The sequence below is a fragment of the Pelodiscus sinensis genome, chromosome 1 (assembly GCF_052426305.1).
Source record: "Pelodiscus sinensis isolate ZL-2025 chromosome 1, ASM5242630v1, whole genome shotgun sequence".
Taxonomy (NCBI): Eukaryota; Metazoa; Chordata; order Testudines; family Trionychidae; genus Pelodiscus; species Pelodiscus sinensis.
Genome location: NC_143052.1, coordinates 288601751 through 288722939, shown reverse-complemented (window position 1 = coordinate 288722939; position 121189 = coordinate 288601751). Strand labels below are relative to the sequence as shown.

At 44.5% G+C, this 121189-nt stretch overlaps 2 protein-coding genes, 1 long non-coding RNA gene and 1 pseudogene across 3 annotated transcripts; 3 read left to right on the top strand and 1 right to left on the bottom strand.

The window, feature by feature from the left end:
• The first annotated feature begins 8838 nt into the window (after positions 1-8838).
• SUGT1 (SGT1 assembly cochaperone of MIS12 kinetochore complex) lies at positions 8839-60287 on the top strand. The gene is made up of 13 exons (XM_025185289.3): positions 8839-8987; positions 9069-9114; positions 13039-13129; positions 15839-15908; positions 18020-18090; positions 22036-22089; positions 24843-24862; positions 27255-27289; positions 29755-29851; positions 30850-30957; positions 57089-57179; positions 58645-58826; positions 59724-60287. Exons 1-13 carry the CDS (start codon positions 8956-8958, stop codon positions 59823-59825), a joined length of 999 nt encoding a protein of 332 aa, XP_025041074.3. The 5' UTR covers positions 8839-8955; the 3' UTR covers positions 59826-60287.
• LOC149525749 (uncharacterized) lies at positions 31155-35655 on the top strand. The gene is made up of 2 exons (XR_016348450.1): positions 31155-34401; positions 34674-35655. It is a non-coding gene; the product is annotated as an uncharacterized LOC149525749 (long non-coding RNA).
• LOC149525748 (uncharacterized) lies at positions 41421-50901 on the top strand (annotated as a pseudogene).
• A 16908-nt stretch (positions 60288-77195) lies between the features above and the next one.
• Positions 77196-95982, bottom strand: CNMD (chondromodulin). The gene is made up of 7 exons (XM_075918937.2): positions 95824-95982; positions 95412-95552; positions 88956-89096; positions 87031-87144; positions 84100-84253; positions 82708-82916; positions 77196-77879 (listed from the first exon to the last, which is right to left on the bottom strand). Exons 1-7 carry the CDS (start codon positions 95896-95898, stop codon positions 77664-77666), a joined length of 1050 nt encoding a protein of 349 aa, XP_075775052.2. The 5' UTR covers positions 95899-95982; the 3' UTR covers positions 77196-77663.
• Positions 95983-121189: the final 25207 nt, after the last annotated feature.

The following is a 121189-nucleotide window of genomic DNA, read 5'->3' as shown; positions in this document are numbered from 1 at the left end:
TGTTTAGCAAAAAGTTCATAACATGGAGTACTTCATATTCTCTCAGGAAGGAAACTATTTTAAAATAACATTATATTATTATTCTATTATTATGCATAATATAAAAAGCTTGCGGATTCACAACTGAACATCCCTAACCCATCCTCCATTGGATTTAGCATTAGATAGAATAATCTTAATACTTAGTTGCTCACATCAATTTGTGTGGTTAAAAAGTGCTTGCCCCTAAAATAAATCGTAGGAAAACATTATAACTGAAACCTCTGTTAATTATATTATTAGCGGATACTTCATTTTTTTATAATGAAGTAACAGTTGAAATGTGGTAGGCACTTTAACTGGCACACACAGTAATCCCCATCCCGAAGTCCTTATATTCCAACTAGACAAATGTAGTGGAATAGGCATTTTACAGAAAATAGGGGCTTTGATTGCTGAGCAAAACTGATGTGATACTTAAAATAAAAACCACTCCTCACTGTGACTGAGTCACCTTGTTATCCCCTGCCAAGAGGAAGGTTTACTAGTGCTGATTGGATGTCAGCCCCTTGATATGCCCAGTCTGTTAGCCACCCAAACAATTGCCTCAGGGCTCTGACGACCCTAACTTTTATGGCTTCTAAGGCCAGAAGGAACTATTGTGATAATCTAGCCTGATTTCCTGTATAACACGGGCAATAGAACTCCCCCAAAATAATTCCCAGAGCAGATCTTTTGGAAATGTGTCCAATCTTGATTATAAAAAAAATTAAGAAAAGATCGGCCATACTGAGTTAGACCAAAGGTCCATCTAGTCCAGTATCCTGACTTCTGACAGTGACCAGTGTCAAGTGCCCTAGCAGGAATGAACAGATAACCATCAAGTGATCCTACCCCTGTCAACCATTCCCAACCTCTGAGAAACAGAAGTTAGGGACACCATCCCTGCCCATCCTGGCTAATAGCCATTGATGGACCTATCCTCCATGAATTTATCTAGCTCTTTAATTCTGGACCACTAGTTACCTCTCTCCATTCTGAAAATTGACCATTCATACCTATTCTCCATTTCCTATCTTTTAACCAGTTACAGCCTGTCTGCAGTGTCACCATCTGACTTGATGTGGTGGGGCCGAGCATCCCCACAATTACAGAGGAAGTCACCCATTTATCTGGATGCCTGGGCCAGGACCACAATATTGACAGTCATCAAGGGGAAGTTTGGATGAACCAAGCCCAAGGGTGTAGATAAACACCAATGCCTCAGTTTCTTTCCTTTGTTCAGCGGGAGATCCCATTGTAAATAAAATCCCCCTCCAAGACACCAAGGTACTAGAAGAATATGCAGAGGCAAACAAGGTCTGCTTCACCATTCCAGTGACCTGTAAAATAAAAGACTATGCTACTAAGATCCCTTTGGCATCCAACACTGGGTTAGCCAAGAAATCTTGAGAAGCAACCTGATGAGACAACTGAGAATCATTATAGATCTTCTTAATGACCAACTCTTTCAAGCAACAAACAGTGATCAATTTGGAGTGACTGCAACACCTCAGTGAGTGGCAGACCTTGAAGTACTTGAGGACATTGAGAAGCCGTGGTAGGAGGCTGATGTGTCTGTAATAGCTGAGAAGAACACTGAAGCATTTGCCAGTAACAAGCTCCACTGCAGCTGGATCAACACCGAGGTCCAGATCCCAGGCCACTGAAACACTACTGCTATCCTGCTGCAGCTGCTGAAGTCCTGAAGAGTACCATAACAGCCCTTTTGTGCTGATAGAATCTAAGAGTCCATGCAGCTCTTCAATTTGACCAGTCAAGAAAGTGAACCAGAAGACTTGGTGCTTGACCTTAGACTATTGGGAGTTTAACCGAGTTACACCCAGGTTGGCTCCAGTAGTGACAAAATACAATGAGATCATGGCAGTGATCTTAGCAGATGTCAAGTGCTTCTTGGTCCTGGACTTGTCTGATGCCTTTGTTAGCATCTCACTACACTAGTCATCAATGAACAAGTTTGCTTTCAGGTACAAGGGCAGACAACTAATGTTTACCCAGGTTCCACGGGGGTTCCATAATATCTTTTCCATCTGTCACCATTGTGTATCAGCAATGTGGAATTCCCTGAGGAACTGGTGTAGTATTCTGAGCTATGTGGATGACATTGATTGCCACTCCAAGCAGAGAACAGAATCTAAATAGGCTACAGGAGGTCCTTGGGAAGATCCAAAAGACAGTCTTTTTGATAAATCCAGCAAAATCCCAAATGGCTCAAGACAACATGACTTACCTGAAGATTCACTTGAATCTGGAGGAATGGAGGCTCAACTAGTAGTACGAGGAGCAGATTTGCAAACTTCCAGCCCCACATGATGTGTCAGGCCTTTGGTCCTTCCCAGGTTCTCCAGGGAGTTCATTGATAAATATGCTGAAACATCTAAGCCACTGTACCAGTTGCTTAGAAAGGGGCAAGAGTGGCAATGGGGGGAAAGTCACCAACAGGCTTTCATTGAGTTGGAGCAGGCTCTCTACAAGGCACTGGCCTTAGCCTGCTCCAAACCTGATTGCCCTTGCTATTTGCAGCTGGGAACATTGCACTGCAGCATCAGAACAGTACTCTTATAGAACCAAGAGATTGGGCTAAAGTCAGTAATTTATAGTTCCATGGTCATGAGCAAGGTGGAATAGCAGTTTGGTGCCTGTGAAGTGGAGGTGCTCACCTTAATTTGGGTATTCAGCCATCAGTAGTACTGTATCTGGTGGGAATGTCCCCTGTCTTCTTCAGGGCTTCCCACACCTTAGTAAGGTATGTCCTCTCTGCTTGAGTGAACGAGGGCCAGGTCTCCTCCCCTTGCTTGGCCAACTGGACCCTTCATCTCTTAAACAAGGCCATCATTGCTCCAGCAAAATGCAGGACAATGTAGCACTTTAAAGACTAACAAGATGGTTTATTAGATGATGAGCTTTCGTGGGCCAGACCCACTTCCTCAGATCAAATAGTGGAAGAAAGTAGTCCCAACCATATATACCAAAGGATACAATTAAAAGGACAAATCACATTGCAGAACAGGAGGGGGATGCGGGGGGGGGGGGGGAAGGAAGGAAGGTAAGTGTCTGTGAATTGATGATATTAGAGGTAGGGAGAGTGGGATGTTTGTGAGTTAATGGTATTAGAGGTGATAATTGGGGAACCTTCCTTCCTTCTCCCCCCCCCCCCCGCATCCCCCTCCTGTTCTGCAATGTGATTTGTCCTTTTCATATTTGTTCATTTTTTTAATTGTATCCTTTGGTATATATGGTTGGGACTACTTTCTTCCACTATTTGATCTGAGGAAGTGGGTCTGGCCCACGAAAGCTCATCATCTAATAAACCATCTTGTTAGTCTTTAAAGTGCTACATTGTCCTGCATTTTGCTTCAACTACCCCAGACTAACACGGCTACATTTCTATCACTATCATTGCTCCAGGGGCACAAATTGCTCCAGCTGAACACTGTGCCTTACGCATTATTGAATGAAAGCCAGAAGCATGAGTGCCTGCTTCCAATACCAGACCCAGTCACTGTGTCACCTATTCAGATCAAACCCAGTTTCAGTAAAACTAAGGAGCAAGGTTTAATTATATGAGCAGTAGATAGAAGAAGTTATTACCCGGATGACCGAAGTGCTGCAAGAGACTATCAAACCCCATTCGGTACAAGCTGTGGAAATAGTGGCTATAGCAGGACTACTCAACTTTGGAATCCCTGGGGGCCACAATAATACCCACAGCACATGCCAAGGACCGCGATTTAAGTGTGGCTGCATATATATGCAAATATATGCCAGCATTTATGCAAATATATGCAAATAGCTTTTCATACTGACAGGCATGAATACAAAGATTAAGATCAATATTGGATGATGTGATCAATAGATTTCTGGGTTTTTTATCTTTCTCCCTGAGTGTCTTTATGCTGCCTTCCAAAATGGAATTAGGCAATTCTCTCTAATTGAAAGGAGGCATGGGCAATCTGAAGTATCGAAGACACTAGAACAGTGTTGGACAACCTGTGACTTGTGGACCACATGTGGCCCATCAGGATTCTGCATGTGGGCCAGTTTGTTTACCCTTGCCTGTACACAGGGTTGCCAGATGACCTGCTTTCCATTCACGTTTTTTCCCCCCTCACAGTATTACTAACATGACACGCACATGAAGTGCGTGCTAATTGTACACAGCACTGATTGAGAGTTGTGTACTCCCTTTACATCCAATCAAAGCGCTGCTTCCGTCAGCACAACCTGCAAATTCTAGGTACACAAGCACAGTTAACAAAACTACCCTATCCTGGAAGACTGTCTTGGTTACAACAATCTTGCGGCCCACTGAGATGAAGGCCTACTCATGCAGATCACTCACTAGCCTAGGTTGCTCATTGCTACACTGGAAGTTCCTGGGAAGAATTACTCAGTCCACTGCTAAAACTGTCCACCATGTGTCAAATGGATGTTTCTGATAGCGTTTTGAAATTCATTTGTTGACCCTTCCACTTCATATTGTACTTTTTGTTTCAGTCATCTGAAGGATTATTGAATTATCTAAAAATCTGTATTTCTGTTGAATCAGGAACATCAAGCTTTTGAGGAGCATTTTTGGTAGATTTAAACAATTTGTGTATCATTGCATTTATATCAGTTCTTTGTATTCTGTTACATTTGCAGATATGACATTGGGGCATTAGTATATTTTTGATTGCACATGTCTTTGCTTATTACCAAACTAAACAAACAAAATATTGGGCATATGAGAAAAGTTCTTAAAGTTTAAATTGCATATCTTCATATTTAAGATATAAACTTTTGGTTCTTGAGAAATACCAATGATTCATTTTTAGTTTTTTCTCCAAGATGAATGTCTAGAATTGGTCAAAAAACACATTTAAAATATTCTTGAAAATTTTGATTAGCTTTTTAAAAAAATGGAATTGTAATTGTTTTTACCTGTTCAATGAATGACCATAAAGGTTCATTTCATTTGGATTACATCATAAATGTACACAGCAATGAACATTGCACTACTGTAGTTCCTTGAATGCCTCCCTCACAACCCACCGCCCCCCCCAACACAGTCCTAGCCCCTCCCCCGGGACTTGCTGCGTTCCCCCCCCAACAGTTCCAGCCCCTCCTCCAGGCCCATTGCCCCCAAGAACAGTCCCAGTCCCTCCCCTGAGCCTCGCCACAAGGCCCAAGCCCCATCCCCGCCCAGGTCTGACACGTGGTATGGAGGCCGCTCCCCGCCGGGCACTGGCCGCCTCCGGTACTGAGCAAGCAGGAACTCTGAGCCAGTGCGACCTCACGTGGCATGTACCTGGGGGAGGGGGAGCGCACGAACCCGCCACAGCCAATTACAGCATGCACCACTGCGCAGTGCAGCAGCATCTGCTTGCCTGGCACCTGCCGCCTCTTGCAGCTCCCCTACCCCCTCTGCCAGCCGGTAGCAATGAAGCAGGCAGCCCGGGAAGTGGCTCAAGGCACCGCAGTCTGCATGCAAAGGGGCCATGGGCTGCATGCTGAGTAGCCCTGGGCTATAGTAACAGTATTACATGATGAGGATGGAGAAAAAACACCTATCTATCTGCTCTGGCTCAAAATGGATGCTCATCTGGATGCAGTGGAGTCTGCAGTCCACCAGTGGAATGCCTATCAGGTATGCAGCATTCCTGAAACATGCATGGTAACTGGCTTTGAATGCAAGGAAGACCTATGCTATGTAAAAGATCACCATAAAGATTCCACTGAGGTCTCCAAATTGAACCACCAGGCAAAAGCAGCAGCACTCCTGGGAGAAGAACATCTGTATACCTTAACACCTTCCTTGCCTATGATGAAGAACCAGAAGCCAGACATTGAGCTATGTGCCTAGGTAGACATCAGGAAGTTGCAACAGTGGTACCCAGATGTGCAAGGCCTTCTGAAGAAGGAAAAATGCAAGGGCTATGAGACATTCAAGGATAAATGTCTGATCCTAGCCTTATAGAAGAATTTTGAAGGGGCCCTCCTGGTCTTGGTGCTTCCATTGTACCTCCATAAAGAGATGGTGATCCTTGTCCAGCAACAGGGTCACTTTAGCACAGACAAGACAGAGAATAGGACTGTCCATGTTGCCTGGTGGCCAAACTTAGAATAAAGATGTGGCTATGGACATCCAATGCTGCTTCAGTTCTGCTGAAAACAATCACAGATAGCCACAATTTAAAAGGCCCATTGTAAGCTGAAGACCTATGGTACTAGATGCAAACAGACTTTATTGGAACTCTCCCTCACACTGGCTGTGAGAATCGGTATTGTCTAGCAGTGATCAGTATATTCTCCAAATGGATTGAGGCCTATCCTACAAATTTCACAGATCCTGGTCCTCTTAAACAAGACCTTTTCCCCAGTTCTCTGTGCAGTCACTGACTCAGGCCAAGGACCATACTTAGTATATGAGATAACTAGGATTCTTTGCCAGGCTTTTGGGCTCAGGCAGAGATTCAGGGTAGCTGATCATCCTCATAGCTCATACTACCCTTAGTCCACATGGCAGAAAGGTCAACTGTGGCAAGTCATGGCTTCACCCCCCAGGAAAACATGACAGGCAGGACAATGACAACAGCCAATCCCTAGATGAGTACCAACCTTGGTTAACTCCAGATAAATCTGAGAAAAAACTTGGCAAATATCAGTGCCATATTGTGATGGGGTGTGGTCACAGAAGATCCCTAGGGACTGTTTCCCAGTTTGTTGATCACGCCACTGACTACTACCTTCTTGCTCTTTGGGGTTCCCCACCACTCTATCCTGCTGTGCTGGATCCTCTGGTCTCCCTCAAACAAGGCACAGAATTTGGTTACCACCCACCTGGAAAGAATGCAGAGACTGAACCACTTTAACTCTGGGAGATTTAATTCTAGGGCACAGCACCCAAACCCCAAATAGATCAAAACTCCAAATAAATCTGTCTTTCTCTGTGTAAAGTTTTACACTAGGAAAGCTCATGAGGATAGTCAGCTTCCCTTTCAATGAGAGATGCACACTGGTCATTCCCTCCAGGTAACGATTCTTTACTCTAGGCCTGATAGTAAAGTGTTTTCATCAAGTACAAACAGTAGGATTTAAGTGGTTATAAATGAAAACAGACAGCTCAAATTAAGTTACTAAATTAAAAGGAAATGCATAGCTAATTCTAATTCACTAAAAAACTTACTGCAGATTCTTACCCTAAAGAGCTGTTCTTATTTCAGGCATAATCGTCAGGTCAGAGACTCTTTTACCCTGACTTGGGTCTCCAACCTTTTGTATCTTTTTAGGGTTTTCCAGGCCAGCTGAAGATAAAGGGCTTCCAGTTCTCATTGCTTAAATAGACTTTTCCCAAAGGAGGGAACCTGTTGTTCTGGCCCCCCATGGAAAAATACCAGGATCAAAATAGAATCCCAGTACCAGGTGGTATGGTCACATCTGTTCCTAGGACCAACCACTGCTTAAACTTACAAACAAGGTTATTTATAAGTAATTAAATTGATCATATCATTAAGGCTTGGGGGGAACTCTCACTGGCCAATTTAAAATGATAAAGTCTCATAGTTCCTATTTCTAACTTCACATATACGAATGATCAGGGCTCCATGATCCCAGCGAAAACCACTCGCCAGCCCCGCACTGTGCATGTGCGAGACTCGCGCTGTGCATGCATGGACCGCCAGCGAATGGGGTGACTGGCTGAAATCTACTCACCGGGGTGAGTAGATAAGCGTATTTGTAGAGCCCTGAGAATGATAGTTGCCCCAAAATAAGATGTACAGATCCATTTCTCATAACATTACCAGGTTATATGAGGTATTTTGTCCAAAGCATCTCCGAGTTATGAGTACTTCTATTCAGCAGTCTGGCCTTTCTCCTGTTGCTGCCCGAGGGAAGACTCAAACCGGTTTGGTGGAATGAGTACCTGAGTCTGAATTACTGCTCCTCTGAACGACAAGAGTATGAACTGGGGTGTATGAAAAGCTACAGCCACTCATCTGGGAAAGCCGGCATGCTGCTGCCCCAGTGGTGCAGGTTAGTTAGCAAATACTTCTACAGCTGCTGCTTGCTAAACTATCAGGCAAGAGCAAGCAAGGGCTGTGCACCCGCTGACTCAGGAAGAGAAAGCTCAGGCGGCCCTGCTTCAGTGGAGGAACCCAGCCCGGGCCGGGGGCAGTCCTCCTATTGGGCTAAGCCAGTCAGTCCTCCTATTGGGCTAAGCCAGGGCGTCTCAAACTTCATGACACCACAGCGCTCATCGGACAACTCTTATTACCCGACACCAAGAGGGGGCAACTGAAGCCTGAGTCTGGGCCAAGCTCTGCTGCCTTGGGTGGCAGAGAAAAAGCCAAAGTCTAAGCCCCTCTGCACCGGCAGGCTTCATCCTCCCCAGCAAGGGGCTTGGTCCCAGCAGGTCTAGGTCAGCCCTGGTGCCCCTCCCAGTGAGGGGTGTGTGACCAGAGGCCGCTCAGGGAGAGAGGGAACAGGCTGTTGAGTTTCCACGGGTGGCGCATGGAACCAATCGCAGGGCGCCCACGGATGGAAAAGACGAGAAGGAACATTGGTCCTGGCCCGCTTTTCGAGAGCGGCGGGAAAGGCCTGGGTAGGCCCCGCGGAGGCCCGTTCCGTTGCCATGCCAGCCACGGCGGGGAGGGGCAGGAGCGGGATGTGCCGCCTCCCGCGCGGGGGAGGTGTTTCACCAACAGGGTGTTCTCCCCCGCGTGCTGGCTACCAACGTAAGGCGGCGGGCGGGTGCCGAGCGCGTCGGCTTCGTCACGTGCCCCCCCCTCCGCGGCAGTTACTGGAGGAACGGGCGTGACGTCACCCCAACCTTGAGTCCCATCAGCCCCTGCGTGAACGCGCGCCGCTGGTTCCCCCTTGGGCGGGTTTGTTGTTGCTCAGATCGCGAAGGCCGCTGGTGGAGGCGGCGGCAGGATGGCGGCGGCCTTGGACCCGGCCCGTCCGCGGTGAGTCTTTCTCCCCCGCCACGTTTCGCGGCCTTGGCCGCAGCCGCCTCTAACCGCGCTGCTGTGTTGTTCCCTCGCCAGGTTCCCGGACGAAGACATCGAGCAGGACCCGGGGGCGGCGGCGCAGGTGAGAGGCCAGGCGGGAGGGCGGGCGGGTGAGTGAGAGGGACTCGCGGGGCGGGGCAGCGTGTTCGGCCCCTCTGGGTCTGCCCGTGTCTCAGCGGGTGGAAGCGCAGGTTGGACCCGAGCCGCAGCCCCGGCCGGGCGCTCGGCCATGTGGCTCCGAGGTGCGGCGCGCTGGGCGCAGTTCAGTAGTTCCGTTCCCTGGACTTTTTCTGCTTAAATGACCCTAATGCCGGTGCAGATTAAAGTTCGCGTCTCTGTTACAGCTCCCGTGAGAAACCCTCCGCCCACTTTGGGAGCTAACGCACCCAGCCCCAGAGTGCCTGCAACGTAGGCGTGTCATAGAGTTTGGGAAACTGAGGCAGGCAGTGCCCAAACGACTCTCCAGCAGCCTCGCCGAGTTAGTGTTGGGGCTGGAATAAGAATCTAAATTTCGTGACCTCGTTTTCCCTCTATTGCTAGACCACAGTGTTTCTTCAGAGTTGTTTGTTATGGGAGAGTGCCCCAAAAGCTATTTTCAGCACTAGCATTTTTATAAGGTGCCAACTATGTGTGCTAAGTGTATTATAAGTAATGATAAAACCAGATCCCAAGTCTCAGTAGACTGCAGTTTAAATGGCGTACGGATTAGGTGTGGTTGGCAGCAAAGGATGCAGAGTGACAGAGTGATGGAGTTTTATACGTTTTATGCATGACTATAATAGTTTTTGGTTACTTTTAGTCTACACCATAACCACTTATTTGAAAGGAGATATTTGCATTAGGTTATTTTGGAAGAAATGATTTTCTGACGAGAGGATAGATGCGTATTAGGCAGGAAAGGAATAGATTTCAGGTTTTGGAAGTGCACTGTTTCGAAACAGTTATGCCTAGTTACCACTGGCAATGAAAGTTTTATACATCTTCTGTATATATATATTAGTTATAAGCATATATTAGAGTGAAAGGAGCATCTGGCATCTATTATCCAAAGCTCCATGTCTGCTTACACTTTAACATGTGCATAAATTACACAGTTCCTTTGGAGTGGGATTACTCACATTACTATATAAATGTAAGATGTGCAAATATCTAGGTCCAAATTTGTAACTAGTAATGTTGTTCATGTGTCTACACAGTAAGATGAATATTTTTACTCCAGATGCTAATCATGTATTTCCTTGGTTGTCACAAGGCTGCCTCTTTTAATTTAGATACTTGTATAGCAAAGGAGTCTATATTAACTGAAGAACTACTCAAAAGCATTTGAAAGCAAATAACTGTCTCTGTCCTGAGCCTCTTAGAGAAATGGTATAATTAGTTAATTTTGTTATATTTATGCAGATAATTTTGTCACTTGTGAGGAACATATTGAGGAGAGAGCCATGTCAAAGGAGTATATTTTGAATTTAGTTTTGAAAATCTTGTCACTCTCGTAGATTTTCTGTAGTCCATGTCTTTTTTTTCTTTGTGTGGAAGATCTGCAGTGCTTGTAAGTCTACTTCTGATCTACACTTTCAGAATTAGGGTACATCTACACTGCAACATTATTTTGAAATAACTAGTGCTATTCCAAAATAACTTAGCCCACATCTTCACAACAGGCAGTTATTTTGAAATAGTGTCAAAGTACTGTCAAGCTGGAAGCCTTCTTACTCTGTCTCCTGTAACCCTCATTGTACAAGGAGTAAGGGAAGTCGGCAGAAGAGTGCTCTATTTCAGAATAAGTGCTGTGTAGATGCTCCCTATTTTGGAATAAGCTATTTCGACATAAAATATGCAATTGACATCTCAATTTGCATACCTTATTTCAATTAAGCCCTGCAGTGTAGACACACTCTTAAGAGTCGACTGTAGCTGCTATGGGAAGTAGGGATGTAAGCAGTTGTCCCCTGTCCCCTCCCGCTTGCTCCCTCTATCAGAGAGAGGCAGTGTGGGGGAATAGGGGGAAGCAGGATCCATTGCTGGAGGGAATTTTCTTAAAAGCTGGTTCACCTCAGTGCTGTATCTGTGGGGAGAAGGGACAGGAGTGCAGTGGGGAACTGACAGCACTTCCACTTTTGAAAGGTTTCAAAAGCAAAGTGTGGCTGGGAGCGGGGATCAGCGGCCCGTGGGGACTGTTTGAGTCCTCAGCTCGCTCCAGGTTCTCCAAAGCACTTTTGCTTTTGACATCTCAATTCTACGTTTCAAAGGTAGAAGCACCGTTATCGAATAATCGTTGCAAGTTACGTTGATTATTCTATTAGTTGATTAATCTGAATTTAACATCCTTAAATGGGAAGTCAAGTAGATGTAGAAAGAGGCAATTTCGCAAGTTGCTAGAGGGCTTTGAGTGTCAGTACAGGCACACTGAATTGTAGTTTCTATTGACTGTCTTTTGAGTATGGGGCACGAAGGACCAGGGTGATTGGTTCAGAAATATATAGCTACAGAAACATATAACTAAGCAATCAGACTGTTACATCTTGTAGATGCTGGAGGTTTTTCAGTGTGTGTATTCATTCCTAGGCATTTTATCCAGGAAGGGTGGGAGAATACCTCTTACAGTTATAAATGCTTTCAAGGCTGCTACTTTAGTCTCAGGATGGCATTCATGTAACCAGGTCAAATTCTGATTTATTTCTGTAATGTGTTTGGTCTGTCCTCCTTTCTCCTGGCTCTCTTTGTTGAAATATAAGAGTTCATTGCCACATGTTCTACTCTGTGTTCATGTCCTCTGAATACTGTTCCATGTTGAGGTACTATAGGTAGTTAAAAAAACAAGAACAAATTTTTTTTTTTTTTTAAATACTGGGAGTCCATAGCAGAAGTGACAACATAACCAGCAAAGAGCTAGCGTATTTTATGCATGGTACTGGCTGGTTTAAATTCTGCCAAAGGACTCTTGATCCACTTGCTATTGATGAGATTTCTGCTTTTATAATTAAAGGAAAAACACGCGCATTTGGGTCCTCTTGTGGCCTGAAATTTCTAATACTTTGTTGTCGTCCTTCGCTCTCTTGTTCCTCAATTACATGGGATAGCCAAATCTTAAATTGTAAGCTCTTTTACACAGGGATTGTCTTCTTTATGCCCAAATAAAATTGTTCTGCATATTTTGTGCTAAGTAGCTGAGGTGCCAGATTAGGATCTAGCAAAGTAATTCAGAATTATGGAGATTAACTATCCCTGCAGAGAGCAGTACAAGACTTACAATATTCAGCCAAAGCTCTACCTTGTAAAGTTATATCTGAGACATCTCTTTCAAAATGTATTTATTTAAAATATTTTTACCCCTCCTCTCTATTTAAAATATTCAAGGTGGCTTACACAATTTTTAAAAACACAATAAATGTTATATTAAGTAAAATACAAGATGCAAAAGTGGGGTGAACATAAAACCTGCTAAAACACCTTAAGAGGAGGGGGGACCCACACCCAACACCAATAAAAGCACAGGTAAAAAGGGTGGTGTTGGCCTGGCACCGAAACATTGCCAACTTTGGTGCCAGGTGAATGTCCCGGGGGAAAGAATTCCATAGCTGAGGGTTGAAGGCTGAGTATTTAGTATGGTGAACAGGTATTGCTGCTCATTTGTGAGAGTTATAAAATGGTCTATGCTGCATACACACAAAAATGTGTACTATAACTTATTTGTTCAAAATGTGTTTGCTCTTTTTCATTAAAGTCACTTGAATAAACCATATAAGTATGAGTCAACCATATTTTTGACTTTGTTAACACTGAGGCAAAGTCTTTGAGGATCAAAACTGGGGAATAACCAGGCATTCCAGTGAGCTCAGAATATTTAGTAATATTTAGCACTTAAAGCAAAATTGTGCTAATTAGTGGTGTTGGATTTTTTTTTCCCTGCCCTAGGAACAATTTCACTGTGGGCTACTCAATGGGTTCTGTTGTTGCAGGGATTTACAGAAACTGTCCTTTTAAATTTTTGTATTTGGATTTGCAGAAGCTGACAGTGGCCTTGGAACAGAAGCCAGATGATGCAGAATATTACTGTCAAAGAGCTTATGCTCATATTCTTCTACAGAATTACTGGGGTAACATATCTTAAACAATACTGTTTATTCCTTTAATACCATACTATAACATTCCTTACAGAGATATATCTTAAAATTAAAGTATAGTAATGGTCTTAAAGATTTGTAATTTTTAATCAAAGCAACCCACATTTGCCACTAACATAGCTCTTCTGATGACTGATGCAGTCCTAACTTTCTATTTAATGTATTAAGTACATGAATACAATAACATTATTTCAAGTTATTGCTCAGTTACTTTAGGCTTTAGGCCTTAAGATTTCTCCATATTTTATTTAAAATGTTCCATCAAAATATGGCTTCACGGTAGAGACTTTGAATTCTGTCATGCAGAAGAAATAGTGCACCTTTTCATATATGAAACAGGAATGTGAATTTAGAATTTTATTTTTTTATCTATTGAAATTGTAATGTGTAGAAGCAGAAATATAACTTTCAATATGTTCTATTTGAGAAACACCTTCTAAATCTGTGGGGTCCAACCAGTTAGGAAGCAGTAGCCAATACGGTGGCTTGTACGTGGCCGGTTGAGTGTGGCTAGTTGGCTAAATAGTCACATGTGGCTAGTGTGTTGGACACCAAGGTTCTAAATTGTTCTTTCCGTATCTGATTTAGTTCTTAAACACAAACAAAGTCAGTCTTAAATTTTGAATATAATTGGCTTTGGAATGCACATTATAAACTATTATACTCCTGGGGTAATTCTGCCCTATAAATGTTAAAATTTGAGCCAAAAAATTAAAAATCTTACAATATTTTAAAATTCTACACATTATATTTGTCAAAATAACACTACAGGCAGTCCCCGAGTTACGCGGATCCGACTTACGTTGGATCCGCAGTTACGAACGGGGATTTCTTGCCCCGGAGGACTGGAGCAGCGGGACGCCTGGTCCTGCCGCCTCCGGGGCGAGAAAAGCTGCTCCCCGTCTCCCTGGTCTGCTGGGGGAGCCAGCAGACCAGGGAGACGCTGAGCAAAGCCGCTGAGGACCCGGCCGGACCCGCGGCGCCTCCAGTTGATCTGGAAGTGGCCGCGGGTCCGGCCCCGGGTCCTCCGCCGCTTTGCTCAGCATCTCCCTGGTCTGCTGGGGGGGGAACGCAGCTAGTGCCCCCCCAGCAGACCAGGGAGATATGGAGCAAAGCTGGGGGCCTATGGTAGAGCAGGTGGGGCACTGCCGGTTGGTCCCACAGCACCGCTCCTTGGCGCTACTGGACCAGCCCGGCAGCACCCCAGCTGCTCTGCCCCAGGCGTCCTGATTCAGCCGCTGCTGATCAGTTTCAGCAGTGGCTGAATCAGGATGCCTGGGGCAGAGCAGCTGGGGTGCTGCTGGGTTGGTCCAGTAGCGCCGAGGAGCGGCCGCGCTACTGGACCAACCCAGCAGCACCTGAGCTGCTCTGCCCCAGGCGTCCCCAAGTTAGCGGCTGCTGAAACTGACCAGCGGCTGACTACAGGAAGCCCGAGGCAGAGTTGCTCTGCCCTGGGCTTCCTGGAATCAGCTGCTGATCAGTTTCAGCAGCAGCTGACTTGGGGATGCCTGGGGTTCTTAAGTTGAATCTGTATGTAAGTGGAACTGGTGTCCAGATTCAGCCGCTGTTGAAACTGATCAGTTTCAGCAGCGGCTGATGCCAATTCTGACTTACATACAGATTCAACTTAAGAACAAACCTACAGTCCCTATCTTGTACGTAACCCGGGGACTGCCTGTATATGGTTATGCCAGCTTGAATTATCTTGTTAGTTTGTCAAAATACTTGTCAGCAAGTGCATCTATAGCAATACAGAAATTTTTTTCCTCTGGGAACAGAGAGCTAAATAAATCTTTATAGCAACCTGGTTCTCTACCCTTTTCCCCTCAAACCCAGATATTCAGCCCTGCCCCAGGCCAGCTCATGCTCAACTCTCTGGGCCAGACATTCATAGACACTACCCCTCAGAGCCCAGGGATCTAGAGGGAGAAATAGCCAGGTGCTGGGTCCTGGACTTACATAGTTTCCTGCATGCCATCTCCATCCTTCAGGGTGTGCTGGGATCTGCCATTGCTGGGAATCCTCCAGTTTTCTTCCCTTTTCCCTGGCCTTGTCCTCTATTTGGTGCTGTGCTCTGCTGTGTCTGGTGACCTCTGGTGGCAGCAAACATTTTTGCAGTCCATTTCAGTGGAGGGGAAAAAGGAGAATCTGCATACCCAACATTAATTTCTCAATTCTGCATCATGTAGTGGTGCACATGAGTGGTGACAATATCATTAGCTAATTGCTGTACTTGATGCTCATGACTTTTTGCATAAATTAAGAAAACTAATACTTGACATGCTTCATTTAAGATGCAAAAAAGGAACTTGGACATCTAACTATAGCATTAACCTCAGGCTATTTTTCACTTAAGCAATGCCTTTAGTAAGTGAATTACTTTTTGTTACATCTGACATTCTGAATTTTCTAATTCTATATTCTTCTTCAAGTCAAATACAGTATTAGGGCAAATTCAATTATTCTTACTGTTTTTAGAGCCAGGGTAACATACTCTACATTTTTTAAGAAGTGACTGCTTATTTGCAGGTTTTGTGCTGTATTTCTGAACATGTGAGATTATGAGTGAATATTTAAGTTGGGACTGAATTGTGTGTCTGCCTTTTAGATTTTTGGTTTAAGATATGTAACTGGAATAATGCAATTCTTCAGAGGCTAACATGCAAAACTGACTCTCTACAGATGCTGTTGCAGATGCAAAGAAGTCCCTAGAACTCAATCCTGATAATGCCACAGCTTTTCTCAGGAAAGGGTATGTAAAGCCACAAGTAGCAAGTTTCTACTTTCCATTTATCATATATATATTTATCATATGATATAATATTTTAGAATGCATCTGTCTGTGAGTCCATCTGTCTGTGTCTGAGTCCATTTATTCAAGAACTCCTCCTAAACAGTAAGAGTTAGGACCATTAAATGTGGCATGTTCAGCTTTTTCTTACCTTAATTTAAACCAAAGTGAGGGTTTGGTTGTGTCCAAAAAACAGGAAGTGCTGGGAACGGAAGACTATTTTTCATAATATGGAGAGGGAGGGGGCAGAGAGCAGAGGGATGGCATAAAGGAGGGGCACAGAGAGGAGTGATGCAGTACAGAGAGTGGCCACTGACAGCAGCTATAGCACTAAGAGTGGCCATCGGGATGGAGCTCTTCCATCTTGCCTGCCAGCACAGCGGTAAGGAGCCTCTCTGCCCCAAGTTGGAGCCTACCCCTGTGGGGGGGGGGTTGCTGGATTAGAGGCAGTCTCAAGAGCTGCTTCCACCATCGCCAGAGCCTGCAGGCTGGGAGCACACTGAAGGAGGGATAGCCCCTGAAGTCTTGTCCCTCTCTAGACAGACCGCAAGCTGTAGAGGGAGGCTGCTGGAGGGAACAGCCCCTAGAGCCTGGCCTCCATAGACAGCCTGCTGGACGTTGGGTGAGGACCCATTGGAGAAGAGGGCAGCCCCCCAGACAGCCTGCAGGCTGGGGCAGAGGGGACTCCTGAAGGCTAGCCTGGCCACCTCATGGAGCAGCCCCCCAAACAGGCTGCAGGATGGAGGGCTGCTGAAGGTAGCCCCTGAAGCACTGCCCCCCAGATCAGCTGTGGGGTTGGGAGAGGCAGCTGGAGGCCATTGCCAGCTCACAGAGTGCTTCCCCCGGCCCCCCCATGGGCTGCAGGATGGGCGGGGTAGCACTGCCCTAAGCCAGGTCCCCCCTAAAACAGCTGCAGGCTGGGGTTATGGCATCAGTCTGGGAGCTGCCCTGCATGCAGGCTGCAGGCCAGGGTGGGCAGGAGCAGTTCTCCCCAGTGAGCTGCGGGCCAGGTAGGGGGTAGCAGCTGGAGGCCAGGCCCAGCCTACTGAACCCAGCCCTCACCTGACAACGCACAGACTCAGATCCCCCCCTCCCCCCCCCACACACACACACCGGGATGGGCTGCCTTCCAAGGACTTTAACCTCAGCTCCTTGGGAGGAGCTGCTGGCTGGGGAGCACTCCCACGCGCTCTCTCTCCCCCGCCTCCCCTCCCGGAGGAGCTGCTGCAAAGCAGTGTCACCCTCACTGCCCTAGGCGGCCCTGGTAAGTGCCCCCCCCACCTCCTTGTATTCAGCCCCCTGCCCTGAGTCCTGCACCTCCATCTTCCTTGACTTTTGCAACCACACTTACTTCCTCTGCCCTGAGATCCCCATCCTCTGCCTTGAGCCCCTCACACCTCCCAACCCTCTGCCCTAAGCCACCTACACCCTGCCGCTTCTTACTCCTGATCCCTCATTCCAGCCTTTGTTTTCTTTTTTTTAAAAATACAATAATTTAAATAAAGCATATGTATTTTTCATTTATTTTTCAAAAAACAAAACCCACCTTCAGTTAAAGACTCGAGCAACATTGGGTACATCTGCTAATTTTTTAAATATATTGTTGTGCGTATTCTAGCTACACTTAGCATCATATAATAAGTCTCTTGCCCTTTTATGGAACACAGGCTAACTAAGTTAGTTGACAAGGCTCAGTTTCAGGGAGGAGTGGGTGCAGAAAGTTTTCTTAGCTGTAATTATTTAGATCTTCATAAGATAACTGTTGGACAATGGCATGTTATAGTTGACACCACTTTTACTCTTAATTTTGGTGACTCACTGAAGTGTTTGTAATAAAGCTCTTGTATTAGTACACAGTGTGCCAAATTCCCCAATGTGTCAACATTTTCAGTATTACCCTGTTCTAAGCATCTCAATTACATTCATGGCATATTTGTAGCTTTTATTCAAAGCAAATTTAATAGATCACACTTTCCCACCCAGATACAGTGTAATGTAAAATATCTTCTGCTCAGCGGAAGTGTGAATTTGGAAATGTAACTTCTGTTCTTTGTTTTTTTTTTGAATGTCAGGATAGGTGAATACCATATCAAAAACTATACTTCTGCTCTTGAGTCCTTCAAAGAAGGACAGAAATTGGACAGTAAGTATTGAAACTACACTTTTTGCACACTAATCAGTAAAGCTATATTTTAATCAAGTTTTTAGTAAGCCATGGACAGGTCACTGGGCGGTAAACAAAAATTCGCAGCCAGTGACTTGTTGATGACTTGTACTATAGACCCCTGAATCTATCTTGGGTGCTTTAGATTAGGAGGTAGCATGGGTGGGGATGGGGGTTGTTTGCCCGCATTGAAAGGCTCCCTACCTGGCTCCGTGCAGCTCACTGGAAGCAGTGACATGTCCCTATATTCTACAACCAATGGAAGCTACCACACCTCTGCCTCGGAGCTGAGTAACATGTAATTGCTTCTGGGGGGTCCCCCTGAGGTAAGTGCTGCCTGGAGCAATTATGCCCTTCTGTCCTGACACCCTGCCATGAGTCCCCTCCCACACCAAAACTCTTGGTGGTTGCAGGAGTCACGGAGGTCCCAGAAAGTCACAGAATCTGTGACAGAGTTGCAGCTCTACTAATCAGTAAATATTTAAAAGCTTCAGGTTAAATTAAAGAACAAGATTTTTCAGAAGTGACTAGTGATTTAGCTGGGCATCCAAAAGTTGCGATGCCTAAACGTGTCAACAGGCCTAAATTTCACAAAGCACAGACCCACTCACCTAAAAATTAAACTGTTTTAAGGTATCTAAAATTGACCATGAAGTATCAGTAGCCACTTCTGAAAATGTAAGCCCCTGTGTCTCAGTTCCCTGTATATTAAAAGGGGATATTTCCGTGCTTCAGAATTGATTTACAGTGTACATTGTAGATAAATTAAGGAGTTTGAGGTGCTCAGGTACTGTGGTGATGAGCATAATAGAAAAGCCTGCACACAGAAAGAATTATTAGGGATGTTAAATTGCGACTAATCAGCTAGTTGATGGACTATCCATTGACTACGTGATTAATTAACAAGGAGGGGACATTCTCTACCTCTTCTGTGGCTCTGCAGTTTAAATCTAGCACAATCTGTGTATGCAGAAGCTTGGCTCCTACTGCATTTGAACTGCAGCAGTGTTAGCTCCCAGGGGTGGCATGAGTTGGGACTAAGCAGTCCCAGCTCGTGTTGGCCCCAGGAGCTAACCCCACTATGCCCTTGCCTTTTAAATGTAGTAAGAGCCTTATGGCTCTTACTACATTTAAAAGGCAAAGGCACAGTATTCAGGTACCTGAAGCAAGAGGGGACTGCTTCAGTCACCGCTTGCGCTCAGGGTCTTGCACTGAACCTCTGACTCGCCTGCTGTCCCTTTCCCCAGCACTGTGGAGACAATGCTGTGGGAAGCTGGCTTTTAACCTGGATTTCCCCAGCACTGGCTCCTGCCCCTCCCCGCCCCCCCCCTCCCCTCCCCCCCGTCCCTTGCTGCCTCTGAGACTGAACTACCTGGTAAACCTAGGCTTATCGGGTAATCAACTATTCGATTACTCTTTTACATCCTTAATTGTTATTACGCAATATGAAGCGTAAACTAAGTAGAACATAACTTTCTCTGGACAGTTTCTTGGTGTTTACGCACTCCAGGTATATATCTGAGCTCATAAAAAAAGCTTGTGACTTTCTTATCTTAGATTATACTGAAAGCCATAGAAGAGTGTTTAATGTCATTTGTTTTTCAACTCTTAACTAACCTTTTGGTAGGGGGTAATGGCCTAGTTTTCTGTCATGTGGCATTACTAATACATTAATCTTTGGATTCCTGAACTCTTAAATTAGTGAAGTATGTAGCTTTTGAGAAATTGGCCTTTTTCCACACTATGGAAGGGTTTGGTCAGTGTAGTCTTGATAAAATGCAAAGCAGTTCAGAATAAAATGATTTCTCCAAGGTAGTTGCAAATTCTCCCCAGTGCGCGTGCGCCCCCCCCCGTCCCCCCCATTTTTTTAAACCCCATATTTTTCTGAGGCAAAGGGAGGAACATTGAGAATTTAAAACCCACAAATTCCATGAGAGAATAAAACACACACAGGGATTTAAGAACTGTCATATTAGATGAGATTCAAAGCCCATCATATATATAGTATCCCAGTGTCTGTGAGTCTGTAACGCTGACGTACACAGCCATGCCCCCTGGCCATGTACGTCAGTGCCCCGCCTCCCTTCCCCTTCCTCCGTGGCGGCTCGGCCAAGAACTGCACCGCTCAGGTGGGCGGCAGCAGGGGAGTAAGCAGCGGCAAGCAGCTGTTTGGGGTCCGTGCTCCCAGGGAGCTTACTGCTGCTTGGTCCCCGGCCGCGGCCCAGCTAAGCGGTGCAGCGCTCGGCCGAGCCGCCACAGAGGGAGGAGAAGGGGGGCGGGGCTGTGTACATCACTGCTCCCCCTTTCCCTCCCGTTGTGGCACTTAACTGAGTGCTGCGCCCCTCAGCCAGGCTGCTGCGGGAGAGCCAGCAGCACAAGGGGTCATTTGGGCTCTCCCACGGCTGGAGGGAAAGGATGGGTGGGGCAGTGATGTACCCGGCCCCGCCTCCTGGCCATGTACGTCACTGCCCCGCCCTCCTCCCTCACGGCAGCCTGGCTGAGCAGGCAGCACTCAGCCAATCGCCACAGCGGAAGGGGAAGGGGGGTGGGGAGAGAGAGGCAGGAGCGGGAGAAGAGAAAGAAAGAGATGGCGAGAGAGGCAGGAGGCGGAGGAGAGCTGAGAGAGAGAGAGAGCGCGCGAGCGCGACCGACCGACCGACGTGGAGGAGAGACCTGAAAATCCTGTCTTATGACAGGCTAATTGGCTAGTTTAATTAGTATTAGGGAAGTTAAACATTGATTAACTGTGTAACTGTTGAAAATCTCATTGGTTACATGCTGTGGGCTCTGGAGTACGAAGCTTAAATAAGCTTTATACTGCAGAGTCCTCAGTGAAGCCTCCCCAGGAGCAAAGCTGGCAGGGCCTGCCAGCTCTGCTCCCAGGAAGGAGTCTACCCTGCTGCAGAGAAGCTGCCACTCTGGCCGGCAGGGGATGTTTGCTATGCTTCTGGGGAGGAGGTTTCTCTGCCACAGAGAAACCACCCAACAACCCCGGAAATTCTGTACCCTCCTCCACCCCGGGGCTCCTGGTCAGAGTTGCCACTCCTCTTGCCCCACACCTGCCCTTGCTGCCAGACCTCCCTATCCCTGGGCTCTGTGTGTGGTTCAGCAACACAGTCTCAGTTTAGGGAGGTACAACCTATATGAGAGGCTATGACTATGCTAGGACTTATGTTCATATAACTACATAACTTAGGAGTGGGGGGAAAAACAAGATCACAACCATAAGTGATCTAGCTATGCTGGTAAAACAATTAAGTGAAGATCAGGCCCAGTAATCCACAACTCCACTCTATTTGCCAAACATCAGAGACCTCATCCTGTAATTTTGGGCTTCTAGAAAATTATCTCCCTATTCTATTATTTAATAGACAGCTAGAGTTTTGATTTCTCTTCCCTGTTAATTTTCTAATACAACTTTAAAAACCTAGAGGAATATATTAGGTTGGGAGTCATCTGTTAGCTTTTAGAGAGCAACCCAGAATTGTGAGGGGGGGGGGGGAAACAGACTGGCTTTTACAGTCTAATGCACGTGGTTGAAAATTTGAGGGGGTCGTTCTAATAGAGTAGAGATGTCTTGTTATCTTTAGGAACAGTTAAATGGAGGTGGTGAAGAAACTTGAAAGCTGAAGTTAGATTTGGGTCAGTTCAAACTTAATGTGACTTGCTATTTGAACTACCAATCAATTTTAAGCATTTTAACTTCTAATCCAATGGATCTGGGGAGTGAGTTATGTAATTAAATACTAATACCAAACATAGTGTAGGTAATTGGCTCAAAGGAGTCGTGACAATGTCTAGTCTTCTGTATTTAAGAATGAAAATAGTTTTAACTGCTTTTTATGCTTCATCATGACAAGTAATACCTGTTTTTAGAGCAGCAGAATTGAGAAACTGAAATGTTTCATATTCAATCTCTTTTAGATGTGGATACTACTTTTACTATTTGGATTCAAAGATGTGAAGAAACACTAAACAGTAAGAACAGCCTCACTTAATTTTTACTTGTTTTTGATGTGTGCTATGCTTTTAAATTTTTTCTGAAATCATTCTAGCACTTGCCTTTTGATTACAGTGAACTACTAGGTGCCCTAGTGGTTTTTGTGAGGATCAGTGTCCCAAGGTTTTTTTGCTTAAACTTCATAAATATTTCTTTAGATTTTTTTTAAAGGAAAAATGTATGCCATAATTAGTCATGCAAGTGGGAAAAGTACCTATTTCAGGTTCAGACTTCGAGACCAAAAATCCAGATATTTCATAATTTTTCATATCTGTAATTTCCCTGTGTTGGGAATAAGGATGTTAAAATGCGGTTATCAGGCTAATTGTTGAGTTGATACAATTTGTATCGACTATATGATTAGTCTGTAGGACCGCTGTGCATAGCTGCAGTGGTGTAGCTCCAGGAGCCGGCTCAAGCTGGGACTGAGCAGTCCCGTCATGTGCTGGCTCTGGAAGCCACCTGTGCTGCAGCTGTGCATTTTAAATGTAGTAAGAGTCACTGGGCTCTTACCACATTTACAGTGCAGAGGTTCAGCAATCAGAGAGAGCTAGAACTGGCAGCTTGTGCTGAGTCCAGCAGCCCCCATTTGAGCTTGTGGACCAGCTGCCTGTCACCCAATGCTGCTGCCTCTGATAAAGAGGCAGTAGCCACTGTCTATGCGGGGGTCTGAGCTCCTGGACCCAGTGCAAGCTGGAACTCAGCTGGGCTGCCTGGCTCCAAGTACACTTTAAATGCAGAGCAGCAACAGAGGTAGATCCCAGACCGGGCATGAGCCAGAACTGAACTGGACTGCTGGCCGAGCTGCTAAAAAAATTTACTGGCAATGGTAGGGGGAGGGAAATGCGTGTAGTCTATAACATTAACCTATAAGTTTTTGCTTATCGGTTAATCGACTGCACTATTACATCCCTAGCTTTGATACCATGATAGTGAAAATAACTATGCTCCTACTAGTTGTTGAGATCTGGAGTTGGTAATGGAGTGTTCAGTGAGAGAACACTGACCGAAGCACTGGTGAACTTGAACTAGTTCTTCTGGCGGATTGGCCAGTTAGGCAGAGAGCATGCAGTTTAGAACAGCTTCTTCCACACAGTGGCACAACCTACTCTTAAGTTATCCCTGGGCTTTGAATATATATAGGCTGTGGTTATATAAAGGAGTAGCTCATAAGGCTACTTTATCTTCCACTGTGATTTTATTTGCAGACTTACTCTCTTTGCAGTGTTTGCTGGGAAAGAAAGATCAGTGACAGCAGTATGAGTTGCAGTTAATTTAACAACAAACAGCAGAGGAACGTCACTTGTTTTGATACTTATCTTTTATATCATATAAAGATAGCCTCAAGATTTTTCAGTGACTTTTCTATTATGCTGAAGAAATAACATGAATATCAAGTCTTGGCTGTCCTGATTTTGCTGGAGGAACGCTTTGAAGGACTGTGGTTGGAATAGTTTCCATTCTCAAATGGGAGAGGATGTCATAACTGCCACATAGCTATGCTCCCAAGTGTTGAGCTTGTTCTTGTCCCTGTTTTACTTAGACTAAATGCCTTCCTCTCAGCTGTTCGTGTTTTAGTGATTTTATCATGTCATTTTGCCCATTCCATAGAGCAATGTTTCCGAATTGATGCTCCACAGAACCCCAGGCGCTCCCCTTCTTAAAGAGACAGAGCCTTTTTGCGGCGGGGCTTGTCATGAGGGTGTGGTTTGGTTTTTTGACTCCACAAATTGCAGTGGGACTTGGCGAGTGTGAGGTTGTTGTTTTGTTTTTTTTTTTTTTCCCCCCTTGATAAATTTTACCCTGGCAACCCTAAGGGTTCCTTGAAATTCTTTCAAGCTGAAAAGGGATCTGTGCCCAAATAAAATTGGGAAACACTGCTGTAGAGGATTTTCTAGCAAATAATATTTCAAAACTTGATATTTTTAATGTTAACAAAGCAGAATTTTTTAAATCAGTCTTAGAAGCATCATGCATTATAGAGCAGTAAAAAGCAGTGTGTTTTGCTTTGCCTTCCTGTTATTGTAAGGGGAACCAACCTTAAATATCTCTAAATTAGAATTTCTGGCCATTTTTAAGGTTGCTGTGGAAAAAAATCTGTGTGGTTTTTCGCAGTTATGGTTGTCCAAATAACCTTAACTCTTCCTTAGTTGAATGTCATCTCCCTCTTCTCTGAAACTAGAGTCCATATCAGAATTTTCTTACATACTCAAGTTTTAAATCTCTTGTATAGATAACAAGGCACATTACTGAAGAACAGCAATTCCCAACCTTTTTCAGATGGGGACCCATTTTGACAATTCAGGAAGACTTGGTGACCCAGGGCAATTCAAAACAATGTGTGAATGGCTCCTTAAGAGCCACCTGGGGAGACTCCTGGCAACCCTTTTGAAATATGATGGCTACCCATAGGTTGGGAAATCCTGCTATAGAAGATCTTAAACCAAAGCCTTCGATGCTGATTTACCAAAGCCTTCATGTCATAACAGAAGTTTCACTTGTTAGAAACAATGAATCAGAAGGTGCAATCAGTCTTTTAATTCGAATATACTTTTGTGTTGCAGTTATTCTTTTGCATGACTTAACAATTGAAATTAAATTACTAGTTACAAATGGTGCTATGATTCAAATATAGAATTTCTGAATCCTTGAAGAAAATTTACAGATGCAATTTTGTAAATTAAACATGTTGCTCTTGTCTGAAAAATATAACTTGTTTTTGTCCTTGCAGCAGGATCACAGACTGAAATGGTAAGGCTTTTTCTTAACATACTTACTGCTTGCTCTTAACTGTGGCACTAAAAAGGAGCATGCTTTGAGACTTTTCCTAGTTGCTTCTTATTAACAGGCTCTTAATTTAAAGTAATCTTCCTACTGTATAGCATTTTTGGGAGGTTAACTTTATCCAAAAGTTCCGTTCCTTGTTGATGTCAGGCTAATGAAGTTTCTGCCTTGGAGACTTACAAAGAATTAAACAAGCACACAGTTCTAGCAGTTATAATATGCATAAGTTTTAATCAAATTTAGTTATTTTCTTTTGTGCAATCAATTTTTAAGAATCAATTCAATTTAAGCATTCTTATTCCTATTAATAGTAATTTATTAAGTGGCTTAACTTTGTAGAATTGTCTCCATGCATGATGTTACTTTTTATTCTGCTGGTGCTTTAATCCACTTTTCAGTTGCCTCTTTCTATTCTGTGCCATGGCAAAACCCTTGGGCTACGTCTACACTGGCGTGTTCTCATGCAAAAACTCTTTTGTGGAAGAGTTCTTCTGCAAAAACTCTTCCAGAAGAGAGCGTCTACACTGGCATGTGCTTCTGCTCAAGAGCATCTATGCCAGTGTAGGCGCACTCTTGCGCAAGGAATCTCTGATGGCCATTTTAACCATAGGGCTTTCTTGCACAAGAAATTCATGTTGCCTGTCTACACTGGCCTCTTGCGCAAGAACAGTTGCGCAAAAGGGCTTATTCCTGAGCGGGAGCGTCAGAGTTCTGGTGCAAGAAGCCCTGATTTCATACGTTAGAACGTCAGTTTACTTGCATAAGAACATGCAGCCAGTGTAGACAGGCAGCAAGTTTTTGCGCAAGAGCGGCCGCTTTGGCGCAAGATCACGCCAGTGTACACACAGCCTTGAACTTGTGTCTAGAAATAATGCAAAAGTTGAGATGGCATTGGAAATTTATGTTGATCTTTGAGACGGTTGCTCTCAAACTATTCTCAATGTATGCATTTTGAAACTAGATACTATTTGCAAAATCTGACAAGAATAGTGTGTAACACCCAAGCTTCTGCTCACAAATTCATTGTCCTTGTAAGTCAAGAACTCTGCATTACAGTCCCAAATCTACTGTAGATATCCTTTGATTTTTAGTGAAGCCATTTAAACATAATCTCTTGATAGCTGCAAAATGGGTGTAATTTCCTGACTGAGGAGGTGACTGAATTCAGAATTACTGTTTATAAAGCGCTTTGACTTCAGAATAGTCCACTTGTTTGTTCTTCTCTAATCCAAAGACTTTTGAGCTCTTTTGTGCTGGTCCTACATAAAGTTATGGGACTAATCAGGGGAGTTGTTTTCAGAATATTTAACTTAATACATTGCATCAAGAGAGACTTACTTAGTAATTATTTCTGGGGGAAATCTGCACAACTGTGCATGTGCATATGTCCTATATCGTGCTTGTTTTTTTTTTTTTCCCCAGAAAATAGCTTCTGCTGAAAAGTTGCTTCAGATCTGCCTTTTTCCCACCAGAGGGAGCTGTGGTCCTAGAACAAAATAGTAGGCTAGGAAAGAGAAAGTGTGCCTTCTTCATGGCACCTGTTGAGCCAAATCAGGGGGGACAGAGAGATTGGAGCTGTGGGAGAGGAGAAGAGACTAGATCAGGGACTGAATGGAAGAAGAGATTTAGGATCATACAGGCAAAGGGGTGAAGGAGATTTGCCCCCAACTCAGGCACAGACACATGGAGATAAGGGTGTGGAAGGTACAGGACCACATGGGGATGGAAGGAGTGGGTGTCAGGGTGAAATGGCAGATGTGCATGACTGAGAGAGGCTAGGGAGCAGTCAAGGTCTGCCTGGGGATGCTCTCTAAACATTTCTATATTTCTTCCCCCCCCCCCCCCCCCCCCAAAAAAAACCACAAACCAAAAAAACCCACAGATCTTTTGCATCCTTTTCTCACCCATACCCAACCCCTTTAAGTTCATACTCTGTAATTACTTCCCTCTCTTCCGTTACCTTGGACTCTCTCAAACCTTTGCATTGCTTCTGAGGGGTTTGGGAAATATGGTTCTGTACTGTAGTTTAAATGAATTATTACTCAGCATTCTGTGTGAGTATAAGAAGCAAGGAATCAATTTGTCAGAATCTTTTTTGTTGTCTGTATTGTTACAGATGTAGTTGATGAGGTATTTTGAAATCAATTACCAAACTAATTGAAACTGGTGTGTTTAAATTTGCAGAATTTAAAATATTGTGTGCTGAGCTTTCAAATGTTTGTGCAGAATTCCCCCCAGGGGTAAAATGTATAGTTTTTATGTATTACATTGTGAATGTTTGTTTGAGAAGTACAGCATGATAGTGAACTATACCAATTTAACTTTTTAATATCTTTCAAATGTAATCTGCCACGAACAGACTACACAACAGACAACTGAGCCATCAAAAATCAAGTAAGTCTTTTAGCTTTATTACAGTTTACATAGTTTAATAATCATTTTATATCGCATATGTATTTGTAGCAAGCAGTTATTCCAGATTGTAATCTTCATCTGTTCTATAATGAACAAGTTAAAACTAAATTCTGTACAGTGAATCAGAGATGTTTGTTGATTGTATTAATTGGTTGGATTTATGTAAATAACACATTCTCTGAAGGGCGGGGGGTAAGTAGGCCTAATGTATCAAACTTCAAACTGTTTAACCTGATGGTATAAAAGATGTCTTACTAATTTTATTTAGATATGATTTATTTATCTGTCCTTGCAGTCTAAGCGCATGAACATTTCAATTTTCAGTAGCCTAGATGAAATTATTTTAGTTAGCATGTCCACTTGAAACGCCCAGTCCATCCTTTCAGTACTTAGGCTCTTGTTGGGCCAAGAACTCTCCTCTGAAGATGCTCAGTTGACAACATATTTAGGGACTTGGAATTAGGTATTCCAAATAATGTTTAGCAAAACATGCTTCCAATCAGTTGTATCTTCCTAAGTATAGATTAGACATCAGAACAGAGAGATTCCTATACTTGCTTCATACAGTATACGTTGATGGGGAAAGTGATCTGACAGATACTAGTTCCCAATGTTAAGTATACAGAGGAAACTAGTAAGCTTAGCTACCACTGTGGTAATTGACTGCTATATGTTGCTTGAAATAAAATTGGTCTTGGGTCATTGTCTTTGCAATTTAAAGTTTAAGCCAGATCTCTGGTTTACTGTCTCAAAAATGGCCTCCATTCTGAAGAGTCTTAATATTGAAGTGTAATAGGGGCGGGGCGAGAGGGGGGCAACACTTGAGTACTAGAAGTCTAAAAAACTATAGTCTTCAAGGGAAGCAGTTTTTGTCTAAGCCCCAAATTTTGCCATAATTTGTATTCCTCTGGAGTTAGTGTTGTGCAGCCCCTATCTCTATTCCCCAGTCCTCTATCCCTTTTTTTTACTTTCCACTACTCAAGCTGTACCTACTATGCTCTTAAGACTGCTGTTCCTCTAAATACTTCAGTGGATGCAGAAGATGGCATCACGTCTTTTGTTGGAAGCTAAGTGCTTCTTAATCTGCTTGAAAAATCAGCCTCAATAACCCTTCAAGGGAAGAATTGTTAGCTAGCACAGGCCTGGGCAAAATACGGCCCGCGGGCGTGATGCAGCAGAGAGCCACAGGCAGTCTCCTTGCTTGCCTCGCTCCTCCCACACACCTCTCAGAAAAGCGGCTGCTGGGCTGTTTCTCTTTCAAAACTGAGTGAGGGGGAGGATTCAGGCACGGCACCCACTCCCAGCACAATCCCATTGTCCTGTTTCATTGGGAGCTGCCTGTTTGAATAATAGGTATCAATGAAGCTGCAAATGGCCCTGCAGCATGTGCAGAGGTGGGGCAAGCATGTAGGCTGTCTGAGAAAGATGTTGGGCTGCTGGCTGGGAGTTGCCCAGGTAAGTCTCCTGGCTAGAGCCTGCCTCTGGTACTCCAGCCCCTCCCTTCCTCAACCCTCTGCCCTCCACTCCTGGCCCCCTACTCCACATACTCAAACCCTTACCCCCCTCCTGCACCCATATCCCCTCCCAGATCCAGCACCCTGATCTCTTGCCCCAGATCACAATCTCCTTCTGCCTTAGATCACAACCCAAACTCCTGCACTCCTTCCTGTTCCCCAATCTCCTCTTGCCCTAGGTCACATTCCAAACCCTGCACCCCTTCCTGTCCTAGGTCACAGCCCAAAGCCCCATCCAGTGCCCCAGGTCACAACCACCTCTTTCACCCAAACTACCTCCCAGACGCTGCACTTGCTCCTGCTTGGATCCCTTACCCAAAGATCTCTTCTGCACCCATCCTCTGTCCCTACCCTGCACTTCTTCCATTAATATCATGCAGGGTCCTTAACCGCTTCCCAAATTCTTGGAGTGGCTCCCCTAGCAAAAATTATTGCCCATTCTGATCTAGCATCTAGAGCAGGGAATGTACTCTGGATCTTCTCGTTCTGTTAGTAATTCTGGATCAAGGTTAGTATCTAAAGATTTGCCCATATGTGCATTAGTATATCATCTTCATAAAGTGCTTTTAGGTGCTTGAATGAAAAATATAATAGAAGTGAAAAATTTGTGAAGATTTAATTATGTAAATTAGTTGTAGATTTTTGCTTCTTGGTAGAGCAGTTGTAATTTTTTTTCTGTTCCACTAGCAATTCTTGTTTTCTTAAGTGCCTTGAACTAACCATTGGGGAAGAAGGGGAAATCAACTCATAACTTTGCTTGCTTAAACTCAGCTGTTGGAATTTACACAGCTCAAAACAATTAACACAAAACCCTGTGATCTTACTGTGCTTTACAGTACTTGAGTTTTCTTGTACTATGGTTCACATATTTTTGAATCATGTGTAGGAAAACTTGAAGGTTTTTATATATATATATATATTTTTTTAAAGGTATGACTGGTACCAAACAGAATCTCAAGTAATCGTGACTCTCATGATCAAGAATGCACAGAAGGATTGCGTCCATGTACAATTTTCAGAGAAAGAGGTGATTACATTATTAGTTCATTGAAAAATAACTTCTTAGTTGATCTACATCTCTATTGTTGGGACATTTATATGCTGAGACAGATGTTCAGTCCATTCAATTGCCATGAAAAAAGCAGAATAAAGTACAATTTTCTGTAAGAAACTTAAAGGAGAACATGGTGTAAAGTGTGTATTGGTGTTCTACTTCTAAGGCTTTTGGTATCCTTGTATCCAGGGCTAGACCAACCCCAGTGAGAGCCACTCGCCAGCCCTGCACTGCGCATGCGCAAAACTGGCACTGCACATGCGCGAAGCGCCAGTGAATGGGGCTCGCAGCACGACCGGCTGAAATCTACTCGCCACAGGCGAGTAGATTCAGCGGTTTGTCGAGTATTGCTTATATCTATTCTTACGATTTAAACTGGTCACCTAATATCACGAAACATTGCAGTCTAGCATCATTGTGTTTTTGCTTAGTGTATAACTAGCACCATATTGGTTTCTCTGATTCTGACAGCAGACATGGGTTTATGTTGCTGAAATGTTAATTCTTAGTAAATAAAACCATGCATGTTCAGTTAGCATCTACTTTAAATAGTCAGGATTACATGCACATATCTTGCTTCATAAGTAAATGTTTGAAGTAGGTTGGAAGAAGAAAGCTGCATAATCTTTCCATGTTCTGTTTTTAATGTTTTGATATCTTATTGTCATTGCAATACTTTGCTAAAATACGTGGATCAAGCTGATGAGAACAGGCTTTTTGAATAGTTAGCTGGTGGCTAGGAACAATAACCTCTCATTTATTTTCTTTGAAATCACTGTTGAATTATGTAGTAAAAAGTAGTGCAGTTTGAAATTCCTGTCTTGTGCTTGATGTTTCATTAGAACATTCAAAGTGAAGGGACATTCATTTAATCACTTAAAGTTGTCAGTGGAGAATTAAAAATAATTCTAGGATGGAAAATTGCAGCTAGTGTACCTGGTCACCACAGAAATGTGTTTATCTGTTAACAGCTGAATGCATTGGTGAGACTTCCATCCGGAGAAGACTGCAACTTAAAGCTTGTTCTTCTGCATTCCATTGTACCAGAGCAAAGTACATTTAAAGTGCTTTCAACAAAGGTAAGCTTTTAAAGTGTAAATTATTTCTTTGAATATTTTTAGTGTTGAAGACATTTCTGCTCTTTTGACTTGTTTTCCTATGACAGTCATAATGATGAGCTTTTTTCATACAGAATTGTTTTTTCAAGGTGCCCTTCAGCCAACAGAGACTTTCTAAACAAGACATGTAAATATCAGAAGCTAGCAGAATCGGAGAGCTTTTACTGAAGTGCAAATGATTTCATTTATAAAGCATGATGTTTTTACCTGACACTAAAAAAAAAAAGACTCGGTGGTGTTCATCTCTTTATGATGTGGAGATTGAGTGTATAAACTTATAAAACCTTTCCTAAACTTATAGGAGTTAAAGGTTGCTTGTCATTCAAGGGAAGTTGTATGTAAATATAACAAACAAGTTGCCAGACTTGACTTTAGACTTAAATGTTGCTGTATTTTAGGCATTCTTAATATAGCTGTTCTTCAGATGACTGCTTTGAAAAAAAACACTGCAGCACAGTTAATTGTTGGATACGTTTTACGAATTCATGATATATTTGAAACATTTTTAAGCACTTGAAGGTAGCATGATTTTTCAGCATCGTTGATACATTTCAATATGAGAGACAAGGTAGTCTGTGCAATAATGTAGTTTGGATTCAGTAAACCCTTGCTATGCACAGTGGATGTGTTCCTGGCACCACTGCAAATGGTGAAATCTGCGAATATTAGGGGCGGCTGCTCCTGGCCGCCACAGCTTCTGAACTCACCCCGGGGGCTGAGAGCCTCAAGGGCGAGGCTCCCAACCACTGCTGGTTCCTGACAACAGGCCCCCCCATCATTCCCTCCCCCCCTGAAGCTGTGTCCTCATTCCTGAGCAGGGGTTGGGGTGCAATGGAGAGATGGGAGAGGCCTGCAAATGTGATATTGCAAATGGTGATTCCACAAATCATGAGGGTCTCTTGTATAACTAAGGTCCTTCCTTCATTTCCTCAGAGGTTATCAATGTTTGTTAAAAACATTGAAAATGAACGAAGAACCGTAGAAAAATTTTCCCATTTTTCTGGGTATTGGCATTAATGAAGGTGCATGGGAAGACAGGAAAAAAACAACAAATGAGAAGTATTGAAAGTAATAAAGTTTAGTGCTGCAGTTTATTTTTTCTGTTTAAAAAGAGTATACTGGCACCACTCCCACAAAACTGTCACAGATTTGCCAGCACTAGGAGGGCCACTGCCACCCTCCCCAGGATGTAACCATCTTAGTTCCATAGACAAGCTGGAGTTGAAGTGAGCCGGAGAGGCTGTTGGGCAATGGAAGTATATGGTATCCCCTCCTGACTCAAACACTGTTGGTGGGATAGGAAGAGGGTGGAGGGGAAAAGCGAGGTACTGTTGGTGAAGGAGGGGGGAGGAAGAGAGGCCTAATATTCTCATTGGGAAGAAGAGATGAGCTGCCTAGCACTGTGGGAGAAGGAAAGGGTCTGATACTTGTGGTTGTCAGGGAAAAGCAAACAGCTCAGTGCGATGGGGCCATGCTGAAGGCAGGGGAAACAGTTGTGCGGCAAATACTCACTCGCTGGGTACAGCCTCTGTGCCCTGCAGTCCTGTTGCTGTCAGGACCAGGCTCCCAACCCATCACACCCACTGGGCAGCAGCAACGGCTACCAACCAACAGTTATACTCTTCGTTCCCTCTCGATAAACGTGTTCTGAGCCATCGAGCAGGGATTCTGAGTGGGGAGCCCAAGCCTGGGGAGTTTCAGGAAACGGATTTATATTGATAAAACTCAGTACTCACTTTTGAAAATTGTTTTCAGCCAACCCTCGCCGGCAGCAGGGCGGGGAGCTCAGGTCCCAGGGTGCCAGACCAGGGAGGTCCAACCTGTAATAGTTCAAGTTTGCTCTCTTGAATTGTGAAGAAATGCTAAGTTAATTTGGATTTTGTGATAACTTACGGAATTATTTCAGTTTTGACCAAGTGATGAATTTAACTAGAATGAACTTATGAGTAGTGTCAAACACAGTAGGGTAACAGTCTCAAATGTATCAGAGGGGTAGCTGTGTTAATCTGTAACTGAAAAAAATTAAACAACAAATGGTCCTGCAGTACCTGCCATTTACTTGTACCTCTGGACTCCTTGCTCCATTCATCTGAAGAAGTGGGTTGTGCCCATGAAAGCTCATGATACACTCTACATGTTTTGTTACTCTGAGGTGCTGCAGGACCATTCTTTGAAGTTGTCTCAAATGTAGTTGCTTTAAAAAAAAAAAAATTAAAAAAAAACTATTATTACAACATTTTTCAAAAGCTAAGGCTGTATGTTTTGTTTTGTAAAATATTTGATGCTTTTATGGAGAGGAATGTGTTTTTGTTGATACACTTGAAACTGACATCTCAGTTTCATCACTACTTAAGACAGACTGCTGCTCTCATTTGTTAATTTATATGCTGACTTAACAAGTCACCCACCATTTCAACTTAAGTGTTCATACCTGCTGCAGACTAGTCTACAACATCTTGCATCTTACCCATCTCATGAAGTCTGGAGATCACAACCTCCTCCACTATGGGATGAGTAGCCCAATCTACTTATTCTGGACTGAATGCATCCATTTTCCTGATTAGAGAGGAGTCCAGAGATCCATCTTCACCCTGTGCTATTAACACAGGTTGCCCTGCAGACATCAAAGGCTATGTCAAGACTGCAAGCTTCTTTCGTAATAGCACGTCTACACACACACAAAGCACAACAAAATAGCGATGTGCTGTTTCAAAAGATAGCATCCACACTGACACTGATTGAATGCTATCTCGCACTTAAGGCCACCCAGAACCAGTTCAGGTAGCAGTCAGCAGTTGTTGCTTCTGGGAGCTGCTGCCTAAAGCTATCTGAGACGTGCCGTTTCTCAGCTTGTTCTGCTTGCTTGCCTACCTCTGAGGGGACAACAAAGCATTTGCAGTGCATCTTCTGGTAGCTCTGCTTTTGAACACAACACACTCCTTGCCATGGAGCTGGAGCTGCCTCCGGGAAGGCGATGGCTCCACACTCCCATGCTGCAGTTTTTGCAGCACTTTGTGCAGGCTGCCTTCATGGTCCTGCACGATCTCGACACTAGCTCATCATCAAGACCGTCTGCATGTGTGTGGGAGCAAGGCTCTTGCAAGCGCACCCCACAGTGGACAGAAGGTTCTTGAGGCTGGACACCAGTTCTGACTGGTGGGACAGACTGGTCATGGAACAGTGGAACAACCAGCAGTGGCTCCAAAACTTCAGAATGCGGAAGGCAACTTTCATGGATCTGTGTGCCTGGCTTGCCCCTGCCTCTGTCAATGGACACCCAGATGTGACCCACCATAACCTTGGAGAAGCGGGTCGCCATTGCCGTCTGGAAGTTCGCCACCCCACACAGTCTGTGAGCAACCAGTTTGGCACAGGGCAACCACTGTCAGGACTCTCCTCATGGAGGTAAGCCACTCTTGGGTAACAGTCCCTGCAGGATGGGGGATGGGTACTGGAAAGGGACACCCTAGAGATAGGGGAGGTTGGGCATGAGTTGCGGGGGGGCAGCTGAGCTCTGTCTCCAGGGAGGTTCTGCAGTCCCATCCTCTCACAGCTCGGGGGGGGCCGCACTCATAGGGGCTGGCTCCTGGGGTGTTTGTGGAGGTGGGGAGCAGGAACCTCCCAGGGGCTCAGGCACCCCCTCTGATTATCCGTTTTGTGTTTGTCTCCTTCTGCAGGTGGTGAGGGCTATCAACTCCGTCCTGCTGCACAGGGTCATCCGCCTGCGAGACCTGGACCCCATTGTGGCTGGATTTGCCACCCTGGGCTTCCCCAACTGCAGGAAAGCCATAGATGGAATCTACATGCCCATCCAGGCCCCAGAACTTCGAGCTGCTCAGTACATTAATGAGAAGGGATACTTCTTGATGGTCCTGCAGGCCCTGGTCAACCACCATTGACATTTTTGTGGGGTGGCTGGGGAGGTTGCACAATGACCAAATTTTCAGAAACTCCAGCCTCTACCAGAAGCTGGAGGCTGGCACATTCTTCCTCCAGCATGATTTCAGAGTCGGGGATGTTTAGATGCCACTGTGCATTGTGGGGGGGGATGCTCCCTACCTCCTCATGCTATGGCTGTTGAAGCTGAACACCGGCCACCGGGACCCGAGGAGATGATATTTCAATGCCTGCCTGGGCAGGCCCCGCATCCAGGCGGAATGCACCTATGGATGCTTGAAGGCGAGGTTCAGATGCTTTCTGACCCGTCTCGATGTGGGGGAGCACAATATCTCCCATATGGTCTTGGGCTGTTGTGTTCTCCACAGCATCGTGGAAAGCAAGGGGAAGGCTGCCTTCTGGCCGGCCTCTGCCATCCACCCCAGGAGGGAAGGGCCTTTGAGCAGCTGCACACACCAGGCCCATTAGGTGGGGGTGCACATCCAGGAGGTCCTGCAAGAGAGTTTCTCTGAAGAACCCCATTAACTGTCTCCAGGGCCTCCTTACTAGGGGGCTGTGCTTTGCCCCTCTCTGCCTGTCCTAGAACAACCCCCCTCCCCCCCGTAAACTCAATTAAAAACTACAGTTTCTGTGTTCGGAAAACTTTGTATTTTTGTTGTAATAAAAGTAACTGGAGAGGAGGGGGGGCTGAGAACCTGGATAGAGGAAAGGGACTCAGAGCTGGGGTTGAGAGTGGCATGTGGTGCAACTGGAAGTTCCACCTTGGCGGTGGGGGGACAGCAGCAACAGCAGCGGTATAGGTGGGGGCTGGAGCTGGGGTCAGGCACGGCAGGGGGAATGGGAGCAGATATAGGAGCCGGATATGCCATCATCTCCTGGATAGTGGCACACATTTTGTGGCCCTGCTGCACTAGCTCAGTCCGCATTGGGGTTGGCCATTGGGCTTCATCCTGGACCTTCTGGGCCAGTGTGTGCTGCGTGTCCCAGAGGATGCCCATAGGCTCCCTCATAAGGTCCTCCTGGTCCCTCTGGTGTCTGAGACTCCCCTGGGGTCGGGTGGCTGGCTCGCTTTCTGGTGATTGCCCCTCAGTCAGGGCTGCTCTGGCTCTGGAGAATAAAGAAAGAGAGGTGGTCAGTCATCCATGCAGACACTGTCCCTGAGGTCCTTGGGCCACAGGATGGTGATGTCCTAGGATCAAGGTCATGTGTGGCCTGCATAGTGGGCACTGCCTCACAGGGGCCCTGAGGTGCCCAGAGGACCATGCTACCTATCCCTTCCCCCTTCCAGCCCATGACAAGCAGGCAAGGGAAGTGTCTAGCCACAGTGGGATCTCATGGGCAGGAAAGAGGCTTGGAGCAGCCTGGGCTTCCATTGGGGCCACATGCACACCTGTGCCTGGTAGTGCTGTCCCCAGGAGAGGATGGTGCCTCGAGTGTGCAGGCATGCCCGTGTGCTGTGTGCGGCACTCCTCAGTCTGTGGGTGGGCACGTGCCCTTGTCCCCAGCCTACTTTCAGTGGTGGCTTGTGATAGGAGGGCATCCCTCCCCCCTGGGGGTAAGATGTTTGTGTGGCCTTCCCAGAGCCTGTGAGCAGGAGCTATGGGTCTGCCCCATAGGGCTGTGAGGCACAGACTGGCGCTACATGTGCTTCCACATGCATGGACTGCAGCGCGAGGGCCAGACCAAGCGACGATCGCACCCCAGCCCCTCAGTGCCCACCTTCACTGCCCTGTGTGTGTGGAAAAACTGAGCAGTCACTTGATCCCTCCCTGGCCTCGGAGGGTGCTTGGGAGACATTTAGGCCCCGGTGTATTGGCTCCAGGCTGAGGGTGACAGTGCTGGCTGTCTTTTCCTCCTCATCTGGGGCCCCCAGGCGTGCGACGACAGGCGTCTCTAGCCCCGAGCCTACCACCATTAATAGCTTCAAATCATTGCCAGTACTGCTTCCTTATTAGTGAGCTATAGGTTTTCCTGAAGGTAGCAGTGCTGGCCTCTTGTCCTTTCCCCATCTATGGAGGAAAAAACTCATCATCCAGTCACTTACTAATTAATTTTTTGACCATTTTACATCCTTTGGAGCTCACCTTTTGAAAAATAGAGTAACGATATCCAGATAAGTAGCTTTCAGGTTATCTAACTCTTGTGCTTAAGTGTTTGCTATTCATCTCTTCTTGTGGCATCCACCTCCTAGAACTTAAACCGTTACCTACTACTTACTCTTCAAAGTTCAGAATTAACGGTTCACAATCATTCTGGCAGGGCATAACCGGTGGAGTTCCACAGGGGTCTGTTTTGGACTGGTTCTGTTAAATATCTTTGTCAGTTATTTAGATGATGGCATAGAGAGTACAATTACTAAGTTTGCAGATGATACCAAGCTGGGAGGATAGGGTCAAAATCTGGACAAAAAGGAGAAATGGTGTGAGGTAAATAGTATGATGTTTAATAAAGAAAAATGCAAAGTACTTCACTTAGAAAGGAACAATCTGTTTCACACATACAGAATGGGAAGTGATTGTCTAATAAGGAGTACTGCTGAAAAGGAGTTGGGGTCATAGTGGATGACAAGTTAACATGAGTCAGTGTGACACAAAAAAAGCAAACATGATTCTGGTATGCACTAAGAAGAGTGTTATGAGCAAGAGACAGTCATTCTTCCACTCAACTCTGTGCTAATTATGCCTCAGTTGGAGAATTTGTGTCCAGTTCTGGGCACCACATTTCAAGAAAGATTTGGAGAAGGTCCAAAGAAGAGCAACAAAAGTCATTAAAGATCTAGAAAACATGAGCTATGAGGGAAGACGGAAATAATTGGTCTTGTTAGTTTAGAAGAGAGACTACAGAGCTGACATGATAGCGGTTTTCAAGTATCTAAAAGAGTGTTACAAGGAGAAGGGAGAAAAAAATGTTTTCTTTGGCTTCTGCTAATAGGATAAGAAGCAATGGGCTTAAATTGCAGCAAGGGAGGTTTAGGTTCCTACCTGTCAGGATGGTTAAACATTGGAATAAATTGCCTAGGGAGGTTGTGGAATCTCCATCACTGGAAATATTTTAAGAGCAGGTTGGATAGACATCTATAAGGATGATCTAGACTAGGCCTGGCCAAAATATGGCCTGTGGGCTGGATCTGACCCGCCAAGCCCCTGCAGCTGCGGTGGGGGGGGGGGGGGGGGGGGGAGGGTTCACTTTAAAAACTCAGAGGGGAAGGGGGAAGCTTTAGGAGCTGCTCCCGCCCCCAGCATAATACCATTGACCGGCTTCGGGCCAGAGGGAACTCTTTGTTTCAATAACAGGTAGGCACAAGGGGCTTGTAGTCAGTCACAGAGCACATGGCTGCAGCCTGTGCTGGAGCGGGGCAGGAAGGGAGGTTGATTCAGGAATGGGGTGTTGGTTGCTAAGTATCCTGGCCAGACCCTGCCTCTGGCACCCCAACTCTCGGCCCCCCCACTCCACATACGCAAATCCACTTTTCCCCTGCTGCACTCATACCTCCTCCCAGATCCAGCACTCCAGTCCCCTGTCCCAGATCACAGTCCTCTCCTGCCCTAGCTTATAACCCAAACTCCTGCACTCCCCTCCTGTACCCCAATTCCCTGCCCTAGGTGACAATCCAACCCCCTGCATTCCAATCCAGTGCCCCAGGTCACAACTGCCTACTTCACCCAAATTCCCTTCCCTACCCCAAGATACCTTCTGTACCTAACCTCCATCCCAGACCCTGAACCTCCTCCATTAATATCACTGAAGAGTGCGGCCCTTGACTGCTTTCCAAATTCTTTGTGGGCCGCACTTCTCCCCCCTCCCCCTTAAAAATCATTGCCCTGATCTAGACAGTGCTTGGTCCTGCTGTGTGGACTGGACTCTGACCTCTTGAGGTCCCTTCCAGTATTCTGTAATTCTGTGGTTTTATACTTTAGAGCTGTGTGGACTCTGCTGTGCTAACAGTCATGAAATATCAAAACATGCTTGTAATGAGAAACCACTGTTTTTCCCCTAATCACCCTCAGCTTGTTTATTCCTACTTAGTATTGTATAGGGATGTAAAAATATAGTAATTTAAACTGTTAACCAATGAACATCAGCTTACTAGTTTCCGTTATGGTTACACTTCAGCCCCACGCCTGGAGAGCTGGCTGTCACCCAGCACTGCAGAGCCTGCAGTATAGCTGGCTCCACAGAAGAGGGGCTGGCAGCTAGGAGCCTGTGCATGCCAGGAGCTGACTTGTAAGCTGATTCCCAGCATGCACTGGCTCCTGACTGCTGGCCCCACTGCCAGACACCAGGTGTGCTGCAGGCTCTGCTGTATAAGCTTTATACTGCAGAGCCCGCAGTGCCTGTAACTGCCAGGATCTCTTTTAACACTGACATGGTTAAAATTTAACAGATTTTTTTTAACATCTCCTAGTATTGTACACCTTAGTCAGTATAGCTAGAATGTGTTACAGTAGAATCTGAGTTATAAAAACCTTGTCAATGGAAGTTCATATCTGAACAAAATGTTATAGTTCTTTCAAAAGTTTAAAACTGAACATTGGCTTATGCAGCATTGAAACTTTACTATGTAGAAGAAAACTGCCTTTCCTTTTATTTTTAGTAATTTACCTTAAATACAATACTGTAGGGCAGGGGTTGCCAACCTATGGCTCTTTTGGAACCCCAACTTATCCCCCTCTTTGCTCCCCTCCACCCACAGCAGGAAGCCAGCGCTGGTGCTACAGCCTTGTGACCCCCTACAGCACTGGAATGCCAGCACCAGACTTCTGGGGGGGTTGGAGGAGAGAGCTCCAAGCCTCCATGTTGGGTCCAGTGTGCAGGGAACAAGCAGAGCTAAAAATGGCTCTGTGCGACAGTGTTTTCCTTCTTCCCCCTTCTCTCTCCCTTTGCCCCCCCTTTCTCCCTCCCCATGAGGGGGAAACCAGGAATCAAAGATGGCTCCGTGCACTCTGCTCTTTTGTTCTCCCAGAACACGCTTCCCTTGAGGCTTCCCCTGCAAATGCTTCCTGCTGATGAATGGGAGCAGCAAGAGGCGTGTTACACAGTGCTTGCCATGTGGTGCGAAAACAAGTACAGCCCCCCATCGCTTACCCCGCTCCAACCAGACAGCCTGCGTTCTGGCCAAAATCCCCCCTCCCCTTGGCCAGGCAGTCAGCGCCCAGCCTGCCCTCTGGCCAGACCTTGCACCCTCACCCCTTCCTGCACCCTCACCCCTTCCTACACCCCACCTCCCACCCAGATCCTGCATTCCCATCTCTATTCCATTCACTGGCAGCCCTGTCCCATGCACTTAACTCCTCATTTTTTACACCAAACTAGAGCCTGGAGAGGCGACAAAAATCCACTAACCCTGGAACCCCAGAACAGTATATCTGGCCTGAGGCCTTGAACCTCAGTCCTCCCTTCCACTCCCCTCACAATGGGGCTGGAGGACCAGGGGAGTGAGGTGTTTCAGTTGGGGGGTTTTGGAGGGATGTTTTTTGCTTTTCACTAGTATGGTCTTGTCACAGGGTACATAGCCCATTCCCCCTGGGAGACCGGGCAGGGTGCATCACCCCATAATCTGGCCCCGGTTATGTCCTCTATTAACCAGGCGTTATGGCTCAGTGGCCTAGACTGTAGTACCCCAGTCAGCGAGGCAGTAAGGACCAGCCCCCAAGTCTTTATCACAATAGGTTCACCCTGCTCTGGGGACCAACAGAGGTGGTGGTAGGGGGACTCAGGCCCCACCTCTCCACCAGGCCCCAACCCAGAGCCCTGTCAGTGGTGGGAATATCCCACCACTGGTTCAGTGGGGATTCCACCTGAAACACGCTGAAGGCCTCCAACTACCCACCCTGGACTACTTCCTACCCTGTCTGATGGCTGGCATCTTCACCACCTGTGTCTCCCTGGTTAGTTGATCTCCCAGTCATCCACTTGCTGTGGCTGCTGCTTCTGTGTTCAGGCAGGAGCTCCTTCCTGTCCCATGGTCAGCCCTGACTAAACTGCTCCCTTGGCTTTTATACTAGACCTGCAGTTGGCGCATGCCCAGCAAGGCTGTGGGGGAGGGGCTTTCTCAGCCCAGCAGGCCTGGCTAACCTCTCCTGCGCCATTGTGGGGTTGGTATGCCCCGTCACACACCCACCCCCTTAGAGGGGTTGCTGGGAAGGCACCTCTTTTCCCTCATTGATGTTGACGTGAGAGAAAAAAAATCAGCGTTAGAATGCGCTTTCCCTGACCGGTGTGCCACTTGAAACAAGTAGGGCTGTAATAATAAATACCAGCGCATAATCTGTGCATGTGAAACCTTCATTCCATATAGCTATTTGAGTGGGGCATGCCCCTTTACTTTAGTGATGGACCTACTCAGGAGATAATGTCGGAGGGCCTTGTTGGCCCATTTCCCGGCCAACGCTTCCCGTTCTACAGTGGAATACCTTGTCTCCTTGGGAAACAGCTTGCAGTTCAGCTAGAGAATGGAGTGTTCTGCTCCTCCTACCTCTTGTGACAGTACTGCCCCTAGGCTCACCTCTGAAGTATCTGTCTGGGGGATGAATGGCTTTGTGAAGTCTGGTTGGGTGAGTACTGGTTCTTGAGTCAGTTGGTTCCGCAGGGCCGGAAAGCTGCCTTGCATTCCACTGTCCACTCTGCTTTTTGAGGTCACTGGTTCTTTGTCAAGTCTGTCAGGGGAGCAGCTAGTATGACAGAGTTAGAAACAAACTGATGGTAATATACCCCCAGCCCCAAGAACTGTCATACTTGCCTCTTTGTAATGGGGGTAGAGTAGTCCCGGAGGGTCTGTACCTTGTCTACTAATGGCCAAAACTTCCCCTTTCCCATTGTATCCTAAATAGGCCACTTCCTGCTGTCCCAGGTGGCATTTGGCCTAATTAGCCATCGAGCTGGCTTCCCCCAGGGCCTGTAATACCTGGCTGAGGTGGTGTATGTGTTCTGTCTGGTTTGTGCTGTAAATGATGGTATAATCAATGTATGCTTCTTCATACTCATTATGTGGGCTCAGCACCTGCTCCATGAATGGCTGGAAGGTAGCTGCACCCCCATGCAATCCAAATGGCATCACGGTGAATGGATACAGCCCAAAGGGGATAGGGAATGCCTTCTTTCCTTTGCTGATGGGGTTAGCGGGATTTGCCAATACTCCTTTGTGATGAGATCTTGTGTTGAGATTAACTTGGCCTGCTCCAATTGCTCTAACAGCTCATCTACCCGGGACTTGGGGTGCGCATCAAACCTAGAGATGGCATTCCCCTTGCAGAAATTCACTCAGAATGTAACTGTCCCATCTGATTTGAGAACTAACACAGTCGGGCTCCGCCATTCGCTCCTACACTCCTCGACCACCCTAGTGTTAACATCTGACTCAGCTCCTTATTGTATTGTTGGGCCTGTTCTTCCTGGGCCCTCTGCAAATTCTCCTGGGCCAGTCGGCCTAACTTCTCAAGATGTTCCCTCAGCTGCAGCACATAATGGATGAACCCTTGGGCGTGGGCCTCCTGCTCCTCCCAGATCTCTCTTACAAGGTCCAAAATCCCCCAGGGGCGTTGTCCGTACAACAACTTGAAGGGCGAGAAACCTGTCAAGGCTTGGGGCACCTCCCTCACGGCCAAAAGCAGGGCAGGCAGCCACTTGTCCCAGAGCTGCGGATCCTCCTTCACAAATTTCCGCAACATTGTCTTGAGTGTCTTGTTAAAATGCTTGACCAGTCTGGGGATGATGAACTCAGGTCTTCAGGGCACGGTTGTTTAGTAGGCGGCACAACTCAGCCATGAGCTTTGATGTCAAGTTAGTTCCCTAGTCAGTCAGCATCTCCTTCAGAAGCCCGACCCTCACAAACACTTAGGCATTCCCCGCTCTTAAGTTGTGCAAAAAAAGAAAAAACAACCCCAAACCATTTTGCACAAATGAAAGTCAGCCACCAGGAAAAAAATTCCCCACTTTAAGTTGTTTCACTGTAAATCCAAGTTTTTTGGAATATATTTTGGTTTTATAGCAAGGATGGCCTGTATCAGTTCTGAGACTTCTTTCCAGCAGGGGATGCCAAAATGCAGTGCTTGTGTCAAGAACACTTGAATTACTGAGACAGCTCCATTTCATATGGCTAGCTCAACTTTCATGCACAAAAATGTAATCTTACCATTCCTTCTCCAGGAAGGAGTAAAGAAATTCTTAATATTCTTAATTTGTGCTCAGTGTATCAATTGGGAGTTAGTCAAGATTCTTGGTTCTTCTTTGTTGAACAAGTATTGTGAGAGAGATTAAGCGTTTACCAATTTACATATAAGAAAGTGTTAAAAGAATTGTTATTTAAATTATAGGATGCATGACTCTGGAGTTCTATAACTTGCTACTTTTTCCTTTACATGTGATGTCCTAGGGCATTTAAAAGGTAAAACTATAAATTCTGTTTTTGAGCAACTGTGGCCCCATCCATTCTGCATCGTTATCATGACTTGAATTCTGAATCCTCTATCACTTAAGCTACAGAAATAACTATCTTAGCTAATGGCAGGAGATTTCATCCAAGATGGATAAAAATCAGTTAAAAATAAAATTGGAGTTTTGATTTAAATCAGATTTATTTGAATTATAACTTCTGTTTAAAATGTTCTGATTTCATTTTAATTGTAAAATATACTAAAATGTACAGTTAATAAGAATTTGAAAATATTAAGCTGCATCATTGCTTAAATATGTGTATATCCTTATAATATACTCTCGTAGGTAGGTTTGATTTTTACAAGTGTAAAGGCTTGGTTTAATTGTAAATCAACATAGTTTAATGGTTGTATCAACCAATGAATGTACCTTTCTTTAAAAAATGGCTGATGGCCAAATGGAAAAGTTGATTAAAATCAGAGAAGTAAATTAAGGCATTCCACTCTGATTTAAATTGTTCATTTTTAAAATGCCTCAATTGAGGTGAATCAACCCTCCCTGCTGTATCCCCCTTGAACCAGCCACTGGAGGACGACATACAGCACATTGTAAAAGTGGATTACCTATTCATGACTATCCCAGTTTCACACATGCAGTAGAAAAGGTCAGAGACAATGTGGCTGAGGGGATGAGATTTGGGTATGCCATATCAGATCTGGGTTGTATTAGGAGCTTAACCTCTATGGGATATAAGGCATTGCTTAACAGCTGTGAAGGGTACAGAATAAACTTATCAGCAGAAGTGTTTCTGCAATTCATTTTTCTCGTTCTTTCTATTTTCAATTTTAGTGTTTCTGTTTTGCCTTCCTGATAGGAATGCTCTTGTCCCAGTTGATGCTCACGGAGGATGGGTCACTGGGGCCATGTGCAGATTCCCATGTTTTGGTCAAGAGTCTAGCTTAGTGCATGCTTTCTTCTTTTCATCCTGCTCTTATGTCTGTTTTGGCAGTAGCCAGGCTGAGTTTATTCTTTTGGTGGTTCTCGGTGCAGTGTATACCAGTGTTTCTTAAACAATGGTACAAGTACCTTTAGGGGTACTCGAGAGAAGTCTGGGGAGTACGTCAACACAACTGAAATTTGGAGAAAACTGAATTTTTGTTTTAAGTTTTAGTGTTTTATTATTTTTGTACTTTTTACACCCAAAAATTTCATTGCCTGCCCGGCTACGATTAAGTTGTTTAAACAAATGTGTTGCAATGGTAGAAAATTTGTGTGTCTGAAAACTGTAGTTAGTAGGGGTACTTTACAAAAAAAAAAAGGGGTGGGGGTGGGGAAGGATACTGTAATAAAAAAAAAAAGTTGAAACACTGATGCATACTGCAGCTGGTAGGCCCTCGCCTTACAGTGTTTGGCAATTTTGGCATGTTGTCAAAATCAGCAATTGACTCAAATTGTAGCAGGGAAATGATGACTTTGAGCACCTTACAACTCTTAACAATTCTGAAAGGAATTCCATGGCACCAGCAAAAGGCATTTGTTTGACAGGGCTTTTCCTTAGCCAAAAATCAAAGCCGTGCTTACAAACAGTGGAGGTATTAGAACTTCCCAGAAAAAAAATCTCACTCTTAGAATTTTGAGTGCAAGACTACCAAAATTGCCAGCTCCCTCTGTAATTGAACTGCGAGGCTTTCAAAAAATTTATTTGTCCATGAGAGTGATTCAGTGGTTAGAGAGTTTGATTTCAGTGATGGAACGTCTTTATATATAAATTCCTGTAGCACAACAGAATGACATCATCAGGCTCTCTGGCTGCAGAGAGGGGTTGGCAAGTGTAGTGAGCATGGGGCATAGCCCCCTTGTTCTACTAAATTACCTTTTTAAAGTATGGTTTGAAGCCCCTGTTGCAGGAACCATATTATTTGTGTACATTCTGTATGTGGTGTGGTGTGTTTGTTTCCAAGAAGATAGATAGGTAAAACTAAAATATGTTGACATAACAGTACTCATACAGTGTTACCTTTCAGGGTTTTTTTTTTTAATCTTGCTTTTAGTCAAGGTTACTCTTATTTAATTTAGATTATATAGCTTTACTAGTTCTGGTTCAAGCTATGACTGACTCTTCTTTGATGGTAGCACCTCAACAGTTACTTAGGGCTTACTTTGTGTTTTTTAAGTTAATTTTTAGCATGCTGATGGCATTGTATATCTATTTGTAAATGAAATTCAGGAATTGGAATACTAATCATATATTAGCATTGTTGGATTTCAATGTTACTACTTACTGACATTTAGGAGTACTTTGTCCTAAGTTTGAGGTTCCATTGAACAACTGAACAGTGTTATATAAATGGGAGCACAGTGCTACAGTATCAATAAAATTGTCTGACAATTGTCAGACTAAATAGTCAATCTCTAGTTTGGTAATATATTCAGACAGGTGCCAGTGAGAATACATCTTATTCCTTGTTTATTTCTCTATACCTACCATGCTGTCAAATGGTATCAGTGTATTCTGGGAAAATCTGGGTAGCTTCCCCATATTGCCTCAGTAGACAATTGTGCATCTGAGATATACATGTTACCATTACAGAAGACTCTTGTTTGCAGAAACTCCTTATAAGAGAAATTGCTGCTTATTAGCAGCATTTTTTCCTGTGAACACATGCCCACTTGGTAGTAGCATGAGAGCAACTTTTGTGATTTCACATTGTTAGCTTCCTTGCATCATTTTTTGTGCAAAAGCAGATAAAATGCCAGGAAGTCTCACTGAAGGAAAAAGTAGATTATCTGAGACTGCCAAACTCCAGGGGTTACTCAAAACCAGGTTGCAGTCAAATGTGAGTTGCACAGAGCAGTTGTATGCAGAATATGGAAGGATAAACTTCTGCATAAATATGAAGATGGACAGAGAAATAGCTAGTGTAAAAACAGGAGATATTGACCAATCTCTTTATATGATTCAAAGAAAAAAGGACACAGGGAGCAGTGTTTGCTGGGTCCACCACTATCAAGGAAAAAGCTCTTCTGTTTGCTGCTTCACCTGGATTTAATGGGGGTTCACCAGGTGAATGAAATGCTTCAGTGTTGCTTACAAAAAAGTTAATTGTGAAGAACAGTAGACAAATGAGCAACTGAGCACTGACCATTCAAAAAACATTCTACGCTCTTGAAACGTTTTCCTCTGCTGACATCAGAGAGTTTACAAAACAGGGCTTTATCTGAAAGGACTCTGGGACAGAGGACATGTAGGGAAAATTAAAATCTAGAAGGAGGGACAACTTCAAAGGACAGGGTAATTGTGCTTATCTGTGCCCACATTGATGGGAGTGACAAATGCCTCCTTTTTCATGATGGGGAAGTCAAAACAATCCAGATGCTTTTTGAAGGATTTCAGGAAACTTCCCCTTAGTTATGTTAGTTCAGCAAATGCCTGAATGACATGTGAGATTTTCATCAGTTGACTTAAAGTGGGATCACCAGCTTCACTTGCAGAGCCTATAAGATACGCCTTTTACTGGATAACTGACTAACATTCAGATGCAACCTACAGATCAAGGTGTAATTAAAAAAGTGAAAGGACATTACCAATCAAAAATTGTAAACCAGATTATTGTACATTTGCTAGATTGTGCTCATCTTGTTCCTGAGGCACGGCAAGCTATAAAGCTGACATTTCCATCCATTTCAAGAATGTATTGTGCCATTGGAAGATATTGAAGAGCTTTATGACCCCTGGAATGATGTTCCGCTTCCAATCAACATGAAAAAGATGGCTTAGGAGCTAGCGGCTGTGGAAGAGGATTTGCTCATGTTTGGAGAGCTAATCAATGAGGAATTACTGGGTGCTACTACAAGCCAAAGAAATAGGTTTCCTCTCACAAACTCATCATAATCAAGAGGATAATCAAGAGAATGCTGTTGATTTTGATGAAGTTCTGCCTCTTATGAACTCAGATCTGTTCAAGGCTTTGAACACATTTTGGCACTTTTCAGAGACAGATGGACTTGAATATAAGGTCTACAAATCTTCTTGCACATTGAATCTTATCTTCATGAACAAAGTTATGCCTGAGAAGAAGCAGAGCAAATTCACAGTTCTTTCGTCTGAAATGAGTGCGTTTATTCATTCTTAATTTATACTTGATACTCACTGTATAAATAGAATACACTGATGTGAAACAGTACTTGAATTTAAATGATTATAGTATTTGCTTAACTGACTGTGATGGGGTGCGGTCACAGAAGATCCCTTGAGGCTCTTTCTCGGTGTGCTGATAAAGCCACTGACACTTGCCTTCTTGCTCTCTGGGACTCCTCACCACTCTTACTCCTGGGCCAGATCTCTGTACTGTATAATTAGTGGTTTTCTGCTTAATTACCTACATATGATAAAAACAAGATAGCAGTTTAAATATAGTGCATTAAGGATTTCTTATGATATGATATACATGTACTGTACCCTATAATGGTTTGCAAAAGCAACAAGAAGTCCTGTAGCACCTTATAGACTAACAGATGTATTGGAGCATAAGCTTTCTTGGGCAAAGACCCACTTTGTCAGATGCATGTAGTGGAAATTTCCAGAGGCAGGTATAAATATGCAGGCAAGAATCAGGCTAGAGATAATGAGGTAAATTCAATCAGGGAGGATGAGGCCCACTTCTAACAGCTGATCTGGAGGTGTGAATACCAAGAGGGGAGAAACTGCTTTTGTAATTGGCTAGCCATTCACAGTCTTTGTTTAATCCTGAGCTGATGGTGTCAAATTTGCAGATGAATGGCAGCTCAGCAGTTTCTCTCTGAAGTCTGGTCCTGAAGCTTTTTTGCTGCAGGATGGGCTACCTTTAAATTTGCTATTGTGTGTCCAGGGAGATTGAGGTGTTCTCCTACAGGTTTTTGTATATTGCCAATCCTAATATCTGATTTGTGTCCATTTATTCTTTTGCATAGGGACTGTCCAGTTTGGCCAATGTATATAGCAGAGGGGCATTGCTGGCACATGATGGTGTATATTACATTGGTAGATGTGCAGGTGAATGAACCAGTGATGGTGTGGCTGATCTGGTTAGGTCCTGTGATGGTGTCGCTGGTGTAGATATGTGGGCAGAGTTGGCACTGAGGTTTGTTGCAGGGATTGGTTCCTGAGTTAGAGTTACTGTGGTGCAATGTATAGTTGCTGGTGAGAATGTGCTTCAGGTTGATGTGTTGTCTGTGGGCGAGGACTAGCCTGCCTTCCAAGGCCTGTGAAAGTGAGGGATCGTTGTCCAGGATGGGTTGTAGATCACTGATCAGGCGTTGGAGAGGTTTTAGCTGAGGACAATAGGTGATGGCCAGTGGTGTTCTGTTGGTTTCTTTTTTGGGCTTGTCCCGCAGCAGGAAGCTTCTGGGTACATGTCTGGCTCTGTTGATCTGTTTCCTTACTTCCTTATGTGGGTATCGTAGTTTCAAGAATGCTTGTTGAAGATCTTGTAGGTGTTGGTCTTTGTAGGTTTTGTATGTACCTATAATGGTCTGTACGTACAAAAACTTTAGCAATAGACTTAGGTGTTCTCCATAATAATGGATAAACAGTGGTCCACAAATTCCATGATCTGTCATAGCCTATGTCCTAAAGCTACCATGTTGAAGAGGTTCAGATGTATTTAGATAAATTCTTAAATACATAGTAGATTATCTGCGAGCGAGTCTGTTTGTCCATTTGTTCAAGAATGCCTCCTAAACAGGAAGAGTTAGGAACACCAAATTCATCATATAGCTTCCACTTTATCATAACTTAAAACAAGGTACAGGTTTTGTGAAAGTGTCTGGTTGCTCCCTCCTCCTTTCTTCCCACCTTTAGCACGCCCCTGGATCAGGCAGTGTCCCAGCCCTGAACCTTCCACCATCAGGCACCCCCTTCATAGGGGAACGTTGCTGGCTGATCCCGTTTGTTAGGGAGTGATGGGAAAGTGCACAGTTTGCTGTATTCCTCAATTTGTCTGAGAAGCACAGTGGGTGGATGAACCTGCACCTGTCCCAGCCAGGGGACATGCACTCTGTAGTTCTTCAGGGAGGGCTGGTCAGGATTTACTGCCGACGTGTTATCACGGGTCTCTGGTTCCGTTGACAATGATAACCAGAAGGCTGCTTACGTGTATGCTCAGTGATGTGTGCCGTGCCTACTTGTGCTCTTAGTCTCCACAGCAGACCCCAAAAGAGCCCTTAAAGACCACAAACCAGATAAGGATCAGAGTGAAGTACAGGAATAGTTGCCAGTAGACTCTACTGAACCACTACGCGTATGTACTTGCCACAGTGGAATGACTCAATCAGTGGTCGGCCCCACTGCCCCCTAGCTCATTCAAAGGCTGTCCTCCCAAGACACCACCTTTACATACAGGTACAAGAAGTCACATCTCACTGCTGACGTATCAGGTTGCCACCCTCTGATGTTGTCAGATTACCACCGTCTGATGCTACTTAGATATCACCCTGTACCTCGTGGTTTGATTAGATCATCTCTATCCATCATGCTGTCATTCTAGACCCTTTCCTGAAGCTGGGTCTGTATCTGTGAGGAGTGGGTACCAAGGTGTTTTTTAATAAGCTAGTGGTACCATGTGATTTCAACTTATGACCAGTACCAGTTATTGTTCTGCAGTCAGTACCTAGCACCAATTAGTGTTTTGCACTCTCAGCCCTGTTCGTGCCAAGTTCTGTGGGCTGGGGCCTGTCTCTTGCTCACATCTTAGGTTTGCTTTATGTTAACCTTGTTTTGTCCATTGTTAGCAAGGCCTCAGGCCTCAAACCAGGCCTAGGCTGCATTGGCTTATGTTTTAGGCCTTCATCTTACTACATGCTCCTCTCCTGGCTGTGCCCACTGCAGTGGCCATAGAGAGGTGCTTTTCACCTGGTCCAAAGCTGCTGTGAGAGGAGCTGGTGAAGCCTGCCCCCTGGAAGCCTGGGGAAGCCTTTCATCCCCAGCCCTGCCCCAGAACAATGATTTAAACGAAGAAAAATAAAGTGAATATGAGTTCTCAGTGTGATGCTGAAGCAATCAAGGGATGTGTAAACAGGAGAATCTTAAGTGGAAGTAGAGAGGTTATTTTACTTCTGTATTTGACACTAATGTGACCTCTTCTGAAATACCCGAATTCAAGAAGGATGTTGATAAATTTAAGACTGCTCAGAGAAATCATGAGAATGATTGAAGGATTAGAAAACATGCCTTATAGTGATGAGCTGAAGAACGTTAATCTATTTGGCTTAACAAAGATGGTTGAAGGGTGACTTGATTACAGTCCACAAGTAGCTACATTGGGGATAAATATCTAATAATGAGCTCTCCAGTCTCACAGAGAAAAATACAACATGACCCAGTGGCTGGAAGTTGAAGCTAGACAAGTGCATGCTAGAAATATGGTCTAAATTTTTGACAGTGAAGGTAACTAATTAGAAGAATTTATCAAGGGTTATGTGGAGTCTCCATCATTGACAATATTTATATCAAGATTGGCTGCTTATCTGAAAGATAGGATGTAGGGGTAAGTTTTGGGAAAGTCAGGGCTGTGTTGTAGAAAAGGTCAGACGAGATGATCAATGGACCCTTTTGGCCATGTAATATATGAAAATAAATTGTGAAATGTATTCACCTTTGTCCAGGTAGTCAGAATCCCTCTAAAGAGGAATGGAAGAATGACTGTCGGTTCCTGTGCATCAGACTGACATGGTATTTATCACAAATCAAGTCTGTCACTTGTGTTTAAACTCATTTAAAACCTATTTAAATAAATAGTGATCTGGTGTTCACAATTATATGTTTATCAGATCAGCTAAAGTTCTCAATTTCTTTCTCACAAGAAATGTAAGTTCATAGGCTTCTATTTTTAGAAAGCCTGGTTGTGTGGTGAAAGTATACATTTACCTCCTTTCTGTTCCTGCCTGCTGCTTTAGTTAATGAGTTACTTCAACTGAAGGAGTCTTAGTCAAGGTCTCACCGTGTCATCACTATTATCACTCATATGTTTTCATCTTTTTTTTTTTAGTCAGCTGCTGTTATTGAAATGACTTAAAGATTAAGATGGCTGCATCTTATGAGTTGAAATTGTTTTGTAAACTGTCTTTCAGAAATAATTGTCATAATAGGACTGTGGCTTAGGGCCATTTGAAGTAGAGGAAAGTTGCAAATAAGTACTATTATCAGTGGAACAGCAAAAATAGTAAAGCTTTATTTGCATTTTCCTGAAGCATTGAGGCAGTACTGTGATGGATAGGGAAGATCTTCAGAAGGAATCCCAAGAGGTGGATGTATGGTGGGAAAAGAGATTCAGTTTAAAAAAAAAAAAAATTAAATTTCTTCACCTCTCCTCCCATTAAGATGACCTAAGTCTGCATAAGCGGCGAGGAGTCCTGTGGCACCTTATAGACTAACTGAAGTGTAGGTTAGTCTATAAGGTGCCACAGAACTCCTCGCCGCTTTTGCAGATTCAGACTAACACAGCTCCCCTCTGATACTTAAGTCTGCATATAGAGAGTGCTAGGAATTCTTTTGTTGGCCCAACTGCCACCTCTCAGGAAAGTAGATTTAGGATGTGGGAGGGGTTTTTCCTGCTGTGCCCTTGCAGCCTTTTAAGTGTAGACTTGGTCTCAGTAACTGAAAACACTCTACCTCTAGCAGAGTGGTTCTCAAACTTTTTGGTCTGTGGACCACGTGGCTCAGTGCAAAACTTTCCATGGACCACCAGTTGCCCATGGAAACTCAATGTTAATTATGCCCGAGCCATTTTGCTAGTGCTGCAGCTAAGGAGACTGCTTTAATTTAAATTATTAAACAGTGTAAGTGTTAACTTTCTCACATTAACTTTTCACTAAATAAGCAAAATATTAATTTATGTCCAACACAAAAGGTTTCAATGTTTTCTTTCTTTATGGCAGGGGTGGGGAACTTTTTTGGATTGGAGGCCACTGACCCACAGAAAAATCAGTTGGGGACCACACAAGTAAGAAGCAAAAAAACTCCTCCAAAACCCCCCACATCCTCACTGATGTGGCCCTCAACTAAGACACCTCACTCCTCTGGTGCTCCAGCCCCACGAGGGGAAGAGACAGGGAAGACTGAGGTTTCAGGGCTTCCCATTAGCTAAATTTACTTTTTTGGGGGTTCTGGAGTTAGTTGATTTGTAGAGCCCCTTAGGCTCCTAGGTGGGGATAGAAATGAGAGGCTCAGTGTGCTAGACAGGTCTGCCAGCAAGTGGGATAGGGATGGGGTGCAGGATCTGGGCAAGAGGTGGGGTGCAGGAGGGAGTGAGGATGCAAGGTTTGGGTAGAGTGTGTGGTAGGGTGCAGAAGCAGGAGGGTGTCTGGCCAGGAGGGAGAGGGCAGGAGCAAGGGGAGGTGTAAGAACAAGCTGGAGATGTGGGCTCTTGGCATGAGGAGCAATGCTTACCTGCTTCATGCCTCATTGCAGTGAGGAAAGTCTCTGGATAACACATCACTGTGCTGCTGTTCCCCCAGCTGGGTGGGGAGGAAGAAGGATCTCAGCTCCTTCTTGGCCAAGCAAGTAGATCCTAGGTTCCCCACTCCCATGACTACCTAGTTCATGGGTTCCCAAACTGGCGGGTGAGAAGAAATTCCAGGGGGGTGCGAGGCAACCCATTCCCCACCCTCAGTTCCCCCCCTCCAAGTTTTGCTGCTATTTTTGTTTTTTTTGGGGGGGGGGGAGGCGTGAGGGTTTCTCAAAAATCAGAAAGGGGGCGTGATGCCTAAAAGTTTGGGAACCACTGGTCTAGTTTATTTACTCTTCCAGAGATGTTGACTGCCAGCATCCCCTCCCAGCAAGACTCTTAGGGATGCTTCAGAGGTTATGAGACAGACAGGGACTGTGCAGCTTTGACATGAGGGCTGGTTATACAGGGATCTCTTATCTGGTGCAGAGAAGTAGCTGGTCCTGGGTGGGGCAGAGATCCCCTGCTCAGTGCTGAAATGCAGCCACCTCTGGGTTGGAGCTGTGTAAAAGCAGCACTGCACAGTTGTTCAGTGGGTTTCAGGAAGAACTGTTGGTTGACGCTGACCTCACTTCCCTGATGTGATATTAAAGGGGTTGATGTTCTGTCCCCAGCTTGGGGGAAGGGGTCTAGTTTATTAGAGCAGCGGATGATTTCAGAGCAACGGACTGACCCGGGCATCCTTGTCCTCCCTGAGAGCACAGCAGGCCTGCTCTCTCCCTGCATCGGTCCGGGGCTTGCGCTCTGTCCCTCTGTCTGTGCCCTGCTCCCTGGCATGGGTCAAGCTGTGGGCAGTCCCTGGGGTCTGCTCCTTGCACAGCCTTGCCTGTGGTGAGAGATCACACTTTACCATGTGCCCCCACGTCCTACAACCTCTGACCCTGACCCCATAACAGCCCAGCCCCCCATTCCCCCAATACCGCCTCACCCTGGTCCCTGCTCACCCCCTGACCCTCCATTCTCCCACTCTCCCAAGGAGGAGATACTGGCTCTGTGCGGGGTCCCCGTGCCGCCCGTGGTGGGGATAAGGAGCCGAAGTGGCTCTCGGGTGGACTTCCCCACTCCATTACTTCCTTCTCGCCCAGCCCCCCACTGCCTCAGCACAACCCCCCCCCCAGCCCTCAACAGCCCCCAGATCCTTCTTCCCCCCACCCCCTGGTCTGTGTTATGCGGTGGCAGCTGGTCGGGGGACAGTCCTGGCCAGGCGCTGGGGGCAGGGCAGCATGTTCCCACCCCACCCCCCACCTGTAATTCCCCGCATGCCAGGGGCAGGGACAGGTGGAGTAGCACGCATGTGGGGGTGGGACCTCAATCCCGCAGCTCTGAGTGGGATCCCCGTGCTGCCTGGTGGAAGCGGGTGGGGCACCGGGGTCGGATGCGAGGGGGGGGACAGGTTTGATAGGTGATTTCTTCACCTCTCCTCCTCCCATGTGCCCAGAAGCTGGAGCTTGTGCTCCAAGCCCCGCAGCTGTTCAGGGTCCCCACTTCAGGGGTGGATGCTGAGCTCCCGCCACGGACTGCGTTTGCCACTTAAAATCAGCTCCTGTCCGTACATTGCCCACCCCTGGCATAGATCATGGACATTCCCTGATATCCCCTCACTTCTCTTATTTCTCCATAACTTTTGTTAATTTGACACTTCCCCATGAAATTTCACCATTGTTTCTTCATACTTAGGTTGGAATCAAGAACAGATTTTTCTTCATTGATGACATGTTAAGAAGCCAGAAGGGTGCTGACTGTTCTTAGTCTTGTAACTAACACACCCTTAGCTATTAAGGAGAATAATTTAATATGCTGTAAAGCACTTAAGCTTTGTCTACACTTAAAAGTTTAAAGTGCAGCCATGGCAGTACTGCTACAGCAGCGCTTTAAACAGAAAGTGTGGCCACAGCATGAGCTCTAAGAGAGATCTCCCAGTACTCTGTGTAAACTACCTCCATAAGGAGAGTAGATGACAATACTGAAACTTTCTGGCTCAGGTAATTGGGCCAGCAGAGGGCAAATGTAAGTTTAATGTTAAAGGGGGAAAACAGTTTGGGATTATGAAATCCAGCTAAATGTCTCATTTAGCACAAGGTCCAGCATGCTGATCAGAAATTAAAAAATTGCATATGTCAAATATGTTGCCTATACCATCAAGTAAAATAATTTTAAAAGCATATCTAATACTAGTTTTATGTTGGGGAGGATACAGTACAGAATGGGGTGCTACTGTTTAATAAGTATGTAGCGTATTCGTTTGTACCATATTGGGAACCACACACAACACCACTATTCCATAATCGAAGTTTAATTCCCTCCCCTTAGAAAGTAGAATTCAGTTGTGACAGATGTACCAGAATTCTTTGCTAAATGCATCCGAGGCTTCTAGTTCTTCTGTGGCATGCTCTTTTTTCTTGTCTTCCTCTCTTTAAAACTGAATTGGTTTCTGTGTAATGTGGTGCAGAAGCAGGAACCACAAGGCCATCAAGCATTGTTCAGTTTATTCTGATCAGGTGTGATGCCAGCTAAGTTTCAAATAACCTTGTTTGATTACTACTGTTACTAAACATTTCTGAATTCAATTTAATTTTGTAGACTTTACTGCTAGAAATGCGAACAGCAGCGATAGCAAGTGACTTCACTTTTAAGACAGGAAAAAGTTTCAAAAGATACCGATTAAATATTTTTCAGAAACTGCTGCATGGAGGGTGCTGAACACTCCAAAATAACAGAGAGATAATGTGCTAAAGGAATATTAACTTGATGTGAGGGAAGTGAGGTACAGTAATAAGAAATTGTTGCAGCAATGTGTTCCTGCTCTTGTGAATTATAGTTGAGATCAGAGTATATGGTGGAGGAGGAAGCATTGTTTTGCTTTGGGCTGCTCCTCTTAGACTTTGAGGGCATGTTAAAACATTTGTTAAAATCCTTCTTTGCCTCTTTTGAGGGCGTTCTCATCACTTATCACTAAAGTTCCGTGTTTTGTTTCACTTTTCCAGGTTGTTGGTAAACAGAGTAATTCTCTATGTAAACTCATGTAGGAAAGGGGAATGATGGTGTGCAACCCTCCCAAAGAAAAAGCAGGGATAATTGAATGTTTCATGCACTTTAAAACCCAACATACAGTTTTGAATACGCTGGACTTCAAAGCAGAAACCTAGGGATTGCAGAAATGACTGTGAGTTTCCTTACTGTTTTAAAAACCATCTTAAATTATTGCTTACCTGTAGCTTGATTTGATGAATGGATGAAGTAGGAGTTCAAATTTCTGATCAGCATGATGGTATTTAAGCAGTTTGTTGGTAGGAGCTCTGGACCTAGCATTTTACAAATGTCTCTTTGTTAGGTCTGCAGGGATCCCCAGGTTATAGTGGTTTTAGGTAGAACTATGTATTCTGATCAGACAAAATAGGGAATTTTTAATATTTAACAAGTCACAAGGTACTGTAGCATCATATGAACCCTGTATTCTTGTAAATAAACAGTATAGTTCTGTTTTGAGGTTTGTCTTAAATATAAATACTGAATCTTCTGTAGCATTTAGAAAAATTACATCTGTTTTGAATTTTCCCACTGGATACTGAATTATAAAGTTCCAAAGCAAAAATATAAGTTTAACACGTATGGGAAGACATCTGAATGTGGCTATTTTGAAGTAAAGGGATTAAAGGGTGCAGCAGATAACTATATGGCTGTGTAAAAAGAAGCTGTTTTACATTGTGTTTACTGTGTCCACTCTTCACTGCCAAATTTGGGATGAATACTAGACATTTTCTACCCTAACAGTCTTAAAGGCTAGGTTTTTATTTAACCTCTAAACCAGCTTAGAGTTTTTAATGCTTTCTGGAAACTGCTAATAGCTCCCAGCTATTGCTTAGTTTGTAATTATGTATTGCGCTTCAACTACTAAATGTTTAGATGAGAAGTTTGAGTTAAGCTATTGAATTCTGAATCTGCTGAATTCTGTTGATGTAAAAATTGCATTTTGTTTTCATGTATAACTTGTATTGCTATAGTGTTCAAAGGATCTAAGAATGGGGATTCATTGTGTTAGATACTGTATTGACATGCAGACACAGTCCCTGCCATAAAAGCTTAAATCTAATGTGAAACAAGACTGGAGTGAATAATGAACAATAGGGAATAGGAAGGGAGGAAAATGAGCTTAATAAAATTATTCCTAGTTTAACTTTTGTGTAACTGGATGGTATAGATTTGAGATTTTTTTAAAAATAATAAATTAGTATCTGCTACCTCTGACTATCCTGCAACTTAGCCAACTTTAATCTGCAAAACTATTTATTGTGATCTGGATTTACAGGTTTTTGTCTTTATACACCTTGTATGTTCTATAGATTGAGATAAAAATGAAGAAGCCAGAGGCTATAAGATGGGAGAAGCTGGAGGGGCAAGAAGATTCTCCTAAGCTAAAACAGAATACATCAGGTTTGTGTTTTTTACTTCATTCTGCATTCAATGCAAATGTATGTACTGTCCTATTTAATTTTTTTTTCAATTACATAGAATGTCTTTATAAAATATAAAATCTTGTAGCAAAAGGTTTACCTATAGTAAATATAAATATGTAATTCTGATACTTTAATTTCATGAATTCCATGCATAGTGGGAATGGATTCTGATTGGTAGCAAAGCCCTAAGAATTAAGCCGTTCACTCTGGTCATTTACCCGAGAGGATTATTCAGGATGTGTGTTGGTCATCTGGGTTTCTCTGGAAGTTTATCCTTTGATTGGGAACCCTAATTAAGTTGTATTCTCCTTTATTGCATTGGGAGGGGCTTGTATCTTTTGGAAAAAATTAGCGCTCACATACATCAGAAGATCTTCCTGATATACTTGACTTAATTATCCTTTTTAATTTCAGTTCATTACTTATGCCCTCTTGTACCATCTAAAATGCCTCTCTGCTTTCATTTTCACAGCTGCAATTTGTAGGTCTAGTATGCTGAGTGTGCACTTCTTTGTTCCTACCGTTGCTTAGCTAAGCTACATATTGCATTCATTAATGTTACCTTATAAATAAGTCTCTATAGCTGCCTAATCCCTGGTGTCATGTTCATCGTTTTCCTTCTCACTTACCTCCTTATTTTTGAGGCACCCAGAACTGAAAGAAGTCTTCTGTTCACACACTTAAATTTGTAGAACATTGGTTGTCACCTCTCTGATTTATGTGATATTTCTGCATAAGTTCCCCAAAATTGCATTAGCATTTTTTGCTGCCGCGTTCAGTAAAAGCTCAACTTCTGTTTATATCCACACATAATAGGCATTACTGCTTTGCTTATTTCTTCTTCCCACTGCATTTTTCTTCAGAATACTTTTCAAGATGATCTTCAATTCTCCCCATGTTTCCTGCCTTGCTAGGTTCCTTTTTTGTCTGCCTTCACTGATGTTTGCAGCAACACCTGATTTTTAGTATGAATTGCAAGACATTTTAATGTGATCATTAGCCAGTCTTCCAGGGATCATGAAGGCTATGATCCAACACCCATGGAATGGAAGAACTCCCACAGACTTCACTGCTCATTGGATCAGGTCCTATGATCTTGAATAACACAAACTTGTGACACATGAATACATTGTCAGGTTCATCATTTTCATGTTTAACAGACAATTTTTAATCGTTAATCATGGCTTCTATTCAAACCAAATTTTGATTGAATTTTACAAGATAGGGTATTGCTGCTGTATCAGATGTTCTTCTAATATCCAGCATTTCCATTAATTTGTTAGCTTAAAAATTTTGTCCGAAAAGCAATTGGGCTTTTCTGGCAAGATCTGAACTTATAGATCCATGGTACTTTTTGCTCAATTCTTAGTAGCATTAATTATTTCATGCTCTAAATATTGCCAAAAATGCCAATCTAACTTACTGTAGATGTTAATTTTCAGACTCCCAACACCTATATCCGTCGTCTTCTCATTATACAAAGAACTGGGACAAACTGGTGATTGAAATCAAAGAAGAAGAAAAGAATGAAAAATTAGAGGGGGATGCTGCTTTAAATAAACTCTTTCAGCAAATCTATTCGGATGGTACAGATGAAGTTAAACGTGCCATGAATAAATCCTTTGTAAGATTTCAGTATCCTTACATATTTGTGAATGTTGTGAAATAAATAAAATGATATCTGGAGGCCAAATTTTGTTGGCCCTCCATTTACATATGCAAATGGGATAATTTGAGGCAAATATTTAGACATTTCTGTTTGCACTTGCAGTAAAATGCATAACTACACAAAATACTTGCAAGAGCGCGTGCACACACAGATATCACTAGCAGGTCACTACAGTTCCTACTGTGTGTGAAAACAAATGATCCACTGCTATTGGTATCATAGCATTTTTAAGTACTGGCATACAAAAGAGTTGCATTTCTCTATATTGTTAATTTTGAGTTGTGAGCTTGGACTTGGAACACAAAGATTGCTCTTCATCCTTGCTCATTTGTTTGTTTGAGTCTGTACTAATATTAGTAGAAGTACCTTGCTCCTTTTGTGGTTGGTCATAAGATCCTCATAGGAGAGAGTCTGACTCTTCCATTTTCTGTCAGTTGTTAATTTTCAACAGAAATTTTAGATGCATAAGAACAAATGAGTGGAGTATTAGAGGCTACTGAAGTAACATCACTACATATTTGTCTTAATCACATCAAAAATGGACATATGACAACAGGAATTATTGCTTTATTAAACTTTAATATAAAAATCTTGTGTGAAATATGTGAAGATTGATACAAAATATTATTCACATCCAATGTTTAGATCAAGTAATTTTTGTTTAATATAACCATAATTTCACATAGGATATAGGGAAGGGTTTGAGAAGATCTGGAGAATGCCAAGAGAATCTGCATTAGTGCATTGTTTCGTGCCTTGCAGGATATAATCTGCTATAAAAATGTGGATTTTTTTAAATAACTGGCTATCATTAACTTTATCAGACTAAATAATTTTTCTTCAATATTGCAGATGGAGTCTGGAGGGACTGTTCTGAGCACGAACTGGTCTGATGTGGGGAAAAGGAAGGTTGAAGTAAATCCTCCTGATGACATGGAATGGAAAAAATTCTAATCTGTTTATTTGGCATCTTTGCATTGCCTGTATTCACCCACTGACCATTGTGACATAGCATTCTTGGATTTACAGCACTGAATGTTCCCCTGAAGGTTGGAATTATCATCTTTACATCTTGTGTGTGTTAATAATTGCTTTGTCTACAGGTGTTCAGGTATAATCAGGAATGGAAGCCTATTTTTCATCACTCCTGTCCATTGGGGGTTTTCAGAAACAGATTGAACTACGTCATAAATACACATTTTCTACTAGCTTTATCAGTTCTGTACTTTGGGGAATGAGGAGACCTTTAATGGGCTGTTAGGATTATTGCCTTATTTTTAATTCAGTGTTCCTGTTGAATAATTTATTAGCGCTGGCAACTTTGAGTAAACACACTTTTCAGTTACAGTGTTAATTGTTTGCTCTTTAACTCTGCTTAAGAATAAAACTGTAAAATAAATTTTTTTCCATAAAGAAGTTTGGTTCATTTTATGTTTGTCTGTGGAAGAAAAAACATAAAATCAAAATATATATTTGGAGACGTAAAAGCTGAGTAATACAGATATTGTGAGCGTATAGGAGCAAGAGTCCCGCTCTGCTAAAAGAAGAATGAACTCTCTCTCACCTTTTTCTTGAAGGAACAGGAATCACCAAGGAGGGAAGGCTGAAATGGAAGCATCAGGAGTGAGGAATTGCTAGGGCCCCCATGCTTCGTACTTGTGGGGGGATGTGCAGCACCAGGTGGTGGGAGTAGAGAAGAAGACTAATGTATCTGGAAAAGATCTATCTACCTTGTCTATAGACAGATGTGTCCTTTGTCAGTCCTCTGTTTCTACTCCTGGGGGAAAGGAGATAGAAAAACAATAATGCATAGATTTGGTTTTGGTCAACTGTACTTGCAACAAATATGGTTAACAGATCAAGAGGACAGCTTACCAATGTTGGCAGCAACTAACAAGTTTTAAGGTTAAAGTAATAAAATAAGACCTGAAAAGAGGGATTAGAGAACTTTTTGTTTGTATCGATCTTCTAAAAAGCAGGACATTGCATTGAGTGTTTCAGTATTTTTAAAGAAGAACCTCAGCATCCTTACTGTACCTCAGTACAGGCCTTCCATCCTGATAAAGCTTTAAAAGGCAATAGGATATAGAAATTGAGATCACAGTCTTCAGGGTTGAGCCCCCACCCTCTCTCTTCATGCATACTTTGCTTGGTTGGCTGTGGGCCTTCAAAGGGATGCAAATATGTTCTCTAATCCCTCTTTTCATGTCTTATTTTATCACATTAACATTAAGGCCCCCACATTAACATTAGGGGTTTGGAACGGGTCCCATATGAGGAGAGGTTAAAGCGACTGGGACTTTTCAGTTTAGAAAAAAGGAGACTGAGGGGGGATATGATAGAGGTCTATAAAATCATGAGTGGGGTGGAGAGGGCCGATAAAGAAAAGTTATTTATTAGTTCCCTAAATAGAAGAACTAGAGGTCACCAAATGAAATTAATGGGTAGCAGGTTTAAAACGAATAAAAGAAAGTTCTTCACACAGTGTGTAGTCAACATGCGGAACTCTTTGCCAGAGGAGGCTGTGAAGGCTAGGACTATAACAGAGTTTAAAGAGAAGCTAGATAATTTCATGGAGATTAGGTCCATAAAAGGCTATTAGCCAGGGGATAAAATGGTGTCCTTGGCCTCTGTTTGTCAGAGGCTGGAGAGAGATGGCAGGAGACAAATCGCTTGATCATTGTCTTTGGTCCACCCTCTCTGGGGCACCTGGTGTTGGCCACTGTCGGTAGACAGGATACTGGGCTAGAAGGACCTTTGGTCTGACCCAGTATGGCCGTTCTTATGTAAGGCCTGTTAGGTGCTGCCAACATTGGTAAGCTGTCCTCCTGATCTGTTACCCACTTGTTGCAAATACAGTTGACCAAAATATCGGAAGTTTCATATAGTCTGGGAGGGAAGGGAGAACTGCTCAGAATAGTGGTGGGGAAAATTTTTAATTTTGCTAATGAAACATATTGGTAACCCCAAACTTCTGAGTGCTTATAGAATCATAGCAGTGTAAGGTTGGAAGTGACTTCAAGAGGTCATCTAGTGCACCCCCTGGGCTGAGGCAGGAGTAGATAAACCTAAATCATTCCTGACATATTTTCCAATGTGTTCTCCAAAACCTCCAATGAGAGGGGATTCTAGTGCCCCTTGACAGCATATTTCAGAGTTTAAGTACTCTTATAGTTAGCTTTTTCTGTAATATCTAAGCAAAATCTCCCTTGCTGCAAAGTAAGACCATTTACTGCATGTTCTACCTTCATTGGATATGAAGAACATTTGACTGTCTTTGTAAGCAGCCTTTTTGTTATACAGGACTTGTCAGTTTATTTTTTTTGTCAGGTCCAGACTCCGAATGAACATTTTTCACACCACAATAGGAGTAGCAATAATAGGTAATGTATTTGAAGGCTGTTATGAGATCTCCCTCCACCCCAGTCGTCTTTTCTCAAGACTCAGGCAATGTCCAAACTGCAGGCTTCTTTTGGAAGAAGCTTTTCTGGAAGAGATCTTCTGAAGAAACATCTTCCGAAAGGGAGTGTCCACACTGCAAAAGCGCACCAAAAAAGCGATCTGCTTTTTCGACAGATAGCATCCACGTAGAATGGACACTGTCTCATGTAAACTGATTACTATGGGTGGAATGGCCCCCAGGGCACCTGTGATTTTTCTTCTTTCCTCTTCTTGCGAAAGAATTCCCTCTTCCCCATCACACGCACCTTTTTCCAAAAGAGCTGTTTCAGAAAAAGGCTTCTTCCTCGTAAAAAGATGTTTACCAATGTTGGAAAAACCCTTCAGTTCTTTCCATTTTTTTCGAAAGAACATGATTGCAGTGTGGACGTAATTGAAGTTTTTTGGAAAAAATGCTGTTTTTCGGGGGGGGGAACTTAGTGTAGACATACCTCCAATCTTCCTGGTTTATTTAATTTTTCTTCCTATGTTAAGTTTCCTAAACCTTTTGTCCCTTTTGCCCTTCTCTGGACTCTCCAATTTGTCCCTCTTTCCTAAAGTGTGGTGCTCAGAATTGGATACAACTCCATCTGAGGCTTCACTGGTGCTGGGTGGGACAGTTACCTTGCATATCTTTCATATGACATTCTTGTTGTTAGACCTGTGGTGGGGTGTGCATACTTTTCACTGGACAGGAGAGGGTTAATCCCATATTATGGGTCCCTCAGACCATGCTGAGCATGCTCCAACTGTTACCTTGGTATAAAAGGGAGTAGCCCAGCTCATTCTGTGCTGACACCCAGGGGAGAAGATGTTTGGTAGAGGCTCCAGACCACAGATGGCAGTTCACCAGACAGGTCCCTAGGTTTTCTGGTTCCAGTGGGTTGCAGAGAGTCAACCTCCAGGGAGTATCCCCCACCAGAGAACATGGAGATCCTAAGGCTGTATGGATGGTTACTTCAGGAAATGTGGTATGCAGTGGCCCAGGAAGGCAGGGTGAGCGATATCTACCATCCATTTTGCAGTAGAATTCCCTGCTGAGTGACAATCACTCCCTTGGCAAACAGGGCCCTGAGCCCAGTGCAGAGGGAGGATCCAGGTCTCCTTATGCAGTGACCAGTTACTCTTAGCTAGTGGCCCACTTCCATGGCTCTGGCCACTAGGCCATGCAGCCCTGTTTCCACAGGCAGCTGTATAGATTCTGGCTACTAGGTCATGCAGTCCTGATTCCAAGGAAAATTGGATAGGCTTTTGCTAGTATGTTGTGCTGCCTTGCACTCGAGGACCGCCATAGTGACTCTATCCTCTGGACTGTACTGCTCTTTCAGGCAAGTTCGATAGACTGTAACTCTGGTTGTGTCACTACCCCAACCCTCCTTAAGGAAGGTCGAATGCGCATATCTCACAACACACGGTTGTGAGTATGGACAACAACGGGGTTCTAGTGAAGGCCCCAGGGGCAGGAGAACATTTGCAGACTGACCTTCCTTCACCTGCCTGCTTGTCACTTTGCCCAAGATGGAGACTGACTAGATTTTGAAATGGTATTTGGAAAGGCCAATCAACAGCAACAACACCAGACCCAACAAGAGTGACTGATTGTGGCGAAGTCCCCACTCAGGCCCCTTGGTCTGGGAGACCTTCTAGTCCACAAATCAGCCAGAGTCTTCTGGTGCAGTCATCCGTGCTTTTATTATTAGTTCCCACCACTTTCCATGTACAAAGCTTACAGTCAATTCAGCCAGCTCCTCTGTCTGCCTGGGAGCACAGTCAGCCATACCCTGGCTTCTTATGCCTCCTTGCCCCCTCCTGCTTCCTTCCTTTGCCTTATATAGACCTCGCCCAGTGAAGCCCGCAGCTGCTTCTAATAGCTCTGCAGGCCTGGGCTTGCTCAGCTGCTTCTCCTCAGCCTCTTTAGCCAGGCTACAGTGGCAGAGCTCTGGCTTAGCCAGCTGACTGTCACACCGATCCAAAAAATGGCTGCCTTGGTGGATCTGGGTTCAGCTACAAAATAGACGCAGTGGAATCACAACACCTTCTCCACCAGCTAAACTCCCAGTCCTTGAATGCAGGCATACCGTCAGCTGGACTTTGACGAACAGCGGAGGAGACCCTCAAAAAAACCAAACAAACCTGAAGGCATATACCAGGGCTAGGGGAGCCTGAGACTGCTGCTGAAAGTGGGACCAAGCAGGGCACTTTCTGTGGGACTGCCCCACATGGATTGTAGTTATAGGCAAGTCTGTGTAGCCAGCTCCTGAACCTGGAAGAGAGGTTCAGAAAAACTGCTTGTTGGGAGTTTTTCAGCTTATCCATGGGGATATACGGCCATACCCAACCACCTACGTAAGGCTTGAGGTCTTCTGCTGGGAAGAAATTATTCTGGTTGTCATAGCTTCCAACTGGCCTCCCTTGTGGTATTGGGGGTGGAGGGGGAGAATGGCCAGAATTCCAGGAGATCCTGCAGAACCGTGGACAGCAACATTCAGGAGGGGAAGAAGCTGAGTCATTGAGGGGAAAATTATTTGGCCACCCTTTGGAAACCAATCTTGGGGAAGGGCTCTCTAAACCCCCTAACCCACCTGCCAAGTCCTACCAAGCAGGTAGCACCATATAGAAGATACTCCAGTGGAGTTGAAGCATGATGAGGACATATCCTTTTGTTGAGCCTTAGGAATAGGCAGTGACCTCAGACCATGGAGACAGTATACCATGACCTCCCCCAAGGAACCTGGTTTGAGATCCAAGGGGACCTCCTCTACCGATTAGTGCAGGAACCCACATGCAAGAAGTGACAGCTCTTGGTGTCCTGGGGGTTATGCTGGAGTTTCCTGCAGCTGGTTCATGCGGTACTTTTGGCAGATCACTTGAGAGAAGATCCTTGAGGTTAGCACAACTTTTTTTTTTTAGGCCTGGCATACATTAGAAGGTAAGGAATTATTGTGCCTCCTGTCCAGCACCCCAGACTGAAAGGGGTACCCTTTAGCCCCCCCATGTCACTCCCCGTAGTTGGCATGCCATTTGAAAGAGTTGGCATAGATTTTGTGGGGCCACTAGAGAAGAGCCAGACAAGTAACTGAGTCATTCTTGTACTTGTGGATTATGCAACATGCTACCCCGAGGCCATTTCCTTATGCATAGGGATGGTCCCTAGCATCATGATGGAGCTAGTGAAGATTTTCACCCAGGTTGGGCTACTCAAATCCTAGTTTATCAGGACACCAGTGTGTCTTCCAAATTAATAGCTGAGTTGTGCCATTTCATAAATATTCAGACCTTCAAGATTTCAATCTACCACCCACAAACTGATGGATTAGTTGAATGTTTTAAAGGAACCCTCGAGTCCATGTTCCACAAGTTCATGAAAGATAAATCCCAACACTGGAACTTATTGTTTTCTGCTCTCCTGTTTCCTTGAGGGAGGTCCCACAAGTTTTGACCAGGTTCTCTTCCTTTGAGCTCTATGGGAGACAACCCTGGGGCATCCTTGATCTTCTAAAAGAGGACTAGAAAGTGCAAGAGACACAGGCCCTAGGATCAACCCACTATGTGTTATGAAGTTAAGTGTCTTCTGGCTTTGATGCCTTCACTCAAGAGAACTTATGAGCCTTGTAGACCCAACAATACAAAATTGGGACTGAGGTATGTAGCTTTGAGCCTGGGGACTGGGTTGTATCATTATTTTCTTCCATGTCAAAGCGATAAGCCAAATGGCAAGGCCCGTTTGAGGTGTGTCAATGTAAAGAAGTATGCACGTACCATGTGAACTTGTTGAAAGCCTGAAGATCAGAGAGGCCTTATTCATTGCACCGTCACCCCTGGAACTGGAACTAGGACCACTAATGGGTCTGAAGCTGTTGGTAATGGGAGATCTTAACCTCATGCATGAGAACTATTACAACATCTCATACAGAAATTCCTGGATGTCTTGTTGTCATGCCCAGGGTAGATTGATATCATAAACCACCACCTTGTAACAACTCCAGGACAGTGGGTGGGGGATGACTTATCAGTACCTTTCCAAGAAGTGGGATCCCATCCACCAGGAATTGGAGATGACGTTTGAGATGGGAGTGATGGAAGAATCTTGGCCTGAATAATGAAGCCCCATCATACGGGTTCTTCCAAATGGAACCATCCAATTTTGCATTGATTTTCAAAAGGTCGGTGCTACACTTTGAACCAAGAGATATCTGATGCTACACATCCAAGAACTCTTGGAATGACCAGGGGGAGCCAAATATTTGTTGATTGTTAACAAAAGGATATTGACAGATACGCAAGTCTCAAACTCGAAGGCAAAGTTAGCATTTCCCACCCCATTCAGCCTCTTCCAGTTCATAACAGTACCCTTTTGCCTACATGGAGTAGCTACCCTCCAGCAGTTGAACAGGGTACAGAACAGGGTACTGTAGCCTCATGATTGATATGCAGTTGCCTATATGGATACATTGTGATTTAAAGTGGCAATTTGGAGGACCATCTTCAGCAAATGGCTCTCATTTTCAAGGCCCTTCGGGTGACCAGCCCTGCAAAATGTCATTGTGGTAAGGAAGAGGTGACATACCTTTAGATATATAGGAGTCGTCGTCAAGGTACAACCACTAATTCATAAGATACAAGCCCTGATTCCCTAATGCCCATAGTGAAGAAACAAGTACACCAATCACTGGTATTGGCTAGATACTCTAGGGCTGCGTCTAGACTGGAATGATTTTCTGGGAATGCTTTTAACGGAAAAGTTTTCCATTAAAAGCATTTTCTGAACAGAGCGTCTAGATTGGCACGGACGCTTTTCCACATAAGCACTTTTTGCGGAAAAGCGTCTGTGCCAATCTAGACGCGCTCTTCCGCAAAAAAGCCCCGATTACCATTTTCGTGATCGGGGCTTTTTTGTGGAAAACAAATCTGAGCTGTCTACACTGGCCCTTTTGCACAAAAGCTTTACGCAAAAGGGACTTTTGCCTGAATGGGAGCAGAATAGTATTTCTGCAAGAAGCACTGATTTCTTACAGTAGGAAGTCAGTGCTTTTGCGGAAATTCAAGCGGCCAGTGTAGACAGCTGGCAAGTTTTTCTGGAAAAGCGGCTGATTTTCCAGAAAAACTGGCCAGTCTAGACACAGCCTAGGTGTTTTGTACTAGACTGCAACAAGGGTGCCCCCCGATCTGACCAAAGGTTTCCCAAGTGTGGTGGTCCAATAAGCGTAAGGAGGCATAGGAGTTACCCTCACCAGAGAACATGGAGATTTCAATGCTGTATGAACGGTTACCTGAGGAGATGCTTTGGGAATTGGCCCAGGGAAGTGGGAAGACTGGTATCTACCACCGGAGCAAGATCATACTGCAGTAGGGTTCCTCAGCGACTGACGGCCTTAAGCCTTCCTTTTCCGTTCTGTCCTAGCCCAAGTCCCCTTATCCTGCTGCTATTCACCCTTAGGTAGTGGCCCACTTTCCTGGCTCTGACCACTAGATCGTATGGCCCTGCCCCCCGGGGAGCTGTATAAACTTTTGCCATTAGGCCACATGGCCCTGTCCCCTTGGGAAGCCACATAGTCTGGCTACATGGCTGCGTCACCCTGACGCCAAGGGAAACTGCACAGACTCTGGCCACAGACTATGCTGCCCTGCACTTCCGGGTGCCATACTGACACTGGTTTCTGAGTTGTGCTGCTCTCAACTTAAGAACAGTCTGATAGACTATAACTGCTGTTATATTGTAACCCACACACTAGTCTACGTCTACACTGCAGAGTTTTTGCACAAAAACTTGTGGAGCGTCCACACTACAAGTGTGTTCTTGAGCAAGAAAAAGTACAGTAAATTATAAGAACACAAGGCTTTTAGCGCAAGAGTTATTCCTCTTTCTACGAGGAATAAGCCTTCTTGCACAAGAGCTCTTGCGCAAAAAGGCATGTGTGGACGGGTAACAGGCTAAAATGACCAGCGCTTTCTTGCACAAGAGAGCATCCACGCTGCCATGGACGCTCTTGCACAAAAGCACATGGCCGTGTGGATGGGCTCTTGCGCAACAACTTTTTGTGCAAGAAGCCTGCAGTGTAGATGTGGCCCTAGTGGGTGTGGTTCACTGTCCCATGTAGTGGCACTTAGGCCACTTATGGCAAGACAAGAGAGAACAATGAGTGAATTCTACAGCCTAAGCTGAGAGCCAGCTGGCTTTATAGCTCAAACTGTAGAGGCTCTTATCCTGAGGCCCCAGGTTTGGTTCCACCTGCAGGCGGTTAAAGTATCACTATGCCATGGAGAATGCAGTGTGCATACTATTAGACTCCCCATAGTAATAGTCCCTTTTAGTTACAAACTGAGCAATTACTGACACAGAAGCTCATGGCCCCTGTGGCACAGATCATGCCTTCCTTGACTGCTCTAGCACTGGGGGATGCCTGCCATAATGAGCCATCCCAGTTATTTCTCTTGGCACTGATCTCTGGCACCATCCACTTCAGCTCCTCCATGGCCGGGGGGAGTGTATTTCTGACTTGGATGCCAAGTCATTTGTATCTCTCAGCTCATGGTACTGGTCCTGATCTCAGCACCTCTCCTGGCATTGCCAGGCTGCTGTGCCTCTGGCAACAGTAAGGTTCTGGCCTCTTCATTGGCAGGACCTGATACAGTGTCCCTGCTGGACACATGAACCTACCACCAGAGTGAAGGTCCAGGGTTGATTTTTTTAGGGCAGCTTCTGTGGCCTCCTCGACTTAAGCAATTCACGGTGACCTCAGTAGCTCCTGCATCTCCTCCTCCTCCTGAGGATTCATGTGATGCCCCCATGCAAACAACAGTTTTCTACTCCATAATGGCAGCCAAGGGTCAGTCAACCTCCCTTATCCCATCACCCTGACATCAAAAATTTTTTCCAAACTAATCAGACCATATTCATATTCACAGCATAGCCTCATGAGATCTTTCCCTAGTATTGAATATGTTCTAAATTTCACCAATCGAACCTCTGTCCAAAGTGTATGTGTATTTTGTTTCCAAGTTACTTTTCAAAGTTACTCATGAAGGGTCTTATAGTTCAGAGCCCTCTGTCTTCCTTCAGAATTGTATTTTCCATAATGATGGATCCATCATTCACTCCTAAAATACATTCTTTTTTTCACCAGTCCCAGGTTTCACTCCCCTTCTTTTGCCCAATCCAGACCATTTGGGGGAAAAAAAGGAAATGGCACACCTTTGACACACATCAGGAGGACAATTTATATTAAGACCCTCCAAAAAACTTATTCTTCGTTTATTCTAATACATCACAGACTTAAGGGACCAAGAGCCTCTAGGGCCTCCTTATCCAGATACATTAGGTGGGGAATTTTATAGGCATATAAAGCCAAGGGGGAAGTATCCTTCATTCAAGATTAAAACCTATTCCACATGGGCAATGGCAGCCTCATGGGATGGTAGGTCCAATATGCCAGATGAATACAGTTGTAGGGCAGCAACTTGGTGTCCCAGCATTCATTCACAAAAATCTGTAAGACGTAGCAATTTATTCTAATGACATAGATAACTGAAACTTTAACTCTCTTAGCTGTACCTTATTTCCTAGCATATAAATGGTGGATTTTTTTTAATTTTCTGCCAGTTTACTAGGATTTTTTGCTAATGTGTTACAAAAATACACATTTTCCCCTTCTGTAGATTGGGCCTTAGTAACCGTGCTCAGAAGCAGCAAAGTATATTGAACTTTTGGAGAAAACCTTTATTTGGAATTTGGCAAATATATGGCAATTGTTGTGGAAGAATGAACTGGTCTTGACTTACATGTCTACCATAGATGTAAACGAAGGGTGGTACCACCTTGTTAAAGGTCATACCAGCTCACAACAATAAACTTGGCAGCAGGCTAATCTCAGACGGAGTCCTTGGCTTTGGAATTCACTCTTCCACTTAAATCTTTCAGAATCTGCATGTGATGATCTTCAGGATAGTCTTATAGTCACCTGTTCTCCCAGGCTTTGTCTACACTAAACAGTTTAAAGTGCAGCTGTGGCAGCACTTTAATCTGAAAGGGTGGCCATGACACAAGCACTGGGAGAGAGCTCCCAGCTCTCCGTGTAAATCACCTCTGAGAGGAGGGTAGCTAACAACGCAGGCAGTACGGCTCCCAGTGCTGTTGCCTGGTTCACATTGGTGCTTTACAGCGCCATAACTTGCTGCTTTTGGGCAGGAGCAAGGAGGGTTCACACCCCTGACCCAGAAAGTTAGAGCTGTGAAGTGCTGGTGTAGCCTTGGCCCTAGTTTTTCTGGTGACAGGAGAGATTGGCTAGGTGAAATAGAGAGCATGATGGAGGAAGAGCTTGGGAGGCTTATTATATTTGAATATCTTCTTAATGTGCATTACATATGGACCATGCATAACCTCCTAAATGCATTTAGAGACTGATAGGTGTTGCTGGGGGAAAAAAGCTAAATAAATTATATAAGCCCTTAAAAATTGAGTCCCAAAAAAAGTAATTTTAGAGATTTTTCCTACTAGTCAAGTTGTCCTTTTCTAGGACTTAGTTTCAAGATATTTCTGGTTTTGGCTGATAAAAACCTCCCTGCGGGCTTTTATTAAATGAAAGTAGAGACAGGAGCCCCTAAGATGTTCTCTGCATTAGCTGAGTACAGTTTCACTACTTTGGGAGTTAACACACTTTCTTAGCTGAAGGCAAAAAAATGCATTGGTGCTTATACACCCTTGAGTCTTGTATACTGCAAATTTAATGGTTTAGCCTCAGGATAATTCTTGTAAGTGAGCAAGCTATAGTTCTCTTATCCATCTCAATTTGTGACCTAGGATTGTCAATCTAAAGTACTAGGTCTGTGTCTGAGTACAGACAAATGAACTCTTTTTAAACATCTTAGGTTGTTTTGTTCAATAAGAATGTAGCAACACCACCAACCCCAGTGGCAGCATGATAGCAGATTGCTACTTTGCCCTACATAGCATCTGATCTTTAGAAATATACAAATTGATATTTGAGTATGGGGTGGGTTTTTTTGTACAGTGAGAAAATGGATTATAGTTGATGTATTTTTCCCAATGTACTAGAGTAGCAAGACAATAGGAGGGTATCAGATCCAGACAGCAGCTCTCCAGAATCTGCCTTTATTTGTGTATAAGAAACTGATAGTTTTCTCCCTAAGAGACGGTCTTCTGATCAGATCTGGTACCCCAAACAGGTTGGGTCTTCTAATTTGCATTGGTTTCTCCCTTTTGTTGCAAAATGAGCTGAATGACGTATTCCTACTCCCCACATACCTTATAGACAGGGCAACACCAGTGGGAGGAGTTTGGCAGCAATGTATAAAGCAGGGGTGGGCAAAATCTGACATGAGGCTCATCAGGAGCCTCAGGCAACGTTCCCTGCCTGCCCTACCTCTGCACACTGTTCAGAGTGGCTAGGTAGGGGCAACACACAAAGTCCCCGTCTCCCCAGCTCACAACGCTCAGAGAAGCATATGGCCCCTTCAGCCAGCCACTCTGAACAGTGTGCAGAGATGGGGCAGGGAACTGGCCAATGGGAGCTTCCTGGGTCATGTTTGCAGCACATGCAACTCGGGGCATTCAGAGAAGTACATGACCCCCCCCATAGCCAGAGACTTTGAGTGGTGTGTGGGGGGTATGGAAGGCAGGGAACCTGCCTAAGGGACCTTCTGGCAGGGAGCCACCTAAGTAATCGCCTCCCAGCCAGAGCCTGCACCTTACAACCCAGTACCTCCCTTCCCCTAACCATCTGCCCCCTTCCTGCACCCGTCCTGGGCCATAACCTCCTCTCAAACTACACCCCTTCTTACACCCCGCCTCCAGGTCAGAATCCTCTCCTGTGGATTCCAGACCCTGGCCCCCAATCCCTTGCCCCAAGCCACAACCCCATCCTTTACGCAAAGACCTTCCCAGACACTTCCCCCCACCACATCAAGTATTATTGCCCACACTTGATGTAAGAGAGATCTGTTCTGAATCTGGGAGTGAGCCTCCCAGCCCAGGTCCACAAACTCATGGTAGCAGGGCTAGGCTATGTCTGCACTCGCGGCTTCTTGTGCCAGAAATATGCAAATGAGGCTGTGTGGAATATTGCCTAGCCTCATTTGCATACCTAATGAGCCGCCATTTTTTTTCAGAGGAGGCTCTTGCAGCAGAAGGAGCTGTCTACACTGCCCCTTGTGCAACAAAAACCCTCTTGCGCAACGCCGTTATGCCGATTACTTTTCAGGAATAATGACACTGTGCAAGAGGGTTTTTGTTGTGCAAGAAGGGTCAGTGTAGACAGCTCCTTCTGGCGCAAGAGCCTCTTCTGAAAAAAATGGCGGCTCATTAGGTATGCAAATGAGGCTCAGAGATATTCCACGGTTAGCCTCATTTGCAGGGCTCAACAATTGCGGCGAAAACCACTCACTAGCCCTGCACTGCGCATGCGCGAACCGCCGGTAAACGGGGCGAACGGCTGAAATCTCTTCGCCACGGGTGAGTAGATAAGCAGATTTGTCAAGCCCTGCTCATTTGCATATTTCTGGTGCAAGAAGCCACGAGTGTAGACATAGCCCTGGTGTACTAAAAACAGTGGTGTAGACATTACAGATCAGGCTGAAGGTTGGGCTCTGAATCCCAGTGTACGATACAAGCCAGATAACTGTGTAGCAATGACCTGCCCTTTTCATTATTTTCCACTCTCTCTCCTAGTTGGTGTGTCCTCTGCAAACATCATCAATGATGATTTTAGGTTTTCTTCCAAATTATTAATAAAAATGTTAAATATCATAGGGCCAAGAACCAGCCCCAACAGGACCCCACTAAAAACACATTCCTGGTTCCCTGTTTACAATCACATTTTGAGGCCATCAGTTACGGTAGCTAGCTTTTAATCTATTTAAGATGAGTGCCATGTTAATTGTATATTCTAGTTTGTTAAAATGTCATGCGGTACCAAGTCAAATGCCATACAGAAGTTTAAATATATCAACACCTTTATCAATTAAACTTGAAATCTCATTTAAAACTAGATATCAGGTGCTTGTGACAGGATCTATTTTCAATCAACTCATGTTGATTGGTATTGGTTTTATTGCCTTTCTTTAATTCTGTATTAGTCAAGTCCCGCATAAACCACTCCCATTATCTTACCTGGGTTCAATGTCAGACTGATCAGCCTATAACTATCTGTGTCGTCCCATTTACCTTTTTAAAAAATATCGGCACAATGTTGGCTTACTAGGTTAACACTCTCCTGACTAGTCAGCCTGTCGCTGAGAAGATTGGACCCCTTATATTGAGGTGGAGGTCATCCAAACTATACTGCTTGCTCTCCTCATAGAAGGTGTTCCATGAAACCACATACGTTACTCCACTTACCTACACACTGGTTTATTTCCAGCATCGTGTGTCTTTTTCTGTTAGTAGGACTGGGGAAGGATTTCAGAGATTGTTCTTTGACACCCGAGACCCCAAAACCATCTATTATCTACAAGATACCGCGCAACACAGTGTCATTAGTGCTGATGTGAACCAATCCTTCTTGTTGACTCCAAAATCATATCTAATCTTAGCATGGCTCCAGGATGGCAGCGTACTGTCCCGTTGTCTGCCTGTCCCTTGCAGAATGTTTTTTTGTTTCTGAGTATTGAATTCTCAGCGAGAATCATCTGTCTTCCTTGGATGTCTGGAAAACTTTGTGGGGAAACTTGATTTTCTTACATGGTGGGCCAAGTTTGCATCCACAGTTGTTTCCTGTCTATCTCTCTATTGCCTGGTAACAGTTGTATCTTAAAGGGTATCTGTGCAACCAGGAATAGGGGTGTGCAGAGCTTTACAAAACCCACCAACTTGTATTCATCACATTGTGCTGCTGTTGTCAAGCTACAAGCCTCTGACTGGTGCTGCACTTACAGAAACATCCACAGGTTGGGACAAACCCAACTGAGTTACCTGAATGATCTGCCAAACACTCATGAAGTAACGGGAGAGGCTCCATCCAATTCCCCTAGAATTGCACTGGATTGTCTTATACTGGTCATAAGCATGATGATCAGTGTAAGGTTATTACTTAGTTCATCACTTCTTCATAGGCGAGAGGACATGCATCAGCCTTTGTAACCTGAGCAAATTTCCCAACCACTGTAGACATAATGGCTACATCTAGACTGACATGATTTTCCAGAAATGCTTTTAACGGAAAAATTTTCTGTTAAAAACATTTTCGGAACAGAGTGTCTAGATTGGCACGGATGCTTTTCCGCAAAAGCACTTTTTGCGGATAAGTGTCCATGCCAATCTAGACGCGCTTTTCCGCAAAAAAGCCCCGATCGCCATTTTCACAATCGGGGCTTTTTTGCGGAAAACAAATCTGAGCTGTCTACACTGGCCCTTTTGCACAAAAGTTTTGCGCAAAAGGACTTTTGCCAGAATGGGAGCAGCATAGTATTTCTGCAAGAACACTGACAATCTTACATGAGATCGTCAGTGCTTTTGCAGAAATTCAAGTGGCCAGTGTAGACAGCTGGCAAGTTTTTCCGGAAAAGTGGCTGATTTTCCAGAAAAACTGGCAAGTCTAGACACAGCCACTCAGTGGTAAGGATAAAACATTAAAATAAGTTTATTACAGAATGATAGATTTTAAGTGATTATAAGTGGCAAGTATAAAGGTCAGAGTTAATTACTGTTAGAAAAAAAAACATGCTTTCTAAATCCTAAACTTTTAGTCTAAGCTTGAGCTGAATTGGACTGCTTTCTTCACCTGACTGATGGCACAAACAGGATACAGTTCCTCAATATGCCAAGTCTGGGACCACTCTTTCCCAATTCAGTCTTTTTCTTCCAGACATTCCTTCAAGGGTATGTCTAGACTGCGGGGGTTTTCTAGAATATTGGAGGTATCCCAGAAAAACTCCGCTGCATCCAGAGAACGCGTTTGCTCTTCCGCTTTTTCATGTGGAAAAGGAAACACGCTCTGTCGGGGAGCCCTATATACCTCATTCTATGAGGAATATGGGCTCCTCTGCAAGAGGAGGCTTTTCTGCCATTTGGCCCCATCTAGACAGGGCCAAATGGCGGAAAAGCCTCTTCTGGAAAAGCAATTGGAAAAAGCTATTCAAATTGCTGAGCGCAATTTGCATAGCTTTTTCTGAAAAAAAGACGATAGTGTAGACCTAGCCCAAGTGTTGAGATGTGGGGGGAAGGAGAAGAGGCCAAGTGATGACATCTCTTCCTCTCTATACCTTCTTCCAGCTACTAGAAAGATCCTTGCTGTGATGGGGTGTAGAGTCTCCATTGTGTACCAGTCTTCTCTGAGAAGCCTTTGGAATAGTGGATTGTGTATTGATGAGCCATTAATAACCACCTGACTATTGATGGCTATTGGCTAATCCTTTGTTCTAAGGTTGTGGATGTTCCCAGCCTCACAACATATTACAGTTACACATAGCAATACTGCATAACATCACATACAGTGATAGTACATGCAATCCAATGGGTTATTATTGTTCAACAGATGAAGACTTACAAAATGACAACTTTATAAGGCATACTTTGTACAAAAACATCATACTATCAGTGTTGAATAGGGAGTTCCAGGGAGCTGCTTGAGGTACAGAGTGTCATAGTATCTCCCACAGTTTCCATTTTGAGGCCTTGGTGTCAATTGGAAACGTTTGTGGAATTCTTCCTGGACTTATTTTTGCTGGTGGCTGCAGCTTGCCCATCTGTGACTCTCTAGAGCAGTGTAGAACACCTGTGTGCTATACTTTTAAAACACACACTAGATCAGGGTTAGATCTTGATGTAAAAGCCAACCTCAAATTTCACAGACCTTAAAATTCCATGAAAGAATCTTCAGTTACATCTTGAGAACAGAATTTGTTTGAATAAAAAATGCTATTTTCTCCATATTAAGCCAGGGGAGAGGAGTTAATGTAAAAAGTAATCATTGGAGTAGTCAAAAATATAGAATGTATTCTGTACTCATTCAACCTTCCTCATTTAACATTGCTTTTTAGGTAGGTAGCTTATTTTTCATTCCATGTGGGTTTTTTTGAACCACAAGTATGTCAAAGCAAGCAGTGTAAGAACTGGGTTAGCTACATGTCAGAATAGGTTCATTAGCAACCACTACTACTTCAGCCATCAAATTCATGGCAAGATTGTGCCCCTTCTTCATGATAGGGAGTATTGTACTTTGTGAATGGTCCCATCTACTTTGCTTGGACTGTTGAGTCCTACCCCCCTTTGTGAGTAAAGGCATAATAAAAATCATAAATCACTGCCCATCCTGCAAGTGTCTCAGCTCCCAAAACTTTAGTAGGGAGATGCTTAGCACCCTGCAGGAGCAAGCCCTATTGCTGCCCAGTGCCTGCAAACACTGAGGGCTAGACAGTGAGTCCTTTATTTTCAGAGGTGAGCAGCTATTTGCATAAGTGGTCCCAGTAAAGCCAATGGAACTACTCATGTGAGAAGCTGCTTCTGGAAGGTGGAGGGGAGGGGATAATGCACAAACGGCCTTGCCCTCAATGTTTATCGTCTGAGGATGTATACATATTGTGGCTGTTGAGAGTTCTGATTATACAGTGCCTTGAGGCTATTTGGTCTGCGGCTATGTGTAATTGCCTTCTAATAGTCTTATAGCATTGACACTTGTTAGACAGTACAGTGGTACCAGTGATACAAGATTTGTGACAGGAGGGCTTCTTTGAAGTTCTGATGTACAAAGCATTTTCATTTCCTCACCATGCACGTTCCATTCAGCAGCCCCTTTTTCTTGCCATTTGTTTTTGGTTCTGACATAATGTGCATATTTCTCCATCCCCTGGGGCAGCTTTGTGGGAAAGGTATGCTGTAATTGGTCTATAACTGTTCATAATGATCTGGGAACTCTGTATGAACAACAACAGGGAGCAACTTAACTTGTGATTTATTTAAGAGAGTGACATGGTTGAAAGGTACTCTCAAGAGCGCAAGTGTAGCTAGTCACCTAATTGGATGTAAATTTTCACATTTATTTCAGAACAGAGAGGGTTCTGTCATGAAATGCTGAATTTGAATTTATAAGCAAGTGTGTATACTCTTCAGCTAAATCATAAGCACAGTTAATAATCTGTTTTAGGGAGTCTTAAATTCCACATTCAATAGGTTTTAGTGTACAGTTTGCTAGAAGAATACAAGTTATGCTCTGCATTTGTAAAACTAATGAAATATTAATTAAAGGTTTTATTTATTTACATCTAGAAGGACTGACCTCATTTTGATACATTGACATACACTTAGTTTTTTAAAAGCTGAGATCGGTAATGGGGCTTTCGCGGTAGTCTTTTATCAGTTTTTCTGGCTCCCGCTTATTTCCTCAAGGATCTGAAGACTCCATCTCACACAACACCCAAAATACGGGCAACCCACCAGCTGCAGGGCATAATAATTCTGCAGGCAGAACGACACCCCTGGTAGTTATAGGGCCAAGGGTAATAGCCCATGAGAGGTTCACAAATTCTCTGGCACTGGGTGTAGCTCCGTCTACATTCAATACAGCACACGCCTTCATGGTCCAGCATTGGGTCAAACGTCATCCCTTCGCCTTCAAGTTGCTGAAATGTAAAACACAAAATAGAGAAGATGGAGTTCACATTATCCTCACGAAAGACAGCAGGTGAAATACTGGTCCCATTGGAGTCAATAGCAAAACTCCTGTTGACTTCAAGGTCAAGCTTTCAGACGCCTGCTTTCCGACTACTTCATTCCACATTTACACTGGACTCCCCATATAAAACACAACCAGACATCAGGCTGTCTGAGTTTCATTATTATTTTACTCTCCTGCTGTAAAGCTGTAATTACGGAGAGTTTAATAGTGGTAAGATTTGAGTTACAATAATAAGAAATGGAAAAGAACTGAGTTATCCAATCTATCCTGTGCATGTGGGATTGTGGCCTACTTTACATTGTCTAATGCTCTATCCAGTCTAATTTTAAATAAATCCCAAGCGATGGCACTTCCAGCTCTTTCCCAAGAGGACTGTTTGACAGCCTGTTACTGCAGGCTTTCCCCATATTCAGATTAAATTTACTTTGACTTTAACCACCTCTTTTCCCATTGGTAATGGATTCTAGACAACTAACATAATAGCACCATCTTAACCAGGAGGCAAGGAGTTACCACACAGTGAATGGCAGAGGATATCAAGGTAGACTAGCCCCCGCTCAATTCTTAGCCCCATGTTTTCTAGGAGAGGAGGCACAGTTCTCAGTTCTTTGAATCCAATTCTTTCTTTCCCTCTAGTGTAGGGCAACTAAACTTTGGAAGCCCCCAGGGGCCATAATGATACTCACAGCACATGCTGAGGGCCGCAACTTAAGTGTGATTGCATATACATGCAAATATATATGCAAATAGCTTCTTTCACACTGACTGGCCTGAATACAAAGCTTCAGGCAAGACTACACAACACGCAGGCCCCATTTAAGTCAGTTCTGCTGATATTAATAACATGCAATATTTACCCAATGTCCACCCATATGACAGCACTTTTAATGAGCAAGGACAGTCCAGGAATTTAACTACTAAAACACATATCAACAGAAGACCATTATATTGGCTTTTTTTTTGTTTTGACTCTCACCTGCAAGCTGTGTTGAGCCCTGCATAAACTCAAACTGCACTGCGGGCTGCAAACAAACGGGCCACGGGCTGCATGTGGCCTATGAGCCACATGTTGAGTAGCTCTACTCTAGTGCTTCCTCAATGGGATTAGAGGAGAAGAACAAGGGCAAATCAAACAAGAATGCCTCACTCTTGCAAAGCACTTTTCATATATTGTTCTCTGAGTACTTCACAAAGAAAGTAAAGTAGCGTTTCCCTCATTTTAGAGACTGGAAAACTGAGGTACAGGAATGCGGAGTAACTTGCTCAAGGTTGCCCCCTATTTGTTATGCCAAACTTCCCCAGGAGAGGAAAGAAGGGAAAAGAGGAGAATGACAATGCTCAGCTAACATCAAGACTATGCATCTGTCTGGTAAACCAGTGGTGTAGATTCCCAATGCCTAACAGAAATATTGGAGAACATCTTCCAGAGGATCCTATACCAAATGAGTAAGTGATAGAGGATATCTTGAGGGACTCCATTTGGTCTCCTGGCCTCCACGTTGGGTTAGGCAAGCACATCACTGAGGTACCACTTCACTACCATTAGCTGTAAACAGCAGCACAGGGCTCCAGTGTTCCCTGTAAGCTGTGTGCTTGTTCAGCCATTCAGAAGAGATTCAAATGCCACGTTTCTGATCAGCAGAGTGCCCACCGCTGGTTTTTTTGTTTCTATTGGTGGTTCACATTTCTCAGTGCATATAAAATTTATTCCTCGCGGGGTTAGAAAAAATCCACACATGGAAAATTAGAGGGAACACTGCGTGGCACTAAGAAATATGCGGCGAAAACAGTGGTGAGGCAGTTGTTGAGAAGGATGCTGGGTACATTAAAAATAACATTGCTATGTGGCATGCACTCTGCAGATCTCTGACAGGAAAATATTAAGAAAAGTAGAAACTGTCAATCAAGCCTGTCAACAGAGTATGTAAAGAGTATCTGAGACACAGACAGCTGAGGAGACGATGCGAGGAGTGTAGAGGCCGAGATGCAGGAGAGAGAGAGAAGACACAGAGACTAGAGGGAGATGAGACCTGTCAGCTGCCAGTGAGCTGTGAAGACTGGCATTCTGAAGTGGGGCTCAGACACTTACAATCATGTTAAGTGATTGTAATCATGTATGTTTTTGTGGCGTGGGATGCTTTAGCCTGTTGTGTTGGGGATTTTTGTTACTGTGTTGAGGATTTTTGTTTGCATCAATAAAAAGATGCCTTGTGTTGGAAAGATGACTGCTTGCATCAGTCATTTATCGGAAGGCTATCTGTGTCGTCCTGTTATTTCCTGAGCCACCTGGGAGACCCATGCCTGATGAGAACAGATGCTTTAATAGATGGGTTGTTTTGAAGGGCCCTTTAATAAACCCAGAAGGGGGCACTAAGGGTGTGTCTACACAGCAAAGTTATTTTGAAATAAGGCGTGTGTAGACTTTTCACTTCTGCTATTTTGAAATAGCCCCTCACCAGGGCCATTCTAAGTTATTCCTCCTGGGGCTCTAAATCAAGATAGCACATCTACATTAGGGAAGCCTGCCTTGGACTAATTGTGAGGCTTCCCTTCAGTGTAGACGTACTATTTTGGAATCGCTGATCCCGAAATAACTGTGCAGTGTAGAGGTAGCCTAAGTGAGTTACTCTGGGGTGAGCTATTCTGTTTTTAGGGTAAAAAAGGTTCCCACTGGCAGGAAGACTTTTGGAGAGAGCTCTGCAGGGACCCTACACCCGGGCTACGTCTACACTGGCCCCTTTTCCGAAAGGGGCATGCTAATTTTACAGGTCGTAATAGGGAAATCCGCGGGGGATTTAAATATCCCCGGCGGCATTTAAATAAAAATGTCCGCCGCTTTTTTCCGGCTTTTAGAAAAGCCGGAAAAGAGCGTCTACACTGGCCCCGATCCTCCGGAAAAAAGCCCTTTTCCGGAGATCTCTTATTCCTACTTTGAAGTAGGACCTTTGAAGTAGAACCTTTTTTAACTTTGAAGTAGGAATAAGAGATCTCCGGAAAAGGGCTTTTTTTCCGGAGGATCGGGGCCAGTGTAGACGCTCTTTTCCGGCTTTTCTAAAAGCCGGAAAAAAGCGGCGGACATTTTTATTTAAATGCCGCGGGGGATATTTAAATCCCCCGCGGATTTCCCTATTACGACCTGTAAAATTAGCATGCCCCTTTCGGAAAAGGGGCCAGTGTAGACGTAGCTCCGGTGTACTACTCCCACTCTGCAGATGGATAATGGCTTTACCTCTCAGGTCCTATATCAATGGTGGGCAACCTGTGGCCCATGAGCTGCATGCAGCTCATTAGAATAAGCCACTGGCAGGCCTCCAGACAGGTTGTTTACCTTGCATCTGCAGGTAGGGCCATCTGCAGCTTTCATTGGCCGCAGTCCAGCATCCAGACCAATTAGCGCTGCAGGAAGTGATGGCCAGCAAGTCTCTGTGGCCTGTGCCACTTCCTGCAGTTCCCATTGCCCAGAAACAGCAAGTCGTGGCCAATGGGAGCTGTGCACAGCCATACCTGCAGATGCAAGGTAAACAACCTGTCTAGTGGCCTGCTACCTGCTTACCTTGACCAGCTGTATGTGGCCTGTGGACTTCAGGTTTCCCACTACTTGGCTTGTCATTTCCTAACTAGCGCCTCTCCTCAAATGGCAGGGTTTAGTGCTGCTTTTGGAGCCAGTGGTGCTTCTCCTTAACTGAGTTAATAAGAAATAAGTCAATTTAGTTCTACTTTATTTGGAGTGATTAGCTTAAGCCTCATTAAAAAATGTCAAGAGAGAAGAACACTGTCACGGGATAATGATCACCTGCTGTTACATAAATGTCAGGACAAAGCTGTGACTTATTTTCAAAGCAGGAGACATTGATCTTGTGGCAACATTCTCTTAAAATAACTTTCATCCCTGCTGTACCAAGTGATGAAGTAAATTGTCTGATGCTGGTGCAGCAGAGAGGAAGTGACTCACTATACAGTTAGTAGTTCTGTACTACGGTGATGGGCTTTCAGCCATGGGACTCATTCTGTGGACACTTCATATGAGACAGACAGAAAATAACTCTATCATGGACTTGTCCTCTTTGAAGTTCTTTCACCACATTGCTTTAGAAGGGTTCCACTCTGCAGACTGTTAGAAAGAGCTCTGTGAAATGTCTGATAACCACAGCTTCCAGGACAGACGTGTTTGGCCTGATTCTGAGCTCGGAAAAGTCAGTGGCAACAGAACTTGTCCCACTGTAGGTATGGCTAGTCACAATCCATTTTATCCAAAAGATGCTCATGCTCGCTCGCTCTCCATTCTCCCCCTCCCCCACACTTCATGACTAAGCAGGTTTCTGATTAGCTGACTCGGCTTTATCGTTTTCTTTTTATCAGTTAATGATCATCGTCAGCTGTCTGCCTGGGGCAGAGTACATTTGCTGTAGTTATGGTAACTATAACAGATTTCTAGTTTTCTGTATTAAATTGTCCTCGCTACAGCAATCTTACAAAATTATCTTAAATGCGCCAACCTAAACACAGTATCTACTTTATTCTCCATACTATGGGGACTAATGATAACAAAAACCAAACAAACTATATTTTAGTTGCTTCTGGTGAGTGGAATTTTTAAACGGATGCGCTACCAAATGAAAGTTTAAATCAACACACTGATACTATAATTATTTGTTAATTCCATTTGAAATGAATGGGTAGCTAGGCATGAGTTACTTAATAAATGTTACAAACCTACCTGCAAAATCAAATGCTTTGAAAGGGGATTCTAGATCAAATACATATGTACTCACATGATACGGATTTTCTGGATTAAAGTTTGACCTAGAATCTTGCTCGTTGAGACCAGTGGTGTTAGGCTGGTGTTCAGGTCTCTGAACACGCTGGGTAGTAGGTGACCTGGTATTTACTACTTGAGTAGTGGCTTCATTTTGGTCCAGATCAAAGTTTGATTGAGCCTGACGTATTTTTCTTTTGATTTCTCGCTTCCTTCTTTGGTTATCTGAAAAAACAGTCAGAGGAGTACATGGGTTTTCTAAAACACCTTCTTCCGTTGATTCAAGGACATTCATGAAAGTAGAATTATTACACATTCATGAAAGTGGAATTGCACAGCAGTTTTGCAAAGATTATTAGACTTCACATGGGAGCTACTTGTCTTTCCACCTGTTTCATATGCAGTCTATATAATTCACACTCTATGCATGTGAGATTTGTCTTTTTTCCCAAAGAACAGGTTTGACTCAGTGAGTGGCCAGTGATGCTAAAAGAAATTAACAGCTCCTGCCAGCACTCAATCAGAGCAACTACCTTCCTGCCGTTCATGTGCATTTTTGACAGAAAAAGAAACATTCGGAAGAATATACACTTCTGTCCAGCCGCAAAGGCCCTTATTTTAAAAATGATTTAAAACACTCCTGGCCAACTTTGACAATACCGGTGGTCCCCGAGTTATGAATTTGTCAACTTATGACCGTTCAGACTTACCACCAACCTCCCATTAAGCGCATTACAGCCGGTCCCTGAGTTACAAACGCAAGATCCGCGCTTACGAACAGCGCGGTCACATTTAAATGAATGGAGTCCGACTTACAAACAGATCAAGTTATGACCAAGTGTTTGGTATGTAACTCGTTCGTAAATCGGGGGCTATCTGTACTCTTTTGATGCATAATGGCCCTGTGCAAAGCCACTGGAAAACAGTGGAAAACTTTGATCAAGCAAATTTGGCTCCCATTTGTTATGGAAAATATAAGCAAGATTTATCCCCAAAATACTCAATATTAACACCTCTTTCACTCTTCTAATCAGTATTTTGTATGTGCAATTCTGATCAGTACTTTGTATCTCAGTATTAAACCTCTGGGTATGTCTCGGCTTGGACAGATGAACATACATGAGCTTTGCTCAAACTAGCATGCTAAATATAGCAGTGTAGTCACTGACATCTTGGGTCAGCCATCTGAGTACAGTCCTGCCTGAGCCCCTGGCTACATAGTCATGCAGCTAGTCTGAGCTGCTGCCCATACTGCAGTGGCCACACTGCTATTTTTAGACCTCAGCTTGAGCAGAGCTAGTGCACTTATGGCTGCCCGAGCTGAGAAGTACAGCTGAGAGCTCTACCCTTAGAGCACCACCAGGGCCATCCCTGGGGCAGCGCGTTTTGTAAGTGAAAGAAAAATTACCTTTTGGGTATGTTGGTCGAAGCCAGAAAATAGGAAGATCTCCACAAAGCTCTAAAATTTTGGCACTTAGAAAGCTGTTATCTTTTACAGGCTGGTCGGCAGCCACCCAGATAAGGGAATTTTCATCAAATTTAACTGGCATAATTTCATCTTCCTATAAGTATGCAACATAAAAATCCATTGTTAGTTCATTTAAGAGTTTTGGGTATTCTGTACATGTAATTTTCTGTTAGTAGCCAAACATAGAAGTTCATTTGGAACTGATATGAAATGTTGTTCTAAAGGGTGCTATTTTGTTTTATGAACCACATGCAGCCAAAACTTGGTCCTGCGGAAATCAACGGAAAAAACATCTTGAGTGAAATTCTGCACCATTGCAATAAATGGCCAAACAACCTGGATTTCACCCCATTATCTGTAATGGGGCTAGTATTCAGCCCATGAGGCCAGATTCTCAGCTGGTGTACTTTGGTGTAGATCCATTGATGTCAGCAGAACAATACTGATTTATACCAGCTAAGAATCTGGCGCAATATTTTAGGTATGTTTGTTTGCATTGTTCTGATTTCATATAAATGTTAGGATACTTCTGTGATAGACACAAGTCATATTCCTGAGAGTTAATGAAAGTTTTAGTCTGTATGCAGCTACAATTTTAATTTAATATGATGGGTCAGATTAAAGGTCTTGTTCAGTAATAGCAATTCAATTGACCAAAAGCCAGAAGTTAAAGGAGCCCTCATTTTGAAATGTATTTTGCAGGTTTTAGGTACATATCTTCAAAGTAATATAGGAAAATGTCAGCAATTGATTCTTTATAGTTCAAAGTATTATTTTACATAAAACATATTAGCTATTTCTTAGCAGCAATGAAGCATCTTTAAAAAGACCAGTTCATCAAGAAAATCAATATGATTTTGAAGTAAAACTTTTGAATTGCCTCCATATAATTATCTGATATTTGGATTGATTACTCACTAGATCAATTTATTTTGCCAAGTTGTTCCTTTAATGTATTTATTGATTTTTGTAGAATGTCTTGAGTCATCTAAATTCACTACCCTGTGAAAGCAGCACATCATTTATAGCCTCCCATATGGGTTTTTGCCAGCACCTGAAATAATTTAACTGGAGCTAACTTTTGAAGATAAAAAGAATCCAGTTGTTTATCTTAAATGAAATTACCTCAAACTTGTGGGCAAATATACTTTAGATAGCTGTAAAGTTATTTTAATTGACCTTTTCATATTCAGTGTTGGTCACGATCAAACATGCATTAGACCAGAAATCTTAAAATTAGACAGCAAAGAAAGTTTAATGTTCTAGCAACAGCATTAAGTTGTGTTGGGTTGCACATCACATATACTTACTTGATGCATGTTTTATGACAGAAACCGCAAAATTAATACATCTTTTAAAAATTACCCAGAAAGCAGGAACAGAACATACCACACATCTGTAATGTGACCAAGTTAATATTAAATTAGAACCTTAACTTTGCAAACCTGACTGCAAATATTTTTCAACAGTGGAAATTTAACATTGGATCGATGATATGTCCTTTTATTTTTCAATAAAAAGAAATTGCCCGTGCTTAATTATATTAAATTATTCCAGTTATGCCATGAAGTCCATATATCCTTAAAATAATGAGGGTGGATAGAGGCGAGCTTGGTGCCTACCTCTAGGGACTGATCTGAAGCCAACTGAAGTCACTGGAAATTTTCCAATTGACATCAGTGGACTTTGGATATGACCTCTGGCACTTTCCTTGTTCGCTCTAGAAAATTGTCTTTTTTTTTAAGTAAGTGAGTATTAATTATAGCATATTCTAGAGCAGTGTTTCTCAAAGTAGTATGCGGACCCATTCTGAGAAAGCTGCTACCAGGCCACTCGGGTTTGTTTACTTACCAGCTCTGCAGCCAAAGAGCCTTGTGGCTCCCATTGGCTGTGGTTCACCATTTGCAGCCAAGGGAAGCCACAGGAAGCAGCAGCCCAGGTCACACGCAGCTCCCTTTGGCTGCAAATGGCAAACCGTAGCCACTGGGAGCTGCAAGGCTCTATGGCTACAGAGCCAGTACGTAAACAAACCAGAGCGGCCTGGTAGCAGCTTTCTCAGAGTGGGTCCGCGGACCACTTAGAGAAACACTGTTTTAGAGTACAACAAAAAGGCAGAGTTGGAACATCCTCATTTTAGAGGTTCCATAATTTTTGTACACCATGATTTTTTCCTGTCCTGATAATTTTGGTGGGGGGATGATTATTCTGTGTGTCTCAGTAAGATATTTACAGTCTTTCTCTCTCATGCACCCCCATTCCAGTAACAGCAGAAGCAGTGCCAAGCAGTACCCCACCCCCAGAAGCACTCCCTCCTCCCTTCCACAGTGTCAATAAGATCTACAGGTTGAACCTCTGTAAACTAGGACTCTCTGGTCTGGCAACATCTGTGGTCTGACAGCACCATGAATGTTCCAGGATCAGAGTCCCAGTGGAGGGCTGGTGCCTAGGAGCCCTGCGATCGGGCAGGATTGTAGGCTGCTGGCAGTGGGGCCAGAAGCCTAGATCCCCACAGCTGGGCAGCCAGGCACGCCCTAGTGGGTCTGCCTGGTGGGACCGGGAACTTGGCACACCTCAGTGTGGCTGCTCAGCTTGGGTGCTCAGTGCGCCCCAGCAGGTCTGCCTGGGGGAAAGACGGGTGGAGACTAGCAAGGCCTATGGCTGGTCCAGTGCTGGGGGGGAAGGCTGGCAGCAAGGAGGCCAGAAATGACTACCCCTGGTCCCACAAAATCCCTCATCCAGGATTGGTTAGGTCCCGAGGGTGCCAGATTGAGGAGGTCCAACCTGTACAAGTTCATTTGATACTGATATTTAAATGACCTTTAAAATCCATATTTATGTGGGGTTAAGTAGGTTTTAAAAATTGCTCCTTACCAGATCAAATGAGAGGCTTTCTTTAGTCATGGTACTGACATCAGGGATGTGAGCTTTAGCTTGTGCTTTAATGTAGCATTTCTCTCCTCCAGCAAAACGAATTCCAGTGATGCCCTACAAAATAGTCCTTTTGGGGTTACAGACATTGACATTTCATCCAATTGTTTAAAACAAAACAATATAAACTGTGTTCATGTAACATTAAGGTAGTCACTGAATTTGTTAAAAAAATAACAATCAGAACTGACAACGTTCTTTGATGTTTTTTAAAAATAAGTCTAAAATTGACCCAAATTCTGTTGTATCACTATTTTAGCTGTAAAAAAATTAAACAAACAGGGCAAAATTTGAATTTGAATTTAGGCACCAAAAGAAGTGGCCCAATTTCAAAGGTGCTGAACAACTGCAACTTCCACTGGAGAGGGCCTGTCTAGACTAGGAAAAAAGGAGTTTGCTAACATAATTTGAAACATCATTTAGCATCTAAATATTGATGTAGGTTAACATTATTAAAATCAAGTTAGCTGCTTGGGCTGTATCCTAGTAACTTCTTCCTAGTCTAGACAGACCTCTGAACTTTACCTATGAAAAATCAGGTCCCATATTTACTAGTAGGTGCCACAGATATGTGTGTAGGTGCCTTACTTTAGACATTCAACTTTGATATTTTTGATACAGTGATACTTTTTATATACACAAGTTCACAATGAAAGGAGAACCAAGACAGAATTCCAGTGTTGTTGTAATTACGGAGTTGCTACATAAATGACACAAAGTCTCTGAATTTCAAACATATTGAAATTGGAGGCCATTCATTGAGATTGGGAAGCCTAAGTCTTCTCCCTCCAATTTAAATGTAGCATTTTCTGTGCTGACATATAGGTTTGGTTCTCCCTACAAGATGCAGAGAGCCTGCTCCTGCAATCTCAGCAATTGTCTTGTCCTATCCACCATTTTGTTCTTGAGAGGAAATAGGTGAACAGATTTTTATGCACGAGCTATACCATGACAAGTGCTTGGTCCATTTGCTTTCCTGATATTTGACACCTGGCACTCAGCAACTCAAGGCAGTTATAATATTTTCTGCTTGTTTCTTCTGCCGCATTCATCAGCCTAATGCACAACATGCTTGGTGTCTGTGGTGGAATGTTTTGGCTGCACTTATCCAGCAGTTCATAGTTGTCATAAGGATACAAGAATGGAATAATTCATTGACTCTCCACTGAGTTGAGACTTCTGTGCAGATGTAGAATAGTGAAGACATTTTAATCCAGTTGCCAATAATGTTGTTAACTTGATGTTACTACAAGATTTACAACGGCTGAAGAGCAGCTGTCAGATGATTTGGGGGTTATGCATCACACTGTGTGTGTGCATTGATCTCCCAGGTCTGTGCAGAATCAGAATCCAGTTACCTCCTTAGTCATGGACCCAATAGATGGGGGGAAGAGCAAGGCCAAGAAGACCCACATATTTCCCTCACCAACGCTACCTGTAGATAGTGGTTTATTTTGTTTTAGATGCTGCTTCTACCTCATGTAGGCCTCAACCTTGCTCCCTTTGAAGTTAATGAGAGTTTTGCCATCAACTTCAATGAGTGTAGGACTGGGCCCCTTAGGATATGTCTGTCCTGCAATTAAAAATCCATGGCTGGCCCGTGAAAGCTGACTCAGGCTTGCAGGGGTCAGGCTAAGGAGCTGTTTATGGTGTAGATGTTTGAGCCCCACCTCTCAGGCTCCTAAAGCCTAGTCTCCAGCCCCAGCTTGAAGGTCTATCCCACAACTAAACAGCACTTTAACCCTAGCCTCATAGGGCCAAGTCAGCTGGCATGGTGCCAGCTGTGGGTTTGTAACTTCAGTGTAGACAAACCTTCAGAGCTCAACACTGGAGAATATCTTATCTGAAAGACCTGTCAATGTACTTACTATCTGGAAATCGTGAACTTCTATAGCTTCTTCGTCTCCGCTTCCAGTTTTAAAGGTCTCTAGGTTGTTCCCAGAATCTATTTCCATTGATCCCTCTTGTACTTTTCCATTAATACTCATAGTATAATGAACATTGTAAATCTGTAATTAAATACAAAACATTAGCACACATCTTTGTATCTTCCAAGTTAACATCAAGCACGAGTCTAGTGCCAATTAAGGAGGTAAAAATGTGTTTAAAAATTTAACCATGTAACCGCTAAAACTCCATGTTACATGTGCTGTGGGCTCCACAGTATAAATCTTAAATAAGCTTTATACTGCAGAGCCCACAGCAAAGTCTTACCAGGAGCGGGGGCAGGACTGCTGCCAGCACTACTCCGGGAGAGGCTTCACTGCGGGCTCTGCAGCTGGCTCCCTGGGAGCTGGCGTGTAACCTCTGGCGGGGGAATGCGGGGGTCTAAGTCTGAACAGGGACTGCTCCAGTGGGCCCCATGGAGCTCAAGCAGCCCCCTACCCAGGGCAAGTGGGGAGCTGCTCGAGCCCCTATTAGTTAACCAGAACTGATAAGCCTCACCTGTTAAGGGTGAGGCTCAACAGTTAATCTGTTAACCTTTTACATCCCTAGTGCCAATCTGATTGTCATGTCCATCTTCAGTTCCTGGCTTTTATCCATGCTTACACTTTTATTACAGGAACCCCAGCCGTCAAGATCATAAAACAGACTATGATGGTTTCAGGCAATATCAGTAATGACAGCTTTACATCCGTACACACTGCATGTGGAATAATTTGGTTCCAGGGTTACATGGGATTTGGGAACTGGTCTAAATCATATTGTATGGAAAGAAAAGAAAGAGCTCTTTCCCCCCAGAGGTCATACCCACTGTCCTCCTAAGTTTGATTTGTGGGGATCCACTCTTGCTTGGAGAAATCATTTGATACTGTGTAGGTACTTAGAGAGTCTCTTGAATTCAGCAGGCAGCATGTGGTTGTCTCTTAGTAAAGTGAGCTTTGTTTAAATATCATATAGATTTTTTTCACACTGTATCAAATAAAATGCTTGCTCCTACCTTTTGCAATGATGAAAAGCTACAGTATATCTTGCAGTTGCCAGCCCTTGGTTATTCTTTTTCATTATACAATACTGTCATCAGTACCACCACAAGGAATTTTACTTTTATTCTTAAAAAGTTTGAATATAAACAAAGTTTCAATAAAGTCCACAATATAGCCTAGAAATCAATTTTTTCCTACTTGTAACTCTTTGATAGGGAAAAAAATTAAGATACTAAAGGTAATTGTCCTTTATAAACAGAGATTCAATCCGTATTATTCATGCATCCAAAACTTCCACTGAATTCTTGCATGAGGAATGCAAGATTGGGTCTATACATATATAGTATTTAATTCTAGGGCTGTCAAGCAATTAAAACAATTAATCACAATTAATCACGCAATTAAAAAATTTAATCATGATTAATCACATGCTGATTAATCCCCAGCTGATGCCAGGCTGCATTGTGCTGCCCCTTTGAAAGCCCAGGGCAGCACTTCAAAGGGGCAGTGCCGCACAGCTGACCCCAGGTGCTGCCCCTTTGAAACTTCTTGGTGGCATTTTAAAGGGCCAGTGCTGCAGAAATGCCTACAATTAACACGTTAAAAAATTAATGCATTAATTGTGCTCTGCGTTAATCACAGGCATTAACACATATTAATTGACAGCCCTACTTAATTCTATATCCAAGGAACATAGAATCATAGAATCATAGGACTGGAAGGGACCTCAAGAGGTCATCGAGTCCAGCCCCCCGCCCTCAAGGCAGGACCAAGCTCCACCTACACCATCCCTGACAGATGTCTATCTAACCTGTTCTTAAATATCTCCAGAGAGGGAGATTCCACCACCTCCCTTGGCAATTTATTCCAATATTTGACCACCCTGACAGTTAGGAATTTTTTCCTAATGTCCAATCTAAACCTCCCCTGCTGCACTTTAAGCCCATTACTCCTTGTCCTGACCTCAGAAACCAAGAGGAACAAATTTTCTCCTTCCTCCTTGTGACACCCTTTTAGATATTTGAAAACCGCTATCATGTCCCCCCTTAATCTTCTTTTTTCCAAACTAAACAAGCCCAGTTCATGAAGCCTGGCTTCATAGGTCATGTTCTCTAGACCTTTAATCATTCTTGTCGCTCTTCTCTGTACCCTTTCCAATTTCTCCACATCTTTCTTGAAATGTGGCGCCCAGAACTGGACACAGTACTCCAGCTGAGGCCTAACTAGTGCAGAGTAGAGAGGCAGAATGACTTCACAAGTTTTGCTTACAACACACCTGTTGATACAACCTACAATCATATTTGCTTTTTTGGCAACAGCATCACACTGTTGACTCATATTCAACTTGTGGTCCACTATGACCCCTAGATCCCTTTCTGCCATGCTCCTTCCTAGACAGTCGCTTCCCATCTTGTATGTATGGAACTGATTGTTCCTTCCTAAGTGGAGCACTTTGCATTTCTCTTTATTAAACCTCATCCTGTTTACCTCTGACCATTTCTCTAACTTGCTAAGGTCATTTTGAATTATGTCCCTATCCTCCAAAGAAGTCGCAACCCCACCCAGTTTGGTATTATCTTATACCAGCTCATAGACTGAGCTGGTATAAGATAATACTTTTTTGTGAGCCCCATTCACTGCAGTAGAATTCTAGGTTTCTTTATATATATATATATATATATATATATATATATATATATATATATATATATATATATATATATATATATAAAATCATAAATCTTATGGTGACAAAGAAAATCTTCCAAATGCGAATCACCAAAGCATTGGCTTTCTGAGTCTGAGGGCAGTCTGGAATTATAGCTCTTAATGCCCCAATCTTCTCAACTTGGTTTGATTGTGCAGCTTAAGGTTGACATTTTATCTGTTTCTGTATTAATTAGAATATGCTTGAATTGTTTTTTTTAAAGATTCAGTTCTTAAGTGATGACATTACTATCAGCTTCCTGACATGGGAAAAGAATCTTAGGTGAGGGAACAGAAACCCACTTACTAATAAGATACTTTTAATGCATCTATTTGATCGAAAAGCAAATATTTGCTAAAATAATGCAAGTGTTACAAAACTAAATAGGCCAAGATGAGAGACTGTCCTATAATCAATCTACTAGCTATTTATCAGAAATACCAGCACAACCTCAACTATTAATACTTTAGCCACTCTTTGGCCAGTCTTCCTATTCATGCCCCTTTCCCTTTTCAAGAGCCTGGAAAAGTAAATGGATCTTACATTGTGTCCGGAAGCTGCCTGTCTTGTTACTATGTAACTTCTTTCTTCTCTCTCTAGCTTTTGGGTTTGCTATAAATTGTCTTTACAAAAATAATTAAATGTCAACAGTTGTTCCCTCCAGGCTAAAATATACACCAGACAAACACTTTGCCTACAAATTAAGGGATCTATTGCATTCCTTACTCTGACAAGCTCCTAACAAAGTAAATAGGAGTCTTGCCTGAATCAGGAGTGCAGAATAGGCTCCTTGGTAAATTCAAGGAGATTCATTGTTCTTGTCACTGATGAGCAAGTGAAACCAAAATTCACATAATCTGGCATTTCATATTTTAAAAATCTTTGAAATCATAAAGGAAATATAATATTTGGAATCAGTCTGATGATCACGACATCTTGAAAGTTTGCTTCTTGAAACTAACCACCCCAGTTTCCAATGCTACCCTTTTTGACACAGGATTTTGTCATGTAGCCTAAGTTCAGAAAAGTTCTCTCCACTCAAATATAAATTATCAAGATTTTTAAAATAATTTTGCAACTAATATGCTACAAGCTCTTGTGTCCATATTCAGTACACATTTAAACTACCAGGAAAATAGTGAAATAATGTTGGTCTTTAATCAAACCTACAAATAGATTAAATAGCACATTGCACCACATATTTAAGTGTCAAAGTACGATCTGCAATCAGCATTTAGATGATGTGGCATGTAAAATTAATGTATTTCTTTCACCATCATTTTGTCCTGATGCTTAGAATTTGCCCATTATGTGAATCTCCTGGGAAAGGATTGGTGAATGTTCTGAAGATGTTTGAGCAAAAGTAAATGTATCTTTTTTCTGTGAACTCAAGGATTCACTTTACATTTATTCCTAAAATCAGCTTCCACCATGCTACACCAAGTGGACAGGAAAGAAAAGAGTTTTTATTCTGGGGGAAAGGGGAGGAGTATGCTACTTACAGAATTTAGCAACCCCCAATCAAGAAATATTTCCAATGTGATTGTGATTCTCATTAAATTCACACAGTTAATTTAAAAATTGGCTTACTGGAAACAAAATGTAAATACTTGGGCACAGAATTATTGTGTTTGTTTCATCTAGTTCATCTCATACTTGACTTTAAACCAGATTAAAAAACTTCAGTGCAGCATTAGGTTATTACAAGACTGCAACTATCCTGCCTGGTAAACAGATGAGTTTACTGTTATAATTGAAATCTCCTGCCTACCTTTGTTTAATTATTGCCTTCCCAGCTAGCAATACTCGAAGTAGGTGATGGGTAGAGAGGATGCACAAAGGGTCACGTGTCTCTCAAACAATTAGTGGGGTTGGGTCTGGCACCCACAGAAGGGCTTTGGCCTCCCCACACTCACCTGTAGCAACAGAGAAAGCAGAGCAAGGTGGCCCCAACTGCTTTGCTCTCCCTGCTCTGGAGGAGAGGACAGGACTGCCCCCACACTCCTAGGCAGAAAATGGAGGGATGCAGCAGCTAAGGGAGCAAAGCACCTGAAGTCACCGTGCTCTGCTTCCCCCACTGCTGACAGTAATGTGGGGGGAGGGACAGTGGACCCCTTCTGCCAGTGCCAGTAGGGCTGCCAGGTATCAGGCTTTGAATCAGACAGTCCAGTATTTGAGCTTTCTGTTCGGGAAACAAATTGAGAAAATATAAATGTCTGGTATTTTCTAAATAAGATGTAATGTAGATTGTGATGTAATGTCAAGTGTGTCTGGTATTTTTGTTGAAACCATATGGCAACCCTACGTACTAGCCCCATTAGTCCCCAGGCCGCCTTGGCTGGGGAAGAAGGGAAGCAGGGGTGGAGCAAAAGCAGGGAAGAAGTGGGGAGAGGGTGGAGGAAGGGCAGGGAGAGGCGGGACGGGACAGAGGGAGATTGTCCCACTCCCAGTCCTTCCCCTAGTTGGAGGGAGGATGTAATGTGGCCAGTAGCCTCTGCCTCTCCTCCCCTTCCAGTCACCGCTAGCTGTAGATGATCCAGTTTTCACTACTCCAAGACTGATCTTTCCCCTGAGTGTTGTTCCTCTAGATTTTCTACCTCACCCATTTCTGAACATTCACCCTCTAGATGGCCCTCCCTACGTCCCCTCCTCCCCAGCCACGGGCACCAGTGGCCTATGGCAGTCTGAATGTGTGTGTGTGTGGGGCGGGGGGGAAGATGGCTCGTTTAGCACTCTAATCGCCTTTTGTAGCTAAGCTTTCTGGATCTTAACTCTCAACCTGAGCAAGTGAGCAAGGGCCCAGCCCAGCCGGCAGCCGCTCCCCCGCCCCTCTCTCTCTTTAATCAGGCCAGTTTCCCAACCGTTTCGAGAGCAGGGACCAGCTTGCTGCTGCCTTCCTGAACTCCGTCAGGGAGCTCTCCGGGACCAGAGCCACTCCACAGACTGGTCCTTGAGGAATAGTGATAGAAATGTAGCCGTGTTAGTCTGGGGTAGTTGAAGCAAAATGCAGGACAATGTAGCACTTTAAAGACTAACAAGATGGTTTATTAGATGATGAGCTTTCGTGGGCCAGACCCACTTCCTCAGATCAAATAGTGGAAGAAAGTAGTCACAACCATATATACCAAAGAGTACAATTAAAAAAAATGAACAAATATGAAAAGGACAAACCACTCTCCCTACCTTTAATATCAGCAATTCACAGACACTTACCTTCCTTCCTCCCCCTTCGCCCCCCCCCCCATCCTCCTTCTGTTCTGCAATGTGATTTGTCCTCTTCATATTTGTTCATTTTTTTAATTGTATCCTTTGGTATATATGGTTGTGACTACTTTCTTCCACTATTTGATCTGAGGAAGTGGGTCTGGCCCACGAAAGCTCATCATCTAATAAACCATCTTGTTAGTCTTTAAAGTGCTACATTGTCCTGCATTTTGGTCCTTGAGCAGCGCTTTCAGCGCAGCGCCTTGAGACCGCTAGGGCTGCACAGGGCGCTACGCACCCAGGCACCCGCGCCCTCCTCCCACACCCACTCCACCTGCTGCCTGCTGCGGGGGGGCGCTTTTCCCAGCCGTGCAGCCAGCGGGTCCCACGGAGCCCCGCGCAGCCCGGGGGCCCCCCAGCAAAGAAACGTGCTCGCGGCTCTGCCTCCCGCTGCGCCATCCCGCCCGCGGCCCGCGCCCACTCACGTGCCGCTCGCTGGCCTTCCAGAAGTAGAAGGCTCCGATGGCCCCGCAGAGCAGCAGCAGGGCTCCGGCGACGAGCACCCCGGCTCCGATCTTCAGCAGCCGCCCCGGGCCGGCGGGTTTCAGCGGCACCGCCGTGTAGGCCTGCAGCACAGCAGGGGGACAGGCAGCCCAGAGCCCCGCAGGGTTGCCAACTCTCCCGGCCCCCACGCCACTGCCGCGAAGCCCGGTCCGGGAGAGCAGGCAAGCCTGGGAGTGACTGGGTGGGTCGGTGAGCGCGCAAAGCAGCAACCTCCCCCCCCCCCCTCCTCCCCGCTGGCGCCTGGCGGGTCTCGCCCCTGCCGGACCTCGCCACCCCCCGCGCCGGGTTGCAGCCCGCCACTCTCCCTGCCGCCGCGCCGCGAGCGGTACCTACAGGCGGCAGCAGGCTGAACTCCGTGTCCTCCGGCCCCGCCAGGGCGAGCGGCTCCTTCTCCGAGCTCTCGGCCATGGCTGCCCGCGCACGTCTGAGCCCGGAGCTCCGGCGCCCCCGCGGGAGAGGCCGGGCGAGGCGTGGAGCCCGCAGCCCCTCCCCGCCCCGTCGGGGCGCCAGGAGCGGGATACAATGGTCCCCTTCACTCACGCTCCCGGCACTCCTCAGCGCTGGCCGGGGCTCCAGTGCCGCGCTCCCCTGGGGCCCTAGGCTATGTCAGATCCCCACGCGACAGCTCCTAGTCATAGAGGGCCCCAGGAGCGGCTGGGGAGGGGGGACTAAGCAATTGCGCTGGCCCTGTCACTTGCGGTGGCTTGGGCTCCTGAGCAGGGGAGACACCTTGCGGGTCCACAACTTTGTGGGGCTCCTTGAACTGCCCGAGGTAGCCTCACCCTGCCCAGGCTGTGTCCATTCCCTCAGCGCTGGGATTAAGGGACATGGGAACGGGGAACAGGAGTCTGGGGGCAGGGATCAAAAGGAAACAGGTGGGTAAAAGCCTCACAGGGCCCAGGGGAGAAGTTGAGCCCCCTTCCTTTCCACCAGACCAAGGTTACTGGCAAGGCTAGGATGTTGTTGGGTTTTGTCAGTGATTTGTAGTAAAAGGCAGGGCAGGGGCAATAACAGAACTTCAGGGGACCTGCTGACCTGTCCCTGACTTTTAGTAAAAATAACAGACAAAATAGGTCAAATGGGGGCTGCAGGCCCAAACCCTGCTGCGGAGGAGAGCGGGGAGTCGTTCAGCATCCACTGCCTCTGTGGCTGACAGCTCTGGGTTCCCCTGCTGCCTGCAGTGGCGGGGAGCTGTGGGGGCCCTTTACCATAGCTCAGAGGAGCAGGAAGTCATGGGATCTATGACATAATCTTAGTCTTAGTTACTGGTGATAATAATGATGACGGTGGAAGAGCAAAGTTTGGAAGAAAACTGACACCAGGGCAGGGATTTGAGCTGGGTGCCCCATGACTATGTACTGACAGACAATAGTTGTGCAAACATGGGTGGCAGGTGTAACAGGCCAGTAGAAGGTCTGCCTCCTTTGGCACCAGGGGCAGACTGGCCTGGCGGGATACCGGGAATTGCCCGGTGAGCTGTCGTCCGCTGGGCTGTCATGTCCACACGCCATTGCCCCTCACTCCGAGTGGCTCTGTGTCCACGCTGAGGGTCACACGGGTGACATGGGGAGGGCCGTTCTCAACCCATTTCCCAGGCCTATTTTGATTGCCAGTATGCTCCTGTTTGGCAATGCTGCTGGACCCTGGCTGTGTGGTTTTGGGGGGAAGTTTTTGCTTTATTATACCCCATGCAGGTTCTGGAACATCTGAGGAGGCAGTATGTGCTGTCCAGCTTCCTGGGATCATCAGTGATCTCCTTGGACTCCAGACAGATTACTGATAAACCCAGGAAACTGAGTAGCAAATACCTCCTCCTCAACCACTCTGCAACCTGCATGGGGCATATGGCTTGGGGTCTGAGGAGGGAAGGCACAGAGAGTCTGTAGCTTGCCTGGGGCTCCACTGGGCAGGGAGAGGGAAGTCTCAGAGTTTCAACTAGCCTGAAATTCCTCTGGCCGAAGGTGGTGGTGGATGCTCTGGACGCCTCCAGATGGGGGTGCAGGAGGGACTTGGAGCTCCAGACACGGGAAAAGGGGGTCTTGGTTCTCTGGCTGCTGGGGGTGGGCAGGCATGGAGCTGGGAGTTAGTCTCCCCTAAGGGAGGCTCCATCCTTCCACCCATGGATTTAAAGTATTACAGTCCATCCTCGCTGTAAGTCCAAGATACATTCCAAAAAAACTTGGATTTATAGCGAAACAAAGAGGGGAATTTTTTTCCCGTGGCTGACTTCCATTTTTGCAAATTGTTGTTTGGGTTTTTTGCACAACTTAAGAGCAGGGAATGGAAGGACTTATAATGCATCATTTCCAACAATTTTAGTGTAGAACGGATGTTACAGGGCGATTTATAGCAGGGATGCCCTGTAAATGCTAATAAGCCAGATCCTTAGCTGGTGTAAATCAGAATGGGTCCACTGACTCCAAAAACGGCGTGTGCCAGACCAAACCAATCTCTTTCTTTTGAGAAGATAGCTGATTTTTCTTTATGCAAAGGAAATGCAGTAGATCTAATCTACCTAGATTTTAATACAGAATTATATACAGTTCCGCATGAGAAATCATTAATTATACTGGAGAAGATGGGAATTTTGATCAAAGTCCCTAAAATATATAGTAGACGGTCTTCTAATCAAGAAGATTCTGTTATGTACTGGTTCTTATACCTTTCATGGCACTGTAATATTCGAGGGCTTTCCAGTAGTGCATTAATCGATGTGACTAAGATCTGTCTTGTGTGGTTCCTTTTTTCACTCTATTTTATCCTCTCCTGGGAAGAAAATGGTGGGTGCAAGATGGGCTTTTATTACTGTATGCCGGCCCTGGCCAAGATTTGGGGGAGGGAAACTCTGTACTCCTGGAAGGGGCGGAGGTCAGCCAGCTCTGAGCGGCCAGAATCACGCGGTGCTCTGTTGGTGATTTAAAAAGACTGGAGCTCCAGCTGCTGCTACTTTTGCTGGCCCTTTTGATTAACCAGGACCTGGGGCAATTGTTCCTTTTGCTCCCCCTTTCGGCAGGCCTGGTGGTGATTTTTAGTTCCACTGTTGAAGATGAGCCCTTCATCTCTCCAACTCCTACAGAAACTCCATGACATGCACAGTCAACATCCTGGCAAACAACACTGCAACTTTCTAATCCTCCTAAGCTCGTAGCCAATCAGAACACATGAGCCTACATCATACAGTCCTTCCATGTCTGTGATCCCCATTGTAGCCTGCAGAAATTCTGTATGCAAAAGGGACAGCAGGCTCTGGCCCCTGCAATTAGCCTCTGTTCTCTGACTCTTGCTCCATAAATGCACAAACCTTTGTCTTTTCTCATTTCTTCTGAACTCATCACTGCCATGATCAGTAGCTTCACAAATATGAAGTTGTCCAAAATTAGAATAAATTCAGGCGCTATTTGGCATTATGCCACCATATTGTTAAGAAATGAATCTTAGAGATTAGATCAGAATTTTCCCTTTCCTTAAACACAGGCTGATTCTCACTGTCAATTTCTGTCATTATCAATCAAATTTTTAAAAAATGTTGACAAGCATAGATGGTGCTGTAAATAAACACAATCACAGCTTATTAGATCAAAAACCCAGTATGATATATGATTTTAAAACTAGGGCATAGTTTGGCCTTTTATTGGATGACATCCTATTATAGGTCAGTGCTGCTAATAAGCATAATTAGCAAGCATTTTGGTACCCCAAAATCTTGCACACTGATATGTCTATCTTGGCAAAATTGAGAATTCTAGCCTTTGATCTTAAACTTCCATTTTAGACTCTGGTTTAAACAGACTGATTTAAAGACCACCTGTGTAACAATGACTGGTAGTCTAGAATTTCTCTGGGAAGATCAGTGGCTTCTGATTGAATTCCTTTGTGCAGCATGGAACCAGCAGCATGGTGGAAGGAGCAGAGGTGATCTGGGCAAACAGAAGTAGGCTCTAGAGCAGGGTTTCCCAACATATGGGTCAGGACCCAAATATGGGTCGCCATTAAATTTCAAAAGGGTCGCCCCGGGTGGCTCTGTCCTCCCTTCTCCCCCCGTTTTTGAATTGCCTTGGGTCACCAAGTCTTCCTGAATTGTCAAAATGGGTCCCCATCTGGAAAAGGTTGGGAACCACTGCTCTAGAGTCAAAGTTACAGCCAAAGCCCCAGCCCTTAGCTAGCCTTGCTGGGGCAGGAATAATCTGTCCATGGAAATGAAGGATGTTTGATGCCATTGCTCCAATGGCGCTGGAACAATTTTTAAGATGGGGGTGCTGAGTTGCATCACCCCCACACTTACCCCTGACCAAGTCCCTCATCATCCCCCGCTAGGGCCTCAGCTTGGGGTGGTTCTGGAGCTTTGTGGCCAGTGGCTAGGACTCCACAAAGGAGCCACTGGCTGTCAGCCAGGACCCCAGGTGACAATGGGGCCCCTAGGTGCAGGCTAGCAGCTGGGACACTAGCATGGGGCCATATTGGGCATAAAGCCTGGGAGTGCTTCAGCATGCCCCTGCCCCCTGCAACCCTACCTCCTGTGCCTATGGCTAGCTCAGTGAATGTACATAAATATGCAGGCCTCATCACCTGACCCCAACTGGGAATGCTTTTCTTCAGCTTCAGCAATGGCAGGCCTATGAAGAGTCCTTTTTAAAGGGAATTTCTTTTTCTGAAGGAATCAGAATTGGGGCAAAATACTTGTGGCCAGGACTCTCCAGTGCCCACAAGTTTCCTTCCATACTTCAAAATCTTATTCCCTTTGTAAGTTTGAATTCCACAGGAGGTGTGTGAAGCCCATCCTCCCTGATGGATCAATATAATGGCAGCTTTTGCAGAGTTTCCAGTTTTCTGCACACACATTTTCCTCACACTGAGAAACAATTTGGGGTCCTTTTGAAAAAATGGAAGCATCACTGACTTGTTTGGTTTCCTTCAGAGAATCCTTCCTTCTCCAAAGTTACACACAGAAAAATTAGCAACTGCTTTCAAGCAGATATAAGAATATAACTGTAGGTCCCATTGCTTATCATCTCTAGTCAAGACTTATAACTAGAGCCCTACCAAATTCATGGCCAAGAAAAACCTCTCATGGACTGTGAAATCTGGTCTCCCCCATTAAATCAGTGCTCTAAAAATTCTCTTTTACTCTATACTAGACTGATTTTATGGGGGACACCAGTGTTTCTCAAATTGGGGGCCCTGACCCATAAGTGATTTGCAAAGGGGTTGCAAGGTTATTTTAGCAGGGAAGCGGATCACAGAATTGCCACTTTGACTTCTGTACTGCTGACTTCAAAACTGGGCAGCTGGAGAGTGGCTCTTGCTGACTGAGGGCTCAGCTCTGCAGGCATCAGTGCACATGTAAGGATGTCATGTCATCCATACTTCTGCACTGCTGCTGATGGTAGCACTGGTTTCAGAGCTGGGCTCCAGTGAGTAGTTGCCACTCTCCAGCTGTGAGAGCAACGTGCTGCTAGCAGCAGCAACTCCCTTCCCTCACAATAACCTTGTGACCCCCTTCCAACTCCTTTTTTTGGTCAGGATCCATATAACTACAACACTGTGTTATTTCATATTTAAATTGCTGAAATAATGACATTTATTACTTTAAAAATCCTATGATCATGAAATTGCCGCAAATGGGTCATGAATTTGGTAGGGCCTTACGTATAACCTTGGCTCTGAAATGCTATGTTTGTACGTGCCATTCAAGGAAGGATAAAGGAACACATTTTTTGCCATATGACTGATCAGGTGACAACAGATAAAACAGGATTTTGCACAGTTGTTAAAGCAGTACAAATAGTTTACCGTTCAACAACCCTGCATGCTTACTGTGGAATGTAAAGACTAGTGTGACAAAGAGTGTTTGCAGGGCTTAGTACAAAAACGTGACTTGTCTTTACTGATGAATCTTTCACTTGAAATAAAGAAGGTAATGACACTAATGTCTTCTTTCTAAACAATGTGTGTATGCTCAGCTGGATTAAACCAACTTTCTCAGACTAACAGTCATAATATAGCCTTTTATGAGTCATTTGATAGTCTAATACCATTATCCCCTAGACTGAAAAGCATTCCAGAATATTTAGAATGTAACAATGAATATGATGTTGCTCATTTGAAAGTATTGGCTCATCTCAAGGAAACATATTTTCCCATTTTCTTCAGACCTATAAAAAGTTTAAGAGGATGGAGAAGCATAATACATGAGAAATAGATGGTGGCAAGTTCATGTGAGCTGTATTTCTGTTGTAGCTTTGTTTATATTACTGCTAATGTTCCAAATGCCACATATGTATGTTTGAAATCTACATTAGATTCATAACAAACATTTCAATGAGACAACTGAGTGCATGATTAATCACTGTTACCCAGTGGCTTTGTACCAACATGAATGTGTTGATACAGGCCCTATAACTTACTGAGGAAGATAAATATATTTAATTTTCTCAGGAGTGTTGTGATTCTCAGAGACATTTTTAGTGCAAAAGGCCAGATTTCCCCATCTGTTCTAGGTGCTGTACAAATTGTATAATTCAAGAAGTAATCTTGGAATGACTAGAAATATGCTAAGTCTCACGGGGTAAGCAAAAATCTATGACACAATGTTTTCTTTGGGTATTTGAGGGATACAAAACATGCCTGAGAAAGCTTTGTCAATAGTTTGTGTCTGAAGCCACATAATGTGAAAATATCCATTTGATGGAGAGAACTGACCAGGTTTATTAGGGGACTTGTGTCATCTATAAAAATTACTTCAAAAATAAACTGTTCAGGTTCATTGGAGAAAATATGATTAGTTATAAGAAAATTTTGGCTTGAGTATGTCTCCATTTTTTAATCCTTCTTGTGCCTAGATAGTGCCGTGCAAAGGATTTTAAGGAAAATTTAAAATTGCAGCATGCAGCAAAACTCTGTGAGAAAGGAATACATACATGGCAATGTCTAGAGATACTGTAAGTAGCTCCCTTTCATTATCATTCTTTTTCCTTTTTTTCCTTTGGTCTAGAAGACTCTCCTCCTGTCTTTGAAAAGCAGCATCTTGTTTCCTCCTCTTTTCTATTAACCCCAGTTTCTCCTATCCACCCACCCCTTACTAATTCCCACATTATGTTGTCTTTTCCCCTTTGCCTTAGTCTATCATTTTTCTCAGAGATCTCATGCTCCCTTTTGTTCTGGTTCTATTCATTTGTCTCTTTTTCTATAATTTTCATGTACTATGAGTGTAAAGGTGCAAGTGGGGCATACAACTATAACGCATCAGGATTATGGTCGTGAAACCTGGGTAAACCTATCTCAAGATAAGTGGTAGTTAGAATAAAAACACATTTGTTTTCTTACAAGATTAAAAAAATATATTTGGAACGTACTGAGAGATCCGTATAATGTTATTGTTACTGTTGCTCTTATGAGTAGAACTGTTCTCTAAGGTTCAGTTTCTGGAGATACAATTGATCCAAAATATTCTCCAGAAAAACTACGATATACTGTGGTAATAACATTCTAAAGTATTGGTCAAATAAGAGATGCTTAGATTGGTTCAGGACAATTAGAAACCTGAAACCTTGTTCTCATCTCATGGGACAAGAAAGAAACATATGGTGTATCAAACATTAAAGTATGCTCTTCTTAACTCTGAGACTCTAAGGATTGATTTGTTTCCCCCAAGGTTGAATCAAAGCAACCCGTATGTCATCTTATGTCCCCAAATTTAGCTTGTAGCTGTGCCTTCTGTTTTCCTTGAACCAAAAATATAAAATAAAATAACTGATTGACATTGTATGCTTCTATTCCTGCCTTTGACAATGCAATATGTTCTGTTTGCTAGCAATTCTGTGTAAATTGCTTGTAGGCTAGTCTCCTCCTTAACCTCAAACCTTGATTTTGTGCTTGGGAGGTAGTAGTCATCTCAAACAACTTAGAGGTATCAATCTGTTCCTTTCCTGCAGGCTTCTTATGTTTTGAGGGGAACGTTTTAAGTTTCTTTTTTTTTCTCAATAGCAAGGTCAAGGTTGGCTATGCTTTTCATTAGACAGCACCATTCTATTCCCCCTCCTTCTTTTCCAGAACTTCCTTCAGACAGGAATTAAGAAACGAGACAATTAAAAAAACAGACCAATTAAAATCACAGAACTACTGTGTGCTTCTCTTCACAACTCAGTCCTCAGTTGTCATCACTTCACATCCCTTCTTTTGTATTTGTATGGGTCCTTGTTTTCAAAGGTGGCTGTTAAGTTTGTGTGATTACATTTTTAGACAGCTAGGGCCTGATTTTCAGATGATGTTAGGCACCAACAACAGCTCCACTTAAAGTCAATGAGAGTTTCAGGACGTCTCGAAATTAGACCCCATGCAGCAATATTAACATATACTTTTTATCTCTAAAGGTCCATAGATCAATCCCTGAAATATTGGTCAGGATGGCTTCTCTCCAGCCAGCACTATACAAATAAAAATATTATTTATTATCTGTATGACTGTGTGCTTAATACCCATCGTCAGGAACCAGGACCCCACTGTGCCAAGTGCTGTAGAAAACAAAAAGATTGTCCCTGCCCCAAAGAGCTTACACTCTTAAGTACTAGCCAAGAAAGAACAAATGGATACAGACAGACTAGAGTACAAGGAAATCATGAGGCAGCATTGGTCAGTGGGCTAAGGCCAGCTGGTATCAAGGTTTTTGTAGGCATCATGGTAATGAAGAGTTTTAAACAGGCTAATGCGTTAGTTTTGCATGTGTTTACAGGGAGCATGGGAGAAAGCATGGGGGTGCTTATTTGAAGATGTAACAAACGGAAGTGATGAAGGTTGATTGGAGGTGAGCATCAAGAGCTTGATAGTGAATGAGAGATGATGATGAAGGGGGAGACAGGCTGTGATTAATCATTTTTCCAAATCATGTCCCGTCTCACTTCAAGTCTGTTCTGTTTTGCACTGTCAGTTGATCCCTCCAAAATCAAATCAGCATGAGCAGCCAGACTTTCCAAACCCCACTCGCCATTACCTGAGAACCAATAGGTTATTCTTTATCTCTCAGTGGCCAGCTTCTGAGAGGCAAGGGGTGAGAGGAGGAGGTAGAAATATAACCCTTCTGCTGTCTCCTCTCCAACTATAATAACCCACCAGTAATTGGGACATTGTCCTGGCCTTGCAAGAAAAAACATTTAGCTATTTGGAATCAAATTCAGTTCCTCTTCTGCAGAAGCAGGTAGCCCTACTTAAACAGAACCATTTGGGTTCCACTGCTGAAGCAGGGAGAAGGTGGACAGTGCAGAGGCCACATGGAGGACTCTGCAGCCCTCTTGGCAGTGAACAGCAGGGAGAGTTTGGGGCACAGAGGAGGGGGATAGTGAGGAAAGTGCCAATGATTGCACAACCACGAGGAATTGCTGGCCTACACTCTTGCAAAGCGAGTGGAAGGTGGGATACAACTGCAGCCCATGGGCTAAAAGTCATAGGCGTGCACACAGGGTGTGCCGGGTGTGCCCAGGCACACCCTAATGTCTGGGGCCAGCCAGCAGCTGCTGGAGGAAGAGGGGGATTTGTGACAGAGTGCCACAGCCCCTCACTTTAAATTCCCTACAGCCATCTACTGGGCACTGTGGGGCAGAGAGAGCGCATGTGTGGCGTACTCAAATGCTGCGCAACAGGTGAAAGGGGAAACACCGGGAACTTTAAAACCTAGCAGCCCAGCTCCAAAAGTAGCTGGGGCCCGACTACAAGCCATTTTTGCGGCCTGAGCCCCTCCCTACAGCACCGCGTGGCACCCCGAGGGCGCCCCTGCCTGTCCCGGCACCACTACGCGGCGGCCAGCCCTATAGCACCATGCGGTGCCCCGGGGGCACCCCCACCCAGCCCTGCAGCAGCGCACAGCACCCCGGGGGTGCCCCTCCCTGGCCTTGCAGCTTGGGCTGGCTCTGACTCCAACCCCGCAAGCTGTAAGGCAGAAACTGAAGGTAAGGAAGAAATAAGAGGAAGGAGTGGGAGTGGGAGAGGAAGGGGCTTTTGTGGTGGAGGAGGCTGGAGGAGGAAGAAAGGGGAAGAGGTGGAAGGGGCTTGTACTGAGGGGAAGGGGAGAGGGGGAAGAAAGGGGAAGGCACCAAAGGGACAGGGTAGAGGAGACACAAATGCTAGGGGGGAAGTGGAGACAATGAGGAAAAGGGCAGGAGGGGAGGTGTCAGTGGAAGGGGGGACAGGGTGATGCTGGAAGAGGAGAGGGTAAGGGCATTGGGGATTGGAGGGGGAGGTGCTGGGAGAAGGCTTGACAGAAGGGGTAGGCATGAGGAAGGTGGGGTTGGAGCAAGTCATGTGAGAGGGCAGAAGGGCATGAGGGGAATGAGGGCAGAGGGTGGTGAGGGGGTGGGCATCAGGGAAAAAAGGGCAAAGGGGGCAGGGGCAGTGAGGGAAGGGGGAGGCACCAGGAGGGTGCAGGGGTAAGGGAAGTTGCAAGTGCCAGGGGATTCTGGGGGTGAAGCAGAAGGGCAGACACCTGCAGGGGAGGGACCAGCACCAGAGGAGAGAGGTGAGGGAGGTGTTGGATGAGGGGATGAGGAGGGATATCTCACATGATCAGAGTGGAGCTATTGGAAGAGTGGGCACAGGGGGAGAGAAGGGCTTATGGAGGGGGGCAGGTCTCAGGAGGGCTGAGGGCAGTGAGAAGGGCAGGAGTCAGGACAGCAGAGGAGGGTGAGGGATTGGGAGGCAGCAGGCACCAGGGAAGTTGATGGAGCAAGGGGAGGAGACATGGCAGCAGAGGGAAAAGGTAGAGGTTTATGAGATATTTATTAATAACTTGGGTGCCACAGTGGCACATCCAAACAAGCCCCATGAATTCAGTACTGGTGCACAACACAAAATTCATTCTGTTCATGGGAGGAAACTCTTAGAGGGAACACTTCCCCCAGCCTCTCCGCCCCTGCATTAATGTCACACACATTGGGGTAATGCAATTGCAGGATAGTTGCATGAGGGAGAGGGGTTGGTGGGGGCCAAACTAATCCCTGTTGGTCGGAGGATGGTGGGAAAAGTCCAAGGGGGGGTGTCACATAATACTTTTTACTTTTGGTCATGTGCCCATCGTGCCCATCGTGCCCAGAGAGGGTTACCTCCAGAGGCGTGGCTTATGGGGGGTCAGGCGTGGTTAACAGGGGTCAGGGGTATAGCTAATGGGGGGGGTCAAAGTACATTTTAAAAAAATTCTTTGGGTGCACACCCTAATGAAATGTGCTGCGCACGCCTATGCTAAAAGTAACAGCTGAGCTGGGACTCCTTTCCCTGGGGTGGATTCCATCACTTCAGCTTCCAGAAAATCATCTACACAGGCCTAGCTTCTTGGAGTTTTTCCAGTGCTCCTTCATAAATGAGTCTGTAGTTCCAGGATATTCTTGGATCATTCAAGGGAGATTGTCAAATAGTAAGCAGCGGTCAAAAAGGCTAACAGTATGTTAGGAACTATAAGGAAAGAATAGAAAATAACACAAGAAATGTCATAATGTCACTATTTAACTCCATGATGTGCCCACACCTTGAATACTGTGTCCAATTCTGGTCTCCCCATCTCAAAAGCCATATGGTGGAACTGGAAAAAGAACAGAGAAGAACAACAAAGACGATCAAGGGTATGGAATGGCTTCCATACAAGGAGCAGCTAAAAAGATTAGGGATGTTCAGCTTAAAAAAGAGATGATGGAAGATGTATCATAATCTTGATAAAGATATATACAATCATGAATGGTGTGGAGAAAGTGAGTAGAAGAGTGGTATTTATCCTTTCCCATAACATAAGAACTAGGGGTCACCAGAAGCTATTAACTAGCAGCTGGTTTAATTAAAAAACCATGGGAAATACTTTTTTACACAATGCATAATTAAGCTATGGAAGCCAAAAGTATAACTGGGTTAAAAAAATAACTGGGCAAGTTTTTGGAGGAGATGTCTATCAGTGGTAGTTAGCCAAGCTGCTTAGGGATTCAATCCATGTTCAGGGTGACCCTCAAGGAGAGGAGCAACAAGAATGATTAAAGGTCTAGAGAACATGACCTATGAAGGAAGACTGAAAGAATTGGGTTTGTTTAGTTTAGAAAAGAGAAGAAGGGAGACATGATAGCAGTTTTCAGATATCTAAAAGGGTGTCATAAGGAGGAGGGAGAAAACTTGTTCATCTTGGCCTCTGAGGATAGAACAAGAAGCAATGGGCTTAAACTGCAGCAAGGGAGGTTTAGGTTGGACATTAGGAAAAAGTTCCTAACTGTCAGGGTGGTCAAACACTGGAATAAATTGCCCAGGGAGGTTGTGGAATCTCCATCTGTGGAGATATTTAAGAGTAGGTTAGATAAATGTCTATCAGGGATGGTCTAGACAGTATTTGGTCCGGCCATGAGGGCAGTGGTCTGGACTCGATGACCTTTTGAGGTCCCTTCCAGTCCTAGTATTCTATGATTCTATGACCCTAAACTTCTCATTGGCAGCAATCAGGAAATGAAGACAGGTAGATCACTCCATAGTCACTCCTCTACAGCATGGGGTAAGGTACTTGCTGGTGTGAACATGAGAAAATGGTGGATTCTCTGTTACTTTAAGTCTTTTAATCGAGATTGGAGGACTTCAGTAACTCAGCCAGAGGTTAGGGATTTATTACGGGAATGCATGGGTGAGATTCTGTCGCCTGCAATGTGCAGGAGGTCAAACTAAATGATCATGACGATCCCTTCTGGCCTTTAAGTCTTATGAGTCTATAATTGCCCTGCTCTGTATACTCCCCTGAAGCTCTGGTACAAGCCGCTATCACAGACAGGATTCTAGGGAAGATGGACTATGGTCTGACCTAGTATGGCAGCTCTTATGTTTTATAAATTCCTTCAGAACTAGCTATTTAACACCCTCGCCTGGCTTGGAAAGGGAGCCAAGGAACAGAGAACATGCTGATGTGTGACCAAACTAAATGCAGTGGCTCTCCTGCATGGCTATCCCCTTTGTGAGAGGGGAAACAGTAGCTATCCTGCATGGCTATCCCCTTTGTAAGAGGGAAGACAGTGGCTATCATGCATGGCTATCCCCTTTGCAAGAGGGAAGACAGTGGCTATCATGCATGGCTATCCCCTTTGCAAGAGGGAAGACAGTGGCTATCCTGCGTGGCTTCCCCTTTGCGAGAGCTACTGGAAGCTCAAATGAACAAATGCTAGGTGGCTGGGATTTGGTGAGATTATATGAGTGCTGTGGCTGGCAAATTAATGCTGGATTTGGCCATAAAGTACAATAGCCTCCTTCTATTAAACTGTCAGGTAAGACAATTTCCCTGTAGCTGTTCCAGATACTAACTGGAGATGCTGTCTGAAGTGGCTCATGCTGTCTGAGCAGTAGAAAGACTGAATAGACAGTGAAGTTCTATAGCTGGGTTGCTTTGGGAAAGAGCCTGATAGACCACTAGCCATACTGAGCTCACTGGATTGTGACTTACCTCCCGCTCCAGCTTCTTTATGGTCTTCCTTGTAGTTTTACATTGTCTTCAGCAGAGACCTCAGTAATTTTAGGTTGCTGAGTTCCCCATTTATAAGAATCCCAGCAAGCTAAATTCAGTCCTGGTGTGAGTGAACACAACTCCACTCTTCTACAAGGAACCACATCTGATTATATCAGGCCTGCATTTGGTCCTTACACAGACTAAGTGAAATCTACCCTTTGCTCGAAAGCAGAACTGAGCCCCTGTGTGAATGAATTGCCCTTCACAAAACCAGCTCAGTGTAATGAAAAGGGCTTTGTTTTCTTCTCTGCATTCCCTTGTTTACTCTGAAGGAACCTGGCCCCCAGCTGTGGTAATACTGGTTTGAAAGATTGATGAAACCGGTCTCTTTTTTCTCCGATGGTTCTGGTATGCAACAGGGTGGTCTCTTTCCTTTATGTAATTAATCAGTTAATGTCAGTACAGGGCACAGAAAGTGGAAAGCATTGAGCAGTAGAAAGAATTTTCTCAGTTCCTTTGGATAATGCATTTGAAAGATCAGTATGAGATTTTCATGTTATATGGTTTATTTAATTATTTAAACTTTGATCAAATATTTTCCCTGAGGGAGGGTAAAGCTACTGTAGAAGGATCCTTACAGCAGAAACAGAGTTCTCCGTTGTGTGGCAAGGGACTCAGTTTGCACACAAGCACTGAACACTGATCCTTTTTCATTCCAGGCTGAAAAATTAGAGCAAACACTGATCTTTCCAACCCCAAAGCATGCCTACGGGACATAGCCCTGCCTGTTTTCCTTCTAATCCAGCCTCAGGCCCTACTTCTTCTATGATGCCTAAATGTTCCAACTAATAAGCTGTGGGTAATTGGTTTGTGCTTGATATAGAGGAGGGTTATTAAAACAGAGACCTTACTCACCCAATCTCAAAATCCAGCCCAACCAATGTTAGACTATGGCAAAGCTCTAGGGAATGGTGGAGAACAATTCAGCACTGGCAGGTGCTTGAACCAGATGAGCTAATAGGCATAGGGACAGGAACTAAGGGTACTGATGCACCCCCAGATTTTACACAGGGTTTTGCTTCTGGCCCCATAAGCAGGATCCTGGCTCCTGGCCCTGTGCCCTGTTTCTGGCCTTTCATATAGGGTCGTGGTTTCTGGTCCTGTTCCCGTGATCTGCTGTTGGTCCTGCATCCAAGAGTCCTGCTACCAGCCCCGCACCACGGTTTCCACTTCTGGACCTGTGCCTGAGTTTCCCAGCTGCCAGCCCTTTATCCAGAGTTCTGGCTGCTGGCCCCACTATTGGCTTCCTTATTCCTTTCCCAGTCCCCACCTCCCAGAGACACAGCCCTGCCCCCGACCCCAGCTCTGGGAGGGCTCAAGGGTAAGAGGGCTGGCTTTCAACATCCCCACTATTAAAAATTTTCCAGCACCACTGCTACTGTGTCTGGTTCATCTGACTGACCATGTCAATACTGTTTTGCAAAGTATTACTCACTGGTGTGTCTTGCCCCTATGCGTGGGGCCTAATTGATAGCCATATGTGGGGAGAGCAAGGAATTTTCTGCATACCAGATTGGTCATAAACTTTGGGTGTTTTCCCCTTCCTCTGCAGCAAGTGGCATGGGGTCACATGAGCCAGCTGGGTGTATCTCGTCTAATCAATTCCTTACCATTGCTGGGGTCTCCGGGAACTGTGCACCTCAGTCCTTCCTGTTTACTGCCTGCAGCAAACAATAGTTTAGTCTCCTGAAGGCAATAATATTTGTATCTAATTCTGGCTTCTGGGCTTTGGGGGTGGGAGAGCAGTTGGATGAAGTTTAGTGGCCTATGCTACACGGGATGTGAAACTAGATGATTTGGTGGTTCCTTCTGGCCCTAAATTCTACGACTTCCAAAGCCAAAATGGAAAGTCAAACAGGACAAATAGAGTCTGATCCTGCACCCTTTGAAATCAACAACCCTCCAGTTTCCATGAGTGTGGAATTAAATGCGTGCTGAAGCATCTCTGCTTTCTCGAACAGTAAAGGGGCCAAATCCTCCTGGCTTATGTACACCAGCCCAGAATCTGGCCCGTGATGTTTAGCAAGTTTTTTACTTTGGGGAAAAAATACCCCTGATTTTCCTCATCTGTAGTGGACAGGTGCTGGACACGTCTCGCCCAATGGTCTAGCTCACTTTCTCAGCCAGTAAACCTAGAAGGTGTTAAATAGGAAGCAAGCTGTTCTAGAGAATTAGCTGCCTGTTCACATCTGTTTCTGAGTAACACATGCTAACCAGGGGCACAGACTCCGGCTGTAGCTAATACATGTGCCCTAGGTACTGAAAGAGAATGATTACTGTTCTCCAAACAGATGTGTTATTTAAGCACACATAGCCCTGACAGCTTTCTAACAGGTTAGCCATTATATGGCAGTGGCCTAAACAGACTGCAAAGGAGACCCGGGAGAGGTTTAAAAATTACAATATTCATCAGTTCTGTATTGAGATGTTGTGCGACCCTGTTACATGGAGCCCGCTTCTTTACTGCCTTGATTTGATACAAGGCTGAACTGATGGGCTGCAGTGGAGGGAATACATCTCTCCTGCTGTAACTGCTGCTGCTACTGCTAGCCACCTTCAGGAGAGGACAGAATAAGGCCTTTCACCCCCACTGAAACTGCGGATACTGATCAGAAAGGAGCTATGACTAGTAAGAGACACTCTCCATGTGTTAGGTAAAGGGGGAGGGATAGCTCAGTGGTTTGAGCATTAGCTTGCTAAACCCATGGATGTGAACTCTATCCTTGAGGGGGCCTTTTAAGGAGCTGGGGCAAAATCTGTCAGGGATGGTACTTAGTCCTGCTGTGAGGGCAGGGGACTGGACTCAATGACCTTTCAAGGTCCCTTCTAGTTCTATAGGATAGGTATATCTCCATATTTATATTAAACTTGGGGATAATCTTAAGCATAAGCAAAGGAGATGGGCACTGGCAGGACCCACATCCCATGCCATTTGCCCAATCATTACCTTGGGCAGAAGGCAGAAGAATTATCTCACTACCAAACATACCCAGCTCTGGTAGCCAAAGTAGATCAGGAGTCAGTTCATGGTTGGTTGGAGGCCTCTCTCTTGCCTGGACTCCCCTAAGTCATAAGTCTGTCCCTAATGCAACTGTCCTTCCGAGATCTCCCCTTGAATCATGAAGATCTCTTTCCCTCAGCAAAGTATGTTGTGTAACATTGCAGGGAAATTCTCTCCCCCTTCCCCTGCCCCGAGTGGACTTCTACAAAGTCAGGTCCTCTCATGGTAGAAACTTAATGCTAGGAACTGGGCCGTAGGCAGTCTGTCCCAATGCGAAGGTCTGGGCTAAGTGGTTGGGAGCTAAGTTGGATTTGGTAAGCAGAAGCTATGACAGGATCAGAGCCAGGACTGGTAGCCAATGGTCAGAATGGAGCCAGGAGTGGGAGCCAGAGACAGGGCAAAGATCAGGAACAGAGCAGGTGCAAGGCAAGAACCAACAACAGGGCAGGAGCAGAGCAGTAACTGGGAATGGGTTGGATGAAGCTCACAGGAGGCTGAACTTGTATCCCAGACTCCCTTTATACTGGAATTTGTTCCACCTCTGTTGCTCATCTCTGCATTGGGCAGAGTGGGACTGAGCTCTGCACGTGCAGAAACGCTTAGGCACAAGGTGGCCTAAGCTCAGGATCCTGTATGGCCTTGTCTGTGCAGTTTTATGTAACCTTACTTTTACTCTTTTATAGCTTTTTCTCGGATCACTTAATTTTATTTTGAAATTGAAAGCCTCCCCCCCCCCTCCGAGACTACCACTGAAATGGCAAAAGCTGACACTAGAATGACACTGTATCAGGGTCACTAAAGACTTAAATTAAAATGGTTGATTTTTCTTTTTTATTTACTCACAAAATCTGAACTCCAGGCTCCACTCAGATGCAGCATCTGGTTTCCATGAGGTCGACCTTATAGTCAGTTTCACAGCTGAGTTGAATGAAGTAGGTATTGGTACAAGTGCCTGAGGTCTAATACACTGAAGAGGAGACTCATTAAAATTTGAACCCAGGATCTCTGTTCCCAAACCCTTGCTCCAGTCACTAGACTTCAACATCAGAGGGCTTCATGGGGCTAGTGCCAGAATCAGAAGATTTATCTTGCAACTTTATCAGCAAAACTTTATCAGTCAGAGTGCTGGACTATATTGTATAACTTGTAACCTCTCCCCACATCCCACGCTTTCCAGCAATGTAATGACAACACATAATGACTCAAATGCTTTAGGTTCACCTTCCAAAATGGATTTGCAGAGGCAAAAGTATACGGTAAGTCTCCTAATTGGAGAACTTTCAGCAGGATTCTTACCCCAGGGGACTGTCTCTTTGAATTAATGACATCTGGGTTGTAGCACTTCCTCATTGCCCTAGGTTCCCACAAGAGACGTTGGCAGAAAGCCAAAGAAAAATCCTAAAGCTGTTGTAACATGGAAGAGGATTTTCTGCTGTCCCTGGTAGGGCTTTTGGGAGAAAGCAAGTGGCAGTTTGTAGCAGGAGGAAACAATGAAAAATGGAAAAACAAACAAACAACCTGTGGTCCTGTGGCACCATAAGGTGCGTCAACACTGCACCCTTAGTTCAAAATAAGCTACACAATTTGAGCTATGCAAATTGGGTAGCTTATTTTGAGTTAAATTTGAAATAGAGTGCTATTCTGAAATGTCCCTTAATCCTCATGGACTGAGGTTTACAGGGATGTCAGAATAGCATACCTGTTATTTTGAAAGCTATTTTGAAATAACGGGCACACTATCAAGATGCAGAAAACACTATTTTGGTATACTAGAAGTATCCCGAAATAGTGCTGCTATCTAGATGCACCCTAAGGCTACATCTAGACTACATGGCTCTGTCGACAGAGCCATGTAAAATAGTTTATTCGGCATAGTCAAAGAAGCGGGGATTTAAATAATCCCCGCTTTATTAAAATAAAAATGGCTGCCGCACTGTGCCGACGATCAGCTGATCCGGCACAGCGCGGCAGTCTAGACACGGCGCGGTCGACAAAGGAAGCCTCGTGAAATGAGGTTTACCGGAGCGGTCGACAAAGGCTTCCTTTGTCGACTGCTCCGCATCTAGACTGCCGCACTGTACCGGATCAGCTGATCGTCAACACAGCGTGGCAGCCATTTTTATTTTAATGAAGCGGGGATTATTTAAAGCCCCGCTTCTTTGACTATGCCGAATAAACTATTTTACATGGCTCCATATACCTTAGAGAGTAACCCAAAGAAATAGAGAGAGAATCATGAGCTTTCATGGGCAAAACCCACTTCATCACAGGACCACTGATTATTTCTGAAGTTACAGTCTAACATGGGGTATGTCTACACTACAGCGCTAATTCGAACTAACTTAGTTCGAATTAATTCGAACTAAGCTAATTCGAACTAAGCTAATTCAAATTAGCACAGCTAGACTTAAAAACTAGTTTGAATTAGCGTTTTGCTAATTCGAACTAGCATGTCCACACAGAGTGGACCCTGAACAGAGGTTAAGGATGGCCAGAAGCAGTGCCGGCAGGGCATCAGATAAGGACTTAGAGCGTGGAGCTGCTGTCTCAGGCTAGCCGAGGGCTGTGCTTAAAGGGACCCGACCCCCACCCCAGACAGACAGTTCTCAGGGTTCCCCACTTGCAAAGCAGTCCTGGCTTGGAGTGCCCTGAGTGCCCACACTGGGCACATCACAGTACTCGGCCATCACCCTGGCTGCACTTGCCACAGGCTGCCATCCAAGGGGAGGGGGCAATTGGGGGGGCTGCAGGAGAGCTTCCACCCCGAGAAGCCCGCAGAGCCAGCCCAGTCCTCCCCATCGGGGGCGCGTATCCCATTCCTCCCTCACCTCCTTCCACTTACCCCTCCCTAGCCCCCCTTCCTGATGTACAAAATAAAGAAAACGTGCGTTCAAAAATAGAATCTTTCTTTATTGAACAAAACTGGGGGAGACTGGGAAAAAGAGGTGGGAGAGGGGAGGGCAACTAAAATGATCAGGGGTTTGGAACAGGTCCCATATGAAGAGAGGCTAAAGACACTGGGACTTTTCAGCTTAGAGAAGAGGAGACGGAGGGGGGATATGATAGAGGTCTATAAAAGCATAAGTGGTGTGGAGAGGGTGCATAAAGAAAAGTTCTCCATTAGTTCCCATAATAGAAGGACTAGAGGACACCAAAGGAAAGGAATGGGTAGCAGGCTTCTAACTAGTAACAGAAAGTTCTTCTTCACAAAGCAAAGAGTCAACCTGTGGAACTCCTTGCTGCAGGAGGCTGTGAAGGCTAGAACTAGAACAGAGTTTAAAGAGAAGTTAGATCAAGTCATGGAGGTTGGGTCCATGGAGTGGTATTAGCCAGGGGGTAGAAATGGTGTCCCTGCCCAAAGTTTGTCAAAGGCTGGAGATGGATGGCACGAGACAAATGGCTTGGTCACTGTCTTTGGTCCATCCCCTCCAGGGTACCTAGGGTTGGCTGCTGTCGGCAGACAGGCTACTGGACTAGATGGACCTTTGGTCTGACCCAGTACGGCCATTGTAAGCTCAGGGCTCAGGGTCGGGGGATCTCAGTGGACCACCTTGATTTTCATGCAAACCTGCTCTTGGGTGGCCAGGCTGGCAGCTATCCTGCCCTAGACGGCCACTTTCCTGTGCCTAGTGTGGAGTTCATGGACGAGGTCCACGATGTCTGCACTAGACCAGGTGGGTGCCCGCCTCTTGCGGTCCTGGCCAGGCTCCCGAGAGCCGCCAGCCTGGTCCCGGGAAGAGGCGGAGGGCTGGGGGGCATCGGGTGGCTGGCTCATGGCGTGCCAGGTGCAGGGTCTGCTGTCTGGGTGCTGGCAAGCTTGCACCTGGCACTGGCACCGTAGCCAGCCTGTGCCCCTTTAAGGACTCCGGGGCCGGGAGGGGGGCATACGCGTTTCCCTGGTGGTGCCCAGAGTGGCCACCAGGGAAATCTGGGGAGGGCTAGCCTCCCACTAGTTCGAATTAAGGGGCTACACAGCCCTTAATTCGAACTAGTAAGTTCGAACTAGGCGTTAGTCCTCGTGCAATGAAGTTTACCTAGTTCGAACTAAGCGCTCTGCTAGTTCGAATTAAGTTCGAACTAGCGAAGCGCTAGTGTAGCGCCTATCAAAGTTAATTCGAACTAACGTCCGTTAGTTCGAATTAACTTTGTAGTGTAGACATACCCATGGTTACTCCACTGAGATTTTTTAACAACCAGTCTGTTGGACTATTTATCCAATGTGGTTTTGTCTCCACAGCACATTCTCTGGCACCTCCTCCAAAAAATCCCAAAGGATGATGCTTATTCCACTTCTTTGGCATGGCTCTGATAACGGAATACAACCGTTTCACACTCATGTAACCTTTTCGTGGTACCTTGTTTTTCTTTTCTTAATTGAATCATATTACTTCTAACTATCCCTCCATGTAGCACTCTCCCTCCTTGGGGCTAGATTATGGCTTCACGTAGCTCTGTGCAAAGAGTAGTGTAGAACCTCACTTCTCCCAGGATGCACTATGCTTCAAACACACTTTGGCATCACAACTCCTCTCCTGCTTCTTGCTTTTTCCCAAGGAAGATACCCAGGACGTGTATCTCTTTACATCAGCAGTTCTCCAACTGTGGGTTGGGACCCCAAAGTGAGTCACTATCCTGTTTTAATGGGGTTGCCAGGGCTGGCGTTAGACTTGCGAGGCTTAGGGATGATCTAGATGGTGCTTGGTCCTGCCGTGAGGGCAGAGAACTGGACTTGATGATGTCCTGAGGTCTCTTCCAGGTCTAGTGTTCTGTGATTCTATGATTCAGCCCTGGGAAGCTGGCCTTAGGCTACATGCCCCTCGCCCCTCACCTGGATAGAAACCTTTAGGTTTCAGCCTAACCCCTGCTACATGGGGGAGAAGGGCTTGGTTGGGCTCAGGCTTCAGGCCCCCCTCCTGAGGTCAGGTAGTAAGTTTTGTTGTCAGAAGGGGGGTCGCAGTACAATAAAGCTGCTCTGGCCACCATATACAGCAGGGCTGTGTCTACACTGGGCCACTTATTCCAGAAAATCAGCCGCTTTTCCGGAATAAGCTGCGAGCTGTCTACACTGGCCCTTGAATTTCCGGAAAAGCAACGATGCTCTACTGTACAAAATCAGCCACTATTCCGGAAAAACTATTCTGCTCCCGCTCCGGCATAAGTCCTTATTCCGGAACACTGTTCCGGAAAAGGGCCAGTGTAGACAGCCCATTAGTCTTTTCCGGAAAAGCGCGTCTACATTGGCCACAGACGCTTTTCCGGAAAAAGGGCTTTTCCGGAAAAGCAGCCTGCCAGTGTAGACGCTCCTTTTCCGGAAAAACTGAAAACGGAATAGTATTCCGTTTTAAGCATTTCCAGAAATTCATGCCAGTGTAGACACAGCCTAGGGGTGCAGAACCTTTTTCAGGTACCACAACTAATAAGCAGAAAAAAAAGAGAGTCACTCACCTCACTCATGCAACTTGGGTGCCAGGGTTTGCACTCCAACCTCATGGTTCCACGCCAAGGCTCAGGGCTTCTCCTCAGGGCCAAATTGACTCTTCTGGGGGCCTGGGTCTAGTCATTTTGTGGGGCCCCCTGGCCCAAAATGAGGGGTTCAGTGTGTGGGAGGGGTCTGCTGGGAAACAGGCTGGAGATGGGGATGGGGGGGTCTGGGCAGGAGGTAGGGTGCAGGAGTGGGGTCTGGGTGACAGGAATGGTGTGGAAGGGAGTTTGGGATAGGAATGTGGAGTCTGGGTGGGGGGGTGAGGAAAGGAGCTGGGGGTAGGAATGTGGGATCTGGGTGGAAGGAGAGAGGTGGAAGGGGGCAGGGAACTGGGGCACCTACCTGGCACAGCTCCCAGGTGGCTCCATGCCATTGTACACATACATGTACGCCCCTTCCACCGCTCCCAGTGGCCACGATTCCTAGCCAGAGGGAGCCTGCAGGCCAGCACAGCAACCGAACTTCCCTTCATTGCCATTCCCCCAGCTGGAGTGGGAGGGGGAACAGCAGCACACAGGATGCTTCCTCCCCGCTTCCAGGCAGAGCTCACTGGCCTCATCCAGTCTGCGGCTTGTATAGATCTGGCCTGGGAGGCTTGAGGCTTCTTCCTAGCCACACGGGAAGGGGAAGCTCTGAGCTTCGTGAGCTGGATCAAAGCAAGTTGTGGGCCAAATCCATCCTGTGGGCCATAAATTCCTCATCCCTGAGATAGTGGATGGAGCCAAGACTTTGTCCATTCCCCATTCATTTCTGCACCTCCCCATTGAGGTGCTTTGAGAAGGGAGTAATTGGGCAAATGCGTTGAGGCCTGCTCTCTCTGACAGACTTAAACCCAGATTCTGGGTAGATTCCAGAGGTGCTGAAACAGTTTGTGTAGTGGGGGTTGAACCAACCCGTGAACCCTGTATATAATAGAAACCAGTCCAAGCCAGCAGGTGCGGCAGCACCACCATCACACTAGATCTAGCACCTATGGCCTGTGTAGAGACATAAGGGGAGAGGCTTTTATTCCTTTTCATAAGTACATACAGTAGTATGAGTCAGAACTCAGCCCTTGGTTAACTAGTTGTAATCTGTAATCCTGAACTCACACTCTGTTGCCCCATCAGTGTGGTCTGTTAGTAGTATACTTGAAAATAGCCACTTCTACCACTCCTGGCTTTCCTCCTTGCCTTGCCCTTTGTGATTAAAACATACTTTTCCCCCCACAACTTATTTCCCTGCTAATTGTAGGGAAGCTATACACGGATAGGAGCACAACATGTGAAAGGAGTAACCCAAAAGAAAAATCAAATACATAATAACAAATGATAATGATTGACATGGACCTTCTACCTTTTCTCCATAAATCTCAAAGCTCTTTGTAAGGGTATATAAATATCATCATCCCCATTTTGCACTGAGAACCTAAGACACGGGCCGCAGCTTTAAAAAATGTGGATACCTCAGATTTTGTGCTCAGGATGAGATATCAAATTGGATACCCCCAGTCACAGGTAATTTTTGAAAATATAGACCTAGGGTTCTCCAGTAAGGCAGATGAAAATTGGACTACACACTGGATAAGGGGAAGAGTCCACAACATAACACAGGTCTTATGACTCCTGAGACTGGCTAATCTATCAACTAAACTACCCTGGCTCACTTGAAATCCACCCACAAGATTTTGTTTTTACAAAGTCAGTAAGAAAATGACAAATTAATCCCTTTTTTTTACAGGCAGACATGGTTTCTTGCCATTTTCTGCACAACTCAAGATATGATAGAATTTTTTCATAAATACAGATTGTTTTCTTTCACAACTTCCCTTTCATCAGACTGCTATGAAGGCCTGGAGGTTAATAAAAATGTGAAAGAAACTTGGTACCCAATTAAGGTCAATCCCTCTTTTATCAGAGTCCTTGCATATAAACTTCAACTTCAGAAAGATTTTTATAAGCTCCATCAACATCTCGTACAAATTGGGAGATACCCAAATCTCAGTGGGAATCACCAGAGTGTCTGATTTTTTCCCCAGACTTACAGCACAAAGAGTGGATCTGATCTGTCATAATGACTGAGAACATGTCACAGCAATCTGTTTGCATTCTTCAAGAAATCAAAACATCTTTATCTCCTCAAGCAGTAGCTAATTTAGAGATTTTGCTAGCTGACTTGCAACCTGATTAAAATGACCCCAGGGCACCATTTCTTTTTACTCAACAATCAAAGTCTAGACCTTCTGTAGCCCACTCATCTTCCCAGATACCTTGTAGGGAAGAAAGAGGTGTTTGTTTTATTTTTAAATCTACATATTTGGAGTGTTTCACACTTTGCTTCTACTATACCAGAATGTTACTAAAGGTATTTTTTCTCTGTCTAAGCAGATGAAACTTGTACACAGAAGTCCCAGTTTCTTGCCTGCTGGAAAGATATGCTGAACATCTATATAAAGGAAACAATAGATGAATAAACCTGACTGCACTAAGAAATACCTAAGGCCTTTTGTGGCCTAGATAAAGTTGCCCTTTGAGTATCCAAGGAAAAAAAATCTGTACCCTCAGTTTTCAACCTCAAATGATATTTTTATAATGGCTGTCTTACCAACTTGAATGAATTTTTGCTGTTCCCAATTAATTAGTTAAGCAGAGGGATCAGCTTGTTAATCTCCTTAGTTTTTTAAAAGCATTGATTTATGAAGCATAAAGAAATGAAAAATAAATGGAGATCTGTTGGAAGAATATTTGTTTGAATCATAAACAGATCCTGAGTTTAATTTTGCAGTCTGGGTAGATTGAGTAGTTTTGTATTTGAATCTTTAAAATGTCTGTTTAAAACAAACGAAGAAACCCGACATCTCTGGTGTGTGATCATTTAACATAGGTAAAGCCAGGAAAGATTTATTTGGTTCCTCTTCACTGAGGGCTAATTCACCATGAACTAGACACTTAATTGACTGGTTGCTAGTTTATTGTTACCTGATTAAATAGGTCAACAACTTGCATTTTGATAGTGCTCTTTGCAATGTAATTAGACTCTCTAAAGGGCTTTACTAATTAATTTTGATTGTGAACCTTTTAAAAATGTACTAAACTGGAGTGACTTTGCAGGCAAATTCAGCAGGTTTTATGCAGCACCAAAATACTACATACAGCTAGAATTATGTACATCAGTGCCAGTTTATTTGTGGCTGTAGGCTATATATTGGAAGAGAAAGAGAGAGCATGAATTAATGATGCTGGTCAAAGCCATTATCTTTCCTATAAAATGAAACCTGGATTGTTTGCTTTCATTTGCCTATCTCAGTTTAATATTTTATTGGAAAAATAGCATCTCATAGTTGGTTGTTTGATCAGTTTTTGGTCGTTCTCTTGACATGACTGCATAATATTGCATGGTCTATGCTTGCAAAACTCAATGAAAGTAGTAAATGGTATAGAAAACCAGAAAATGGTATCAGCAGCAAAACTCGACCCCCAACACACTTTCACATCTCTCTTCTGCAGCTTTAATCCCACTGTATTTCACTGTCTGATGAATCTCACATAAGAACCTTATTAACCTTTAGCTAAATTCCTCATGTCTGTACACTTACCCTTCCTTGAATGGGAAATATTTGATAAATGACACTGTTCTTTCTGTTGGCACTGCTATGGCTTGATGTTGGTCCAATGGGGCATTGCGGTGTAAGGTCCAGATCACCCTTTCTTGCAGAAATTTCACAAGAAAGGGGCTT

Excerpts from the sequence above, each read along its gene's own strand:
- SUGT1 (XM_025185289.3), top strand. The coding sequence starts at position 8,956 with ATGGCGGCGGCCTTGGACCCGGCCCGTCCGCG. Across the intron at positions 9,115-13,038 it reads ACCCGGGGGCGGCGGCGCAG|AAGCTGACAGTGGCCTTGGA; the intron begins GTGAGAGGCCAG and ends TTGGATTTGCAG. Across the intron at positions 30,958-57,088 it reads TTAAAGTGCTTTCAACAAAG|ATTGAGATAAAAATGAAGAA; the intron begins GTAAGCTTTTAA and ends TATGTTCTATAG.
- CNMD (XM_075918937.2), bottom strand. The coding sequence starts at position 95,898 with ATGGCCGAGAGCTCGGAGAAGGAGCCGCTCGCCCTGGCGGGGCCGGAG. Across the intron at positions 82,917-84,099 it reads TCGACCAACATACCCAAAAG|ATAACCAAAGAAGGAAGCGA; the intron begins GTAATTTTTCTT and ends CTGTTTTTTCAG. Across the intron at positions 77,880-82,707 it reads ATCCAGAAAATCCGTATCAT|CAACTTGAAGGCGAAGGGAT; the intron begins GTGAGTACATAT and ends TTTACATTTCAG.